Below are 144,179 nucleotides of genomic sequence, written 5' to 3'. Positions count from 1 at the left end.
AGACAAAAGATGTCACTAGATAGGAATGGGTTCTGAGACCAGATATCAGGGTGCTTACCTGGCCTGGGGGTCCGGGGAGTCTTTCCTGGAAAAGTGATGTATTAAGCTGGGATCCCAAAGGTGACCAGGCCTTAACCAGGCAAAGAGACGCTTATGTGTTCATCAGCAAATGGATGTGTCACACGGCCAGGTTTTCACTTTTTGCTACACATAGATAAATCCATAACCAGTATGCTGGATATATGCTTTTGCAACACTCCAACTCCATATCCCTCTTCAGATTTTTGCCCTTCGATACATGGAGCCATTTGCTTTAACTAAGGAGGCCATCATACCATTGACACTGGCCACACACAGTTTATTTACCCAAGCCCTGCGGATGACACTCGAGTGGTTTCCAAAGTTTCACTCCTACAAACAGCCATAACCTTCCCGGTGCATATGCATCTCAAAGTGACGCATGTTCGAGCTCCCCTGAGGTATGCGACCGACCGCATTCTTTCAAGGACATTTCACCATCATTTTGATGGGAGTAAGGAGAGCACACGTTTCTATTAATGAAAAATGTATACAAAAACAAATTCATTTACTACTTCATTTACCCTGGCTGAAGCCAAGTTAAGGTTCTGGAAAACATTGGCCACAATGTTACCAGTGTTTCTGTATATCTTGTTCTTTCTTTCCTTTCCTTCTAGAACTTGTCCAAGACAGACAACTGCTTGGGAGACATACGTAATGGGTTTCAAAGAATTTTTTTTTTTTAGGTCACTTGTTTCGTTAAACAGAATAACCTTTGCAAGCCTGAGTTCAGGATTTCACTGAGTATTCTGGCTTTCAGGTTGTCTGGTCTCAAGGTTGGTGACCGCCCCCACCCCCACCCCCTACACACTCCTCGTGCCCCCACCTCCAACCCTCTGCTGTGGCTATACCACATGACCATGGTCTAGTACCTAGAGATCGGTGGTGCCTGGGGAAGGGGCTTGTGCATTTGCATGTTGGACCAGTTTGCACGGTGCCCAGTCTGTGAGAAGCCGCATAGGATAACCTGAGTTAACCAGCACCATACTTCCTGTCGATCCCTATCATGAGTCACGGCCCCTGTACGTGGCTCCAGGTGTATGTGCACACTCCATATTGGAGGGTTCTAGAGTGCCAGGTCTGAGGGAGATCTTGAAGTCCATGCTGGTCTGTGGGTGGGGTAGGGGATGAGGGGTGACAGCCCCTTTCCAGGAGACCTGGCATCTGATCCAGAAGCAGTTTCAAAACTTGCCACCAGGTGGAAGCACCATTCCTGGCCCAGGTCCCTCACTGGCTGGGGGTCCACTGGGACTCTCACATCGGCACCCAGACCCTGCCTTGTGGTTCCACCGCCTGTCTCAGCTGTGTGATTCATTCTGGCCCCGCTGGCCCCATCGCAAAACCCCTTTAGCTGGATAAGACAGCGCAGTCAGCTGAGGCACAGAGAATCTCCTGCGCCCCTGAGGGTCTGTTGCAAAGGAGCCTGTTCTGTTCCATCATTTTGGATGCCTAGGGCGGGGCTACCAGACAGCCCAGGAAAACCCAGGAGGCCACATGAGGAGGCCCACACGAGCGTGAAACAGAGAGACGACTTCCAGAGCCCAATAACATATCTCTCTCCCTGCCCCAAGTTCTGTCCCTTCACCTGTGGCCATAGGGCCTTGACCCTGGCTTAGCTTCACTCCCACAAACAGGGTAGTCTTGAGCCCAGCCTCACCGAGGGAGATAGATAGATACAAGCCCAGGGGTCAGTGGTCTGTGGCCACGTTCCAAGCCCTGCCTTCTTCTCTACCCACCATTCCAGGCAGCCCTGACCTCACCAGCCTCAGACCCCTACAACTTATGCATTAACACAGGCGGGCCCCACGTGTGGCCCTGGATCTCTGAACCAGCACAGACTCATCCGATGGCCCCTGAGAGGCTGTCCCTGGCCTGGCTTCCAGCCCCTAGCCCCCCACTCTCCAGTCAGGCAGACCAGCCTGGATGGGAAGGTCGAGAAGGACTGGCCACAGCCTGGAGGGCTGGCCCACAGCCCAAGGTCTGAAGCCTGAGATCGGGTAGGTTCCCAGCTCCACACTCACAGCTGCCTGCACAATCCCTTCGTCACGAGCACGGTGATCGTAACTCCATGACACGCGTGCCTGGGTGACCTTTTAATGTCCTGTGCCCTCCTAACCTGTAAGCTCCATAAAAGGAGGGGCCGTGTTCACCCGTATAATCCCTGCACTGAGGACAGGGCCTGGCACATAGTAGGTGCTCAGAAAGTAACTGTGGAATAATAAAAGAATAAATGGATGTCTTCCCAGAAGAAGTACTTCCAACAGTGATTCCACCTCATCCTCCCCGCCAACCTACTGGGTAGCTTCTGTAACCACCCCCACATTACAGCATATTCATTCCCTATTACTGCAGGAACAGCCATAAACTTAGTGGCCAAAACAACACAGCCTTATGGTCTCACAGTTTGGGAGGTCAGAAGTCCAACACAGGTCCCGAGGGCTGAAATCGAGCTGTCGGCAGGGCTGTGTTCCTTCTGGAGGCTCCAGGGGAGAACTCATTTCTGTGCCTCTTCCGGCTTCTAGAGGCTGCCCACATGCCTTGGCTCTTGGCCCCTTTCCTCCATCTCCAAAGCCAGCAATGTCCCATCGCCCTCAATGAAGCCAGGAAAGGTTCTCTGCTTTTCAAGCCTCGTGCAATTAGATTGGGCCCACCTGTATAATGTGGGATCATCTCCCAATCTCAAGATCTGCAACCTTAAGCACAACTGCAAAGTTCTTTTTTCCATGTGAGATAACATTCACAGGTTCCAGGGATTAGGACATGGACATCTGTTTGGGGGGTGTGGGGGCAGAGGTTGTTATCACCCTAGCACACGCAGATTCAAAAACACAGGTGAATTAACTTGCCCCACCCTCCCTGCTTGTGACTGGCGAAGTAGGGGTCAAACCCAAGTCTTTCAGGCTGCAGAATCTGAGCTCCTTCTCCCCTTGTTGCCTTTCTATGTAACCACCTAGGGTCTCTAGACCCCTTTTCAGGAACCAGAAGGGCAAGACATATCAGCCCAGCCCCTTAGAACAAATACATACTTCCATTTATGGGCTTTTTTTTTTTTATTTCATGCTTGTCTAGGCAGTGGGAACACGTGCAAAACTTTCATTTTATTTCCCTTTATTGTCTTTCTGTTGACATAAACATTTCTTTTTCATCTAGGGAAAGAAAGGATTAACCCACCTTATTGGCTAGGGTTGGGGGTTGGGCATGACGCTCCGCCACCGAACTTAATGAGGCTTTTCTCTGCAATTAAACAAATGGCCAGCAGATGGCGGGGCAGGCCCACAGCAGACTTCTCACTCCCTTGTCCCATCCCTCTTACGGGGTGCAAGGATATCAGGTGTAGAGGTCTTTCTCTTCTTTTCTCCAAAACCCACTCTAGGAGGAAATGTCCAGAGGAGTCCCAGCAGGGTAGAGCAAAGGCACAAAGTCCAGAGAGTCACCCAACCTCAGGGAAGCCAGTTTGGGGGCCTGCACTACCTCTTGCCCCATGCCCCGAACCAGGCACAAAGACCAGAGATCAAGTCTCCACAAGTTGAATGGCTTGGTCACAGGGCAGCAGAAGGGAAGCGCAGCTAGTTTACAGGATGCTTCAGATAGCCAGGTATCTTACATACTTATATGCACATTTATTATTTCATTTCATCTTCCCTGTGGTCCCAGCACAGGACCCGGCATTAAAAATCATGAACTGGCTGGGGAGATAGTAGCAATGCCAGCAACTTTTTTGAATCTCTCCAAATTCCCACATAAAAATAAGCAAGGTAGGGGCACCTGGCTGGCTCAGTCAGGGGAGCATGAGACTCTTGGTCCTGGAGCCATGAGTTCAAGTCCCACACTGGGTGTGGATCCTACTTAAAGAAAGAAAAAAGCAGGGCAAATTAGGAAAAGCAAAGCCCACAGATAGCATCTGCTTCAAAATTAGATGGCAAAGGTGTCCCCATGAGCACCAAAAGATGAGTGGGGGAGCACAATTACCGGTAGCCACCTGTATGTTATCAAGATGCCCTGGGGGGTTGGGGGGAGATGGGGTGCCATTCCAGGCTTGGCCTCTGGCCTTTGGCACCCTGTCTGATGGCCAGCACAGGGAAGTAAGAGGGTATCTGATGGAGCTGAGAAGAACAGGGAGGGATGATCTGAGAAAAGCAAATGGGACTAAGAGGGGTCTTGCCCCTTCCCATAGTCGGTGAGATCAAGAGGAAGGACTGATGGGCCAGAGCCCTTCAACCCTTGAAGCTGACCCACTTGGGTTCCCTCCCAGGACAGGCTCCCATACTGAGGGGAAATTGCTTGGAGCGGGATCAGAATGGAGGAGGCTGATCAAAACCATCAAGAGGAAGGAAGGAGAAGATCCAGATAAATTGGCAGAAGGAGATTGAGCCAGAAACTTCAGGACACCAGCCACCAAATGTGCATACACCGTGTAAAAACAAGAGAGGGAGCTCAGGAGGTTAGAAATGCTGACCTGAACATCCTCAGGTTTAGGAAGGCTAATTTCACACAAGTGCGAACAACAGAAAAGTGTTGAGGTCAGATCCCACACAAATTGAGTTTGAGCAAAAGAAGAGTCAGGAGCAAAATGGCATCTCTCTGAAGAGTAAACATATTCCAGAAAGACATTGCTTCAGAACAGATCGAAACCATAACCTTTTATTTCAAAACGACCTAAAAGGCATTTTTTTAATGATCCAACCCTAGATGAAAGAACAACATTAATCAGAATTAAAACAGTTTTATGAAGTGGCAAAAGTCAAGGAAGACTTAGAAATACATGAAAAGAAATATTTCTAGAAAGTCTAAAATGGGAAAAAACACAAGAGCACATTAACTCAACCTTAAGATGATGCTGTTCACAAAGGCAAAAAGGGGGGAAATATTTTGAATCAACAAGAAATGAAGGAAGAGATATTTTAAAATATTTGTGAGGAAGGGACAGATATTGAAGTCAGGCAAAGAAGTTCCAACACACAAATAATGAGCCCCTGAAAAGAAAATCAGAACCAGAGAACAGAACAAATACTAAAAAGTACCATTCAAGAAAACTTACTGACATGTTTAAAAATTGAAATTACATATTGAAAGAACACACTGCAGTACCTGAAAATCTCAACCCAAAATAATCAGACATATTCGAGACATTTTAATAAAATTACGATACTTTGAGGAAAGAGGGGAAAAAAATCCTTCAGTCATCTAGGCAAAAATAACACTACCAATAAATAACTGACTGATAAGGAAAATAAAATAGATTGTTACCAGGTTTTTCAAGAGTCATGCTTTATGCCAAGAGAAAAATGAAGTAACATATTTAAGATATTCAAAACAGGAAAATGTAAGTGGGTCATTTTCTGTCCATCAGAAAATGTCCGTTGTAAGTATAATGGACTCAGACAAATGGTTACTGACTCAGGGAATGTTGCTCTCATGAGCCTTTCTTGAAGAGCCTGCTAGAGAACAAGCTTCAGCCTAAATGACCAGAAAGCCTAAAAGAGAGAGAGAGAGAGAGTCAATGAACATGAAATGTACAGTTACTGGTAAAACCAAAGCTAGCCTGGGATCAAAAGGAGGTAATGGTGAGGGTGGTCTGACATGTAGCTACAAGACCACGATTAAAATACAGAAAGCTCATATGCCAAGAAAAAAGTGTTTTTAAATGTTCTCAGTAATTGTATTGCTGGTGGTATTACTGTTGTAATTTTGAGACTATCATGTGTGTAATGTAGGGTAAAGTAGATAAGTGATTATGAGAGATTCTAATTCTATTATCCCCCGTACCCTTGAGAGCCCAATTCTCAGGGTAGGAGAAAGGAGAGCTGTAATGTAGCCGTAACACACAAGAGAGAAAAGAGAGATGTCATACAAAAGAAATCAAGTAAAAATCTTAAATGCAAATTGAAATTATCAGTATGCATGCAGGGTTTTGTCCTCTTGGTTTCTGGCTGAGGTGATAAAATATATTTCTTCATGGGGCACCTGGGTGGCTCAGTCGGTTGAGCGTTCAACTCTTAGTATCAGCTCAGGTCATGATCTCGTGGTTCGTGGTATCGAACCCTGCATCGGGTTCCATGATGACAGTGCAGAGCCTCCTTGGGATTCTCTCTCTCTCTCTCTCTCTCTCTCTCTTTCTCTCTCCCTCTCTCTGTGCTGCTCATGTGCACATGCCCTCTCTATCTCTCAAAATAAATAAACTTTATATAAAATTTATTTGTATGTATCTATTTCTTCATAACCAAACTGTTAGCAATGTCCATCTCTAGCACCCAGACAGTGGTTTTGAAATATCGTTTTCCATTTTTCAAATAACAATAAAAGACCTTCTTGGAGAAAAGGCTGATTCCAGGTCTGGAGCAGAAAATGTGCAGTATGAGTCTGGTCCTTCCTGTCACACAGAAAGCAAGCCACCTCTCAGAGATGATTAGGGTTATATTGAAAGGACTCAAGAGCCACCTTGACGAGGCTCTCGCTGGCATGGTACAATGGAATGGGATCGTTTGAGCTTCAAGAAGAATAATACTTACAACTGATTATTAGCATCAAGTGTGTTTAAATCCTAGCGTTCAAAATGATATTGAAAAGAAATCAACTGGTCTCCTTCAGAGGATGATAAAAAAACAATTTGTTCTTTTGAAAACTGGTAAATAAAGAGAAAGAATGAAGCATGTGCCCTGCTTCATGTGTTCTATGAGCTGTACCATTGAGTAACAAAGAGTAAATGAGGGCAAGTGTCTCTTTTCCAAAAGTCTCTTTCCCACTGATAAATGGGAAAAATGGATAAGATTGGAATGTTACCACTTGCAACCCTCAGTGAATTAATGGATTCACTGATAATCAGCATCAATACTTGCCAAATAAGAAAGAGGGACCACCCAGCATCACGTGCTGTCAGACGAAAGAACACAAGGACACCGAGAATCTAGCCAAAGGGATTGAATATTACATCTGATCAAGCCTCTGGATCCGTCTGCCAACTTGCAGAATGCACAGAGGATCCAGGAGCACGTTGATCTGCACGATGAGGACAGAGTCAGCAGAATCCTGACTGTGGGAAACTCTACAAGTCAGATAGAAATCCTTCAACAAATAGCTTGTAAGGGTGGGGGTGGGGGGTAGGTAGACGGTGACCTGTGGATTAAAAGAGACTTTAAAGATGTATCATTTTCTTTTCTTAATGGTAAGTCTAAGCAATAGTATCTACAGATAACACTTAGGTGATAAAGTACTGCAAGAAAATCATTACAAACTCAGGCTAGTAGTTAATTTGGTGGTGGGGGGGGTGGGGGTGATGAGACAGCTCAGATGGAGAAGGGGCACCTGGAAGGAGTTGGGGAGGGGAGTGCTTGCAAAGATCTATTTCTCGACTTGGGTTGCGGTTACAAAGGTGTTTGCCATGAGATAGCTCATTAAACCATACATTTGTTTTGCGTGATTTTCTGTATTCATGTTTATTTTACAACAAAGAATTTCAAAAGAACAAAAAAGAAAACAAGACTGAAATGCCTGAATGAAGAGCCCTAGAAGGTCTCACTGTTCTCTTTTGATGGATGACAACAGGAAAAATCAGAGAGGAAAGCAGTTTGCCAAAGGCCCCACAGCTGCTGAGCTTCTCAGCTGGGCTCCAAACCCCAGAGTTTCATCTGTGCATTGACAAACAGTTGCAGACCCCTGCTGAGTTGACTGCAGACAGCTGAGTGACAATAGCCAGACTTGAGGTTCCCCGTGCTGCAAGGGAGTGGTGGGGGGGGGGGGGGTTGTAGGGAACAATGCTGGTCTTGGAGCCTGGCTGGGTGGAGCCGTAGCATGCCCCGGGGCCCCTCTCCTGTGCAGGGCCCACACCCACTCACTCCGGTCTCTGAGCATGGAAATGTATTGGACTTCACCTGACCGTGTATCTGATGAAATTTCACTTCTGTTTCTCAACACCTCTCAGATTGTTCTGTCCCCCGGAGAGAAGGGAGGGTCTGGGAAAGATCCTGGCCTGAAACTAAGAGGTCAGCTTGACCCCTCCTGATACTTCATCTGGCTGGGGAGGGTCCATCAGTGAGTTGGGGCAAGTGGGCAGAAGATGAAACTGTGCCTTCAGCCCTGCAAGCTGGAGCCCCTCCCTTATCTGCCTTGGTTTCTAGTACCCCAGGCATCTAACACTCGGTGTCATAGAGGGCAGGAGCACAGGGGCGCCTGGGTGGCAACCAGCTTTTGATTTCACCTCAGGTCTTGATCTCACGGTTTGTGGGTTTGAGCCCCAAGTCAGGCTCTGCACTGACAGCACAGAACCTGCTCGGGATTCTCCCTCCCTCTCTCTCTACCCCTCCCCCTCCCAAGAGCTCGTGCACGTGCTCCCTCTCTCTCTCTCTCTCAAATAAACTTTTTTTAAAAAAGCAGGAGCACATGTTTGTTGAATGAATGCATGAATTTGACATATCATTTTTTCTTTATTTCACAGAGTCCAAGGTTCAACTAATACTCTAAAAATACATCATCTTGGGGTGCCTGGGTGGCTCAGTCGATCAAGTGTCAGACTTCGTCTCAGGTCACGATCTCGCGGTTCATGAGTTCGAGCCCCACATCGGGCTCTGAGCTTGCTTTGGATTCTGTGTCTCCCCCTCTCTCTGCCCCTCCCCAGCTCACACTGTGTCTGTCTCTCAAAAATAAATAAACACTAAAAAATTTGTCAAAAGATACATCATCTTTCACTTAAAAATTGGAGTTATGCTAATGCCTCCCCCTAGGGTCATCGAGAAGATTGAATCCGTAAATGAACATAAAACCCTTAGACTAGTATCTGGCACATACTGAGTCTTCAATAAGTTACTCCTGTAAAATGAGAGAAGTTTGTTTAAAGTTAGGATACAGTCAGTGTGGGATTAGTGGTCAGTATGGGGCCAGGGTCAGAGGTCAGGAGGCGGAGAGAGCTAGTTTAGGACAAAGTAGTTAGGATTAAAGGACCATGGGGCACCTGGGTGGCTCAGTCGGTTAAGCGGCCGACTTCGGCTCAGGTCATGATCTTACGGTTCGTGAGTTCGAGCCCCGCGTCGGGTTCTGGGCTGACTGCCTGGAGCCTGTTTCAGATTCTGTGTCTCCCTCTCTCTGACCCTCCCCCATTCATGCTCTGTCTCAAAAATAAATAAACGTTAAAAAAAATTTTTTTTTAAAAAAAGGACCAGTTTGTGGCCAGTGAGCACATACTTTTAATGTTTATTTATTTTTGAGAGAGAGCACACACAACTGGGGGAGGGGCAGAGAGAGAGGGATACAAAGAATCCAAAGCAGGCTCCAAGCTGTCAGCCCAGATCCTGACGCTGGGCTTGAACCCACAAACTGTGAGATCATGACCTGAGCCGAAGTCCGATGCTCAAGTGACTGAGCCACCCAGGCACCCCAGCAGATTTTTTAATTAGCCATCTATTTGTTTATTTCTCCCCACATTGTTCCAGAAGGACTTGAGGCAACTTTAAGGAATATGGACTGCAGAAGTCAGGGAAGAGAGATGGTTGTGAATATGATCCTGGGCTGGGGCGTCCATGCTGCCACCGAGGGCCCTTTCAGCAGATAGCCACGACAGCATAACCAAATCCCAGGACCCTCTCTGGCGACTCCGAGGTCTACACTACACTGACAGCCCCAGGTTGGGCAGAGCCTGCCTCTCAGGGTTCTGGTGAGAATCCCCTGAGTTAACCCATGCAACATCCTGGCACAGAGCAAGTTCTCAATAAATGTTCGCTAGTGTGGTCAGAACACAGGGCTGAGGTGGACCCAAGGGCCCGTTTGGAAGGGGCAACGAGCAATGTGGACTGGCATTTTCTCACTGGCCAAACCAGCACATCTTTCCCCCATGAGCAGCCCCCACCCCCAAATCAGAGCCAGAAGATGTTCAATTGCATCAGGCTGGGATGGCCACATCCACTCCATCAAAGCTGCCCTGACCAGCAGCTCCAGGGATCACAGAAGCCCGCTGGCTCCAACCCCCTCTCCTTAGAAGGTGCCCGGACGGACCCTGCCAGACTGACCTCAGCCCTCAGGGTGCCTCTTTTTCTTCATACTGCTGAATGTATTCGGCCAGATGAGGAAAAGTCCACAAGATATGATCCGCAATGACCATGCATGGGTGTGTTTGGGGTTGTATTAGCTTTCTGTGTGTATTGTAACAACCGAATCACTTAAACAACGCATGTTATCTTATAGTTCTGCAAGTCGGACCTGAGCTCAACTCAAGGTGTCAGCAGAACTGTCTGGAGGCTGGAGGGGAGAATCTTTTCCTTGCTTCTAGCAGCTGCCTGCATTCCATGGCTCATGGCCCTCCTGCATCTTTAAGCCTGCAATCACAACACATGATTCTCTCTTTCTTTTTTTAGTTGATTTATTTATTTTGAGAGAGAACGTGCATGTGGGGGGGTGGGGGGGATGGGCAGAGAGAAACAGGAGAGAGAATCCCAAGCAAGCTCCACGCTATCAATGTGAGCTCCATACGGGACTCAACCCCAAGAACAGTGAAATGACGACCTGAGCCAAAAGCAAGAGTCCAACGCTTAACCAGCTGAGCCACCCAGGCGTCCCATAACATGATTCTGTTTCCTGTCTTCACATCTCCTCCTCTGACTCTGACCCTGTCTCCCTCTTATCATAGCCTTGCAATTACATTGGGCCCACCTGGATAATCCAGGATACGCTTTCCATTTCAAAATCCTTAATCACAAAAGTTCCTTTTGCATGAGGTAACATATCCATGGGTTCTGGGGATGAGGACAGGGACATCTTTGGCGGGGACATTATTCTGCCTAGCACAGGAGCCTAGTGTTAAAAGTTCCTAGGATGTTGTAAATCCCCTGCTCTCTGCTCTATCGAGAGGGGAAACTTTGGAACAAAACAAGCCCTGCCTCTCAATTCAAAGAAATTTCGGTAAAATGCCACATGAGAAGATTTTAAAAAAGCGAGAAGGGGGTGAATCACCTATTTGGATCCTTCTAGAGTTTGGACAAAATATTACACCCACTCCCTGTGGTCGCAACATTCACCTGTGACACCAGCCCAGAGGCGAGGGTAAATGACAGCAATCCGGTATCAAGTTTTCACCTGCTGGGGGAAGTCCAGGCGCTGTGAAAGACTTCGCCATACCTCTTTGCTCACTTATGATTAAAAACATCAGTTCTGGGGCGCCTGGGTGGCGCAGTCGGTTAGGCGTCCGACTTCAGCCAGGTCACGATCTCGCGGTCCGTGAGTTCGAGCCCCGCGTCGGGCTCTGGGCTGATGGCTCAGAGCCTGGAGCCTGTTTCCGATTCTGTGTCTCCCTCTCTCTCTGCCCCTCCCCCGTTCATGCTCTGTCTCTCTCTGTCCCCCAAAAAAATAAATAAACGTTGAAAAAATATATATATAAAAACATCAGTTCTTTACCAACCGAGATGGCCCAAAGGAACAATGGCCTGTGAGTCATTCTGAGAGGCTGCTTTCCAGCTCTGCAAAAAGTATAAGCCAGACCCAAACGAAAAGGTGTCGAGTGCCTAGCGTCCCTGATGCATGTCCTGTGTCCCACTTTGTCTGACTTGCTGGCGCTAGGTCTGGACTTCAAGTCACAGTGAAGGACCAGTGAGCCAGAGAGGCTCAGGAGACCCTCCAGCCCCCAGCCTGTGAAAGCCACCACAGCTGGGAACCAATCAAGTATCCCTCTCGTAAAAACGGTTCTTTTAGTTGCAAGTCATAAATCTCCTCTTGTTTAAGTGACAGGTTGATCGTTGCCCTGCTTGCAGGAGACACATCTATAGGAAGATCAAGCTTCATGGTCTGAAGGAGAAAGTTGGTCAAATACCAAGATCAAAACCAAACCTATTAATCACTGGTCAGGAGTGTGGAGAGAAGGCCATGCTGTGGAGTGGAGACCCCTCTAGGGACTCAAACCCAGGTTTGACACCCAGAAACTGTCGTGTCTCCACCCTGCTCCAAACAGACTGGGCTGACCCCTCCATTTAACTCTCAGAGGCAATCTTGTTACTCTCACTTCCATGTTCTTGAGATGCCCACTTCACCGTGTCCCTCAAGAACCAACAATTCAAGAGTAAAAAAGGTAAAAAAAAAAAAAAAATTAGGAAGGTGAAGAAATAGGGACAAACGGGAAATGGGAACAGGAAAAGTAAGAGCAACCAGAGGTGAGGTTAGTACAGACAACACAGCTTAGCATCCTAGGCACTTAGAAAGCATGGGCCACAGGGGCGCCTGGGTGGCGCAGTCGGTTAAGCGTCCGACTTCAGCCAGGTCACGATCTCGCGGTCCGTGAGTTCGAGCCCCGCGTCGGGCTCTGGGCTGATGGCTCAGAGCCTGGAGCCTGTTTCCGATTCTGTGTCTCCCTCTCTCTCTGCCCCTCCCCCGTTCATGCTCTGTCTCTCTCTGTCCCAAAAAATAAATAAATGTTGAAAAAAAAAATTAAAAAAAAAAAAAAGAAAGCATGGGCCACAAATCTGGACTCTGAGCTTCCTAGAAACCATTGTGAAAAGGGAAACACATGATTCATAAGGTCTGTCAGCTAAAAGCGAAATCGTTTCCCCCTGACGAAAATGCCTTTTCCCATCATTAAAATGTGGAAGAAATTTGTTCTGGAGTTCTCATGAAGAGGCCACTGTAGACAAAATGAACACTATCCTCAGCAAGATCTTGACCGTAAATCCAGAAGCCGGTTTCCTAGAGTTGTTATTTATAACTCTACTTCTTTTTTTTTATTTTTATTTTTTGAGAGAGAGTGTGTGTATGCACAAATGGGGGGGGAGGGCAGAGAGTGGAAGACACAGAATCTGAAGCAGGCTCCAGGCTCTGAGCTGTCAGCACAGAGCCCAGCGTGGGGCTCAAACCCACCAACAGTGAGATCATGACCTGAGCCAAAGTCAGATGCTTAACCACTGAGCCACCCAGGCACCTCAGATTTATAACTCCTCCTGATGAAGGTCCACAGTAGAAAGTTGAAGGATCATTTAGTGAAAAACAGTTACTTCCTGGTCCATCCTCCAAGATTGAGTGCTATGAAACACCTGTTCAGATAAGGGTTACTAAGAACAAGCAGTTAAGTGATAGAAATGGTCCTTTATGAGTTTATGAGTTTGGCAGATGCATAAATGTTTGTCTCCATGCTTCCTGCAAGTTGGAAGCTGGTTCCAGATGCTTGATTAGAGTTGGGTTCAATCCTCTTGGCTACATTCTCAGTGGGCTTGTGAAACAGACACGGATGGGTATGAACTATCAACAACCACACAGAAATATGGATGAAGTTCACCCACATAACGTTGATCAAAAGAAACTAGGGGTGCCTGGGTGGCTCAGTCGGTTGAGCGTCTGACTTCGGCTCAGGTCATGATCTCATGGTTCATGGGTTTGAGCCTTGCATCGGGCTCTGTGCTGACACTCGGAGCCTGGAGCCTGCTTCAGATTCTGTGTTTCCCTCTCTCTCTGCCCCTCCCCTGCTCATGCTCTGTCTCTCTCTGTCGCTCAAAAATGAATAAACATTTTTAAAAAAATTTTTTTAAAGAAATAAAGAAACCAGACACCAAAATGTATATACTGTATGATTTCAAGTACTTAGAAGTATAAAAAGCTGAGACAACTAAAATACCCTTTTAGCAGTCAGAATAGTGGATAACCGGGGCGCCTGGGTGGCGCAGTCGGTTAAGCATCCTACTTCAGCCAGGTCACGATCTCGCGATCCATGAGTTCGAGCCCCGCGTCAGGCTCTGGGCTGATGGCTCAGAGCCTGGAGCCTGTTTCCGATTCTGTGTCTCCCTCTCTCTCTGCCCCTCCCCCGTTCATGCTCTGTCTCTCTCTGTCCCAAAAATAAATAAACGTTGAAAAAAAAAAAAAAAGAATAGTGGATAACCTTGGGAAATAGTGACTAGGGGGAGTGTGAAAGCTTCTGGGATGCTGACAGTAGGTGTTTGATACACGGACGTGCTTAGTTTGTGAAAATTCTTGTGATACAGGCACTTCTCTCCATGTATGTTATACCACTTCCATAAAAGGTTTTTTAAAGTGCTCTCAAGTCATTATAGCACAAATTTAACATTAGGGGTGGTGTTTGGGGGGACAAGGCCTCAATCTGTGATCAAGTTTAGAGATCATTCTAGGGATGAAGTCTAGGCTCAGCTGAGATAAGGTTTAGGGTGGACCCAGGGTCAAGACCCACCTGTGGCTGGATCACGGCTCACCCTAGCATGAGGGCTTCTCTCTCCCTGACATCAGCTTGACCGCTGCCATTCCCAGGTCTGACCACTTGATGTCTCCACTCAACAAACTGCTGAAGGAGGAGACCAGCCTGGATAGAGCTGCCTGGACCCATAATGGCCCTGAGCTGGGCGAGGTTGGAGGCCACAGCACAGAGCATGCCTGGGAAACACCAGAGAATTAATCCAACTAGAGCAGAGCTGGCCAGTCTGGGGCTGAGGTCCAGGCCACATGGAACAGTGGGCAGCAGTAGAGGAGAACGCAGAGGCAAGGCCTGCTCACAAGCCCTAGCTTTGTCCCCTACCTCAGTCAACGTTATTTCATTCACTCATTCACTCCTTCATTCATTCATTCATTCAACTATTATTGAGCCCCTGCTCTGGGCCCAGCATTGAGGATTCGAGGAGGGCAAATGGGCCACAGTCCCTGTCATCACAGAGCTCACGTGATACTCACACCTCCTCTCTCCTTTCCTGGTCTCTGAACACATCTCCCTGCCCAGCGTCCACACTGCTCTCCAAGCCCAGAAGAACTCCTAGTATTAGCATCCACCTGCCAACAAGCTTCTCAGTTCAAACCACCTCTCCCATTGGGATATGTGTGTCTTTCCCATTAGGATACATGTCCAAAGGGCAGCGGCCTCATCCGCCTTGTAGACCCTGGTGTTCTCAGGGTCTGGCCTGGAGTAGATGACCAATAAATATTTGTTGGATGGAAATGGTTCAAATGGTTTCCTGTGCAACCAAGCAGAACAGAGCAGGAGGCATCTTGTGGTCTGGGGAACCAGGCTCCCCAAATCTTGTGATTCTGAAGGAAGCCTCTGACAGGACGGTTCACAGGGTGGGTGTGAGTGCCTGAATAAGACTGAGAGCTGGAGGTTTCCAGGCCACAGAAGAACAGTGCTGTCAGCCTGGCTCACAGACCCTAGGGCAGTTCCACTTCCCCTTTTTCAAAAGTAAACATGGTGGGGGAGGGGAGGGGCAGGCTTCCGCACCACCCCCCGATGGGCCAGCGACCAGGCTGCAGGAACAGGAAATATGAGCCAGCAGAGATTAAGTAGGAGCCAGCTGGGGGTGCCCTGCCTTCCTCAGCCTCTCAGCAGCCTACAAGCCACGTCGATCCAAGCTTGGCAGGTGATAAAGGGCAGATGGACCAGCTGGATTGGGGCCTGCTAGGACCTCGGGGGAAAGACCTGGGGAGTGAGGCAGATCATGACTTTGGGGGAAACAGGCCGGAGGGAAGGGGGTGAAGAGCTGGAGCTGTAGGCAGGTGCTACCTAGAAGAGGGAGGAGGGAGTGAGAGCCTGAGACCCAGGCTTGGATGGCCACATGGATGCGGGCAGCTACCCTGGACCTTCAGATGACCAGTTTGGGCCTGTTTCCTTGGGCACCAGGGATGGGGTTTTAGCATGGGGCCTCCAGCATTGGGGTCTTCATTCTGCTGCCCTACGCCTATCCAATCACATCTGCACATGCTGCTCCACGGGGGTTAGAGTGGGCCAGCATGGTCCAGTGGAACTTCCTGCAATGATGGAGATGTTCTCCAGCTAGGCCCTCACATGACAGCCACTAGCCACCCAGACCAGTAGCTACTATACTGGCCAGCATAGCTCTAGACTCAGCGTAGGATGAGCAAAGTCATCTTTTCTCCTTCTCCCTCTTCCCACACTCACGTTCAATTCTTCCTCTTATCCCTCAAGCTCTCAGTCAATAACCATGTTGTAATGGGTTTGAATTTCACAGGCCATGAACAAAAATGAATATACAAAATTCTTTATTTTTCTATAATTGAAGGTAATATCTATCCCAAGTATCCATTCAGGCTAAATGCAGTCAAGTGAGCGTTTCCTCCCTCTTTTCTCTCAGAGTACCTCTCAGGCTCAGGGCAGGACAGAGTGTATAGGTGGGCCCCAAGCCCTAGGAGGGGGGCAACATTTGGAGCCTGTGGGGGCTATTGTCCATGCTGGCATCCAGCTACTATAAGTCCATGTCTCATTCATTCAATCTCTACTTTAATCTCCAAACTTCATCTCTGGGTTCTACCATGCCTACCGTTCCTGCAGGGGCAGGAGGGACAGGCACAGAATCCCTTCTTGAAATGCATCCCAGCATCGAACCCAATTGTTCCCACCTGCCCACACACTCTGCTACTTCCTATCCCTTGTTAAGGGTGATCGAATACCTCCTATGTACCTGGCACATTCTAAGCACTACAAAGCATCTTCCCAGCCACTCTCGAAGGTAATTACTGTTATCATACCCATTTTGCAGGTGAGAAACTGAGGTACAGATAGGAAATGTGAAAAAAAACCCACGCAGAAGGCATTGAAGGCCAGGACTTCAAAATAAATTCCGGATAAACTTACCCAAAAACACTACTTCTGGGAGTTGATCCCAAAAGCTGTGGACAAGATATAGCTTGTTATAGCACTCGTAGTAATAGCAAATGTTTAGGAACTACCCACATGTTCATCAACAGAGGAGTAGGCAAATAAATAGTGGTGCATCTACACAAGAAATACTTCGTGGCTGTTAAAAGGAATGAGAGCTATCTCTATACACTGTCATAGAGCAATCTTCAGAATACATTGTTTTCTTTTATCTTTTTTAATGTTTTATTTATTTTTGAGACAGAGAGAGAGCATGACCAGGGGAGGAGCAGAGAGAGGGAGACACGGAATCCGAAGCAGGCTCCAGGCTCTGAGCTGTCCGCCCAGAGCCCGATGCGGGGCTCAAACTCACAGACTGTGAGATCATGACCCAAGCTGAAGTCGGATACTTAACCAACTGAGCCACCCAGGCGCCTCCAGAATACATTGTTAAATAAAAGTATATATGATATGTTACAATTTATGTAAGAAAGGTGGGATATAAATATACATATATACATAAAAACTTATAGATTGTTTAATTACAGAAAAAAAAAAACACCTTTTTTTTTTTTAAGTAGCCTTCACGCCCACCACAGAGCCCAACCTGAGGCCTGAACTCACAACCCTGAGATCATGACCTGAGCTGAGATCAAGCGTTGGACGCTTAACCAACTGAGCCACCCAGGTGCCCCAACAACAACAACAACAAAAAACTTAAAACAAAATGATTACAAATGGGAGAGGAAGACCTGGAGGGGAGGGAACAGGTATAGAAGCTATACTTACCTGAATATACCTTATTTTGAAGATTTGGCTATGGAATGGTATAAATGTTCTACATAATTATTAAAGCAAAATTGAATTTTAAGTAATCCCTAAAACTTAAAAGCAAAATGAAACAGATGTATCAAACTATGAATTAAATTGGTAGTATAACCACTTAAAAATTTTTTTTACATTTATTTATTTTTGAAACAGAGAGAGAGCATAAGCAGGGGAGGGGCAGAGAGAGAGGGAGACACAGAATCTAAATCAGGCTCCAGGCTCCGAACTGTCAGCACAGAGCCCGACGCGGGGCTCGAACCCACAAACCGCAAGATCATGGCCTGAGCCGAAGTCGGACACTCAAACGACTGAGCCACCCAAGGCGCCCGGTAGTGTAACCACTTAGAAAAGAATTATTTTGAGTAGCTTTAGACACAATAATTTGATTGTCTATTCCTATCGGAATATAGTCAAAGGACATGAAGAAGAGCAAAAAAAGAAAAAGAAAAAGAAAGGTTTTTAATATTAAAATGTTTCCAGATATCATATTGTTAATAAAATTGTTATTTTTATACATCAGAGGCTAAAGCAAATAAATCTAATGTTTATTGACTTTAGAAACCAAAACTCTTGGGGGTCCCTGGGTGGCTCAGTCAGGTAAGCATCTGACTTCAGCTCAGATCATGATCTCACAGTTTGTGGGTTCGAGGCCCACGTTGGGCTCTGTGCTGACAGCTCAGAGCCTGGAGCCTGCTTCAGATTCTGTGTCTCCCTCTCTCTCTGCTCCTCCCCTGCTTATGCTCCGTCTCTCTCTCTCTCCTTCAAAAATAAATAAAAACATTTATAAAAAGAAAGAAAAAAGAAACCAAAACTCTTGGGCTAAGAGAAAAGAAATATAAAACAGAAGAAATTTAGTAAAAACTCTGAAAAGGAACTATCAGTGTGAACTCAAGATCTCTTTTTAAAAAATTCTGGGGGCACCTGGGTGGCTCAGTCTGATGAGCATCCGACTCTTGATTTCAGCTTAGGTCATGATCCTAGGGTAGTGGGATAGAGCCCCATGCTGAGTGTAGAAACTGCCTGAGATTCTCTCTTTCTTTCTTCCTCTGCCCCTCTCCCCTTGCTCCCGCTCTCACACTCTCATGCTCTAAATAAATAAATAAATAAATAAATAAATAAATAAATAAATTCTGTATCCACTGAAAAGGCCTAGAAACAATTACCAATATAGTAGCTATGAGCAACCCTAGGTAAAAAAGTGTGAAAGGTCAAAATACCATTTCCCATAAAAGAACCAGGGCTCCCTGGAGAAATGGCTGCCTTGAGGTCTGGGGCAAAAAAATGTACAAGATATACCTGGAACATCTTGTCATTCCAGAAAGCAAGGAAGCTATACGGTCATGTCAAAAGAGCTCAGAAGCCAATGTGAAGAAGCTCTAGCTGGCCAAAGATGAGACTATTTAAGCAACAATATGGTTTAAAATCAAACCAGTTTAAAATCCATGAATTCATATGAAAGAGGGAAAGAAAGAAAGAAAGAAAGAAAGAAAGAAAGAAAGAAAGAAAGAAAGAGGGGAGGAAAGGAGGAAGGGAAGAAGGAAGGAAAAAGAAAAAGGGAAAGGAAGAGAGAGAGAAAGAAAACCTCATTGGATTTCCCTTGAACATGTTAGGAAACCTACTCATCATTTGAAAATTGGTCAATGAAAAAACCAAGCATTTTCCTACTTTTCCTATATGAACTGAATTTCACTGTAACTGAATCTCATTGTAATCAAATAATTGGTTAGAGAAAAGTTCCCTGATCAAAGTGTTTCTGCTAATAAATGAAAACAAAATTTTAACAATTAGAATTTTGCATTTTGTATTTTGCAAACTTTAACAAAACATTGGATTTGGGCCACGCTTATCAGTCGCTAGGAGTTTCACAGAAAGAAAGATAAATATGTGATGTGTCTCCTGATACAGGTATACAACGTCACCTGTGAGGTATTTTTGCTGAAAAAACACTTAACCTGACCCTAGCAAGAGTCTAGTCACGTGGAATAAAGGGGTTAGGGAGTATATTAAATGATACCACAGGGATACAATTAGCAAAATCCAGAATGTGGGAAACTCCACAGGACAAATACCTCATTCCTTCAAAAAATAAATTGAAGACAAAGAAAGGGAGAATTCCTGTCTATTCCACTCCCACACATTCCACTTTATAAAGAGAGAGCGTTTGGGGCACCTGGGTGGCTCAGTCAGTTAAGTGAAAGGCTCTTGATTTTGGCTCAGGTCATGATCTCACAGTTAGTGAGTTCGAGCCCTGGGCCGAGCTCTGCACTGACAGCTTGGAGCCTGCTTGGGATTCTCTCTCTCTCCCTCTCCCTCCCTCTGTCTTTCTCTCTCTCAAAATAAATAAATAAACGTTAAAAAAAATAAAATAAAATAAAAAGAGAGAAGGGGAGGGAAAACCTATAGGTTGAAAGAGACTTAAGAGACATATCAATGCAATGTATATATTGCAGTGCATCCTATGTTTTAAACTTAGGCAACAACTGCGTATATTTCTACACTGACTGCATGTTTGATAATATTAAGAATTTGTTGTTGATTTTTTAGGTGATAATGATTTTGTGGTTACATGTTTCAAGTTCTTTTATTTATTTTATTTTTAAAAAAAATTTTAACATTTATTATTGAAAGACAGAGAGAGCCAGCATGAGTGGGGGTGGGGGGGCAGAGAGAGAAAGAGACACAGAATCCGAAGCAGGCTCCAGGCTCTGAGCTGCCAGCACAGAGCCTGACGTGGCGCTCGAACTCACAGGCCGTGAGATCATGACCTGAGCCGAAGTTGGACGCTTAACCAACGGAGCCACCCAGGCGCCCCTCAAGTTCTTCTCTTTTAGAGAGACATAAGGAAACGTTTACAGATGAAATTATATGATGTCTGATACCTACATCCAAATAACCCAAGAAAGCAGAGGAACAGATGGGCGTATAATAAGTTCATCCCTGGGTTTATAACTGTTGAAGCTGGGTGATTGGTACATTTCATTATATTATTTTCCCTACTGTTGCATATACTTAAAATTTCCTATAATAAAGTTTTAAGGGAAAAAAAATAACATTAATTTATTTTTGTTCCCTGTGCATTTCTTCTGTCAAAACTACCTCTGAGGCCAAAGGTACTAGTGTAAACCCGAGAAAGGTAAAGGAATAAGAGACTTTGTAGAAAGAAAGAAAGAAAGAAAGAAAGAAAGAAAGACAGACAGACAGACATGGGCTAATACTCCAAACATTTTTTTAAATTGAGATGGAGTTCAACTAACATAAAATGAACCATTTTAAAAATATTCAGCTCAGGGGTGCCTGGCTGGCTCAGTAGGAAGAGGATGCGACTCTTGATGTCGGGGGTCGTGAGTTCGAGCCCAACGTTGGGTGTAGAGATTACTAAAAAAAATAAATAAACTTTAAAAATATACAGTCCAAGGGCTCCTGAGTGGTTCAGTCGGTTGAGCATCAGACTTCGGCTCAGGTCATGATCTTGCACTCGTGGGTTCAAGCCCCGTGTCGGGCTCTGTGCTGACAGCTCAGAGCCTGAAGCCTGCTTCAAATTCTCTGTCTCCCTCTCTCTCTCTCTCTCTACCCCTCCCCTGCTCGTGCTCTGTCCCTCAAGAAATAAAATAAAACATTAAAAATGTTTAATCATATATATATATATATATATATATATAGTCCAGCAGCATTTAGTATATTCACAATATTGTACAACCACCACCTCTGTCAAGTTCCAAAATATTTTTGTCTCCCCCAAAAGGACACCCTATACTCATAGGCAGTCCCTCACTCCCCAGCCACTGTCAACAACCTGTCTGCTTTCTGTCTCCGCGGATTTACCTATTCTAGATATTTCATATAAATGGAATCATATAATATGTGACCTTTTTATGTGAAACTGTGTCCAGCCACACATTTGCCAAGTTCTGTTATGGACCAGGCACTGGCTAAGGACTAGAGATAAGATAGTGAAAGGACAGACGTGATCTCTGCCTTCATGGGGCCTAAGAGACTGCCATTACCCAAATAAATAGTCAACTATCTCATTAAAAATGTGCAGGGGCGCCTGGGTGGCTCAGTCGGTTGGGTGACCGACTTCGTCTCAGGTCATGATCTCGCAGTCGTGAGTTCGAGCCCCACATCGGGCTCTGTGCTGACAGCTCAGAGCCTGAGGCCTGTTTCAGATTCTGTGTCTGCCTCTCTCTCTGACCCTTCCCCGTTCATGCTCTGTCTCTCTCTGTCTCAAAAATAAATAAACGTAAAACAAAAAAAAATTTTTTAAATGTGCAAATGTTACAGGGTTAAGAACGGACTCTAAGAATGGGGCTGGTAAGATGAGGGGGCTGGCTACTTTGGGGGATGAAGGAAAGCTTCTCAAAAGAAGTGGCATTTCAACTGATCCCTAAAGAATGCCGGGGAATACTCCGGGGGAAGCTTGGCAAACCTTCCGGCCCAGATCAAAGGGACAAGCATCGGAAGGTCTAAACAGAGGACTCGTGAAACTCGATGTGTTTGTCTTTGTTTTTGTGGAGGTTTTTATTGACCGAAGTCCACGGTGTACATCCAGTCTCCCTCTTTGTACCGCACAGTTCACGGAGTTTTGGCAAACGCATAACGACATGAGTTCGCCACTACATGTCATACAGAACAGCTTTACTGCCCTAACAATACCTGTGCTTGACCTAGTTATCCTTCCCTTGTCCCTCCCAGCAGGTCTTTCCACTGTCCCCAGAGTTTCTTTCACCTCTTCCAGAATGTCGTAGAGTTGGAATCAGATGGTACATAATCTCTTCAGACTGGTCTCTTTCATTTAGCAACACGCATGCAAGGTTCTTCTGTGGGTTTTTTCCTCACATAAAGTTTATCATTTTAACCATTTCTAGGTGCACAGTCCAGTGGAATTCGGTACATTCACACGTCGTGCAGCCACTACCACTGTCCATCTCCAGAACTTAGCTCACTCCTTTTTATTGATGAATAATATTCCATCGCATGGCTGTGCTATCTGTAGTGCTAGCCACTCGCTTATGGAGAGACTTTTTTTTTTAACGTTTTTTTATTTTATTTTTGAGACAGAGAGAGACAGAGCATGAACGGGGGAGGGTCAGAGAGAGAGGGAGACACAGAATCTGAAACAGGCTCCAGGCTCTGAGCGGTCAGCACAGAGCCCGACGTGGGGCTCGAACTCACGGACCGCGAGATCATGACCTGAGCCGAAGTCGGCTACTTATAGATGGTTTGTTTTTATTTTTTTATTTTTTTTTAATTTTTTTAACATTTTTTTTATTTTATTTTTGAGACAGAGAGAGACAGAGCATGAACAGGGGAGGGGCAGAGAGAGGGAGACACAGAATCTGAAACAGGCTCCAGGCTCTGAGCCATCAGCCCAGAGCCCGACGCGGGGCTCGAACTCACGGACCGCGAGATCGTGACCTGAGCTGAAGTCGGACGCTTAACCGACTGAGCCACCCAGGCGCCCCAAGATGGTTTGTTTTTAAATAAGACCACTGGCTGCCATGTGGAGGACCAGCTGGAGGAGGGCTAAGCAGGGAGGCCGGGAAGCTGGGAAGTGGCTAATGCTGTCGTCTAAGCAGCTTCAACTGGGGTAGTCTCTATGGAAGTGGAGAGCAGTGGACAGATAGGAGAGAACGAGCAGGGTAGAACGGGCAGGATCTGAGGACAGATTAGGTGGGTTAGGGAGAGGGAGGAGTTAGGGATGAGGTCCAGCCTTCCAGCTTGGGTGACTGGCTAGGAAGGTGGTGGTGTCACTGACTGAGATGGGGAAATGAGAAAGGAAGGACAGATTTGGGGGGAAACCGCAAGCTCAGCTCTGGAGGCAATGTTTTGAGTTTGAAGCGTCTGATGGATGTCCGAGTAGAAACGTGAAGTGCCCCATCGAACATACGGGTCTAGGGCTCAGACCTCTGTACTCTCCCTCAGCAGACAATCCAGCCAACTGGCCTTAATTCTATTCCTGAAGAGGCCCAGTTTCCTCCAGCCTCAGGACTATGGTGCTGCTGTTCCCTCTGCCTGGAACACTTCCCCTGAGACGGCTCCACAACTAGCTCCTTCTTAACATTCCCATCTCAGGTCAAGTATCACCAAATCAGAGAATCTTTCCTCAGATCCAAGCTGACATCAGCGTAAGGAGTGAGCTAGGGATCCACACTAGGGATCAGGTTTTGCTGCAACAATGCTCCATAAAAAAACAGCTTCCAGAAACTCCATGCTTTCTGAGAAAACATTCATTTCTCACCCAGGGGTCTGCGGCGTGGCCAGGGCTCCTCGGGGCTCCCCCAGCTGAGCTGGGCTGCCTCACCGGTCTTGTCACTCTGGGTCCGGGCTGAAGGAGCCCCTGCTGCCTGGGACTCATGGTTCTCATGGCTGAGGACGGTTGCTCAAGATGGGTGAATGGAATACTCGGTGTCTTGGGGCTGGCCTCTGTCACTTCCACACACATTCTTTTAGCCAAAATAAGTCACATGGCTAAGTCCAATATCAACAGAGGGCGGAAGTATATTCTTTCCACACTGAGGAGGGCTGGAGGAAGTAAATATTTGCTCAACAATAACACAAATTACACAGGACCCCACTTGTTTTCCCCCTAGATGGCCATGTTTATGAGTAATCCCCCCATACTCCTAGGAAGTAAGAGTGTGTATGAATGAATGAATGAATGAATGAGGAAATGTACCTTTCAAGGCAGGAAGATTGTCCTCACTCAGTGAGGAACCTGAGGCTCAGATGAGGGAAGTGATTTGCCCAAGGTCACAGAAACCGCCTGTGGTAAGCCCAGCCTGCCTGGCTCCTTAGACTCAGTTCCCTACACAAAGGGAGGGAGCTATTCTCTGGAGCGGGCGTCGTATTACCCACTCCGCCCTCTCGCTTGACAGGGGACAAGTACACCAGAGGGTCTTGCTTATTCAATCTCCATTCTTTCTCTGAAGCCAAGTAGGACCTTGATTCGTCATTTCCGGGTCCCAGATCCCTGAATGATAAGTGTGTGGTGAGAGAATGAGTCATCAGTACAATGGTGGCTTTAATTGCTGATGAAGTGTTCTGTGAAATTCTGTGTCCCGCCCCAACTGTGCCTGCCCCTGAGGTACAGACAGTCATCTCTACTCTGCGGGGGCCTCCCCACAATGTCTGACACAGAGTGGGCCACACAACAGAGCTCAAAAACTAGGCGTAGGCATAGGAAAAGTCTGGAAGGACCCACCTCAGATTAACAGTGTGCACCTCTTTCAAAGCAGGATTCCTTAGGACTTTAACTTGCCTGCTTTATATCTTTATGTAACATCTGAACAGGGCACAATGAGGATAAGTTGCTCCTGCAATCAGAGAGAAAAAAAGGAGTCTGGAAATATTTTAAGTTCCTACTAGCGTGCAAAAAGCTGTCACTTGCTGGTTGGTTGGGAAACTCCTGAAAACCGTCTTCCTTCAGAATCCTATTCCCACATATCGTCAGAAGCCTGTTTTCAGAAACACTGAGTCAATTCCCAACCCGTCCTTCTGTCGGCATGCCAGTGAGCGCCTACCATACGGGAAGAGCTGAGTGAGCCCCCAGGGTGACTGGTGACAGGCTGGGGGACAGGTGGCAGCTAGAGTCAGCGAGCTCTGTGTCCGTGCCTATCGTAGCTGCACACTGATGGAGCTGGCCCATGGGCCAGACACTGTGCTAAGTGTTCCACGTGGATTATCACATTTAATCCGCATAACAAGTCAATGTGGTTAGGAGCTATTATTAACCTGTCTTACAGCCGTGGAAACTGAAGTGCAGAGGGGCGAAGAAACTCTCCCAGGGTCACATAACGAGCCGATGGGGGAACCGACATTTGATTCCAGAGCCTGTGCTCTGGAACCACTACCCCACACAGCCTCCCACGAGGAACCTGCCCGAATTTCATAGGCAGGAAGTGGAAGAATCAATCAAGGCTCGGTCAGCTTCCAAAAGATATGCTCTCTGTTTTGTTTTTTTAAGTGTATTTATTTATTAACGTAATCTCTACCCCCAGCATGGGACTCGAACCCATGACCCCGAGATCAAGAGTGGCTCGCTCCTCGAACTGAGCCAGCCAGGCGCCCAGAAAGATATGCTCTTAATTGCTAAGAGGTCCTTCTCCCTTCTACTTTTCCCTATTTCTGGGTCCAACACAAACATGTTGGGTGACATGGGTCACCTCCCTGAGACTCAGTTTCCACAGCTGGAAATGTAGGAACATTGCTTATCCTGGGGAGCTGAGAGGACAGTTCCTCCCGTGGAACATGGTAGGTATCCAGTTAGGATGTATCTATGTTCTTCCTGCTTTCCAGGAGTTCGGTGCAGTTGGCCAAGGGGACACAGGAGCAAGCCTGTCCCGTGAACTCCATGTCCAACGGGTGCATTAAGTGCTGTGGGGCCAGAGGCTGGGCATGGGATGAAAATGTCAGGGGTTACTGTGTATCCAGAAAACTCAGCTGAGGAGAAGCTGAAGTAAACAAGCCCCAGAAGAAGGGGGGGTTACTTCGTCATCCTTCCTGTTTTCCCAGCCTGGCACAGTCCCAAAGCCTCTTAATCTTGTCAGGATTTTGGCCCTTTGCCCCAGGAAGGAGCCGCCAGGAGGCCCGCAGTGAGCCAAGTCTTCAAGGAAGTGATGTCTTCTGTGGGTCAAGAGAAGGAAAGAGGCTTTCTGGGAGCAAGAAGAAGGCAGGGACAGGACCAGGGAGGGTCCAGCTGACAGGCCTCTCCTTGAGCCCGTGAAGAAACTGAGGCTTAGAGTAGGGCAAGGTTTATTGCTTTGCTAGGCAGGGTGGGAGCCAGCAGCCAGTGCAGTCTTCGTTTTGTAGTACCGACTGCTCACTCCCTTCTAACTCTAGGGCCACCCAGGAAGGGGGAGCTGCCTTCACTCCCCTTTCCCCCAACTTTTTCTGGCAACATCTCTCCATCGCTGCATTGGAAACTTCAAAAACACAGTTGTGGGCCCATGGGTAGTGAAGGACAAAATGGCAGCTGCAAAGATCATGGTGGGTTTGACCCTGTAGGAAACAGGGATGATAGACCCTCTGGAACAAAGAACCACACTATTCCCCTAGCACCTTCTGTGTGCCTGTGCAATGCCAGGCACATTCAACATGTTACATCATCTGATCATCACACTGATTCTGGGAAGTAGATCATGTCCCCACCTTGCAATGAGGAACCTCAGACTCATAGGGTAGCTGTTTCGTGTCAACTCTCCTTCACCATGGAACTCCCTTCTGAGCTCAGACCTCGATATCCACTTCGCCTCGGGCATCCCCATCTGTACACCCCCACACTACCCCAACTCAACTGGAACGATCCTAAACTCACCATCTTCCCTTCCCACAGCCTCCTGTGGTCCCATCACCACCTCACGACTCAGAAACTAGGATATCAACCTGGACTCCACCCCTCCCCTGGTCTCATCTCCAAGTAGCAGCCTGGACCAGTGGTCCTAGCTCTGACCCTATTTCCCACACACTGGGTTTCCTTAATTCCATGGTTTGTGGTATAGTCCAGACCTTCATCACCTCCCTCCTAGATGACTCCAACAGCTTCAGAATCAGCCATTCTGCCTTCAGTCTGTCCTTACCCCCATCTATGTCTCATCCAAATATCAGGGAGATCTTTCTAAAATGCAAATCTGCCTAGTCTCACCCAACTGAAAAGCCTTCAGTGCCTTCCCAATGTCCTCAAGACAGACCCCTTACTACAGCTTCCCAGGCCCCCCAAATCTTGGCCCATGCTGCCCTCTCTGTTCTCCACTCCCATGCCTCAGCCCTCCTGGAATACCCACAGTTCCTCTTTCACTTCAAGGACTAGGCACATGCTATTTTCACTGCCTTCCTCAGGCTAACTCCTTCTCATCTTTCAGGTCTCAGCTTTGTCACCACTTCCTGACCACCCCCCACCCCCCCCCCCCCCGCCCCGTAAGCTTTGTGAGCTGTCCCTTCAATGAATTCCCGCAGTTCCCCTGAACTTCCTCCATGACGCTACCAACCCCTCCCCCCCTCCATGTGCCAACTAAGCTTTCATGACCGGCAGGGAAGGCTAGGGCAGCACTTTCCAGCGGAAATATAACGCACGCTGCATGGATAACCATACACTTCCCAGCAGTCACATTTTCGAGAGTAAAAAGAAATTCTTTTTTTTTTTTTTTAATTTTTTTTTTCAACGTTTATTTATTTTTGGGACAGAGAGAGACAGAGCATGAACGGGGGAGGGGCAGAGAGAGAGGGAGACACAGAATCGGAAACAGGCTCCAGGCTCTGAGCCATCAGCCCAGAGCCTGACGCGGGGCTCGAACTCACGGACCGCGAGATCGTGACCTGGCTGAAGTCGGACGCTTAACCGACTGCGCCACCCAGGCGCCCCAAAAGAAATTCATTTTAATAATATATTTCAACCTGATTTTTCAAAAACAGCATTTTATTCCCACACAGAGTCAACACAAAATTATTGACATTTTGTGTTCCTTTTGTACTAAGACTTCAAAACCTGGTGTATATTTTACACTCACGGCGCATCTCAGTTTGAAGTCACATTTCAAGTGTTCGATATCCCCATGTGCCAGAGGCTACCAGATTGGACAGTGCAGTTCTGGAGAAGGCTTAAGGCTAGCTGGCCTAGGTCCTGTTCTGAGGGACACTCATTCTGAGAAATATGCATAGGCACTCTATAGAAAAGGATTCTAAGTCAAGTAAGTCTTGAAAACACTGACAAAGTGAGACAGTGTTTCTATGCTTCAAGACCTCCCAGAGTCTTATCTGAGCTCATGTAGGATGTGACACTAGAAACAGACCAGAGAGTGTGGAGCTCTTACCCAACTCACTTGAGCTCAGAGCTCTATTTTCATAAAGTATTTCTGGGGATTAGCATCCACTAGAATGTTCTTTGGTAAATGCTAGTTTAGCCACATCCCTGACTCAGTAAATCCCAGGATCTCCACAGAAAGGGTTTGGGGTTCAGGGAGCCTCACATGCCTCTGAGCCTGGCACAGAGAAAGCACCCAAATCTGATTACTGAATTGACTAGTTCTGGGGCGCTGCAGAAGGCAAGACTAGAATCCACGAGCAAAAATTGCAGTATATTTGAGCTCAAACAAGAAAGTTTTCCAGAGGCGTGTGTGTGTTTAAACAGTTTAAAACTTACTTGTCAGATCTGCCTGGAATAGGTAAGCTCATGAGATCATGATTTCTCCATCACTAGGAATGATCAGGCCAGAGTTCTGGAGGACAGTGCTTTCTAGAGTCTCTAATATCCTTATTTCAGAACTAAGAAGAAAAAGGAAAAAGAAAACCAGCAGCAGTGAGCATGAGAACTTGAACTGCAGAGGAAGTGATCAGGTGTGCATGCAGACAGGTGCTGGGCCCTTTGTTGAGAACATACTTTGAGATTCTGGAGCCCCAGCAGAGGGTCAGTTTATAGTTAAAGTCCCTTGGAGGCTACAGTCCCTTGGTTCAATTCAAAAGATTCTTGTTTTTGTTTGTTTGTTTGTTTGTTTTACTTTTTTTCAATGTGTATTTTTGAGAGAGAAAAACAGAGCATGAGTGGGGGGAGGGGCAGAGAGTGAGGGAGACAAAGAATCCGAAGCAGGCTCCAGGCTCCAAGCTGTCAGCACAGAGCCCGACACGGGGATCGAACTCACGAACCACGAGATCATGACCTGAGCCAAAGCTGGATGCTTAATAGACCGAGCCACCCAGGCACCCCTCAATTCAGAAGATTCTTGGTCCGTTTTGCATACAGTCAATTTCTGGTCAATCACTAATTGAATCCATGAATCCTCAGTCAATCAAAATGTGTGCCTGGAGGGTGGACAAGACGATGGTCTGTTTCTTTTAACATTGCTTTTGTCCACAAAAAAGGCAAGACCAACGTGTGCTGTTGGAAGTCATCAGGATAGTGGTTACCCTGGGGTAATGGCAGGAAGGAAGCACTAGGGCGGTTTGGGGGTGCTGACAAATTCTGTTTCTTGACTAGGTGCAGGTTACACAAATGTGAAAATTCCTCAAGCCGCACAGTTTCGATATGTGCACCTTTCTGTACGTATATTGCCCTTCAAGTCACAGTTTTAGAAATTGCTTTTGTGATGGGATACTCCTTTATCATGCTAAGAACAAAAGTATGACTATGATTAATACAACTAAAATTATCAGGCTGCTCTGAGATTTGAACTGAGGAGAAAGATGCAGCAGCCAGATGTTTCTCGGGAGGGTCTGAGCAGTGTTTTTGCTGGCTCAGCTGGCAGCTGGATCCTGGTCATGCTGCAGAGGGACCCCTGACCATCCAGAGACAGGCAGTAGATGGATTGAGGCCAATCATCGTAGAGCCTCCAAGTGTCCATCAATAGGACGCCTGGAAACACCCAGAAGCTAGGGCCTTTATAGCTCGGGTTCTGTGTCCCCGTGCCAAGCACAGGCCTGGTACAGGTGAGTTATCAACTAGATGTCCTCTCCCTTCCTCTTACCTGGATATCAGTTTTGCCAGTCCCAGAAGTGACAAGGCCTTCTGTCAGAAGCGGCTGTAAGTGCTCCATTTAGGGCCGGCAAGGGTCACAGAGGCTGTCACAGCTGGGCTGAGAGTGGGAAGGGAAACGAAACCTTTTTCATGGCTCACATGTGCTCAAGCAACTGCAAAGAAGCCACCTGTGGTCACTTGAAGTGGTGGATGGGGGAGAAAGAGGGAGCTTCCGAGGAGTGGGGGAGTGATGAAAAAGGTGCATTTCAGGTGGTAAAGACGGGAGGTTTAAAAAAAACCCAGTAGTTAAGAATAACAGGCAACACACCATGGGGTGGGGCGGTGGAGGCCAGCTTCACGTGGTAGAAGGGGGAAGGTCAAAGCAAACAGCAGTTTATAACAAAGAGGCAACACACCGTGGGGCAGAGGAAAGACACCGTGGACTGAGAGCTCTGTGGGATTGGCAAACGACGTGACCAAGAGTTCTGTCATCTGTAAAAATGGGACAATAATAGTTGCTTCCTCTTGGGGTTGTCGAGAGGATGAAATCAGATGACGCGTGACAAATGTTCAAACCTTGTAGTTGCTGTTAATAACAATAACACCATTGGTAATAATATGGTAAGGAGAAGATTCTGCTGCTGAAAGGAGACTGGGGAGATTGATGTGGAAGCCAATGACAACCAGAAATCTAGAGGGGAGGGGAGAAGGAGAAGAGAGACCATCTACAGGAGGAGTTCTTAACCGGGCTGCACTTGAACATCTATGCAAAATGCTGCATTTAAGAGTTCATGGGTTTTGGGGGCACCTGGGTGGCTCAGTCCGTTAAACGTCCAACTTCGACTCAGGTCATGATCTCATGGTTCGTGGGTTTGAGTCCCGCGTCGGGCTCTGTGCTGACAGCTCAGAGCCTGGAGCCTGTTTTGGATTCTGTGTCTCCCTCTCTCTCTGCTCCTCCCCTGCTCATGCTCTGTCTCTGTCTCTCAAAAAATAAATAAATGTAAAAAAAAAAATGTACATGGGTTTTTGGAGGAAGAAGGTCCATAGCCCACACCAGTTTCTCAAAAGGGTCTATGACCCCTCCCCCACAGTTGTTTAAGAATTACTGATCTAGATGGAACACCTGGGTGGCTCAGTCAGTTAACCATCTGGCTCTTGACTTCAGCTTAGGTCATGATCTCATGGTTCATGAGTTTGATTCCCACATGGGGCTGGGTGCAGACAGTGCAGAGCCTGCTTGGGATTTTCTCTCTCCCTCTTTCTGCCCCTCCCTTGGTCATGTGCTCTGTTTCTCTCCCTCTCTCAAAATAAATAAACTTTAAAAAAAAATTTAAAAAAAAGAATTACTGATCTAGAGAAGGGGAAACAGATGGGAAAAGAGGCCCACAATCATCCATGGGATGGAGCAAGCCATCACCATGAAGCCAAGACGTGGGTTTGGGGGTTGGAGGAGAATCTAGAAAGAAGAGGCAAAGGAGAGACTTGGAGAACCTACTGAACACACAGTGGGGGGCGGGGAGGAGTGAGGTAAGGGCAGGTAGGGGGTTGGCTTAGATCCGCCCCCCCCACCCCCCCACCGTAGCCTGGAGAAGGTTTGCGGAGGCTGTTGGCTGAAGGCTGGATGAGTGGATGGATGGGCAGGCAGCCCAACCCAGCAGCTGAAGTTGGGGAAAATAGTAGGGCAGACTGCAGATGTGGGGGGTGGGGAGTGGAACAAAGAGACCTTGCCTGTGTGTCTGGGGAACTGCATAGGGATTGAGTGGAGAAATTCTTTCCATTTGCCTAGTGTGATGGGAAAAAACTGTCAGCCAGTATACAGTGTTCTCCATCTGAAATACTTCTGTCTCTGTGGGTGAGGATGTGTAAGACAGGCACTCTGCCAGGGGAAGGGAACTTAGCTGTTCTGTAGCTGTCTTAGGGACACCCCAGGGCAGAGTGGGTGAGCAGAGACCTGTATACCTGACAGTTATGGGTTTCTGTCCCGATTTCATTCATGCATGCATGCAACAAACATTTCTTAAGCATCTACTATGTGCCCAGTGCTCTACCAGGTACTGGAGATGCAACAATGATTAAGAGATGGTCCTTGACTTCAAAAATCTTACAGCTGTCTGGGCAAATGGACCATGACAGTGCAGAACGATAGGTACTGGGGACATGCGCAGGTTGCTATGGGAACAGAGAGGCAGGGCACTCATACCCTCCATGCTTCTGTCTCCTTATCTGCTAAATGAGAACTGTGTTGCTCACTATAAGGGGTTTTCTGGCACATTCCAGGCCCCTGTTTGACACTTGTCAGGAGCTCATTGCAACCTGGGATTAATTAATTTATTCCACAAATATTAACTGAGTACCCTATGTGTGCCAGGCACTGCTGTAGATGCTAGAAACTCAGCATTAAATGAAGCAAACAAAAATCCCTACCTTCGTCAAGATTATATTCTAGGAGAAGGAAAATCAACAATAAGCAAATAAGTAAAATATTTAGTAGGTTCGATGGTGACAAGTGACTTGGTGACAAATAAAGCCTAGATTAAAGGTGGGGAAGTGATGAGGGGAGGGGGTTGTGACTTTAAACAGAGTAGTCAGAAAAGTCTCACTGGAAAGGAGATATTTTAGCAAGGATCTGAGAGAGGTGGGAAGTAGGCCGTGGAGATGTCTGGGGGAAGGATGTTCCAGGCAGAAAAGCTCTCAGATGCAAAGGTGCTGAGGTGGGAGGGTGAGTGGTGTTGACAAGCAATGTCAGAAGGCCAGTGTGGCTGGAGAGGGGTGGTCAAGGTGAAGGGCACTAGCAGAGGAGAGGGGCCTCAAGGGCCATTGTAAGTTTTTTGAATTCTACCTTGAATGAGATGGGAGCCATTGGGAATGTTTGAGCTATGGGGTGATGAGATCTGACATTTTCGAAGAGTCAGTTGTTCTGAGGATGTTCCATGGAAAGACAATATGGGGGCAAGGATACCAGTTAGGAGGCCCCTGCGCTAAAGCCGGTGGAGATGATGAAGGCTCCGGCTAAGGGGAAGCAGAGGGAAAAGGGAGAGATATTTAGCATCTGGATATTTGAAGGGGGTGTCCCCTAGATTTGATGACAGATTGGAGATGGGGGACCATTAACTGTGATGGGGGCAAACCAGGGAGGGGCAGGTTTGGGAAGAAAGAAGTGTGGTTGGAGGTGTGTGTTTAAGAAGCCCACTGGGGGAAAAAAGCCCACTGGAAACCCAAATAGTGATGTTGGGTATGCTGCTGGGTATACAAGTACAAGGCAGGAGGCAAGGTCTTGATTACAGATGTGAACTTAGGGCTTCTCCATATGTAATTGCTGCTTAAAGCCACCAGGAGAGGGTGAGATAGTGAATGAGGGAATGAAGAGAAGTGTGAGGATTGAGCTCAGGGGCTTTCCAATATCCAGCAATGGTAGCCTCACCTGCTTTGAATTTGGAGGTTCCAAGGCTAGACTTGGACATTCTATAAGGTTTTGTGCAAATGTTTTCCCAATGTTCTGTCTCCCAGTCCTGAATACACATGCTCACCAGAAAGGAAAAGTCTGCAGAGGAAAAAAAAAAAAATCAATTTGAAATAGATTGTGTCGCCATCTCCCCCCCCCCCCCCGCCCCTCACAAATAATAGGACAGCCAGGCTCTGGGTTGGTAGAGGCATTTAGAGTTTTCTACTTTCTGCCATCAAACTTTTGAGCCTGGGCTCCTGTAGAAGAGTCTGCCTGGCTTCCCAGCCCCAAGGACTGTCTCATGAAGCTCTAAGAACACTGTCTTGTAATTGATGCTTTACTTATATATCTCCTCTTCTGGACTGTGGTTCCTCTAGTCCATCACAGCACTACCAGGGGCTGGCACCAAACAGGCATCTGGAAATGTTAGTGGACTTAACAACATCATTGCAAAACCTGAGGAGGAACATCTATCCTCCAAATTGTGGGTATCTTTCTCTAGCTCCATCACCAGAGCTGGTATTTGTTCTGGCGAACCCTTTCCTTAGCACCTGCTAAGTCCTGAAAAGGTAGAGACAGATTACGCACCGCTGGACTCTGCCCTTTGGGAGGAGAATATCCCCAGACGCCTGGATGAGCCATCCTGAAAAACGAGTTCTCTGAGTCAACCCTTGAGTGAGTTCTGGTGGGAAAGGGCCCAGAATATTTGAAGCAGCCTGTGGCTTCTGAGAGGCAAAAAGAAGTGTCTCCTCCAAAGGGACCTGCCTCCTTATCTCACGCAGAAAGATAAGGAAGCATATAGGCTCAATTGTGCTGGCATTTTGTCAAAAGGATTGGGACGGTTCAAAAGACCCTGAACTAGAAATAATTTTTTTCTCGTTCTTATTAGATATGAGTATGTTTTGCCCATCATAAAACAAAAAGCCTCTTAACCCTAGATTATTCTAATTACTGTATGTTCCCCCTCCTGTTTATAGCTAAACCTCTTGAACAACTTGTCTAAACTTGCTATCCTCAACTTCCTCACTTTTTATTCACTTCCTAACTCAGACTCATCCCTAAAGTAAGGCTTTCCTTCCAGGTCCAGCCAGATGATCTCATCTAGTCCAATCACTTCAGCTATTGCCATTATGCTGACACTCTCCTGAACTCCAAACCCACATATCCAACCACATAGTAGACATCTTGACTTGGCTAACCTCAGAATTAATGTACAGAGCTGAACTCATTATTTTTCCCCCAAACCAGGTCACCCCTAAGTGTTCCTTGCCTTTGTGAATGACATCTCCATCCATATCCTTGATCTGCCCCTCTCCCTTTGTCTGACATATATAGTCAATTGTTCATACATCACTGCTATGTCATGAATGTCCCTCAGATGTGTGCGCTTCTCTTTGTCCTCATCGCTTTTTGGATCAGAACTGTCATCACCATCATTTTTGCCTACATGACAACATCAACCTTATCTGTGGTTTAACAAGCATCCAATCTCGACTACTTCAATCCATTGACTACCTCAAATCTATATCGTAGTAGTATTTCCTAAAATGCATATTAATTACATTCTTCCATTGCTTAAAACTCATCAGTGGTTCCCCATTGCTCTCAGGATAAATTCCAAATTCCTTCACCAACACAAAAGACCCTGCATGAGTTGGGCCTTGCCTAGCCCTCCAGCCTCATCTCTCAACACCCTGCTATACTCTACCCCTCAGCCATCCTGAATCATCCAAAGCTCCCCCAGTGAACCATTCTCTGCCCAGTTTCCAAGTCTTTGCCCATCTGTTCCTTCACCTCCAGTGCTCATCTCCAGTTGCCTTCTTTATCCTCCCTAACCTTAACCTAGCCAACTTCTGTTTCCACCTTTAGGCCTCATTTTAAATGTTTCCACGGAGAAGCCTTGTCTCCTCAATTCTAGCCTGGAAGATCCTTTAAAGGGCTCCTACAGCAAACATACTGTACTTTATCCCCAAAGCATTTATCATAGTAGATGGCAATTACTTGTCCTCTTGTCTGTCCCACTTACAAGGCCCCTGAGGGTAGGAACCATATCTGTCTAGTTCACAGCTGAATCCCTAGCACTAGGCATGGTACCTGGCTCATGGTGTGTGTGTGTGTGTGTGTGTGTGTGTGTGTGTGTGTGTGTGTGAGAGAGAGAGAGAAAGAGAGAGAGAGAGAGAGAGAGAGAGAGAGAGAGAAAGATGCAGTGAAGGGGCAGATGCCATAAGAACCCTGGAGAATGAGGGACAAATTATTATAGGGCTTGGCTGACTCTCAGAGATTATAGCCATTAATGGGATGTGGAGGACAGGATCAACTCAAGAGGCTCCCATGGTTTGAGCCTGAACAACTGGGAGCATATGGAGCTATTCACCAAGCAGTGACCATAGAAGGGAAAGGTAGGCTCAGGGAAAAGTTGAATTCAGGAGCAGGGGACTGTGGGGGCTATGAAACACACATACCAATAGACAGATGGGTAGATATTTTTGTAGCTCCAAAAAGAAGTCAAGACAAGAGACACCCATCTGAGAGGCTCTCTACAGAAGTCAATATAGAATCCATAAAGCTTCCAGGAGGAGGGTGTAGAGAGAGAAGAGAGGTTGATGGCAGAGCCTTGGGGATGCTTACAATGTGCTGGGAGATGAGGAGGAGGCAGGAAAATGGCATTTGCAGAGGTAGGAGGGAAATCAAGAGAATTCACGGTCATTGGAGCCAAATGGAATGGGCCCAGAGAATGTGCCCATCCACATCACTGAGTGCTACAAGAAGGTAGAGAATGTGGCTAAATTATTTGGAAACTAGGAAGTCTCTGATTAAAATGGAAGCCAGATCAGCAGTGTTTGAAGGATGGGAAATAAGACGGACAAGGCAGCAAATGTGGACTAGCCTTTCCAAACATGTCAACCCAGGCGAGGGGAACAGCGACCTAAGAACTGAGATAATGTAAGTGAAGCACTTAGCAGAGCAAGTAACTTGCCAATTGATGTAACACGTTGTCTTTAACAAGGTGGTAGTTGGGGTGGGGGGGAATGGGAGAGGAGAAGAAGTAGAAAAGTTGCTGTGTGAGGGGGAGAGAAAATGATGGAGTGAGCCAGACTCTGGTGGCGGGGGCGGGGGGGGTGGCAGTGTTGGCATTGGGACTGAGTATTTGGAGGACTTGCTAGGGAGCACAGGGAGGTAGATCTTGTCAAAACCTGATTTGGGTTAAGCTGTCACCTGCTGGTTGTTAAGGGAGGCTGCTGCTTTTGTTCCATTTTCTTAGAGAGTCATGCTGAGTCAGCCTAGGGTGTCTCTCGCTCCCAGAATTTTCCAGAATGTCCTGGAGCCCCGGGTTTCTGCCTCTTTGCCTCCCCCTACCTGCTGTTCTTGAGTTGGAGGCAGCTGGACCTGAGCAGCCCCAGGATGTCCCCAGCAGGCATACACTGTGAGAGGGAGTGTCAGAGAGAGAGAGCACTTTCACAACTTCCCCGTGGGTTGCCCTCTTTTAACAGTCTGCACCTTCACCCTGATTCCATGTGACCTGCCATGGTTAATGACACTTCGGAAGCACTTGCAAGGGTTTCCACAGGCCCACTGATGAATTTGCCTATCTCCCGGGTCAGCTCTGCCACACTGTCCCCACTCTGCTGCGCATGGTTGTTCTCACCCCTGCTCCAAACCCTGTCATTTTTCTCACCCTGAAGTAGTGCCACGGTCATGGGAGAGGCCTCCCCACCCTCCCAGCCTCCTTCTCTGGTGTATTCCACATGTACCCTTTGCTTCATTCTGACCAAACCTACTCTCATGCCTGTGACTCTCCACCTCTTCATAAAGTGCTCTTCTTGCTGCAATGCCCTCCCTTTTTTCCACAGGCCAGCCCCTCCTCATCTTTCAAGAATGGCATTCATCTGGAAGCCTTTCCCAACATTGCCCCTACTACAACCACTGGTGAGTTGGATGTGCTTCCCCTACCCCCAGCATTCCCATAGCAACTGGTGGCTGGCCCCCTCTTCTCTGTCATTCCTTGTACCTAATGGTAACAGTTGGGGAATGTCTGTCTCGTTGTCAGATTAGGAATTCCTCCAAAATGAGGATTAGGTCTTATTAATGTCTATATTCCCAAGGAATAACTAGTTCCTATCTACCACATAGCCCTCCTTCATTCCTCGGTGACCATTGGTTGAATGCATAAATGTCCTCATTACAGAATGGATGCCTTCTGGCAGTAAGATAAAGGAGGCATGTGAAAGTGAACTCTCCTCCTTGCCCTGAGACACATAGCCAGGCTCCTCCATCCTTGTCGCTATCCTACCCTTCCATGACTCAAGAGTTGCCAGTTTTCCTGTTAGTTCTTTTCTTTTTATTCCACAACTTTCAACCTTTGCTGAGATGTTTGTTACCAGTAGGCAAAAGGGTGTTTCTGGTTGTTACTGGGGTTGCTAGTCTGAGTCTCCTTCCTGTGTGTCAAGTAGACTCTTTTCTGAGGGTGTCCAAATCTCAACAGGGCAGCGAGTCCTTAGACAAGGTGCCACAGACAGGGGGGACTTCCAGAATATACCGCTGCCCAAGAATTGGCAGAGTCGAGACTGTGTCAGCATCCATGGTCAAAATGTTGGCAGGTGTATCCAGGTGCCATAACACGAGGGGTCCAGAGCCAGGTCCAAAGGGTGACAGAGGGTTTGAGAGTGCCCAGGAGTCAAACGTAGATTAGGACTGAGGACTATTCAGAACTCTTGGTCTTAAGTGACCCATTGGAGCTCAATTGAACAAAAGGGGGGAATTTATTCAAAGGTACAGGAACAGGAGTGAAATAAGGGCTGATGGAATTCAGGGCCTTCTCTTCCCCTCCTCCTTCTCTCCCCCTTTCCCAGCTTTTTTGGGCCCTCTTGACAGAAAGTACCACCAGGGCAACTCCCCAGTGTACATCCTATAGATCCATCCACAAGAAGAGAGACCACTCTCTCCTGCCCAGTTCCAAAGTCTCAAGGAAGTCGATCTGACTCATCTTGAGTCAGCCTGGGTCAAACAACTGCAGCCAGAAGGACAGCAGCATATTTGTTGTATACATGTGTATATTGTGCAGAAGAACAGGTCCCTGAAAAGTAGAGGTTGTTCAAGACAACCTCATAGGTGTTCAGTTCTGGAAGCCAAGAGTTGGGCCAAGGTGATAAGAAGAATCCCAAGAGACTGAGAAGCAAATAAGTACAGGCTGGATCTTGGGTGACAACCTAGATCAGGTGGCCTAAGTTCTGATCATTCCAAAGAGCCCAGTCTAAAAGGCAGTGTGGAAAAAAAGGTTTCTGGGCTTACATACATTTTGGAGATACTGCATTTCATTTCCCTCTATTTAAGATTTGCGTATGTATTAGAATATTGATAAATCTGAGAAGTCCTGTGAGAAAAGACCTGTTTCACTTTAAATCATAACAACGTGTATGCAGCCCTTCTTTTACTGGGATATCTATAAATCGTCCATCTTTCACAGTGCATACTTTGGAAACAGGCCCATAACATCAGCTGTCATCTGCTAGTTATTTTTATAGGGATTGGGATGGTCCATGGGCCTTGATTTAAAGCAGTGTTTCCCAAGCCACATTTATTTGCCTATGACCTCACTGGAGTTTGTCTTATATGTTCCCTCTTGTTATTATTTGATATATGTATTTTTAAAGTTTATTTATTTTTGAGAAACAGAGAGAGAGAGAGAGAGCGCAAACACATGTGAGTGGGGGAGGGTCAAAGACAGAGGGAAAGAGAATCCCAAGGAGGCTCTGTGTTGTCAATGCAGAGACCGTTGCGGGGCTTGATCACATGATCCATGAGATCATGACCTGAGCCAAAATCAAGAGTCAGACACTTAACCAACTGAGCCACCGAGGTGCCCCTTATTTGATATTTTTATCTAAATCAACTGACCAACTTTTTAGAGGTACAATTTTTTTTTGCATGTTTATTTATTTTTGAGAGAGAGAGCATGAGTCAGGGAGGGCAGAAAGGGAGACACAGAAACTGGAACAGGCTCCAGGCCCTAACCTGTCAGCACAGAGCCCAACGCGGGGTTCAAACTCCTGAACTGCAAGATCATGACCTGAGCCAAGGTCAGATGCCCAACTGACTGAGCCACCCAGGCTCCCCAATCAACCAACTTTTTAAAAGCCTGATCCAAAACAGTTATATCCTTAAAATCATGGATTTGATGTGGTGGTTAAATATTTTCCCCCCATACACATGGAAATACATCCTTAACAATTACAGTAAAAGTGTTTGTCCATGCATTATCTATAATCTTCTCAAGTACTAGGGGTGGATGGACCACATTGCAGAGACACTGATTTAAGGTGTCAAGAGTCAGGGTGGCTATGTGACAAAATGCCTGCACACCTGCAGGTTTGTGCATGGGACCATGCTTACTGTGCAGTTTTGGAGTCTATGATCTGTTTTTATGCCTACCCAGATCTTCTTTGGAGGGACCTGGAAATCAAATGCAGATTCTCCTTTGGCTTTGGGGGTTGGCAGTAAAGTAGTAGTAAGAGACTCTGTTATTCCTTAAGGCGGTCTTTGAATTATCTTGGCCTACCTGCAGCAAACAGATAGTATTGAAATGTCTCACTTGGTAGTCTAGGATTGATTCTGAGATGGGAAGTCTATTGAAAGACACCATTAGCAAGGCGAAACTCGTTCTGGCAGTTTGCCTGAGAGAAAGAGCATAGCTTTGGAGTCAGGCCTATCGGAGTTTAAATCCAAAATTCAGTACTTACTAGCTGTCTGTTCTCAAGGAACTTTTTTTTTTTTATAGTCTAATAAAATTCTACCATTATCGTCATTGTCCAGATGAGGAAACTAGGGCTCAGAGAACTTAAGCAACTTGTCTGAGGTTACACAGCTAATTAACAGCAGAGCAGAACTCACACCTAGATTGGTTTGACTTCCATGTGTGCACTCCTAACCACTGTATTACCCTGCTTTCATTCATTTATTGTATGCCTCTTTGGTAGGATCTGTTGCTAGGTGCTGGGGATCAAGTTTCAACAAAGACAGACCTTGGGTTCAATAGGGGAGACAGACATAAAATCACTTATTGCCCTCCTTAGCAACTTAATAACAATTGTGATAAGTGTTACAAAGGAAAAGACACTCTATGAAGGGCACTTGATCCCAGAGAGGAAAGAGGGAGTGAGAGAATGTGGGGGAAGGGGATCACTTTGAAAAAGTGATATTAATGTTGAGCTTTGGAGCATTCACAAGAATTAATCCCAAAGTGTTTACCACTAGATGTGATAGAGATATTTCAGTGGTCCATGGATGGACACTTTTTGTATTTATTTGTAAATGACTTCATAGACATTATTATTTCATAGATATTATTATTTAGGAGGAAGCTAAGTAAAGAAGGGGATCGATTAAAATAGTAAGTAAAATAGTGGAAGTGGTAAGTAGATATGGCAAAATTCACAGAGGTCACACTTGAATTAAGCAGGCTATGTGGCACCCTGGGAGCTACTTTAGGAAATTTGAGCTTTATGCCAAGAGTGATGGGAAGTATTGTGGGAAAGGGGTAAGGTAGACCCGCGTGTTGAAAAGTTCACTTTGGCTCCTGTTGGCTATCAGCTTGTGAGAGGGCCAGAATGGAGGCTGAGACCCTTGTTAGGAGTGTATTGTGATAATGCAAGCAAGAGATAGTGCAGACTTCGACAGATGTGTGGGCAGAAGAGGTAGATGGGTTGAAGAGAAGCAACCGGTTGGACTAATGAGAAAGGAAGGAGGAAGTTATCCAGGACGGAGCTTTTCTGGCTGGGTGGAGGAAGATGTTGAGTTCGGCCCTGGAGAAGCTTGTGAGGTTATCCAAATGTAGATGTCAGGTAGAAGGTTGTAGGTCACTTATCTCTGACACAGTTTGATAAAATAGCCCCACAGAGCTGTCGTGTTGGATTCAGAGCAGAGAACATAGTAGGTGGTCCCTAAATGGCAGTTCTTTATCCTGTGCATCTCACTTCTGCCCTATAGTGTGCTAGGGATGCAACGATGGACAGAGCCAGGTCGGGTTTACCCTGAGGTCCCATTCCCTTTGGCCCCCTGCACCACCACCCCTTTTCAGCACAATTCCTGACTCACAGTAGACGCTCAATAAATGTCTGTTGAATTAACGAAATAAATTAGGGCCCTTGTGACCCAGGACTACATGCACTCGTTTGGAAACTGGAGCTGCACCAGACCTTTGGTTTGTTAAAAAATTAAAATTAATAATAGTGTAAAATAATTCAGAAGGTTGAAAGGCATGGACAAAGGCTAGGGCGGGAGCTCCTGTCTCCTGGCGGCCTCGGCGCCCGGCTAGCGAGCAAAGAAGAGTTGGTGGAAGGGCCAGAGCCCAGGCCACCAAGATATTCGCTGCTACGAAAAGGAGCACGAGGACAGCAGCTCGGCCGGGGACTGGCGCGGTCCCGCCGCGGCCTTTAAAGGCCCACCACGTGGCCGCGCTGCCGGCCACGGTCCGGGGGCGGCGTCTGGGATGCGCCTGCGCACTGCCTCGCAGAGGAGTACGGCGTTCCGAGAAAAGGCGCGGGGAAACGAAAGGAAGGTTGCTTAGGGTGGGCGGCCCTGGGAGGAGTCGACTCCTTATGCAAATCACAGCGGAGCGCAAGGGCCAGGAGGCGGGGCTTGCGATGCAAAGCCTGGTCCGCCTTTGGAAGCGCGAGGGGGCGGGCCCGCAACCCTCGGCCTCCTTCCGCGAGTCTCTGACGTCGCGACGTCTCGTTTAAAAGCGGCCGCGCAGGCGCAGTGAGCCGAAATGCGAACTTAGGCTGTTACACAACTGCTAGGGTCCGCTCTCGCCGCCCGCCCGGCAGTCAGTCAGCGTCGCCGCCGCTGTCGCCGCCTTAGCGGTTCCGGGAGTCTCAGGCCCGCAGCCGCCGCCGCTTACCCGCGCCTTCGGGAGCCTCCGGGAGCTCCCGTCCGCCCGCATAGGCCGGTCTCGACCGTCTGCGTCTCCTCGGCGCCACTCGCCGCCCGCCGCTCTCACCGCTCCGGCCGACATGAGCGGGGACCATCTCCACAACGATTCCCAGGTACAGTTCGGCACGGTCCTCTCGGCGCCCCGGCCCCACCCCGGCTCTCCGCGACCCCCAGCGCAGGCCCCGGCCCGGCCGCTTTGACAGGCCGGAGCCCCAGGCCAGGGGCGGCCGGCCGGCGGAGGTGGGCTCGCTAGGCCTAGGACGAAAGCCGCCAAGTTACATATTGGGGTGGCGGGGGTGGGAATGGCTGCCCCTTAAAGGCCGTTCCCGGGGGTCCCTTCCTCCCTGGGGCGCAGGGTGGGCTAGGCCCCCGGCTCCGCGCGCTCGCCGCTCGCGGGGTTAAATGTGCCTGTTTTGTTCATCTTCCCCCCTTTTCTTTCTCCAGATTGAAGCGGATTTCCGATTGAATGGTGAGTGTGCCCCCCGCCCCGACCCCAGGTCCTCCCGCCGCCGGCCGCCTACCCCGCGCCCCGCTGGAGCCGGGCAGAGGACAGACATGGCGTCCCAGAGACTAAGTCCCGGCTCCTCGCTCACCGGCCCCATTGTTCCCATCGGGCCGCCTCTGGACCCGCTTTCCGGGGACCCCAGCACCCCCAGATCACGGCCCCCCCAAGAGGGGGCAACGGAGACCCGGCGTCGCCCGCCGCCGGGCTTCGGGCAGCCTTTCCCGGCCCGGATTCCTCCCGGGAAAGTCGCCTTGTCGACAGTCGGGACTTAGTCTCTGCGCCATTTTCTTTTTCTCTCTCCTCTCCTTTCTGTGCCTGTGTCTCTTTCTCTCCCTCCCTCGGCTCTTTCCTTGAGCTGCCCAGAAAGAGCTTTCTGCAGAGCAAAGCCGTATAAATCATAGACTTCACCAGAGAGGGAAGGGTGGGAGACTGAATTGTTACAATTTTTTCCAAAGAGAACTTTATTTTGGGGGTTATTCCCTTTCTGCTGCTTGTTTGTTTCCTTTTCTGTTTCCAGAATGAAAGATATCCTCCGGCAACTGTTGAATTTGGTGGTGGTTGGGGGTGGTGATGGTGTAAGTTGTTTGTGATGGGAATTACGGTTCTAAAACTAAAGCTGCCCTTTGTGGAGTTCTTCATATTTTGAGATTGTTTTTTCCAAGTTGTGTTCTTTGCGAAGGTAGTAGTCCCTCCCTTCAGAAAGTTTGCAAGTGTGTGGGCCGTCCAATGTAAATGTTGGACCCAGGGAGATAGATTTTTTTTTTTTAATTAAAGTATTACTAGAACTTTTCATTGTGGCTGAGGTTCCTAAGGCAGCACTTTTCCCCCCTTTTTTCTTTCTTCCTTTTTTTTTATTTTTTAAAGAACCTCAGTTTAGTGTACTTGTCAGGAGGAAAGATTGTTGAGCATCTCATCTGGACTTGGTGTATTGGCCTTTTCTTTTGGGCTGTAGGGAAGAAAAAGAGATTTTATTTATTGAAACAAAGAGTGACCAGCACCCACCCCTGCTTCCTGTTCTTTTTTGGAGGTCTCTGTTTTTCAGGAATCAAGAGCTAGCTTGCTTTTCCCAGAACTTTATGATTTTGACCCCTTTTCAGCCAAATCGAGGCATTTATTTATCTTTGAGTATTTCCACTTCACTTAATGAAGAGTTCCCCCAATAAAAAGCTCACCCTGAGGGCTTTTCAACAATCTTATTGAAGGAGAAAAGTACCCTCTGTAGTGTGCTGGGAATTCCCACTGATTCTGATGGTACATAATCCTGCTCAATTGAGTTTGGGTTCCGGGAACCTCTCCAATGGGAGAAGCTGATGAGTATGTTTTCTGATGTTGTAATCAGCAGTCCATCGTGTTAGCCTGGTATACTGAGAGCAGCTTTATGTTCAGGTTTTGTAATGGGGCATCTAGCAAGAGATGGGACTCTGAAAGGAAAGATTCTGGTTAAATTCACATGTTGCATTTCTTGAGCACCTGATATGTGCCAAACACTGCGCATAGTGCTAGAGCTGAACCTTTGGCCACAATGCTTCTCTTGCCCTCAATTCAGTCTATCGAGAGAGACATAATTAGTTAATTATAAGGTGGGTGCTAAGGCATATGTATACCCAAAATGCTTTGAGAAACTAGGGGACTTAATTTTGTCTGGGGGTGGGGAAATTTCTCAGAGGAGGTGACTTCTGAGTGTTGCGCAAGACTAGGTGCTGAGTGTCAGGGGTTGAAGTATTTCTTAACTATGTTGAGCTAACCTATCAGGGTTTTAAAAGGGAGATGAGGCCCCTGCAGCTCAGAAAACCGAAAAGAGTGTAGATGTTTTTTAGGGATGTGGGAGCAAAGAAAGGACGTGGCAGGTGAGAATTTGTAAAGAGTCCTTTTGACCTCTTCGGGGAAGGTAGGAGCAAAACACAGAAAAAGTGTTCTTTTGACTTTAAGACCAGGCTGAGTAGGTCATGTATTTAGTAGTGAAAGAAAGTTTAGTCCTTTCTCATCAATGTTATTCTCCATGTTGCTCACTTAAATTATACAAAGGAACTATTGAGTATGTGAATGATTGTGGGCTGGGTGGGTTGTTGATCTTTAATGCTGTTTTTATAGAGATTGAAACCGACTATATTGACTTCTAGAATGTGATCACTTGTAATTGCAGTAATTGTTAATATTTGTTGAAAACTTACTGTCTGCCTGGCACGAATCTCAGCTCTTTGCATGGATTATCTAATTCAATTTAGTCCTTGGAAGGACCTTATGAGTTAAATACTATTATCTCTGTTTTATGGATGGGGAAACTGAGGCTTAGTATGTTTACTAGCTTTCCCAAGGGCAGGGAGTGGGGCACTCCAAAGCTCCTAGGTGTAGCCAGTATGCTATATATGTGATTGTAGTATGACAAAATTAAAAGCTGAACATCTCTATTTTCTTACAGAGCTGAAAAATGTGGGAGGGAAGGATTTGCTAGTTTGTCATTTGCTTACTTTTTAACTAACCTAATCCTTCAAGAGAAAAAGCATTTTAACTGCCTCCCTACCACCGTAAGTGTCTGACACTGGACTAATTATCTTTGTAAATATTGTTCAGAAGAAAGGTGTAGTGTTAGTAACTGTGTGCTTGCTCTATTAAGTAATAGCCTGGTAACAAGTGATTGATTTATGTAACCGTGAAAGACTGTTTTTAAAAAATAAAAATCAGTGTTTAATTGTACACAGACATGTCATTATTGATCTTTGTATTAAGAGTGTGCTGTAGCATGATTGTAAGTGGACTTAGCTGAACTTACAGATAACTGTGGAAGTTCATATATACTAACATCCCTCATTCTGCCTGCCCTCGTCCCTTAAGATCTGAAAGGTTTTATGCCCTTTGGAGTTCATTCTTTACAATAGTTAAAACTGTTGCTGTTCATTTGAAATTCACAACATTCTGGCCCATGCTTAACTGCTGGGAAAATCTGTTATTTGTGAAATGCTTTTATATTTAAAATATTGATGGTGAGCTTGGAGTTTCAGTAGTAGAAACCATAATCTTTTGACTACCTTTTTCCTAGGTGTTGGTAGCACTAACTGTGGTGGGTCTGAGTCATTATTACAGTAACTGCCAGGTTATCTGCAGAGTTGAAAATGGTAACATCATGTTGGGGGTTAGTGATCCTTCTGCTGTTTCAAGCTTTTGCCCATCCACTTTGCATTTGTGGGGTTCTTCCCTCCTTGGGATGAGCAAAGTATAATGCTTGATTCCATCAGTGACTGACTATTCTAAGCAATGTTATATGGGATCATAATTTGACATCATCTTGTGTTGATTCTGGTTTAGCTTAATAGATTCGGATTGTATAGAAGAATTAAATAGAAATTGTTTCTGATGCAGATAGATGTATTTCTATGCTGTTAGTTGCAGGTTGAGGTGGGGGGTGGGAAGACTGATGATGTGGCTATCTGAAAGTTACCATCACATTTTTAAAACTGCAAACTGATGGCGCCTTCAAATGACATCTGGCACATCATCTTGCTCAATCCAGAAGCACTTAAGTATCAGGCTCCAGTGTTTTTCTTTCTACAGCTAGACTCCTTGGGGCATCTTTTCAGAATTAGTGACTACTGTAGCATCTTAATACTATTTAGACTTGAAACAAAGTTGCTTGTCAACATGTGTTTTTTAGATTACTAGCATATCAGAACTTCCAAACAAATTTCAGATTCCGATGTTGCTGGTAAAACAAGAAAATCCAGGAGTTACTAAAGGAATCAGAAACACCTCATAGTTTGAAAGGTGAAACTAGGTAACATTGATGACACCAGCTCCAAAGTAGGTAAAATGGAAAATACAAACCCAGAGTTAGTCCCCAAATCTCACTTACCAATTGTAGTAAAAAAAGAATTATCTGACTTTTTTTAACATCAGCATGAAAATGAGGAATTGTGAGAGTTTGAAGGAGTGATTCATTAATTTGTTCTGGGTCCTAGTGAATTGGTATCCATTTATACCATGTACAAGAAAGAGCCAGGGATTCTTCACATGTTTTAACTCTTTTATTCCAAAATTAGGCCATTGGGGGTTTTTTGTTTGTTTTCAGCATATGTGTGTGGGGGGGGTGCAAAAATATCTATGTTTTAGAAAGCTTGGTGTCGTATATCAGTTATAACAGTTATCCTCTGCTAAGCGTATGCGAAATGATTCTATTGTACTTCATGGATATATTTCATTTTAGGAGGCTTCAGATTATACTGAATTTGCGCGTGTTGTATTAATTGGGTATTAATGCATATGTATGTTATGGATCTTTAACAACTTTAACCACATTTTTAGTACAAAATAAAACCTGATTTTTATCAGATGCAGAGTTCTTTCCCCAGAAGCATGTTTTTGTGAGGGATTTCATCCTTCCCATATGAAACTATGTTGAACTCCAATAAAGTTCTAGCTATATTTGGAAAAAAGGATTCAAGTGTAATTGTTTAGTTTTGAATGAGGCTATGGAAATGCTTGAATATTTGATATGGGACCCTGAGGTTAAAAAAAAAAAAAAAAACCCTTTTGAAAGAAGGTAAAAGGTAGTCAATTCATCGCTTTTGTATATGGGAGAGTCAGTTGAGTGACTTTTCCGTGTCCTGTGGTTTAGATAATTTGCCTCTTAAATATTTAGAGCCATTAACTTTGCATAACAAGGGCATTTGGGCTATTGAGAATTGAGAATTGGCTTCTTAAGGTAAAAAGGTTGGGATGGGAGAAGTTCCTAACTGGATTTTAAGAAGTGAATGAAGTATTGTGTTTAAAGGAAGCTTTCAGATTGTGATTAAACTTTGAGTAGTAATAGTTGGCACAAGTCTTTTCTCTATTTCCTTGTCTTGTAAATCCAAGTTTGAGATACAGCTTTCTATCCCTATGGCACCAGACCAGTCATCGAAGTGGGAAATCTAAAGAGAGGCAAGGAATAATTAGCGTTTTGCCAGCCTCTGCCCTTCCCCCACAACCTGCCTATCTAGGTGTGCGTTGTATGTATGCTCTGTGTTGATAGCACCAGTGCTTGGGTACTGTGGAGGGGGTTAAAGATTGCCGGGTGGAGGGAGGGAGGACGGGTAGCATGGAGGCCTGGGCTTTATTATTAGGTGGAAAAAAGCTCGTAGAATATGTTAGATATTAATGGTTATTTTTGGTAGGGTTATAGGAAATGACAGTATGCTTAGTAGCAGGTATTATTTAACATGATTTTTATTCTGTATGTTGAAGAAAGATGCTAAGTATTTTTCAAACTGTGAAGTGATTTTGCTGATTATGTCAAGTATATCTTCAGGTATATAGATTGTAGTATCAAGCTATTAAATGTCTTTGTCATTTATGTCTCTAAAATTTTAATCAAGAAATTCAGAGGGACATAAGCAACTTAGGTATTAAATTTCTTTTTGGATGGTATTCTTTTTAATTTGTTGGCTTAAGTTTTTATATCTAAGTTATCTCACTGCCACCTTTACCTTTGTATACTGTTCTTGGTAATTTTTCTGAAATTTATAGTAGATATTTTTATTTACATCTCCTTCCATGCCCTCTTAGGGCTTAGGGTAGATTTAGGGTAGAGGTGCATTAGATTTAGGGTAGAGGTGCAACTCTACCAGGCTGTTCATTCCTCTCTGAGCCTTTGAAGTTAACTTTGTTTCTGTGGATTGGAGGAACCAAAGAACTAGTTCATTAACATTCCTGAGATATACCTAGAGAAGCTCCAACAAAAGGTGTTAAAGCAGTCAGCATTACTGGGGACTTTAATTCTCTTGTCTTTGTTGATATTGTTGAGAACAGGTTTAATAGATCCCTGGGTATCTGACATTTTCCTATTTTTTAAGAACAAAAACAAATCAGCCAACTCTTGGTCTCAGTATTTGCATTTTTCTTAGCACAGCCTAGCAAAGATAGATGCTGGGATCTTTCTTGGAGAAGATATCTTTGGCTGTTTGGAATTCACCTTCCTCCATCCCCCTGAAAAGTTTTAAGGTGTAGGTTAATCCGCACTAGAGTACACTAGAAATGCACCCTTTGGGGGTGCCTGGGTGGCTTAGTTAGTTGAGTATCTGACGTTTGGTTTTGGCTCAGGTCATGATCTCACAGTTCGTGAGTTGGAGCCCCGCATTGGACTCTGTGCTGACAGCACAAAGCCTGCTTGGGATTCTCTTTCCCCCTCTCTCTGCCCCATCCCTGCTTGCACTCTCTCTGTCTAAATAAATAAATAAACTTAAAAAAAAGAAAAAAGAAATGTACCCTTTTGCTATTTTGTAAAAAGTACAGATTTTAATCTTATTACCATACGAATGCCTAGATTTAGAAAGGTTTGTAAGCAGAATACTGGCTGGGCAGAACTTAAACGTCGCAGGTTTCAAGATCAGTGGATTAGGGGATCTCATTGGTTAAGACCCTTTACTTTACCCAACTCCTATAAGATAGCCTCTTCATTTGTAGTGCATTATCTGAGCTCTTGCTAGGCAGTAGAAGGAGAAGTGGAAGGAAAGAAACACATTTTGAGAGCTTAGTAGACATCACATTTTTGTATTCATTAAATGGGAATTTAATGGGAATAGTACAGATTGTATAGGTTTATGGGAGAAGCTGAGACCAAGAAGGGAAAATTTTGCTTTTTACACCTTCTCAACTCCTCTTTTTGGTAGCATATTACCTGGTCTAGATTATGGAAATCACATACTGCAATTGGTAAGCTTTGGTATAGATGTCACAGCCTTCCCTTAATTATGTGCTGGTAGAGAAAGTTTAGACCCCTTGCACCTGGAGGGCTAAGTCTTCAAGAGATGATTTGGTGTAAAGGCTGGAACCAGAGTGCGACTGAAGGGTATAAGTGATGAAGAGGGAGGCTGTGGGGAGTACTTTCTTGAGCACCTGTGGTAAAATAGAAAATTGGAGTAGAAAAATCTAAGTAAGTCCCTATTCTTAGTATGAAACTTAACTCGGGCTGCCAAATTTTGTTTTGTTATCTGTAGATAAGGATGGTATTTCTATGCTTCACAAGCTATTGAGAATTTATAAGTATATAATGTGCCTCTTTGTCCATATTTTACAATTTAAGCTTTGGTCAGACAGCTTCTATTATGAAATAGATCTTTATTTTGAATGTTAGGTTTGACATACTGTTGTTGGTGACTCCTTCCTTCCTTCACTGGTATTCCCTGATAACCTTTTAAATCTTCCTGACATTTACACAGTGAACAGTAGCATATACCTAGAGTTGGTTGAGTCTTTATCTAACTGAACTTCACAGCCTACACTGATGTCTTCTGACTGTTAAGCAACCACTATAAAAGGAAAGGTGGTGTATCTATATGTAGGTTTGGGCTAAGTAGGAGCCAAATGTGTATCTGGTTCCTACTTTTCTAAGAATAAGGCAGGGTTGTCATTGCTGAAAGAACTACTTTTTCAGGGGAGATGGGCTTAGACATGAAAAAAACATACTGCTGTAGCTAATTTCTCAACCCTTTAATAGAACTATGGATTTTCTGTTAAAGATACCCAGAGCTTATATGTCAATTATATTTCAATTTTAAAAAAGGTACCCAGAGTTTTATCTTTATTAGATGCATTTAATAAGTGAAATGCCAAGTTCATTGTTGATGATTTTATTTATTTATTTTTTTATTTTAGAGAGGGAATGTGTGAGCAGGGGAGAGGGGCAGAGGGAGAGAGAATCTTAAGCAGGCTCCATGCTCAGCATGGAGCCCAATGAGGGGCTTGGTCCCACGTCCCTGTCGGGATCATGACCTGAGCTGATATCAAGAGTCAGATGCTCAACCGACTGAGCCGTCCAGGTGTTCCTGCGATTTTTTTTTTTTTCTTAACAACAAAACTCAGTATTTCTTGTGTCAACATGTTTTTTTTTCAAATGCTACTATTTTACTTCTTGCCCCAAAACATTTTAAACTCAGAAGACTGAAAGTGTCTAAGAGTTACCTACATTTTTCATTTATTCACATACTGCTTATAGTGACCAACTCAACTTCCTGTGAAATAGTTCATTCTTGGCAACAGAATGCCTTAAATAATAAAACTTAAGGGGCGCCTGGGTGGCTCAGTCGGTTGAGCGTCCGACTTCAGCTCGGGTCACGATCTCACAGTCTGTGAGTTTGAGCCCCGCGTCGGGCTCTGAGCTGTCAGCACAGAGCCTGGGGCCTGTTTCAGATTCTGTGTCTCCCTCTCTCTCTGATCCTCCCCTGTTCATGCTCTGTCTCTCTCTGTCTCAAAAATAAATTAAAAAAACGTTAAAAAAATAATAAAACTTAAGTATGAGAACTTAAATAGTAAACTCCATGTTAAGAGTTACGCAGGAGTATAGGCATTTGGGAGAGTCCATGAAAAAGTTTATTTAGTAAGCAGAAATTTCGATAATGGCTCATAAGTCTAGCTAATGCTGATTATTGAATTGCCTTGAATTTGTTACTTGGAAAGTGCTCCTTAAAGAAAATAAACCAAAGTCAGTTGCAGATATGTTTACAAATGTCCGTTAGATTCAGCCAGATGGATCTTAGTAGATACACCATTGATAAAAAAGGAGTACCACAGGGGCGCCTGGGTGGTTCAGTCGGTTGGGCGTCAGGTCGTGATCTCACAGTCTGTGAGTTCAAGCCCCCCGTTGGGCTCTGTGCTGATAGCTCAGAGCCTGGAGCTTTGGATTCTGTGTGTGTCTCTCTCTCTGCCCCTCCCTGCTCATTCATTCATTCTCTCTCTCTCTCTCTCTCTCTCTCTCTCTCAAAAAACAGAAAAAAACCCAAAAAACATTAAAAAAAAATTAAGAAAAAAAGAGTATCACAGAAGCATCACAACAGGAGCAGACTTCAGACTTAATATTCAGTTAAACGTGGGCCAGAGAAAATAATTTTATAGGAGAGAAATTACAAAATATGGTTTTATTTTATTTTATTTTATTTTATTTTATTTTATTTTATTTTTTTAAATGTGTGTTGATTTAAAGAGTCTTCAAAGATAAAATTTTCAGGATGTCTGGGTGGTTCAGTCAGTTAAGTGTCTGACTCTTAATTTCCGCTCAGGTCATGATCTCATGGTTCGTGAATTTGAGTCCCATGTCAGGCTCTGCTGACAGCATGGAACCTGCTTGGGATTCTCTCTTCTCTATCTGTCCCTCCCCTACTCACTCCCCCCCCCCCCCCAATAAATAAACATTTTAAAAGTTTTCAAAAGATAAACGTGTCCGGAACATGGCTTTTTGTTGTTGTTTTGTTTTGTTTTTTAATGTTTATTTTTGAGAGAGAGAGAGAGTGCATGAACAGGGGAGGGGCAGAGAGAGGAAGACACAGAATCTGAAGCAGGCTCCAGGCTCTGAGCTGTCAGCACAGAGCCCAGTGCAGGGCCTGAACCCACGAACCACAAGATCATGACTTGAGCTGAAGTCGGTCACTGACTGAGTTACCTAGGTGCCCCAGGAAAATATGGTTCCTAAAGTATGTGAAAAAAAATCCTAGAGTAAGTGACTGTTTATTAATACCGCATGGCTCTTTTGCCCTCGGTATGTGAGAATGTCCAAGATTGGATTAAAGTCTTCAAAGCTTGGGCTTCTTTCTCTTACCTTTTTTTTTTTTTTTTTTATTCCTGATTCAGAATGTGAATGGTTGGGGGAGGGGGGTGATTGTGTCTATCTGTGTGATGTGTGTGTGTCCCCATCAAATCATGATAGAGTGTAAAGGACAGAGATTGAGTCAAGGGGGATTTGAATTTAAGTTCTTGTGCTTCAATAGTGAGATCTTTGAACAAGTTAATCTCCAAGCCTTAGTTCCTTACCTGTAAACTAGGTCTAATACTTAACTCAAGATTGAGGATTAAAGAGCATGTGAAGATCACTTTAGAAAAGGTGACACTTAAAACAGAATCTTAGTTCCTTGCCACATCTTAAAAAAGAAAAATCCAAAACCCAGACCTTTTTCAGAGATTATTTTAGTCTTTTGTGCAAAGGGAATATCTTTAATTTTTAAATTGGGGTACCCAAGGGGGAGGGTCGCCAGGGAGCTTTGAATATGATACTGTTGCTGTGAATCCAGATGGGCTCAGGACAGTAAGACTTTGTGTACAAACCACTTTGTTTTTCAGAGTTAAATTGCAGTTTAAGAATCTTTGGCAGCAGTAACTTTTCCCCCTTTGCACTTGGGATGGTGCAGTATTTATAGTTCTACTCAGAAAACTAAAAATTTCATGTTTAATTGCAAATGGAAAATTTAAGCTGCCATATTCATTTGTTCAAACATTCGGAAAGTAAATACCAGTAACGACTAGACACAGATGAACGAGACAAATCCATATGGCTCTCAGAATGAACATTTTGAAGTGAGTACTTGTAGGTCTGTACACTCACTTCCTCTGTTGAGATGCCATCTTTTTCATGGGGCCACAGTATAAAGGCTCCTGACATAGGTTAAATGGGATGGAAGGTACTATCAGTGAATACTTAACTGTCAGTGAAAGAGGGACATCTCTATTTGAAGTTTTTTTTAGGATACCTGTAAACTCATTAAATCCTTTCACCTGGAATAGAAGAAGTTAAAAGTTCTGTTTATGGATTTCTCATTATTAGACAACAGTATTGCATGAGTTGTAGAGAAGTAATTTTCAGGTTTCCCTAAACTGGTAGATTTATCAGTGACTAGCAGTGTTCACATTGTGTGCAAGAGATCCGTGTGACAATAGCCAATCCAAGTATTTGCTTGAAATGGTTAAAATTCTTGAACTCAGTTGCCTGAAATAGAGTAAAATCACCATCTTCAGAAACTTGAAGAGCTAAGATCTTTGAGATTAGACTTAGTACTTAAAGTCCTGGGAAACTAATTTTGTGAAGCAGTTTAAATATATTACTATTTTTACTGCTTCCTAATCCATGAAGTGTCTTGGTATGAAAGCCATTAAACTCCTCAGAAGAAGGTTGAGAGTACATAATGGTATTACTTCCAGTGATCTGAATACTGGAAAAGTGATTGAGACTAAATGTTAGACTGACCATGCTTATTCTTACAGTGAGTTTTCACAAGAATGAATGCAATGTCACTAGTGCTTGCTACTTAACAACAGAAATGAAGAAACAAGAGTCTCTCAGAGAATTGAGACTATTTGTTAATTTTTCATGGTTCCAGTTAACCAGAAAAGAAAACAAAAGCAGGGAGGAGGAACAGAAGTTGTCTAGGCTTTGTAACTGCTGGCTTGTTACACTTGACTTCCAAGCAGAAAGCAATCCAAGGCCAGACCCCCAGCTCTGAGAGGTCTCCAGTTAGCTTCCTCAATGCAAGTTAAGCTGGTGGTGGTTTGACCATAATTATTACCTTTTCCCCTTAAAAATCAAATCACCTCCTTTCTCCCTTGAATGCAGTGTGATATAAAAATAGACACTTAAGCAGAACTTTATAGTCCTTTATAAATGTTAGCATCTTCCTAATCTCAGAATGTCAGGAGAGTTGTATATTAGCAGAGAATGCTTGTTTGCTAGCAAACTGTAGAAAAACAGATTCTAGTTGGGCAAACAAGCTGAAATTTTTCCTCCTATAGTCCTGAAAACACTATAGCACTTCTTTAGGACTGGAGCTAATCTGTAGAATTTAGATGTCAGATAGTGTTTGTGCTAGGCTCCAGTTTTTAGGGGAATAGTTTAAAGTACAGTACAGTGTGATTCAATTGGGTCCATAAGAGACTGAAAACAGTAAAAGTGTTTGCATCAGTAAGACTACCAGTATATTAAGCAGAATCCATACTCACTGCACATATGTAAATATGCATGCTAGTCAGTGCTATTGTACAAAGGTGAAGATAATTTTGTTAAGCAATTTTGTTATTGAAAACTTGATTTGGGGTGCCTGGGTGGTTCAGTTAGTTGAGTGTCCGACTCTTGATTTCAGCTTTGGTCATGGCTTTCAGCTTTGGTCATGGCTCTCATGGTTCATGGGATTGAGCACTGCATAAAGTGTGGAGTCTGCTTGGTATTCTCTCTCTGTCCCCCAGCCCCCTCGCTCCCCCTTAAAAAAAAAAAAAAGTCATTCCACAACAACTCTATTTCCCAAAAATTACGTTCAGTGTGTATTCTTCTCCCACAAGTCTATAGTCCTGTTTTGTTAAAGTATTTCTTTTTTTACCCTGGAATACCTTAGTCTTTAGGATTTGGTACAGTTGGATAAGTATCCCCAGTATGTATCCATTTTACTACCTATTTGGGAAGGCACTAAGTATTAAAAACTCCTTGAAGGTTAGCAACATCTCCGCCTATTTTAGTACTGAAGGCATAGTTTTGGATACTCCTTTTCCTTTCTAAGTGCAGTCTGTCTGCAAACACCACTTAATCCCAAGCCATAAGTAATCACTTTTCTCTGGCTTTGAGCCTTTCTTTTCCTCTTTTTCCAATTTTTTTTTTTTCTAGACTGGAGAAATTTACATGTTTTGCTTATTTACTAGGAAGTGTGTAAGAGCACGATCTCATCCTGTGTGGACAGTACAGATGCTTTCAACAAATGTTTAAATTGTGAAGTGGGAACCCCTCTCTCTCCTAGCTTGTTTGCTGGTTGAAAATCCAGTGAGAAAAATTGAGAGTTTTACACTAAGTTTTCTTTCTTTCTTTTGTAAAGATTTTATTTTTTTAATTTTTAAAAATATTTATTCATTTTTGAGAGAGAAAGTGAGAGCGAGCACGGGGGAGGGGCAGAGAGAGAGGGAGACACAGAACTCGAAGCAGGCTCCAGACTCCAGGCTGTCAGCCCAGAGCCCAACGCGGGGCTTGAACACAATGGTGAGATCATGACCTGAGCCAAAGTCGGACACTTAACTGACTGAGCCACCCAGCCACCCCTAAAGATTTTATTTTTAAGTAATCTCCACACCCAACATGGGGCTGGAGCTCACAGCCCCAAGATCGAGTCACCTGCTCCACCAACTGAACCAGCCAAGCGCGCCTGCACTAACTTTTCATTGCTGCCGAGCTAAAATGCTTAAGAATCACCTGGGAGTACTTGGTAAAAATACATATTTCTAGGCCTAAACCTCTTAAGTTGATTCTGTAGTGGCACAGACTGAGAAATCTGCATTTTTAATACATATCTAACAATCCTGGATGATTCTGATTAATACATGAGACCACAGATCATCTTTGGAGAAACTGATCTATCTGGACTTTACTATCTTACTTGCGTTAAGATGTATGTTTTTGCTTCATTTGTTCAGGGTACTCCATTGGTTAAGCTATTCAGTTTATGGGATTTTTAAAGGACCAGAACAGTGTTTTTCAGTATATGTTTATAAAAGGATTATATTTATCCTACTCTAAATACCTTCTTTCAATGAGTAATTCACCTAAATAGTAGAGATAGTTAACTGACTTTGCAGCTGTTTTCCTATTTATCTCATCAGAATCCTAATTCTTTCTCCTCCTTCCATGTTTAACAAGCCGTTTGATCCTGATGTCATCTTTTAGGATTGGGTGACTAAGCAAAGCACAAAGAGCAAGAGGTTGTTTTCATACTAATATCCCCAAAATGGTTAAGACAGGGACTTTTAGAAGGTAAGTGGAGGTATGGGTACAATTTAGTGGTCTTTAGCTACTGATGGCACTGATTGACATGGGAGGATGTGAATAGAGCAGTGGTTCTTCTAGCATGGTTTCCTGATCAGCATCAGCATTGTTTGAGAACTTGTGGGAAATGTAAATTATTGGGCTCATCCAGACCTACTGGCCTAAATTCTTGAGAGTGGGGGCTTAGCCATCTAGGTTTTAACAAGCCAATCAGGTGATATGATATACACTAAAGTTACAAAACCAGTGGAATAAAGTAAGACTTAAAATTCACCCTTCTGTTGAGCCTCACATTTTTATTTTATTTTTTAACTAAAAAAAATTTTTTTTAGCCTCACATTTTTAGGAGGAATGAAAGTTGACAAAGTCCACATGCTTACATGCTTGAAATCTAGACTTTGGAGTTAGATAAACCTGTTTAGCTGGGTGGCCTTAAGCAAGTCACAACTCTGATCTTAGTTTCTCATCTGTAACAGTAGGGATAATAGCTATCTCAGTCATATGAGAGGACATTTAATAGTATCTGGTACTATTATATCCCCAAGGTCAAATAATTGACAAGAATAAGATAAGTTGATCAAAATAAGCTTTTAGTCTTGACATTCATATGAAGCTTAGAACTAGTTTTGTGTAGTAATTCATCCTCTTAAGCAGTATTCCTTTTTTTTTTTTTTTTTACAAAGCCCATGGCTAGGCCTCCGTACTTATCCATGTGCTTCCTTACAGTTTTGAAGTTGGAGTAATTCATAACTGAAGCGTAAAAAGGAGCCTGTTAAATGATTAGCACTAGAAAGTGTTTTTCAGAAGAAGAAATACATGTATTCAGGCTTAGTCTTTCTCCAGCTAGTTGCCCAGAGAATGGCCTGTGCATTTCAAGCATGGTCAATACTCTAGACAAAGAGGGCCCCTTAGTTGAATTGGTAATAGGATGCATGAAACCACTGCATCAACACCCTTGACTCCTTTATGGGTAGACAAGGTGTGGACTTGTGCTTCTTGGTTGAATTAGTAATAGGATGCATGAAGCGGTGCATCAGCACACTCAAGGTGTGGACTTGGGTGCATTTTTAAAAAATTTTTTATTTATTTTTTTAATTTATATCCAAGTTAGCATATAGTGCAACAGTGATTTCAGGAGTAGATTCTTAATGCCTCTTACCCATTTATCCCTTCTCCCCTCCCACAACCCCTCCAGTAGTCCTTTGTTTGTTCTCCATATTTAAGAATCTCTTACGTGTTTGTCCCCCTCCCTGTTTTTATATTATTTTTGCTTTCCATCCCTATGTTCATCTGTTCTGTGTCTTAAAGTCCTTATATGAGTGAAGTCATGATATTTGTCTTTCTCTGACTAATTTCACTTAGTGTAATCCACGTAGTTGCAAATGGCAAGATTTCATTCTTTTTGATTGGGACTTGGGGGCATTTTGAGGCCCATGCCTGTTGTAAACAAAGGCAACTTAGGCTGAGCTGTGGATTCCTATGTAGCATAGACAGGAGGTTTATAGTCACTTTTACTATTTCCCAAGCATTAAGAGCTCACTTAATAGAAGCAAAGGAGGACAAGCCTGCAGGAATGGGCCTGTCCTAATTGAGTTGCCTGAGAAGGTACATTTTCAGGTTAGACAAGTCCTTTTTCCCTTTTAAGTTCTGCCTCTTGGGAAAGAAGCATTTTCAGTGCAGGGATGTCCTTGTGAAAACATGACTCACTGCAGAAGAGTATATGAAATATAAATGCCAATTTTAAGGGTCTTGTAACTGGTTAATTACTTTCAGAGGCAGGAGTAAAGCTTTCTAACTTTGTCTTGTATTTAGACAACACAGGTGAGTTAGTAAAATGGGATTTGTTTGTCATACTCCTTATGCTTAAAATAATAGCTCTATCTAGCTTTGACTTACACCTCAGTGGACTGATCGCTTAGTTGAAATCTTCTCTAGGCAGCACTCATTGAGGCCCTGATTCTCCAGGGACTCTGCAGAAGTGTCCTGCTTTTGAGATGGCCAGTTTAGCCAGGAAAACTTTTGGCTGGCCTTAAGAAAACTACACAGTATAGTACCTTGCCATGTAGGGAAAAGGCCCTTGATTGGCCTCCAGCAGAGGACTTGGTGGTGGGGTAGTGTTGGGACAAGGAAGTCTTAATCCTGGCCTCGTCAGGTGTGACCAGAGCAAATCACACAACATGGTGCCTTATGTTCTTCCTACCAGTAAAAGGAAGAAGCTGTTGACTTGGATTCAAGCTTTTCAGTCAACACTGTCCGATAGAACTTGCTATCATGATGGAAATGTTCTGCATCTGTGCTGTCCCATATAGTAGCTGCCAGCCAGATGAGACTATTGAGTCCTTGAAATGTGGCTAGTGTGACCAAAGAACTTAAAAATTTTTTATTTTATTTAAATTTAAAATAGCTACATGTGGCTAGTGGCTGCCATAATTGGACGACACAGCTTAATTTTTTTTAAGTTTATTTATTTTGAGAGAGTGCTAGGGGGGAGGGGCAGACAGAGGGGAAGAGAGAAAATCCCAAACAGACTCCGTACTGTCAGCCTGGAGCCTGACTCAGGGTTCAAACCCACAAACTGAGACCATGGACCTGAGCTGAAATCAAGAGTCAGACGCTTAAAACTGACTGAGCCACCCAGGTGTCCTTGACAGCGCAGCTTCAGATAAAATTTAGATAAGAGCAAAGAGATTCAGGTTTTCCTTGGAATATAGGTGATTGGGGCACTTGGAACTTGGAAAAATCCGAAAGTGGTGTGAATTTGATGAGCGTGAGTAACAAGTCTTCCTTCTGGATATCTACATTGCCTTATCCTGGGTGACCTAAGAGGACTTAATGACTGGTGCATACAGTTGTGTTTACAAGAACAGCTGGGAGTTTAGGCAGCTTTCCATTTTACTTGACCCCTTTAGTGCTACACAAAGATGAACATTTAAGGTCCTTTGGATTGAATAAATTCTCATTTTATCTCAGCAGCCTTATGAGATAAGTCGTGTCTATTTTTGTAGTTAACAAAACAGATTAACTTACATTTTATATACACCTTCATGGATCATTATTCTTTAAAATGGTTGGTATTCAACTTAATTTGAAATTGCAAGCTTTTAGCATGTTGTTATAACAAGAAGTTAATTTGTTAAATTGTAGTCAGTTAAATAAGCGAATGACTATAAGTGGTGGAAAATCTAAAATTGTACAGATAGGAGTGCCTGGCTGGCTCAGTTAGTAGAACATTCAACTATTGATCTCAGGGTCGTGAGTTCTAGCCTCATGCTGGGGGTAGAGTTTACTTTAAAAAAAAAAAAAAAAAGTACAAGCAAACAAATAGCACCAAGAGGTTAACTCACTCGAGGTGTTGGCTATAGTAAAAACAGATCAAAACTCAGTTTCTACAACTTATCTGGGAGTCTTCCTCTCATTTTCATGCTCATAGTGAATGTAGACTGCATCTCACTTAATACGTACTCTGGCCCGCAGTCAGCTAGACAATATTAGTCCAAGGGCTCAGAGTGGGGTTGTAGCCTTGGCCACTGTGAGGACCACTGACAATAGTGGACGTGTGAAGTCTCAGAGAACAACTTGGGTAAAATGCTTAAAAAGCAGGGACAGATCCATTTTCCTTCAGCTTTAGCTTCAAATTATGGTCATTTATTTTTGAAGTGGGAAGAGGAAATGGACTAGGGATGAAATAAATAACAGATATTTGAACATTTACTGTCTCCACTTTACTTTTGAAGAAACTGAGACTCAAGGCTGTGTAGTTTGTATGAAAGCCACAGAGCTGGGAGGCTAATTTAGGCTTACCTGATGCCACAACCTGAGTTCTTAAATGTGACAAAAAAAGTAAAGGGGAACCTGGGTGGGTGACTCCATTGCCTGCTGGGAATTCTGGGCTGTAGTGGAGCTACCCATATAGTATCAGACTGTGGGCTCTCAAAGACTCCCCTTAATTTACAGTGGATTTTTACCAGACTAATATCATTGACTAGTAGGCTTTGCTGAACTTCCCTATTAAGGAAAGTCTGCCTGCCTGTGCAGCAAAGACCCCACGGTAATTTCTTTTTTAGCAGATTGGCTTGTACTTGGATCCAGTTATTCCAGAAATCAGTAAAACTTCTTTTTATCTGAGTACTAAAGAAAAAGGTTCTTTTTGTTAGCCAAGGATTAACTAGATCCCTCACTTCCACCCGCCCCCCCTTTTTTTTTGAAGGATCCTGAAGTCTGCTTATTTACAAAGGAATTTCATCAGAGTTGGTTAGCAATATGTGAACAAGTTAAGATGTTCCCACTTCAAGGGGGATAAATAAATCAAACTAACTTGCTGTTTAAGAAGCAGGATTAGCAGTGGGCTCGGCATTGGCCTCCCCTTCAGTGTTCTCATTCATACAACTCACTTCATCTAGTTATGCAGAGCGGGAGTAGATTTTAACCGCTTTTAAATCATATTGCTAATGACTCTTAGCCCATTCATGGGCTGTTTGAAGGAAGGAGAGAGGTGGGAGTGGGGTTTAGTGTGGATATCCTTTAGGAGAAAGCTTAGGAATTAGAGAGAGGTTGCAAGTAAAGGTAAGGAGGATATTCTTCACTTACACACTGACCTTGAGAAAGGCACCTCTCTTCACAGGGTACGTTGGAGCTAGTTTCAAAAAGAATTAAATACACCTGAAACTAATTTTATTTATTATATTTATTTCTTCTGAGAGAGAGTGTGAGTGGGAGGAGGGGCAAAGAGAGAGAGGGAGAGAATCTGACAGCACAAAGCCTGACGTGGGAGTTGAACTCATGAACCGTGATCATGACCTGAGCTAAAATTGAGTCGGACGCTTAACTGGCTGAGCCACCCAGGCGCCGCCCCCCCCCCACACTTTTAAATTTATTTTCAATTTATTTTATTGAAACTAATCGTATATGTCAGTTATACCTCACTTTTAAAAAGAGGTTATTTCATGACACAGGAAAATTCTATGAAATTCATATTTCGGTGTCTATAGCTAAAATTTTATTGCAGTCTGTGTTCATCCATTTACATATAATCTGTGGCTGCTTTTGTGCTACAGTGGCATAGTTGAGTACCTGTTGCAGGAATCGAACGGGGTGCAAAGCCTAAACCACTTTACCACCCATCCCTCTAAAGAAAAACTTTGCTGATTGTTGGATTGGTGAGTAGTCTCAGATGCTTACCTGACTGAATGTATGTATCACAGGAAGCTCACAAGACTCTTTCCATATTACTTGGTAGCCTCTAGCCCCCAAAGAAATCTGTATAAGCCAAGTGTCAGAAGTTTACTGTGAACTTGAAGCTTCTTTAGGTCTTAATCCATTTTTTTCTTACTCATTTTCCCAACAGAGTCCTACTGGCCAGACTCAGGTTACCTGTTTCTCTAAGCATGGCTCTGCCCAGTGATGTCTAAACAACAAAGAAAATTTCTGTTCTAAAGAACTTGACTGTCTTACTCCTTATGTAAGCTGTGTCACCCTTTATGTAGCTCTTCTTCCTCTCAAATAGGGGCTGGGAGAGTAGCAGGTGAAAACAGCCTCTTTACTTCCTCAGTTGTAGAGACTCTGTATTCTTAGCTGCGGATGAATGAATGAATGAATGAATGAATGAATCAAGTCCCCAGGGACTGACTCAGCACCTTGTGCCTGCCTTTTAAAGGCACTGAAACCCAATTGAAACAGAAACTGGAAATAAAATCAGTAGCATGTCTATTATTGCAGGTGGCTGGTGTTTGGTATTAATTATTGCTCAAAGGACCAAGAAACAACAAGGCAGAATTTTTCAAAATAGGATTCTGGACAATGTAGATGATAGTCACCTGGAGAGTTTGTGTTAAACTCTACATAATCTGGGGATGATATAAGTCCCAGGTGTTAGGAAAGTTTGAGAACCACTGGTCTCAAGCATTCAATTTTTTTCTTTTTACCTTAATCTGTTTAAACTAAAACAATTTTTAAAGGTCATAGAATTCTTTGGACTGCAAGTGTAGGCGTCAGTAGAGGTCATTTTACAGATTGGGAAACAGACCAGAGCAGAGAAATAAATTAAGGACCCCATTAGGACATTGCATAAGGGACACTCAGAGTTGCTCTAAGAATTGACTTTTTAAATATGTGATTTAGTTCTCGGCATAATAATAATGTGAGCAGCCTGTTCTGGACCCTGATTGTGTCTAGAAACCACAGCTCAGAAGACCTTATAGTTAATTAGGTAACATACTTTTTTTGAAGACAATTTGGTGGTCCTATCGCTGAAATCTGAGTTCTTTTAAAAAATTTTTTTAGGGGCGCCTGGGTGGCGCAGTCGGTTGGGCGTCCGACTTCAGCCAGGTCACGATCTCGCGGTCCGTGAGTTCGAGCCCCGCGTCAGGCTCTGGGCTGATGGCTCAGAGCCTGGAGCCTGTTTCCGATTCTGTGTCTCCCTCTCTCTCTGCCCCTCCCCCGTTCATGCTCTGTCTCTCTCTGTCCCAAAAATAAATAAACGTTGAAAAAAAAAATTAAAAAAAAAATTTTTTTTTAATGTAATTAATTGGGAATGAGAACCAGAGGAAGAGAGGAAGATGAACTTGAATTTAAGGAGCATAATGGAAGGAAGGAGTAGGATGGGAGAGAAGGTTGTAAAATAAGTTAAAATAGGGTGCATAGACAGGAAGAGCCTGAAAAGACAGATTAAGGTAATTGTAGTGTTGTAAAAGCATAAAAGGAGTCCAAGAAATTTAAATGCGGAAGTAGACTGATTGGAAGAAAAACATCCTCTGACCATTTAACCCCTTTTTTGTGTGGGATTGAGGCCTAAAGCAAACCAGTTGGATGCTTCATTTGTGTCTTTTTCTTGACAAGCTCCTTAAAGGCAACATCTGGCCACTAACAGAGTTGCTGGTGTTTAAGAACCACAGCAGGTTCTCTTAAGGGTTTTTAAGTCAATGTGTAGCATTTCTTCTGAATATGTAGATACTTTGGGAAATGTGAAAGGTTTTAGAAATTTGAAGTTGTGTTGCTGATAAAAGAAGTTGAAAATACGAGATGTCTATCTTTGAGCATCTCTGAGTTATTTGTTTATTTTTTATTAAAAAATTTTTTTTTCCTAATGTTTATTTTTGAGAGAGAGACACAGAGCTAGAGCAGGGGAGGAGCAGAGAGAGAGGGAGACATAGATAGAATCTGAAGCAGGGTCCAGGCTCTGAGCTGTCAGCATAGAGCATGACGCGGGGCTTAAACTCACAAACTGTGAGATTGTGACCTGAGCCGATGTTGGACGCTTAAACAGACTGAGCCACCCAGGCGCTCCAACTCTGAGTTTTTTAATGCAGTGTACTTCTGAATTTCTGATGATGAAGTATTACCAAGTATTGAATATTGAGGAGAAAGACACAAGCAATTTGCAAAATAATCGGTAAGATTTATTTAAGTTTGACCCAAGTCTGTGACAAAAGGTCTTGTATATATACAGTACACATTTGGGGAAAACAAATACAAATGATAATTTGACTTTAAAAATTGGAAATGTTACTAGTCCCTTCCCTCATTCTTGATTTGCTTTAGAGCTGAATTCTCCCAACATTTTTCTTTTAAATTCCAGAGTTCTTTGAGCTTTTAGCCAGAACACCATCTGTCCTCCTTACTTTGAAAGGCTGTTAACTATGCCCTGGAATTTTGGAAATGTTCTCATTGAGAATTGCTGTAAAATAGTGATAAGGACTCTTCTGTGGGCTACAGATTTAAATCGGCCACTATTAGGATGGATCACAGAGCAGGTTTCCCAGGTTGAAACCAGATTACCATTGGTAAAGTCTGAATTTAGAGAGCTGGGGGGGAGGGAAGGGTAGAGTTCTTGCACCCCTCAGTTATTTTTCCTTCCTGCTTTTAGTTTGGCATTAAGTTCCTGGGGAGATTCACACACCCTTGATACTGACCACACTCCCGGATACCAGTCTTTTATCACCAAAACCAGCTTGTTATCTGTCCTAGACAAACTTTTAAAGTGCTGGCACATACTGGGTATAGAGTATTAAGTAGAAGTGTTGATTTTATTTAAACTCCAGCTTCTGGAGATGTGGTATCCATAGGTTTGAAAGTGAGGGAGCAAGGAGAAGATGCAAGGATTTATCCCAGTAAACGTGATTTAATAAATGAGCAGCAAGTGATGAATATCTTCTTTAGAAAATTAATTTCTTTGGGGCGTCCGGGTGGCTCAGTCAGTTAAGCATCCAACTCTTGATTTTGGCTCAGGTCATAATATACTGGTTCTGTGAGTTCACGCCCCAAATTGGGCTCTGCACTGAGGTTCAGTGCTGAGCCTCCTTGGGATATTCTTTCTCTCTCTCTCTCTCTCTCTCTCTCTCTCTCTTTCTCTCTCTTTCTCTCTCTTTCTCTCTCTCTCTGTCTCTCTCTCTGCCACTCCTTCATGCTCACTTGCATGTGCGTGCGCACTCTCTCAAAATAAATAAACTTAAAAAAAAATTAATTTCTTCACCCCGTGCTTTCACCCAAATGATTCCAGTGCCCACCTTCCTAACGCAGTGGTTGTATATTTATGTATCATCTCTGATGAGGTTATCTTTGGCAAAGTTGTATTGTGACTGCCTCCTTGGGGAGGGCAGCTTTTGGTTGAATAGCTATTCCTCATCCCCATCCTTCATACACTTGATGACTGTCTTTGGAGGAGGAGCCCATCATATTCTACAGCTGCATTAAGTCTCAAAACTTGTCATTAAAGGTCATCGAAAATGAGGTCTGGCTCAAAACATGGCAAAGAGCTCTTTATACCAGAAAAGTCTCTGCCTTTGTTTACAAGGAAGCAGAGGACTCTTCTCTCCTGCCCTGATCTGATTACCCTAATAGTTTAGGAGAATGGTGGAGTGGTAAATGCTTTTTTAAGGTCATGGAATAGTTGACAAAATGATCAGTAACATTTGCCAATTCCTTAGCCTTTTCTCATAGTGTAAATGTTTATGCTTGAGTTGAATAGTGATTGCATTAGAGACCCTGAGCAGAATAAGCTTGGCAAATACTGTTAGCCACCTACTGATTGCAGCTAAACTAATGCAAATGTTTCCATGCAGGTGGTGTTAACTGGTGTTAACATCCCTTAAAACTTGTAGGTTTTTTAGACTTCTGGGTACAGGACTGTTAGAGCAAGTCGGTTTGTTATTTCTTCATAAGTGCTTTTCTTACCTGGATCTGTAGACAGGTAAGAAAATCAGATACGCTTTTATTTGTCATTGGCTTGTTGTGCAAGATGAATGGGCATGATTGCTGCCTTAAATGCATGTGTAGAACCTGAACTCTGAGTTATTTGGAATGATTGAGTAGGCTTGATTTAGTTCTATGTAAATTAATCATGAAGAGGGGTCAGTAATAGTTGTACGTAATTGACAGTTTGTAATTTTGTGGCGCTTAGCCAGGAATTCCATTACAACCATACACAAGGAATTTGACTGACTTTTGAGATAAAATAAGGTCACTTAAATATTCTGAACCTCAGTTTCTTCATCTGTAAGAGAGGTGAGTTTATTTACTAAGGCTACAGTATCTGAGTTGATGATCAACAGAGATTTGAAGCTCTTAATCACTGACCTGTGCTGCCTTCTTATAGACCCAATAGTCAAGTGATGTAAAAAAAAATATATATATATTCATTTTGAGAGAGAGAATGAGCAGTGAGCAGGGGAGGGCCATAGAGAAAGGGAGAGAGAGAGAGAGAGAGAGAGAGAGAGAGAGAGAGAGAGAGAATCCCGAACAGGCTCTGGGCTGTCAGCACAGGAGCCTTCAAACTCCTGAAGCGTGAAATTATGAACTGAGCCAAACTCAAGAGTTGGACGCTTAACCTGACTGAGCCACCCAGGCGCCCCTAGTTAGGTGACTTACCCCAGGTCATACAGTAAGTGGACAAGAATTTGAATCAGCTATTTTTCATTCTGTTAAACTGGTCGGCTTCCTCCAGCTTCCTTCAGAAGTTGTCTTCCAGCATTCTGTGCTACTCTGTAACGTCCGTAATCAGCATTAGGGTTTAGCCATGATTTTTTGTGCTTACTGCGTCATTCTTGAACATATTTAACCAAAGTCTTTTGGTTTTGTTTTTCATATAATTGTGTGTGTGTGTGTGTATCTGGTTTTCTTAATGGGGAATGAACTCTTTCCTTATGCCTGGTTTGACACTGATTTGACAACATGGAGCTGACTCTCTACCTGGTTTCCAAACCTGCAGCTTCATTGTGAGCCTGGGATTAGACCAGCTTTCAGGGACTTGATAAGAGTTGGATTGAATTTTGCTGGACTTACTTGATACTGAAGTTTCTTATTCTTAGGAATTTGGTTTCCTTTCTATCTAAGCAGAAGATTAGGACTCTAAAGCTACAAGAAGTAGGAGTGCATCTATATCTTTTTTTAAGACACTGCTTTTGGAACACATGGCTTTCGAGAGGCAAATTAAATATAACTCTGGAATTTTATTTTTTTAATATGCCCCTTGCAAGAATCAATTCTGTCATTTCCTAGCTGGCAGAAAGTAGATCGCACTTAATTTTTGCTCAGTCATGAAGAAGATGAATTTTTCAGCAAAATCAAACAGTAATAATTGACAGTTGACTTCAATTGTTCATCTGGCAAGAATGCCCTCTCTCCTTCTACTTTCCTAACCCTTTTGCCTTTAGTAAGACTTAGGTCACACACTGCCTCCTCCAGGGAGCCTAAGTTTACTCCTCACTGCCCTCTTGGACCCTGGCTCTTTATTTCTTCTTGTTCTCTGGTTGTTTCCCCTCATCATTCTACTTTTCACTTGGAAACAAAGGAGTCATTAAGCCTTGTTTCAGTTATTTTTACTCTTTTTTTTTTTTTTTGAAGTAGAGAAATAGCACATGTGTTCAAGCTGGGGGGGAGGGGCAGAAGGGGGGAGAGAGAGAGAGAGAGAGAGAGACACACACACACGGAGGGAGGGAGATTCTCAAGCAGGCTCCATGCTCATCATGAAGCCTGACCCGGGGCTCCATCTCATGACCCCAGGATCATGACTGGAACTGAAACCAAGAGCTGGATACTCAACCAACTGAGCCACCCAGGCACCCCCAATTATCTTTACCCTTAAGATTCTTTTCAAAATGTCCATAAATTAAGTAATTCTGCTTTACTACCCTTAATGAAAGATAGCAGGAGGGCAGTAAAGTAGAAAATTCTGCCATCAATTAAGAGATGGGGAGGTCATGACATCCATATGTTTCATGTGTAGACTGGGGAAAATGTCTATTACCTTTATAAAAAGTTTGCATAGTTTCTGAATATGAGCATCATGATGCAATAAAAACACTGTTGCTTTAATGTTAATCATTTGACATTTGAGATTTTTGGGGTTAAGAAACGAAATTTAATCTATTTTAGCAAGTCTCAAATTTAAAAAGGTTTTCTCTGCCTTCACATATGCATGGAGCAGCATAAATTTTCTTTCTCGGGAGTGTGTCTTCAGGCTGAATTCCTAGATACGGGTTGCTGGGTTAAAAGAAGTTGTGTATAAGTTAGTTTTGTTAGACATTGCCAAATTCCCCCTCCACAGAGGTTAATGAACTATGTGCACTTTTAAGATGTTAAAAGAGGCAAAAATGTGTCTCAGATTTGAGGAAATTGGCACCACCCAGAGTTGTAAAAACCAGAGATGACATGTGAAGCCTACTAACTTGCATGGAGAACTCACCTAATAGGAGATAGCTATTAATATTATCTTCTATGAAACGGCGAGAATATTTTCTTAGAAGAGTCATAAGAAAATTGAATAAAACTGTGTTTCTGAGTGCTCTAGCATGGTTCTGGCACATATATTAGTGCCCCTTTTTTCTTGCTTGCTTTGGGCCGTGGTTGTTTGGCTCCGTGTCTTAAATATCTTACTAGATTGTAAACTCCTTGAGGGTTGAGCTCATGTCTGATGAATCTTCAGCAGGACGCTTTGGATTTAATAATATATTAAAAATGGTTGTACCTGAATTAACCCTAAGAATATAATTCTGAATCTAGTAGTAAAAGATTTCCTTTTCTTTTGCACACGAACCATCAAATCCTTATGTTATGCTAGCCAGCAACTTATCCTGAGAATTATGTCCTGAGGACACACAGGTATTTTCCTCTTTTGTCATTTGGAAGTGTCTTTACTTAAAATCTTTATTAACTTTAAGGAACACCTTAGATAATATTGGCAAGAGATGTTGATTGCTATTCTGTTTGTTCATTTACTTATCTGTCTTTATAACTCCAGTGAAGTCAGTGAAAGGAATTAGCAGTTAGCCTGTTTCCTCAAGGCTGCCTTCTTTCAGGGGTCATCCCCCCATGTCTTCTCAAAATTTTTAATGCTAGCCTTTGGAACAGTTTTGTCAAGTTATTAGGTGACCTGACTTTACAACCAATGAGGTTTTCTAGGGATTTTATATGTAGTGGTTTACATCTTACATTTCTAATCTATCAGTCAAGTTCAACACCATTCTTTTTGCATTAACAGATGCTTAAAGTGGCAAGATCCTTTCTCTAAAACATTTTTTTTCAACGTTTATTTATTTTTTGGGGGGACAGAGAGAGACAGAGCATGAACGGGGGAGGGTCAGAGAGAGAGGGAGACACAGAATCGGAAACAGGCTCCAGGCTCTGAGCCATCAGCCCAGAGCCCGACGCGGGGCTCGAACTCACGGACCGCGAGATCGTGACCTGGCTGAAGTCGGACGCTTAACCGACTGCGCCACCCAGGCGCCCCTCTCTAAAACATTTTAACAGTATCTATTCTTAGATGAGTTCCAGTTAAGGGGAAGGGGTACATACTTATTGAAGTGATCTTTAAGGCCTTTAGTCTGCTTTCTATAAATATTTTCACCATGAGGGACATAGATCAGTTTGCCCTTATTGGCTTCACTTTCTCACTTACTGGCTTCTCTTCTGACCAACATCTGTAGTTGGATGGTCTACTGTTACCCTAAGTATAATATGACTTGAGTTAGTTTTATCATTTCTCCATTCTTCCCCCTGACCCCCATCTTCGTTCTGCACAGCTTTCCTGTGTCTGTGAAAGCACCTTGTTCCCCTAATCACCTACACCCAGTCTTTGAGTTCTCTTTGACTCTTCCTCTGAATGTATTTACACAATCTATGGAGCTACTGGGACTGGGTTCTATTTCCATTTTCTTCAGCATGCTTTTACATTTTCCCTTTCTTTCTCCACTCCTTGCTATCACTTTTTCCTAGACTGCTTAAAAAACCATTAGCTAGTTATTTTGATTTTACCTTTCCATTCATGTTGCCCTTCAACTAATCTTTAAGTATGGCTTTTATTTTGTTCCTTTTCTGCTTGAAGTGGCTCCCTGTCACCCTTAGAGTAGGACACCCTGGCTCATGGGTTAATGTTATCTATCAAACTTTTCTCTCTCTGCTCCTTAACACAAATCCTTTCTTGGGCTAAGCTAGTCTTCTCCTTGTATCCTTATGTCATAAAAAAGTAAAGGATTGGAAGGGAAGAAGCTTAAAGATAGTGTTCAGCTTTTTATTATTAAAACTTTCAAACATGAACAGCAGTAGAGAGTAGTATAATGAACTCCATGTATCTTACACCCCCACTTCAGTAACTCAACTTTTTGCCAATCTTGTTTCATCTTTCCCCGTATCCCCCTGATTTTTTTTCTTGCCTTGAGCATATTTTAAAGCAAATTCCAGATAGCATTTACCTGGAAGTACTTCTGTATGCATCTGTAGAGGTTATTTATCAATTTACCTGGTGTAGATCATCTCTATAGTTTCTCTGTCAGTTGGTAATTGTGTTTGTTTATACACTGTTGATGTTCTGCAGGTGTCTCATTTTACCTCTCTGTCAGTTCTCCTTGGAGGACCCAGCCTGCCATGTGGAGCTATACTATAGCCATTCACATATTTGAAGTAGTCATATATTAGAGTTTCTGGTACCTGTCATGTCACACATAGCACAGTTTGAGCATATGATCGATACGATAGATATGTAATAACGTCTTTTGAAATTAAGGCACTTGGTTTTATATCTTTGACCTGAGTCTTATTTATATCATTGGATTATTAGCTACAGCCTTAAGTTTCTTACCAGACATTTTAGTTACGAGTTTTTAGATTAGCAATTGCTTTAAAAGACCTGACCTGGCTTTAAAATCAGTTTTGAAGTTTTGTGCCCTTAAAAAGATAATGTTATTGGCAGAATAGTTCCCTGAAACCTACCTGGAATTACTTTCAGTTCATCTTTTACTTAGTTTCCTTTTTTTTAAGTTTAGTGCTTTTTAATGAATTAAACTACTTTTTCCTTGTGTATATGAGTATTTGGCAAATCTTGGTGGTTTTTAAAAATAGCTTTTATTATATAAGTGATTCATCATGGGCAAAAATTGGAAAACAAGGCAAAGAAAGTAACAAACAATCTCAGTTTTCTCATAAATTTACCAACCACAGAGAGATACTTTTAACATTTGGGTGTCTGTCTTCTAGTCTTTTTAATATTGTTTGTTTATGTATGTGTTAACTTATACAGAGAGCAATTAAAAAAAAATATTGTGTCCTTGCCATTACTCTGGCCATAATAGCAGATCCTAATGTTCTGTTTCTTATTTGTTAAATCTGACCTGTAAACAAAATCAAAACACACAGACTTCATTCCAGGTTGTAGTGCTGGTGGCATGTTTTGTTATTCTTGTGGTTTTAACCGTAAGTTGTTAGTTTGGGGCGGACATAATATGGGTATTTATTACTGTCGTAAACAGGGGTCACCACCTTTGTGTATTGGATTGACTCAGCATTTTATAATTCTAGACTTGAGACTTCGAGAAGTTAGAGGGTTCTGTGTGCTAAGTGGAAGATTGGGTTTAAGTTCTTTTTTTTTTTTTTTTTTTTTTGACACCGTATGATTTTATTTTTCCCATCTCTTTGGGATGAGAATTCTTATAGCTAGGGATATGGTCATCAAATTTTTGTTTCTCTAGGGCCTGGCACAGGATAGATGCTTAGTGGATTATGCCAAATGTGGCTTTTTTTGCTGTGAGCCAGGAATGGGATGAGCATGCACATTGCCTGCACATTATTGTTAGTTATCTATTGTTACACAGAACATGTGTTACACAAAACATGTTACCTCAAAGTTTATAGCTTAAAACAACAAACACTTGTTTTCTCATGTAGTTTCTGTGAGCCTGGAATCCGGGAGCAGCTTAGCTGGGTGGTTTTGGCTCAGGGTCTGTCATGAAATTGGAGTTGTCTGGAGACATAACTGAAACTGGAGGACCTACTTCTGAGATTGTTTTCTCCGATGGCTGTTCTTAGAATTTCACTTTCTCACTGCATGGGCCTCTCCACTAGTGTTGCTTGAGTGTCCTAACAGTATGGCACCTGGCTCCCCCCAGAGCAAGAAGAAAGATCCAGCACCATTCATGACCTGGTGGCAAAAGTCTCATACTGACATTTCCATTTTATCCTGGTTTTTAGGAACGAGTTACCAGATCTAGCCTATACTCAAGGAGAAGAAAATTAGGCTACACTTCTTGAACAGAGAAGTGTCAGAGAATCTGTTGGACAGATTTTAAAAAACTACCACACATGTTTTGGGTACATAAACTTCCAATTGATTCATATTCAGCATTGGTGTGACCTGACCCCAGTGAGCCACATTTTTAATAGGCCCTTGGAATAATTCTCATATGCAATAAAATTTAAGAGTCACTAACATAAATATGCAGAGAGATACCATGTTCACAGATCAAAAGACCTAATGATTTTTTTATGTCACTTCTCCACATTGTCCTGTGAAAACAAACTTCTCAGCTGTTTTTTTTCTTTTTGGAATTTGGCAAACTGAATATAAAACTTTCATGGAAATGCAGAAGACGCAGAGTAGCCAAAACAGTTTTGAAAAAGAACAAAACTACTTTTATAACCCGATATTAGAACATACTGTGAAAAGAAAATTACTGTGAAACTATAGTAGTCAAAATAGTGTGTGTTTGTGTCATACAGTCCAGAAATAAGACTTAAGATTATGTGGTCACTTCATTTTCAACATATAGGCCAAGGCAGTTCAATGAGGAAAGGGCTATCTCTTTAAGAAACGGCGCTACAGCAACTGGATATCTTTATAATTTTAAAAATGTGCCCTATCCTTTACCTCTGTAAAATTCCTAGGAAAAATTCACAATACATATATCCAGCCAAAAAATTGTAATCTAAAGTGTATAAAGAGCTCTTATAAAACTCAATAAGAGGACATACATATATATATACACATACATATATGTGTGTGTGTATGTATACATATACGTACATACAGATATGTATATATGTACGTATGTATGTGTGTGTATATATATTTTTTTAAGTTTATTTTGAAAGAGAGAGCACACGTGCACATGGGGAAAGGAGAGACAGAGAGACAGAGAGAGAGAGAGAATCCCAAGCAAACTCTGCACTGTCAGTGTGGAGCCCAGTGCAGAGCTTGAACCCACAAACCGTGAGATCATGACTTGAGCTGAAGTCAGACACTTAACTGACTGAGCCACCCAGATGCCCAAGAAGACAAATGTTTTTAAAATGAGGGAAGGATTCGAAGAGATACTTCACCAAAGAAGATACATGAGTGGCCAGTAAGCATGTGAAAAGATGCCCATTATTTAATTAGGAAGCTGGATTAAAACAACAGTGAGATACCACTACATACCTGCTAGAATGGCTAAAATTAAAGACAGTACTGAGTGTTAGAGAATTTATAGCAGTTGGAGCTCTTAACGCATATTGGTGGGAATATATAATAGTACAACCACTTTGGAAAACAATTTGGCAGTTTTGTATAAAGTTAAACATATACTGGGGTGCCTGGGTGGCTCAGCTGGTTAAGTGTCTGACTTCAGCTCAAGTCATGATCTCACGGTTCGTGGGTTCGAGCCCCACTTTGGGCTGTGTGCTGACAGCTTAGAGGCTAAAGCCTGCTTCAGATTCTGTGTCTCCCCCTCTCCGTGCCTCTCCCCCGCTCATGCTCTGTCTCTTTCTCAAGAATGAATAAATGTTAAAAAAAATTTTTTTTAAGTTAAACATATACTTACATAACCCTGTGATTTCACTACTAAGTATGTACCCAAAAGAAGTGCAAACATGTCTACAAAAAGACTTATATATGAATGTTCATAGCAGATTCATTCATGATAACCTAGAAACGACTCAGATGTACATCAACAAGTGAATAAGTAAATTGCAGTATATCCATAACAGTGGGATTCCAGTCAGTAGTAAAATCTTAACCAGCTGCTGATAGATCCAGCAACATGGATGAATGTCAAAAGTATCATGCTAAGAAGTCAGACACAACAGTAAATCCTGTATGATTTCATTTATATAAAACTTTAGACATATCCATAGTGCTAGCAAATTAGTGGTTGCTTTCAGCAGGAGGGGGCTGGGGGGGGGAAGATGGGGATTGACAGGGAATGGATGCAAGGGAAACGTTCTGGGGTGATGGGATTGTTCTCAATCTTGATTGTGATGGGGATTACACCTGTGCATATGTTTGTTAGACTTACCACACTGTATCTTTAAAAATGTGTATGTTTTCTGCATAGAAATTATACTTTATTAAAGTTGATTTAAAAGCATATCTCCTAAGGTTTGTATTTTCCAGAACTTATGTAGATAACCATCTCGAGAGTCAGTGTTCAAGATTTATCCTTTTGTATCATTTATGACTTAGTCTCAATACTACCAGATACAGGGAGAAGAATGCCAAACTGTTACTTCCTTTTATAGTAGAATTCATTCCCATTTCCCCTTCATGTTTGTAACACATGTCTTGGTTTTAGAGGCAGGGTAATGGGATGCCTTGTCTGGGCGGCTTTGTGAAATCTTTCCTTCCAGTGGAGTGTGCTATTATGGCTACCTTCCATTTGAGTCGTGTCATTGTGCTTCTTGACCAACTTGTCAAGATAGGTGGGCAGGAGATAGCTTATGACTCTTCTTAACTGACTCATCTCTTACGGTTGCAGATTCTCATAAACACAAAGATAAACATAAAGATCGAGAACACCGGCACAAAGAACACAAGAAAGACAAGGAGAAGGACCGAGAAAAGTCCAAGCATAGCAACAGGTAAGGGTTAAACCAGCAAGTCCTTAATCATTTGGCAGTGGGTTGACTGTGGCTTGGCTCACCTGGAATAGGCCTTAACTTGAGCCATGGGTAAATAGCATGGATAGCAAAGTAAGCAGAGACTGCATTTGATTCCAGAGTTGCTAAGAGTATAGCCTTGATAATTCGGCCTTACTGGGAAGGCTATTGTTCACATCAAGGTTTACAAAGCAAGTATGGTGAATCCTCTTTCAATATATATTTCATTAGAAATATAATTTTTAACTAAGTCCGCTATGGATTCATTGTAACACATGAGGTCCAGAGAACTTTGCTTGATAAAAAGGTGTGACTGGATTGGAGACTCTCTATATATTCTTTCTGTACTTTAAGCAGGCATAAATTAAAATTTCTTACCTTGAGCATCCATGGTCTATGAGCCCCTGAAATCATTTGCAAAGGTTGGATATATGAGATTTTCCTGGAGAGAGCATTTTTTAGTTTCATGAGATTATCAGAAGGGTTCAACTCTTACAGAAGCCAGTGACCACCAATATAAATGAAACTCAGTAGTGCTACCTCAGGGATTCAAGCCTCAGAAAGATGTTTTCATTTTTGCTTTGCTCCCATTTTTTGATGTAGGAAGCAAGTGGTTAAGCCCAAAGACTCTGCGTATCTTTGGATATGGGACCCCTTGTTGAGGACTTATGCTTCCATTTTAAGTTAAAGGCAGTTGTTGGGGAACAGTGCTATATGATATCCTCAGAGTGGCCTAAGTTTTGTTAAAAGGAACGTAAAGATCAATTGTGTGTTGGAATAAGTACCTCTAGCCTAGAGTTTCTTAGAAGTGCATCATTCTTGGCATATTGTCTACAGAAAAGTCAAAAGTGAGAATTGTTTTTCCAAGTCTCTTCTTTATGAGCCACTAAAAAATGTTAAGATATTTCTAATGAATTCCTTTTATGAATAAGTCTATGAATCATTAAAAGTACCAGATTAAGGGCGCTGCCTGAGTGGCTCAGTCGATTTAGTGTCCAACTTCAGCTCAGATTGTGATCTCGCAGTTCACGAGTTCGAGTCCTGCATTGGGCTCTGTGCTGACAGCTCCAACCCTGGAGCCTGCTTTGGATTCTGTGTCTCCCTCTTCTCTCTGCCCCTCCCCTGCTCGTTCATTCTCTCTCTCTTTGTCTCATAAAAATAAATAAAAACATGTAAAAACTTTTTTTTTAAATAACCAGATAAATTTTCTCTAGTGGGGACATTGCTTTTATGTATCATCTACCACTCCTGTGGTCTTTTTTTCCCCCCACCACTCACTAATTTCTTACCATTCGATCATCTAGTTTCCATTTTCATTACTCTGGTGAATTTAATATCAGTAGTTGAATCCAGTCTCCATTCACGTGTATCTTTTCTTCTCCAGTTTATAGTTGTTCAGCCCGTATTAACATCTACCAAAGTAGATTTGAGAGCAGAGAGTATTGCCAAGAATAAGGAAGTTCATTTCATAAAGATAAAAAGGGACCAATTAGGAGGGCATAACAGTTATAAATGTTTATGTATGAATATCAGAGCCTTAAAATACGCAAAATAAAAACTGATGGAACTACAGAGAGAAATGGACAATTTATAGTCAGATTTTGCTAAGTCTTTCTCAATTGATAGTGTAAGCGGAGAGAAAAATCATTATGTAGAATACTTGAACACCACAAACTAACTTGATTTGATTGGAATTTATAGAATATTCCACTCAACAACAGCAGAATACAGATTCTTGACACCTAAAGCATTTTCTGAGATACACTATATTCTGGGCCCAGCCCTCCTCCTTAAAACCAGCTTCCTTGCTTTTCATGCATCTGTCCTTTTCCACCTTTCTGGCCACCTTTCTCCTCTCCTTCCAGTGCACGTAGCAATTCTCTGGCTCTCCATCTGCTACTTCTCTTGCCATTTACCCTTCTCTCATACTCCATATCCAGTCTTGGGAAACTTTTTTTTTTTTAATGTTTATTTTTGAGAGAGAATGGGCACGTGCAAGTGGGGGAAGGGCAGAGAGAGAGGGAGACAGAGGATCTGAGGCAGGCTCCATGCTGTCAGCGCAGAGCCTGGTAGGGGGCTCAAACTTACGAACCGTAAATCATGACCTGAGCTGAAGTTGGATGTTTAACCAACTGAGCCACCTAGGTGCCCCTAATCTCATTTGAATTTAACATGCTATTAAAATATGCCTTAAAATATGTGATTACTGTTTCTGGAGTACTCTGTTGCCCTCTTAATATCATTCTTTTAGTTACAACTTAGACTTCTTTCAGGTATCCTTTCTGCCCATCCCCTCATATTGAGTGTGACTTCAGTGTGCTCTCTGACACCTTGAATACATTCCTATCACAGCAATTGCCAAGTTGTGTTGGTGTTATAATTGTCTCTTTACTTCTTTGTATTCCCCATTAGACTCTTAAAGTCTCTCAGAAGAGAGCTCAAGTCTGTTTTGTTCTGCATTCTCAAGGCTTTGTATAGTCTCTGGTGGATAGCTGGCACTTACCTAGCATGTATTGGATCAGTGCATGGATGACCTGTGGGTACACTAGTTGCCATCTTCTCTCTTCTTTTCACATACTCTTAATCTTCGACGAGATAGTTCCCTCTGGCGCTTCCATTTTTCAAGCAGGTTTTTTCTGTGTTTTTAGTAAAATATACATAATGTGTTTTGCGCTTTCAAATGGCATTAAGTATATTTACAGTATTGTACGACCATCACCAGTGTTCATCTCTAGAACTTTTTCATTATCCCAAACCCACTAAACCATTCCTTCCCATTCTCCTCCAACCCCCATCCCTTGGCAACTTCTTTTCTACTTTCTGTCTCTGAATTTGCCTATTCTAGTACTAATGTAAGTGGAATCACAAAATATTTATCCTTTTTGTGTCTGGCTTATTTCCTTTAATCTGATATTTTCAAGGTTCATCCATATTGTTGCATATCAGGATTCCATACCCTTTTTTATTTTTATTTTTTTTAATTTTTTTAGAGAGAGAATGTGAGAGGGAGAAAGAGAATCCCAGGCAGGCTCCATGCTCAGCTCAGAGTCCAACACACGGCCTGATCTCATGACCCTGGGATCATGACCTGAGCCAAAATCAAGAGTCGTACGCCCAACTGACCGAGACACCCAGGCGCCCCTCCATTCCTTTTTATAGCTGAATAATACTCCCACTGTGTGTCTGTACCACATTTAAAAAAAGTCTCTTCCTATGTTGGTGGATACTTGGGTTGTTAGTACCTTTTGGCAGTTGTGAAGAACACTGCTGTGAACATGGGTGTACAAGTCTCTATTTGAGTCCCTGCTTTCAATTCTTAGGGTAAATACTTAGGAGTAGGATTGCTGGCTCATGTGAAACAAGTATTTTTATCCTGCCTGCTGTGCTTCTCTTCTGCTGGTTGATATGAAATACCAAAAAAAAAAAAAAAAAAAAGAAAAGAAAAATCCTTGACCACGAAGAACTTCATCCTGAGGAAAATGCTGTTAAAGAATGCTAATTTCTATGTTAGCATGAATCTGTCCCCCCCTCTCCCCCCCCACCAACAGATCTTAAGAGAAAACGGAGGTTAATGTTTAAAACAAGCTTTTTAAGATGAATCCCTTTTTCTCTGGTACATCTGATTTCACCAACCAAAATTTATCCTTGTGTGAGAAAAGATTAGGTAGAAGTGGCAGAAAAAGCTTTGGGACATCCGTTTCGCCCTGCTCCGTTTTACCAAAACTTCCTTTCTAAAAATAAAAGATATTATTTTGGTGTCCTTTTTCTTGGAAAGCCCAATGTAGCTTAATTGCCTCTGTCTAGAAGAAGGCCTCATCCTGGTCCCTCTGCTTAGGTCTCCCATGACCTTGCTCATTAGGTCACCTAACCTTTCTTAACTCCTCTTCAGTTCCTGTGCATCAATACACATTTCAGAGGGGACTCAGAGGAGTCAGGAGGAGTCTTTAATTGTGAGAGCTCTTTAACTGTGAACAGTTTCACAAATAGGAGGAGGTGGTATTTTGTACATCTATCAAGCATACTTTCCCAAGATTATAGCATAGGCAAATTCATTGAATATTTCATTTAATTCATTTAATATTTTCTTCATTTTTATCAAAATACTTAAGAAATAATAGCCTGTGTTTGCCAAGAGGCATTGAAAAACCTGGCCCAAGTTTTTGTTTACTAAATCTAGTAAATGACTAAATCTAGCCCTGGATCTCTAATTCACATGTAAGTTTAAGACAGTTTAACCAGATGACATGTTGTAAGCAGACTTCTAAATACTTCCTGTTTTGACCTCTACTGACATACTACCTCTTTGCAACAAAGCAAGTGAATTGGTTATATATTTATATTTCATTAAAATTCTGTACACTGTGTTCCCTTTTTTTTTTTTTCTTAAAGTTTATTTGTTTTGAGGAGAGCATGCACGCAGGGGAGGGGCAGAGAGAGAGAATCCCAAGCAGGCTCTGTGCTGTCAGTGGGGAGCCTGACTCAGGGCTTGAACTCGTGAACCATGAGATCATGACCTGAGCCAAAATCAAGAGTCGGACCCTTAACCTGATGAGCCATCTGTGTGCCCCTGTTTCAGTTTTGTGTTCCTTTTTTTTAAGTGACTTCTGATCTTTCTAGTAGTTTTGGGTTTCTTCATTTTCCTTCTGTAGCAAAAGCCCAGAATAATTAAGATTTATTAACATGTTTTCTTAAAACTTCATTTGATTCCAATATTCGCTAATCAGTTTGGCATGATTTTGTTGGTGTTATAAGGAAACAAGTTTTACACTAATGTGTTTCTGTGTCTTTTCTTTTCTGTTAGATATTAGCATCAGTTATTTCTCAGAGTACACTTAGGACCCAAAGGAGGTCCAGGAGACCTCTTTCTCCCACACAGTAACATGTGCTGCATACTTGGAATGCCAGAGAAAGGGAAACCAGCCTTTCTGCTGAGACAGGACGGGATGTGGACCCATCCCATCCCTCGGGAGATCCCATCTTATTCATATACATTCTCCTGTATTGTTCTTACTTAAGGTACAAAATAAGGGAGAGGGTATGAAAGATCATTCCATCTTATCTCTTTGTGTGGTCAAGAGTCTGAGGTGACATGCCCGAAGTCACATGGTGGTGTGGTAGCAGAGCAAGGATGAGAGACCAGGGCTTCTGAGTTGTGTTTTTTCCCCACTACATTATTCCTTCTAGTAAAAAGAAAAAAATCTCCCTGAGAAAGGTTAGTTGTATAGCTGAACTGCGTTAACACAAGCACTTCTTTCTTATATGCAGTGGTTGGCAGCTCAGGTTTTAAAATGCCAGACCTTTCAGGCACTGCCTCTTCTCTTTGGGCCCCAAATCCCTGAAAGTTTTGGTAATAGAAGTATTAATCTCATTAAGTTCCGACCCTATGAAGACCCCATCTCTGACTACTGCCTTTTTGGCCCGTAATAACACAGAGTTTATATCAAAGTCAAATAAAAATAATTTATTCTATTATTTATCTCTGGCACTGCTTCTTTCTTTTAGCATTAATATTGAGCCCGTCAGGTCCTTTTAAAAAATATATATATATAAATCTTGTCAAAAGAAACAAAAGGAATATTCTTTCTAGATGCTGAGGAATCACTGGGCTTGTGGAATCTCACTGGATACTTTCTTGAAAAGTTACAATCTTAGCCATAAATTATCTTTAATACTGGACCTGTTATGTAAACAACATTATTAAAAGCAATTGTGTGTGTTGAGGGGGGGTTGGTTTTTAGAAATAAAGGACTATCATACATTAAAAACAAGATTCCTCCTGCTAGAGTCCCTCCCCCCACCCCAGTCCCTGCTGGTTTTTGACTGTGCGTCTCTGGCCAATTTTAAGCCTGGCACTCAGGCTGGAGTGACAAATTTGTGGAAAGCCAGGGAAGATAGAAAAGCTTTGCTGTGAAATAGTAAGGGAAGTGCTTTTCCAGCCATGTTGGCAGTGCTAATCTGTACAGTGTGAGAAACATGTGAGGATAAGGATGCTTTTGGTTTCTGTTTTCCTCAGTTTCAAACTCTACCTGAATTAGAATTGAGAGAATGTATGATCTTAGGAAAATACACTGGGATTAAGTATCCATTTCTCAGGGGACCTTTTCTTAAAGGAATCAAATTTAAACGACGTTTTGCTTTCGTTTTTGTGAGCTATTTGCCAACGCCCTGCCACTTATCTGCAGATCCCTATATCAGCATGTGGGGGGGGGGGCACAGTTAACCTAAGTAGGTAGGTAAAGTTGAGTAGTTGAGAAACAAAACTGAAGTACCACCACTATTCACGTGGGAGTCAATGTTATATAGTAGAAGCACACAAAAAATAGAAGTTGAGAGTCCAGGTTCTATCATTTACTGTGTGTCCTACATTTACTAGTTGTGTGTCCTGATTCAAACCATTTTATTTCTTTCTGGATCTTGTTTTCCATTTTGGTCAATTGTTGATAGCAGTATTGGTCTGGTAAGCCTTTCAGGTTTGTTGGGGGGAGAAGTCAGTGAAATTAGGTAGATAAAAAGTCTTTGGAAAGTTTAACATACTAAATAATTGAGGTGGTGGTGACGGTGACCTTAAATCCTAGTAGAGTGTCATTCAGATAAAGTAGAGCTGTCAGTTTTCGTAATCTTAGAATCTAGTTTAGTAGTTGCTAATTGATAACATCCAATTTGGAGCCCTAGTTTTCAGTTCTGTCTAGCCCTATTATAATGAACTGTAATAATTTATTTTTAAAGATCTCATGGTAGGAAGAGGATTTGAGCTAGCCACTAAAAAAGACTGTTAAGGTCTTGACAAGGGAAGATGATGGCTAGAAAGATGACATGAGACAGCGAGAAGAGTTTTTTTGTTTTGTTTTGTTTTTTAAATTTTTTTTTTTAACGTTTTATTTATTTTTGAGACAGAGAGAGACAGAGCATGAACGGGGGAGGGGCAGAGAGAGAGGGAGACACAGAATCGGAAACAGGCTCCAGGCTCTGAGCCATCAGCCCAGAGCCCGACGCGGGGCTCAAACTCACGGACCGCGAGATCGTGACCTGGCTGAAGTCGGACGCTTAACCAACTGTGCCACCCAGGCGCCCCGCGAGAAGAGTTTTATACAAACATGGACAGGCTGTAATGTGCTTTGCTCTGGAAGGAATCCATTTAGGTAGGCCTTGGGTTAATAGAAGGTGGGATAGAAAATGGGACTCAAAAAAACAGCTTGAAGCAAAACTATTAAATGTTATTTTGCAAAGTTGGGACTTAATTCTGAAGGGAGCTAGAAGCCATTTGAAAACACTTGAGAAAGGAAGATACAGGACTTAGCCACAAATGGTATGAGGGGTCTATAAATACTTTCTAAAATTCCATTCAATACAAAGTTTTGATAATTCTCATGATTTGTTTAGTAACTTGTAATAGTGAGGAAATCTTCGTTTCTTAGAAGCTTTCAGAAACTGCTGGGTTCTTGATCCAGAGACAACTTTTGAATTTACCTGGAATTTTTTATTTAGCAAACGCTACTTAAGCCATAATTGCCTGCTTTCCTTGAAGGAGCCATGAATGTCCTCCTTCCATAGCTTTGAAGCTCTCTAGGCTCTCCCATAGGAATTCCCCATTGGCTGTGCTCTGCTTCCTTGAGAAATGGCCCAGTAGCAGGGATGAGTTTGTTCTCTTAGCCATTAGTGGCTAAGTCCTATTCTCAGAAGATAGAAAGCCTCCTTCTGTCCCTAGCAGTCTTTCTTTTTTGTTTTGAGAGGTGACATAACAGTGATTGAGTGCTTGACTCAAGCTAGACTGCCTGAGTTTAAATCTTTATGACTCTCATTAGAGGTATTCGTTGATGAGTTACTTTTCTGTGTCTCAGTTTCCACATCTGTAAAATGGAGATACTAATACTTATCTCAAGAGTTTTGTTATGAGGATTTAAACTGCTTGGAAGGGGGGATGGCACTAGTGCTGTTAAATTTTTTTTTTAATATTTTTTATTGTGTGTTTATTTTTGAGAGAGAGACAGCGCGAGATGGGGAGGGGCAGAGAGATACAGAATCTGAAGCAGGCGCCAGGCTCTGAGCTGTCAGCACAGAGCTCGACGTGGGGCTCGAACTCACGGACCATGAGATCATGACCTGAGCCAAAGTCAGACGCTTAACCGACTGAGCCACCCAGATGTCCCATCTGTTAAATATTTTTATTGGTGATAGAGGACAGTTTCTGTTTTCTTTAACAGATTTAAATGGTTTCCCATTGCCAACGTCCTAGCTTCCCAGAATATCGGACACAAGTTTGTTGTTGTTTTTTTCCCCTAAAGAGGTACCAAGTGCCTTCCCGGGACAAAAGGAAAATACTTTTTCCTCCTGGCTTCTTGCTGCCATCTCCCTACTTCCACACTTCTGCCTCAGTGCCTTAGAACCCTGGTCAACCTTCTCTGTTGTCTACTCAGCTCCAGCAGGAGGTACAGACCAAAGGTTTCACTGTCACTTTAAAAATAGTGTAGCATGGGTTACTTTTTTTGGTAGAATCTGGAGATGTGGCTTTGAATCTTTCCATTTGTTCTCTTTGGCATTGCCTTTTGCTTGTCCAGGCTCTGCTAGTGTGGTGGATCTAAACCCCAGACAGACAGGAGCCCTAAGCCAAGGAGCCAGCTTCTGTACCTAGCCAATAATTGGTACTTTCTCTCCCAGGATTCTAATGGTGAAATTAATATTCATCCAAAAATGTGACCATTACAGAAGTTCTAGGAATGTTAGCTACTGTCTGTATTTTGGCCTTCAGTATATCCCAGACTAAACTCATTCTTAAATTTTTTCCTTTTTTTTTTTTTAAATATTTATTTATTTTTGAGAGAGAGAGACACACACAGTGTGAGCTGGGAGGAGCAGAGAGAGAGGGAGACACAGAATCCGAAGCAGGCTCCAGGCTCTGAGCTATCAGTGCAGACCCTGACGTGGGGCTCAAACCCATGAACCGCCAGATCATGACCCGAGCTGAAGTCGGACGCTTAACCGACTGAGCCACCCGGGCTCCTCCAGACTAAACTCATTCTTAAAATGCATTTTTTTCTTATATTTGGGTTTCTTACTATGATCAGTAGTAAGCCTTTCTCCTAGTTGATGTCTCTTATGTCACCCCACTGAAATTTCTTCAGTGTTTCAGTCATCTGTTCACTGCCTCTGAATTGGCCAGTATATTAAAGTCTATTTTGTGACTTTGACATATTGTGTCTATTTTTTTAAAGTTTATTTATTTTGAGAGAGACAGAGACCATGCTAGTGGGGGAGGGGCAGAGAGGAAGAGAGAGAATCCCAAGCAGGCTCCGTGCTGCCAGCGCAGACCCCGATGCAGGGTTTGAATTCACAAAACAGCGAGATCATGACCTGAGCTGAAACCGAGAGGCAGATGCTTATGACTGATTGAGCCACCCAGGTGCCCCTGACATTGTGTCTATTATGTGTGGAAAAGTTGGAAGGATCAGAATAAAGATGAAGGTAATTTCTCTCAAGACAAGCCGTCAACATATGAACTCTTCTACACTGGTCAGAATTTGTATCAACTCACTATCAGTGGAAAAGATGCTGCTCATTAAGCCACCATGAAAATCAAACTAGTTTTAAGCCTTCTGGAAAAAGAGGTACATGTTAGGAAATCCTCAGTGATGATGAGTCAGTCTAACTGATCCCAGATTGGCTCCATTTATCTACCACTGACCTAATCCTGCTTCTAACCTTCCATGGTGCAGCCTTAGACATGCTTCTGTATCACAGGTCTTTGTACCCCACATGCATTTGCCACTTCAGGTAGATTCCCAGGAAAGACTGACACTGGGTCTTGCTCCTTGCCAGCACTCCTGCCAGCATGGGAGTTATGGATGAGGGGGTAGGACTCCAGTACTCTGTTCTCTGTTTTTGGACACAGGGACAGGAACAGCACCTGACAAGTAGACTTGTTAGCCTTGTGTTCAGGGATTCATAAACTCTAATTTTTAACAGTCCTAAATTGTCATCTGAGCTCACTTAGTATAAAAATCCTTACTGGCTCTCTTGCATCTAAACGATTGGGAATGGAAGAAAGTGAGTTTCTTTTGGTAAGTCACATCAGTAGTTCCCATCTCATTCTGGTCTTTGGTTTAATTATGACTTATAAAAGGGGTATTACCTAGCCGGTACTTTGAATTTCCTGAGTAGATTTCCCTCTCGTTATGTAGGCAGAGGAAGTATCATTGACTTTTTTCACTTTCCTGGGGGTGGCCTGGGTACTGTCACATTGCTTTGTTGTTTGCTGACTTCTTTTCCTTGATCTCTGTTTGGTATGATAATGAACAGCAAAGCTGAAAACTGGAGGGCTGTGTGTACACTTACAGGTAGGTTCCCATGCTGTGATGGCCAAAAGGCCAGAAAGCCAGTTTCCTAGCGAAACAGACTGATGTTCTTTCTAGGAATTGCTTTCATTGAGAAAGAAAGGAAAGTGGAAAGGAAGATGGAGCGTTCCTAAACTTAGATTCCTAAATTAACTGTTTATAGTTTCATGGGAAGAAAAAATAAGGAACAACTATCCCAAAGGTCTTATCATTTCAGATATCCAAGATGTCTATTCTAGAAAGTTTCTCCTTGATGGTACAATAAAGTTTTGACTTGTGTTTCAAATCTCAGACTGGCCATGCATCTTTCTCTAATACCGGTCTACTTTAAGTAGTAGGTATCAATTTCATGGACATGTAATGGTACTGATTTAGTGGAAAGTACTTTGAACTGGAGGTGGAAATACTGAATTAAATCCCAACTTCCCTTCTTTCTAACATTGTACCTTTGAATTAGACTTTGAAACACTGACTCTTCTGTTTCTTCATCAGTCTAAGAGGATAATAAAATCCACCTCACAGGTGAGGATTGCATGAAATGTATGTGAAAATACCAAGCACAATGCTTCTTTGGAAAGTGGGAGTTTTTCTTACTGTGTGTGGGGGGGGGAGGGGAGGTATTTATCCATAGGTATTATGGATGTAATTGTTCCAAATTTTTTGCTCTTAGGCAAAAACTTGTGTAGATGGCCATTAATTCCTCTTATAATTAATGTTTAAAAAGCACTAAAACTACAGTGCTCATCTAATGGAATAGTAAGCTCACACGGTTTGCTGTAATGGGATTTTGTACGTGTAAGCTTCTGAAGAATTCATGGCAATCTTGGCATCTTTGCTCTTTGGTTAGTCAGTCTAAAGTGGGAGAGAACTGGAAGTAAGAGTGTTAAGGGAGTCGGGAGCCGTTTTTGTACAAAGTAAAGAATAAATATTTTGGTAAAACATTGCATCTTGGTAAAAACCAGTTAGGAGAACACACTAAATGGAGGTGACATCGTTATCATGCTGAGCACAAGAAGCATGGTGGGACACTGTCACCATATGCCTCCAAGTACACTGAACTGGGCTCAGCCTTCATGAGTTAACAGAAAGTTTGCCTATGGAGAAACTTGTTACTTCATTTTGTGGCACATCTAAGTAACAACCTGATGAGAGCAACAGAGGGAGGAGTATATAAACAAGTGGAAGTTGACATCATTTTCTTTTATCTGACCGTTCCTGGATCTTCCTAACCCTGTAGTCCTGTTCCTACTAGTTCCTCTGTCCTCCTGGCTAGATTTCATAAAGCTTTTGCTTATTTATCACCCAAATGCCTACCTCGAGTTGAGGCTCCTTTCAAGCAAAGAGATGTGTGTGACAGAAGATGCCCTTTTGATCCAGTTTCTGTGCCTCTCCCCTAACTGGATGCCATCATCTGTTTCTCCCTTTTGGCCTTTTATGTACCCAGGTGTGCTGGCCAAATCTCTTTAGAACAAACCCCATGGGATGAACATAGCCTAATGAGATCATTGTTGGTAAAATCTCCTTTTTCTGGGCTGAGGCTAAATATGACAGATGGGAAATTCAGTGTGTGGTAGCAGGGTAGGCAGGAGCCGATGCTACCTATAGGCCTGACTGTCCCTGTGAGATGGGGTTGCTGCCAGCTTCCTGTGTCTAAGGTGGGCTCCCCAGTGCATAGCACTTGAGTTCACCCTCCTTTTGTTAACTTGTGGAATATATTGGTTGGTGCAGTAAACAACTTTCATAAACTACCTGCCCAGCGCACTGAAGAAAACACTCATCTAGGTCATGTGATGTTCTGCCACCCTAAATATGTGATTTTGCTTATTGCCTCTTTAGTTTTTATCCACATGCATGCTTTTATATAGTTGCACTCATTTTATATATTCCTTTTTTCCATCTGTGGTCATAGGCATTGTATGTATATATCTGTAGGGCTTACAAATTATAGCACGATAGCTGCATAACATCTTTATGCAATGTTATTTCCCAAAGAGAAACTTCCAGGATCTAGATCCTAGGGTATGAACATTGTTTTAAATGTTTTTATTTTTGAGAGAGTGCAAGTGGGGGAGGGGCAGACAGGGGGAAAGAGGATTCGAAACAGCTTCTGCATTGACAGCAGTGAGTCCCATCAGGCTTGAACTCACGAACCCCAAGAATACAACCTGAACCGAAGTCAGATGCTCAACCAACTGAGCCACTCAGGTGCTCCTAGGGTGTGAACATTCTAATGGCTCTTGCTTTGTAATGTCATATTTAGTTTTCCAGAGGAGCAGTTCCTTTACAGTGGTTACCAGTATGTCCACAAAACCCTTTAATTTTTTAATGAATTAAAAAAAATATTTTATGTATTTTTGAGAGAGTACAAGCAGGAGAGGGGTAGAATGTGGGAGACAGAGGATCTGAAGTGGGCTCTGTACTGACAACAGTGATCCTGATGTGGGGCTCAAACTCACCACTAGATGATGACCTAAGCCGAAGTCGGACGCTTAACCAGCTGAGTCACCAAGGTTCCCCGTCTACAAACCCCTTTAAAAGCAAGGCTTTAAACGTTTAGCACAGGATATGTCTTTGCTTTTAGCTAGGTCTTTTCTTATTGCAGGGTTTATAAGCCACCTCTGGAAGGGACCAGCCTTGGAACACCTGGGTGACTCAGTCGGTTAAGCGCCCAACTTTGATTTCGGCTCAGGTCATAATCTCATGGTACGTGAGCTCGGACCCCACATCAGGCTCTGTGCTGTCAACGCAGAGCCTGCTTCCTATCCTCTGTCCTGTTGGCCCCCTACGCTCTCTGCCCTTCCCCCCCTCTGCACGCGTGTGCTCACGTGCATGGGCTCTGTCTCTCTCCCTCCCCCTCTCCCTCCTTCCTTCCCTCCCTCTCAAAAATAAATACACATTAAAAAATTTTTTTTTAGAAGGGACGAGCCTTTCCTAGTTAAGCTAGCAGGAAACATCTACTGTGTTGGGCTGTCATTGGGTGTACATAGTCACCAAATGCATTTTTGTGTCATTTGTTTCTACCCTCTCACCTCAGATGTGATTGCTCAGTTTGGAGCTTCCATCATAGTTTTTGCTGGTAGAATATTGTAGAAGCCCAGTCTGTGTATTATTAGTCACTTAACAAAAAGTCCTGGTATGTTTAGAATGACTGTTTCTCTCTTTGGTTTCTTTGCTCCTTCGAAAACATAAAAACATCAAACAAGAATAAAGAAAGTACAGTAGCCAAGAGCTTCTACTTGAACCTTCTGTCAGGATTGTTTGTTTAAAGCATTATAAGTTTCCATGGTTTCATGTCATCTTAGGGTATCTTGTGAGTTGATCTTGTGAAATGAACCCTTGTGGTCCCTACTCTGGGCTAACTCTTTCTTTTCTTTTTTTTTCTTTTTACAGTGAACATAAAGATTCTGAAAAGAAACACAAAGAGAAGGAGAAAACCAAACACAAAGATGGAAGTTCAGAAAAGCATAAAGACAAACACAAAGACAGAGACAAGGAAAAACGAAAGGAGGAAAAGGTACAGAGCTTTCTTTCCAATGAGGAAGGAAGAGCTGTGAGATGTACTTTTCATTTTCTTTATCTATAAAAGCAGGTAATGAAAGTACCTTCATTGCATAGTAAAATCCCTTGGCCTTTGAGTGAAAAGGTCTCTATCAGGAGACTTCGGCGTCAGTCACAGTCTTAAGCAATGAAGACCAAAGCCCTTTACCACTGAATTTCACAGAACCAAATCTATCCATATCGTTATCTTACTTTAAATGGCATATGGATAAATGAAGAATGTAGAGTTTCTGGAAATGTCAGCTTTCTTTCGTGGGGAAAATAATTCTGTTTTTGGGAAAAGGCATAATGCCATGTTGGTCTTTTGTTGAATGAAGGTCCTTCCTGAGTGAAAACTTAGTGATGCTGGTGCCCTTTGTGGCTTTTGGTTCCATAACCAGTACAGACCTTCTCAAAATGGCTAGGCTCATCTGGCTGCAAATGAGTGGTAAATCATTAAAAAAAAAATCATTTTTATTTTAGTTTCTGAGAAAATAGTGTTGGTACTTGGTAAATTCAGACAATATGAAAGAGAATGTAATGAAAATTACACCTTCTTTCACCTCTTGCTCATTGTCCTTCATCTTTACCTTTTGTTTTGTTTTTTATTTTCTCTGCACACTGCCAAGGGCAAATCCTTGAGAGGTGGAGTATATTTATTGCGGGAGGGGGACCTGCCATCATTTAATGATAAAAAACTGTCATTTTGAAGGGAAACATTTCTTAGTAAATTGGATAATTCACCCTGAAGAACTGTAAAAAATGAGTCTTAGGAAAATGTCAAGACCTTTAGTTCACCTGTTCAGTTTTGCTAATAATAAGTCCGTCTGTGATCAAGAATTGAGACCACATGTTCTCAAATCAGAGCGAGGCTTCTTCAAATTTAGTCCTGTCAAGGTACTAACCAGTTACTATTATTTTCAGGTTAGAGCCTCTGGGGATGCAAAAATAAAAAAGGAGAAGGAAAATGGCTTCTCTAGGTAAGACTCCTCTGCTACCTTGGCTGTTCTTTCTCTTGGCCAGCTATGCATGTTGTAGTGTTGTATGAACTTAAATAAAATATACTGACTTGACCCACCTCTAGGTTCCCAAGGAGGTCAGTAGTGAGAGGACTTGCTCTAAGCCAATCTAAGCATTTCCAAAGTGTCATTTAGTGAAACTGACCAGCACATTGTCCAGAAGGCTATTTTCAGTGGAGAAAATTGACAGGAAGAAATTTCTAAAAATTCAGATATAATTTACATACCATAAAATTCACCCTTTAAAGGTGTACAGTTTGGGTGCCTGGGTGGCTCAGTTGATTAAGCGTCTGACTTTGGCTCAGGTCATGATCTCACAGTTTGTGGGTTTGTGCCCCGCATTGGGCTCTGTGCTGACCGAGCCTGGAGCCTGCTTCAGATTCTGTGTCTCCCTCTCTCGCTGCCCCTCCCCACCTCTGAAAAATAAACATTAAAAAAATTTCTTAAAAAAAAAGTGTACAGTTTATTGGTTTTTAGTGTATTCACAAGGTTGTACAGCCTCCCCCTACCCCACTTTCTAATTTCAGAGCATTTTCATCACCCCCAAAAAGAAACTTCATATTCAGTCAGTAGTAATTATGGATTTCTTGAAGAAAACTCTACTCTGAATTCCTCCTTAGTAATACAGTAATCCCCCCTTATCCACAGTTTTGCTTTCTGTGGTTTCATTTAGCCACGGTCAGGAAGTAGATGATCCTCCTGATATACCGTCAGAAGGGCGGTAGTAGTCTTAATGCTACGCACAGTGCCGACATCATTCACCTCACTTCATCCTATCACATAGGCATTTATCATCTCACATCAGCACAAGAAGGATGAGTATAGTACAGTAAGATATTTTTAGTGAGGAAGAGACCACATTCACATAAATAATTTTTATTAAAGTGTTTTATAATTGTTCTGTTTCATTATTATTATTAATCTCTAGCTGTGCCTAACTTATAATTTTATTGCAAGTATGTATGTATAGGAGTAAACATTGCATATATAGGGTTCAGTACTCTGCGGTTTGAGGCATCTACTGAGGGTCTTGGAACATATCCCCTGTGGATAAGGGGGCACTACTGTATTCTGAGGCTCATCTGTAGAAGCTTACTTGATATATGTTTTAGGGATTGGTGTAGATTTGAGTGGAGATACACGATTTCTTTTCAAGAAGAAGAGGAAAATGCACTCTCGAGTTTGGTTTTCCTGTACTGTTTTTGCCATTTTGATTCTCTTCATCAACCTTAGCTCCCTAAAAAAAACATGAAAGTCCCCTCTGGTTTCAAAAAATAAAAAGTTGATGGTCATATATTCTCATTTGTTCTATTGAATGACAGAATGGTTTTTCTGAGAATTGGTAGAAGGGTTTGCCTATTAACTAGAGCACAGTGTTGGGGAATTTTGCCTCCTTGGAACTTCGAACTTTCAGTTTCGTTTGAGAACAGTTTTGAAAATTCTGCTGTGTACTCTGAGTCCATTGACTAGGAGAAACAGGTGCCCTCTTCAGGCACATTTTGTAACTGTTCTAGGAATGCAGAATAATACAAGTCAAGAAGCATTAGAGCTGAAAGCTTCCCTAGGTGTTCTGATTTCTCACAGTGAGTACAGGGTAGCTATTTGCTGCCAAGAGACCACCTAGGACTTTCATTAAACTAACACTAAGATACGAATAGACTCTCTGGACTTGGTGTGTAGTCCAGGATTCAGTTTCAGAAATTCCATGTTAGAAGATCAGGAACACAGCCTTCCAGGCAGCCTTCCATTCACTTTGCCAGACTGCTTGCTAGCTTGCAGGTTTTTTTTGTGGACCAATCCAGATACTTTACTGGGTGGAACACAGTTTTACAGTAAATTGTTTTACAAGTTCTTCCTTCAGGCCTAGTAACCCTTCCCACATGTTGTTAACTTCACCCGTGATAGTACTAGGATCTAGCATTTACTTAACTAGTTGGGTGAATGACAGTGTTTCTTTCCTTCTGGTGCAAAGTGTTTGGAGATACTGGACTCTTGACACTATGTTAGTAATTTCCGTGGTGAGGAGAAGCAGCTATAGAGATTGGCATTTGAGGAGTGTGCAGGTGTAAGGAAGAAAAACTGATCTCTTTAAACATTCAGATTCTGTTACAAGCAAGTGGATCCAGTATGCTTGGGGAATTGGGGGGGTGGTAGCATTGAAACCCTGTGAATATCTTGAGTGTTCTTGGCAGCTGACTCTAGATGCTTATCTCTTGGACCCCTTAGAAACAGATGGTTTCATGTTGGGAGGCATTCCCTGTACTGAGTTAGCTTTGTTGTTGCTTCTGTCTGTGAACTGTGAGGTTCTGCTGACTTATGCCAGGCCAGGGAACATCCCAAGGTTTGGTGATTGCTGGTCCCATGGTTTTGTGTGTGTGTGTGTGTGTGTGTGTGTGTGTGTGTGTGTGTGTGTGTGTGTGTTTTGTTTTGTTTTTTTTTAACTTGTTCCTTCCTCTTTCTGGTTCAAAATAGTTGTCTAAGAGAATCATCTTTTTGTATTCCGAAGGCAAAAAGTCTTAACAAAAATAGGGCAAGGCACTCTCCTGTGTATAAAGTAAGTAAACTCTGGGAGGAAGTTGAACAATGAATAGATTTGGCTTGGAATAGCTGCAGTTTCTTGTCATTTAGCACATGCACTTCTTTTGTTGTAATGTGAGCTTAATTATTTTTCCATGTAACTAAGGTTATTTTCCATTAGAATCTTAAGATACAAGTTCGAGAAATAAATTTTTATTCCCTTCCTTATAAAAGCTGTATTTAGCTTTTGGTACTAGAATAATCAGTTCGCATCATTGGTGGGTTTAGATACATGTTCATGTTGTGGTTTGGGTCATGCTGGCAAAGACAGCAAAGATGCAGTAGGAAAGAATACTGACTTAGATTAAGGAGTCCTGATCCCAGATTTTGATATTGCCTGTTCACCTGTAAAATGGCGGGCAATACTGCCTACTTCACAGTAGATACTTCTACTGTTCTACTTCTCACAGTAGTGAGAATTAAGTGTAAGGAAGTGAAAACCTTTATAATTTGTACAAGTGCATGTTGTTATCCTTGTATTAACTACTTCTCAGTGAGATGATTTATCCCTACTTTGCAGTACTTAACAAACTATAGACATTCCCAGTCTCATTAACTAGTCTTTTTTCCCTCTTCAGTCCACCACGAATTAAAGATGAACCTGAAGATGATGGCTATTTTGCTCCTCCTAAAGAGGATATAAAGCCATTAAAGAGACCTCGAGAAGAGGATGAGTGAGTATTTCTTATTCCTTGATTTTTGGAAACAAAAAAGGATTTGTTTAAACAGTAAATGCGATGTATGTCTCTCCAGTTTGCAGAAAAATGGCATTGATTGACTAGTCATTTGGAATTTGTGATTAATGGTCTGGGCAGCTTAGTCATCTTTGATTTATAAATGTAGGCTTTGCTAAGCAAATAAGTAGTGTACCTGACTGATGCTTAATGCAGAAATATTTATCTTTTTATTATTTTTTCATATTTAAAAACGTAATGCCTGTTTATTGTACAAATTTCGGATAATATAGAGTTCATCAAGAACATTTAAATTATTCAAGTTACTTTAAATTTATTATCTCCTACCACAGATAAGTTTTCACTGTTAAAGCAATTTTTCCTAGGTTCTGTGCCTGTCCATGCATTCTTTTTTGGGTTTCTTTTTTTGTGTGTGTGTGCCTGTCCATGCATTCTAAGTGAAGTTTCAGTGTATAGAGATAATAAAATTGCTCTTAAAACAATTATTTGAGGCTTGTGTGTACCTCTTTCTCAGATTCAGTGAGGTTAAGTTCTACTCATTATAATTTCAATCTTGTATAGCTTCTTATACTCCAGGAATCTATAAAAGATTTATGATAGAAAGTGGGTGGAAAGGGAGGAGGGAAAATACTTAGTGAACTCATTTGTATTCACTTAGAATGCATATAGTATTTCTTTCCTCCCCTTTCCAGGTAGGTATTACTTTGTGGTAGCTGTTGTTGCGCTGGGCATTTGGTCCCCAGACTTTCATCTTCTAGTGGTGTCTGTTTCTGTAGATAGCCCTCCATCCCCCATCTCTTCCAGGCCTGTATATAATATAAATGTTTTGTTCTATGTAGGACTATAACTGTTAGTCCTTGTTAGGCCTTCTTGACTTTCTCCATTCCTGTTCTGACTGTGGAATCAATCCCCAGCCAAGAATAATAGTCATGCCTGCTTTGGAAGCCTCCAAGAGGAGTTTGGAGGTCCTGATCCTGTTGGTGAGAACTACTGAGTCAAAGTTGTGTTAATTGCATATTCATGTTCCCCTTTGTAGTGCTGATTATAAACCTAAGAAAATTAAAACAGAAGATCTCAAGAAAGAGAAGAAACGAAAACTGGAGGAAGAAGAGGTTAGTAAAGAGACTGTGGCCCTTGGAGGCTTGGGTTTGGAATAGGGAGTTTTCCATAAAACAGCTTTTGAAGGCAGGTGAATTTTAGGAATTTATTGGTCTTTCGTAGGGGAACTGCTAAGAAAGACGTGTAACAGTTGCTGTGGCACTGCAAGTTTTAAGATCTTTCTTAGCCTTCGTGGGTGACTGCCCATAGCTCTGCTGCTAGCTGATGTTCTTGGAGAAAGTACACCATCTTCATACCTGCAGAGGAAGTGTTAACAAGAAATCATACTTTGGCTTACAACCCAGAAGAGTTTTCCCTAAGAATGCTTTTTAGTGCTCTCATATCTAACAAAGCTTGCTCATCACTTACTTAGGGTAACTCTCCGTGTTTAAAGGTCTTTAATGGGTGCCGCTTGGACATATGATGCAATCCAAGCTCTTTACCACAACTCCTCCAGATCTGGCCCCTGCATCTGGTACCTTCCTTCATCTTGTGCCTCTTCTCTAATTTAGCTTGTTCCAGACACACTGAACTCCTTTGTTTCTTTTCCACACTGGATTCTTTTGTGCTTCACAGCTTTGTGTAGCACATGCTGTTCCCTCTGTCTGGAACACACATGCTCTTCCTCCCTTCTTCTCCTGGCTTATCACCTTCCTTAACATCTCAGCTCATCACAAGTACTTTTCTAGGGGTTTGGTTTTATGCTTATAGTAGATTTAAAATAATATGGTCCCTTCTTTTGACACTTCCTATTTCTTACACTAAAGAGTTATTAGCAAGTAATTCAAGTGAAAGATGTTAGAAGATCACAGGAGTCTTACATCTTGCATTCTCAGAAGGGATTGAATGAGTTCTTGGCTCTTATGCTGTGTTTGTGGTTAGCCATGGTCATGGACAAGATGGATTCACAGGTATTAAGTCACTAGCACATCAGAGTATGAGCAGTAAAGATAGTAATAGGAGCAGTGGGTTTTAAGAGTGTAATCTATTATAGTAGTAGTAAAATTTATAATAATGAAAATTAAACATAACAGATGTTTACTGTGTGTCAGACACTATTAGTGCTTTAAATAAATGATTGATTTCATTTCATCCTTACAATCACCTTTAAGAGGTAAATACTGCTACTATCGTCTCTCCATTTTACAGATGCAGAGACTGAGGTATAGAGAAGCTGAATCATTTGCTTGAGTACTATTTACTACTAAGTAGTAAAGCCAGGATTCAGTCCCATGCACTCTGATTCCAGAACCATTACACTAGCTACCATGTTATCTTGTCTCCTGCATGTCTTTGCTGATCTTTTAACTCCACGGGAGGGGAGAAGAGTCTGAAGTGAAATCACATTAAGATTATTAATGAGAAGGAGAGCCATAGAGAGAGATGATCAGGTCCTAAGTTAGGAAACTGGTTTTCCTGACATCTAGCCTGTTCTTAGCAGTGTCAGCTTATGAGCACCCTCTCAAGGAATCGAGAGTGAAATGCTGAGTGGTTGTGGTAGTCACCCCACTTTTGTGTAGATTATCAGTACAGACTAGTGGGTAAAGAAATACACACAACTTTAGCTTTTCGATGCTTTCTGTACTGCCTTTAGGCCTTTGCTGCACTAATGTAAAATAATACCTTTTTCACAGTTTAGAAGGAGGTAGTAATAACTGCTTTAAACCGTTTGGAAAAAGGACGCTTAACTTTATTTTTTTATTGTCCTTTTCAGCAACCCTCTCCCTACAGGGGAGGGAAAAAAACACACAGGCTGAAAGACCTAGAGTTAATACACAGTCTTATTATGGCCAGTACCCTAGATGGCAGGAGCAGTCCTGAAACCTCACTAACTGGCTGTGGTTTTTTTTCATTTCTGGGAATTGTTGGGAAGTCTCTCAGTGACTGATTATCCCATTTTGAGGCTTTGAAAACATACAGTGTAGCCAGTGGTTTCTTGATGGGACCATCTGCTTGCGTGTTTAGAAGCTGTAGGGAGAATGTCTTAACTGAAAAACATTTCCCTTTCCTGTGGTGTGTTTCAGGCTAAATAGTAAACATTATCTGGATTATATGATCCTCTAGTACTTTCTCCTCCCAAACATACATTTATATTCTCCATTCCTATTTTAAAATAGTTTGGTATCATAGTCCTTCCCCTTCCTTCTACCCCAAAAATCATTTGCTTTAAAATCCTGAGTTTGGGGCGCCTGGGTGACTCAGTTAAATGTCCAACTCCAGCTCAGGTCATGATCTCACGGTTCATGGGTCCGAGTCCTGCGTCAGGCTCTGTGCTGACAGCTCAGAGCCTGGAGCTTGCTTCAGATTCTGTGTCTTCCCCTGTCTCTGCCCCTCCCCCGCTCATGCTCTGTCTCTTTGTTTCTCTGTCTCTCCCCCTCTCAAAAATAAATGAACATTAAAAAAAGAGTTTTAAAAAAATCCTGAGTTTATCCTGATAGTTATATCCTGTCATGTAGTCCTAGAATGTTTATATATTCCAGTCATTCCCATGAGTCACACTATTATTTTTCTGGTAATAGCAGCTATATAGGACCTTGAACAAGTGACCAAACCCTGTTTTGAAGTTTTCCTTGATTATAACTGGAAAAGGTCAAACTTTCGATAAAGGTCTTGATTCAAGCCCTGCCATTCTGTAATTGATTTTAAGAGGACTCAAAACCACCTTTCAGAGCTACATAAAACTTGCTGAGTAAGAAGTTATCTTGGATAGTTAGGACAAAGGAAAATATTCTTTAAGAGTTTAGATCCTGTGGAGCAGGACCCCCACCTGTTGAATAACACACTTTTTACTGGATGTGTGTGTTTTGAGATTAATCTCCTGTGTTACTGAGTTGTATTTGTTTATGTTTGTGCCACAATGACAGCTCATCTAGGGTCACAGTTCAAAGAAGAGCCATAGAGAAATACATTACTGTACTAGAAACTGGTGATCATTTTAGGACCTCTCAAATACTTGTTTACTGCTTCGTGACTCTATATGCAAGCAACAGTGATAGTTAATATTCCCCCACTAGACTCCATCAGGAATTTCCTTTCAAATTGTATAGTAAGTGTCTAATACAAGGCCTATACCCATTATTTGATGGTGTTGGGAGAGGTTTAAAAACAAGTGAGTGTAATACATTGGGATTACTCTCTATTAACAGTGCTCTCCCAAACATTCCTCTGGGGCTAAAAAATATACGTATAATTTCCTAGACTCTTCCATGCATGGTGAATGTTTTTAACTACTTTCTTTTAGGTAATCATTTGTCAGGGAGTTTTGGGAAATAACTGCTCAAGAGAAAAGGACCAGTAAATTTTCATTCACTTATTAAATTGAGAGGATTGGATTTAAGAACCTCTCCACTTGTAATATTCTGTGGTTCCAGTTTTTCTTCCTAATGGCCCCTCAGAACTACTTCTTAGAATGTGATTGGTACTTACTTAAGTGCTTTCTCACCATGTTTCTTTGTAGGATGGTAAATTGAAAAAACCCAAGAATAAAGATAAAGATAAAAAAGTTCCTGAGCCAGATAGCAAGAAAAAGAAGCCGAAGAAAGAAGAGGAACAGAAGTGGAAATGGTAACATGGCAGCCCTGGTTATAGTGTCCACTCTTGGGTTCCACGGCCTAACTGAACAAAAGTGTTATTAAAATTTAATAGCCTGATAATTTGGAGGAGGAGGAAAGTACTTAAAATCTTTCCAGAATAACATGCTGAAATAAGTTTTCTAGGTCCTAGCAAACATCCTAGTGAAAGCATTAACTACATTTCAACGTACTGGTTGTCAAAATTTGGTCCCACCCTGGAACAGAATGAACTACAGAAGTAGAGAGAGAGAGAGAGAGAGGGAGAGAGAGAGAGAGAGAGAGAGAGAGTGTGTGTGTGTGTGTGTGTGTGTGTGTGTGTGTGTGTGTTAGAGGAATTGGCATATGAAGAAAGTTGCATTTAAAATGATAGAGAAAAGATGGATTATTCTATAAATCAGGTTCAGGAAACTGCCTATTTATAGGTTTAAAAAATAAACTCCACAAGAAAATCTGGATGAATATTTTATAATTGTAGAATAACGAAGACCTTTTGAAGCAGGATATATAACCAGAGCCATAAGGAAAAGATTTATAAAATTGGTCTATCGAAATGAAAATGTTGCATATGGCCGACAAATTCATGGCATTAAAAACAATCATAAGGGAAAATACTTGCAGAGGACTGAGATTCTTAATATGAAAAAAGGTCTTTTAACGTCAATATGAAAGGAACGGTCTTAGAAAAGTGATCAGTAAAACATCTTAGGATAGGGGAAAAGAAAGATGCCAAGAACAATAATCAATGATACATCTTTTTGTTTAATGTCTTTCAGATTAGGAAACAATGCGTATCAAAATATCTAGGGTTGTAATTAAGAAAACAAGTGTCATCGACAATGGGAGTGAAGATTTAGTCTTTATGGGAGGAGTTTAGTAGTAACAGGGTACTTCTGAAATGTGCTTAGGTTGGGAAATTTTATTTTTTAATAAATTTAGCTATTTAGAATTTTGAAATAAACAAGTATTTTTAATACTGATATGTTTTTTAAGCTATTTATTTGAGAGGGAGAGAGCGCACGAATGGGGGGAAGGGCAGAGAGAGAATCCTAAGCAGACCCCATGCTTGTCAGTGTGGAGCCCGACGTGGTGCTTGATCCCACGAACCATGAGATCATGGCCTGAGCCAAAATGAAGAGTCGGACGCCCAACTGACTGAGCCACCCAAGTGCCCCAATACTGATATTTCTTACAACTTTTTTTTTAAATTTTTTTTTTTAATGTTTATTTTTGAGACAGAGAGAGACACAGCATGAGCAGGGAAGGGGCAGAGAGAGAGGGAGACACAATGTGAATCAGGCTCCAGGCTCTGAGCTGTCAGCACAGAGCCCAACGCGGGGCTCGAACTCACAAACTGTGACATCATGACCTGAGCCGAAGTCGGACGCTTAACCGACTGAGCCACCCAAGAGGCGCCCCTCTTACAACTTTTTAACTACTGTATAATTATATATGATTTGTAGTTGTGTTGAAAAAAATTTGAATGATCCAGAGGTGTACAAGTTAGAAAAAAATGAGTTCTTTTTCCCATTCTCGTTTTTCCTTTCCAACTCTGAAGTAACTACCATTCATAGTTTGGTGTGTAGAGTTTTAGACCCACTAGTATGCATTTCCTCTTTTGTAATTTGGCTTTTGTAATTTGGAACAGTGATCTCCCCAACCCAGCATGTCTGAGGAAAAGGGAAGGATCAGTCACCAGGGAGGTGACTGAGAGGAGCAGAGCTAAAGTGGCAGAAATGCTCAACACAGCTATGTAATTGGCATAGTTGGTTTGAGCATATGTGGGGTTAAAAGGAAAGTCTAGAAACAGAAAGTCACAGAGCAAAGGAATCCTGGGCCAGAGTCAGGAAACAAAAGGATGTGTGTTTTTATTTTCTTCAGAGTTTTTCAGAGATAGACTGTTGACTGTTTTAAGATAAAATGAAATGATTATGTAAATTAGGGGTTGTTATTAGGAGTCATGAGAATGGTGAGGTAGTGATCAGTTAAGTGTTTGCTGAACGAACAAGTTTATTTCCTGGTCATCACTAGCTCCCTGCTGCCTTCCCCCTTCCTGTGGAGCCTTGGCTTTTATTGGGCCCTGAAGCAGACATTCTCTTGTCCTGGTCCAGCCTTGTATGTGTGGAATTAGATAACCCTTGAAGAGTGTAATAGTCTCGTTTTGCTTCTGTGGTTGAAATCCTTATCAGTGTTGCCACACATTAATCCCGAGAGACCATGACCTTTGATTTTTATATTCTTATTTTGGCTTAAGTGGGACTGCTTAGTCTTTCACTGAAGATGGTTGGTTTGGGGGTGAGCTGTCTTTACTACAGCCTCCAATGCATGCTATCCTCATACATTGTTAAATTTTGTGCTTTCTTAAGCACATTGCTTGTTGGCACACTGTAAGTTTTTAGAAGTAGAGAACAAAAATGATTGGCCTCTTAACTGATAGCTTGCCTGTTCTTCCTTTCATGGTAGGTTGTGTACTGTACTCTGAAGTCAGTTTTCTAGTCCTCAGTGTCTGCCTGCCACTGGCAGCATAGTCAGGGACCTTAAGTGGAAGATACTCTCATTTTTATTATTCCTCTTGGCATCCCACTGAAAGTGTTACACACTTCACCAGGCACACATGAAGAACTTTTTTCTCCCCCACCCCTCTTACCCACCCCACAAAGTCTGCAGACTTGTTAATCTTGCCGAAAAGAAACCAGAAAACCTTTGATCTTTATCTTCCTCACTTTGGTAATTGTGGAGAGGGGAAAATGGTTCAGATCCCCTCTGGGTTTTATTTTTTCACATTTCCCCCATACAGACCATGTTACAAGTGCTTGTGGTATGCTCAGGCTTGTCTGTGAAGACCTATTTACCCAAGAGCCCCCCTGTTTTTGAGGGTTACTCTTTGTAGGTGTATGGAGTTTCAGTTCTTGAGTTAAACACACTTTTCTGTCAGGACTGACCTGTCGGAACAGAAGTCCCGTGTTTGTTCTAAACAGATGATTCTTCACAAAAAGTCCTAGAAACTGGGGTGTTCATTTGCTGTATTAGGTATGACTTTAAATGGAGTTTTCAGTCTTTTTCAACAAAGGCAAAATGCTGTAAGGATTTAGGATTGTAATGTAAGGAATTAGTGTTGAAAGACCAGGACTCAGAAATATGATCCGTAATAGTGATAATGAAATTTATGGAATATGAATTGATACTCTCCTCAAACAGAGAAACTGTCCTTGATTCCAGAGATTAGCTTCAGGAAAGCTGTAGTAACTGAGCTTTATTTCTGAAATTTTAAAAATTACGCATTTACAGTGTACTGTGAGGTGCTTCTTAACTGCGAGGGAGCTTGATTTCACACAGCACATGGATGTTTACCTTCCTGTCTTACATACATTTCTAGCACATTTCCACCTTCCCCTTTTCAAGCGTATTTTACTATCCATTGATACCTACCTTGAATTCATAAGTCAAGTCTGCCATAAAGAAGTCATTTTGGTGTCTAGGTACATGTTTTTCTTAACTTTATTGGTGAGCCATTGATGTAGGCCTAAAAGGGCAATACTACTGTTTTCATATTTACAGTAATAGTTGTTGATCCGATGATATCAGCCTGTTGAAGGATATGGTCTCTTTCTGTTTAAATTGAGGTTTAGTGTTGAGTGATTCACTGAATCTCTTATTTTACTTAAATGGTAGAGAAGTTACTGTGAGTCCTCAGGATGAACATGCTGGAATAGGAAGAATTATAAAAACAGTTTGGAGTCTTAATTTAAAAACCACTGGAGGGCGCGTGGGTGGCTCAATTGGTTAAGCGTCTGACTCTGGGTTCTTGGTTTCATCTCAGGTCATGATCTCACAGATTATGGGATCAAGGCTAAGGTCAGGCTCCACAGCTGGCAGTGTGGAGCCTGCTTGGGATTCTCTCTCTCTCTCCCTCACTCTCTGCCTACCCCTCCCCTGCTCATGCTGTCTCTGTCTTTCTCAAAATAAATAAATGAACTTAAAAAAAAAAAAAACAACAAAAAACACCGGAGTTGGGGTACCTGGGTGGCTCAGTTAAGTGTCTCACTCTTGGTTTTGGCTCAGGTCTTGATCTCACGGTTCGTGGGATCCAGCTCCCCTGTCAGCCCAGAGCCTGCTTGGGATTCTTTCCCTCCCTCTCTTCTCCAACCCTTCCCCCCCAAACAACAACAACCACCACCACTGGAGTTGATGAGAAGAATGGAACCGAGTCCCAGTATAAGGGAAAACGTGGTGTTCTCAGTCTCCTCACTGTCACTCTGGCAGTGCTGCACATAGGTGTCTTGCAGTTGCTTTCATATACATGCCTACACACATAATACATATATACGTACATGTGGATTTTTTTATGATTTGGAGAGTAACAGACTCTGGGATTTGGATGGGTTCCTGCATCTAAGCCTTTCTGTGCCAGTGTCTAGTTGGGAGATTCTGCCAGTTTCATATGTGGAAGTGGTAGGTTGGTTATTGAGGATCTTTGATGCAGTGCTCCTTCTAGATTTAAGATTCTGTTAAATCCTTGAGGTTTTTTTTTTTTTTAATTTTTAGTTATAAAATACAAAAACCTAGAATTTGCCATATTAACCATTTAAGTGTGCGGTTAAGTGGTACTAAGTACATTCACGTTGTTGTGTAACCCTTAGCACCATCCCATCTATCTCCAGGACTGTTTTCATCTTACAAAACTGAAACTGTCCCTCGTTCCCCTTTCTCCTGGCTCCTGGTAACTACCTTTCTGCTTTCTGTTCTTTGAATTTGATTACATAACCTCATGTAAGTGGAAATATACAATGTATGGCCTTTTGTGACTGGCTTATTTCACTTAAGAAAATGTCTTCAAGGTTCATCTGTGTTGTGGCATGTGTCAGATTTTCCGTCTTTCCCAAGGCTGAATAATGTTTCATTGTATGTATAGACCACATTTCGATTATCCATTCATCTATTGATGGATCCTTAGATTGTTTCCACCTTTTGGCAGTTGTGCATAGTGGTGCTACGAATGTTGGAATGGAATGTTGCTGTGAATTTGTTTAAATATCTGCTTTGAATTGTTTTGGGTATATTCCTAGGAGTGGAATTGCTAGACCATGTGGTAGTTCTGTGTTCTAACTTTCAAGCACTCATTCACTATACTGCTTTCCACAGTGGCTGCACAGTTTACATTCTCACCAGCGGTGCACAGGATTCTAATTTCTCCATATCCTCATCATCACTTGTTATTTTCTGGTTTGTTTTTGTTTTGATAATAGTCATCCTAATAGGTGTGAGCGAAATCTCATAGTTTTCTTTTATATTTCCTAATGACTGGTGATGTGGAACATTTTTTTTCAGATGCTCACCGGCCATTTGTATATCTTTGGAGAAGTGTGTATTCAGGTCCTTTGCCTATTTAAAAAAAAATTTTTTTTAGCTTTTTTTTTTTTTTTTTTTTTAATTTTTGAGACAGAGACAGAGCATGAGCAGGGGAGGGGCAGAGAGAGAGGGAGACACAGAATAGAAGCAGGCTCTACTCTCTGAGCTGTCAGCACAGAGCCCGACGTGGGGCTCGAACTCACGGAGTGTGAGATCATCACCTGGGCTGAAGTCGGATGCCTAACCGACTGAGCCACCCAGGCGCCCCTCCTTTGCCTATTTTCTAATTGGATTGTTTGTTGTTTTTATTGTTGTAGTTCTTTATTTTGGATATTAATCCTTTATCAGATAATAATGCTTTGCAAATTATTTTCTCTCATTTGTGGGTTGTCTTGTCACTCTGTTGATTGTGTCCTTTGATGTGCAGTTTTTAACTTTGTAGTCCAGTTGGTCTTTTTCTTTTGTGGCCTGTACTTTTGTTGTCTTAGCTAAGAAATCATGGCTTAATGCAGAGTCATGAAGCTTTTGCCCTTCTGTTTTCTTCTACGAGTTTTATAATTTTAGCCTGTATGTTTGTGTCTCTGATCCATTTTGAGCTTATTTTTGCATATAGTGTAAGGTAAGGACCCAATTTCATTCTTTTGCATGTGAATGTCTAGTTTTCCCAGCGCCATTTGTTGAAAAACCTACTTACTCCGTTGAATGGTCTTGGTACCCTTGTCAAAAATCATTTGATCATCTCCGTTGACTTTGGTTTTATAGTGATGCTCTTTTTACAGTAATTTGGTATGTGTAATTTTTATTTGATGTTTCTGAACTTCGTTTAAAATATTGGAGTTAGGGGCACCTGGGTGGCTCAGTCAGTTGAGCATCTGACTCTCAATTTCAGCTCAGGATGGTCTCACAGTTGTGAGATCGAGCACCAGAGCAGGCTCCGTGCTGGGCACGGAGCCTGCTTGGGATTCCCACACCCTGCCCTTCACTGGCTTGTGGGTGCGCTTGCTATCTCAAGATAAACAAATACTTAAAAAAAAAATAAGGGGCGCCTGGGTGGCTCAGTTGGTTAAGTGTTCAATTTTGGCTCAGGTCATGATCTTGGCAGTTGCGCGTTCAAGCAGAGCCTGGAGCCTGCTTCGGAATCTGTGTCTCCCTGACTCTGCTCCTACCCCTCTTGTGCTCTCTCACTCTCTCAAAAATATATAAACATTTTTTTAAAATTATAAAAAATAAAATATTGGAGTTGGAAAAAATATTGTAGTTAGAAGATGATAAATAATATGCATAGTTAGCCTTTAGGAGTATTCTGTAGAACTTTGGAGCTTTTTAATTTTAAAGTAGAAATAGTGAAGATTAAAATTTGTGAAGTTTTAAAATATCCTATTCTGAGGCATCTGACCCTCTCGATTTCGGCTTAAGTAATTATCCTAGGGTCATGGGATTGATTCTTGTGTTGGGCTCTGTGCTTGGCCTGGAACTTGCTTAAGGTTCTCTCCCTCTCTCCCTGCCTCCCCCCCTCTTTCCCTCTCTCTCTCTTCCTCCCCCCACCCCCCGCACTGTCCCACTCCCTCCCTCCCTCCCTCTCCCCCATTGGCGCTCTTTCTCTCTCTCTAAAATAAAACAAAAAGTAATAAAATATTCTATCTGTAAGACAACTGACTCTTAAAAAAACAAAATGGTGATGATGGTGAGAGGGTCTAATTCAGAAAAAGAAAGACTTTGAGACCTATCAGCCAATTTCAATGCATGATCCTTAATTGGATCCTGGCCTATAAAATACATTTTGAGTATAATTGGGAAGTTTTTAGTATGGTCTAGGTATTAGAATGAAGCTAATTTTATTAGATGTGATAGTATCATAGTTATGTGAGAGAATATCTTTATTTTTACAGGTGAACTATTTAGAGGTGAGGTATCATATCTGCAGTTTACATTGCTGAAATGGTTCAGCAAAAAATAGGAAACTTAGCATAATATTAGCAGTTGTTGAACGCAAGTGATGGGGATATGGTGTTCCTTGTATTTGTCTTTTTCTGTATGTCTGATCATTTTTAAGGTTTTTAAAAAACTCTTTGCACTAAACTTTACATTCAGTTAGTTACCAGTGTCTGCTAGATAGCTCTAGGTAACCTATGAGTACCTTAAACTCAGTACCCCAACTGAACTGTTATTTCCCAGTCTTCTGTTCCATCTTGCACTTTCTTATAGGGTTGTTTTTCCCTACATCTTCACCTGGCATCTACCTCTGTCATGTATACCATGGTGGTAAAACAACTCTTCCATTTCCATATCTCCCAATTATTGCCAAGGTCCTTGAGTTGGGATCCCTTGTATCCACTCGTAGAACTGAACTGTTGAACTGTATTTTCCTGTGTTCACTTGAGTATTCCATTTTATTTATACTGTTGGCTTTTTGAAGGTGAAGAATACTGGTTCTTTTGATCCAGGTCTTGAATGTGGCGCCCAGAGTTATTTTAGAGCATCAACCAATTGAACGATAAATTCTTTGGGCATTTAAAAATGACGCTTTGTATACTAGGTGATCACTGAACGGTGTTATACTTTATCTTTTAAAGGTGGGAAGAGGAACGCTACCCTGAAGGCATCAAGTGGAAATTCCTAGAACATAAAGGCCCTGTTTTTGCTCCACCATATGAGCCTCTTCCAGAGAATGTCAAGTTTTACTATGATGGTGAGTTATTCCAAGGTTGTCTAATTGTTGGCCAAGAAAAGAGCCTGCTTCTACTTAGGAATAGAAAACGTGGAGGGATCTTGTGCCATATAATCCTTTTTGTTTATTTCATTTTGTTTTATTGTCATTGTGTGGTTTGGGGGAATGGTCATCAGGTGTTTACTTACCTCTTAAAGGCTCATTTGGTGATGAAGGAACTGCCTTGAGAAAAAGGGACTGTTAATGTTTTAATTACATGGTCCCCAAAAGTTCCTCCACATAGCTTACAGCACTTGGTCCCCCAGTTAAATGTTTTTATCTGAACTTCATTTCTGAGAAGCCACTCTTTGCAAGATTTATTAGAAAAGCCTTACTTGAATGGTAGTATTTTACCTTAGCAATGTAATTCAAGCTGATAAGCTGCTCATCACGAGAAATAGTACTAGTATTCAGTTGAAGATTAGTCAGCCATCAGCCTCTAGGTAGGGCTGGTCGGTGTCAATCACTCTGTACATAGCACAACAATATGCCTTTACTATATGTGCAGTCAGATTTCATAGGCTGCTGTAAAGAACTGCCCTGCCTACGCGCTTCTCTCAGAACACTCAGAGTTGTCCATTAACTACCATTGGTGTTTCTGTCCTTGGGCTGAAGAATTGAAGAGTACCTTTGACGTTCTTCCTGTTTGCAGTGTAGCACTGTGCAGATGGGAATGTTCAACTGATCTCCCTCATTCCAAGAGTTCTATCCATTAATGGCTAGAGCATTTTCCCCCAGACCCTTACATGCTTAAGATTTGCTAGGTGGATCTGGACTCATTTAATAGATGTGGAATAGTATTGGGTGGTTCTGAACCAAGGGGTCTGCTGACCAAACTTTGAGAAATACTGGGCAGGAAAACTGCCTAAGGGCATTTGTGGTGAACACACTCAGGAAAATTCTCGTACATCTCTTTGTCCGCCAGTAATGGCCTTAGGGCTACAGATATTTATAGATAAAGGTAGTAGTTTATACTGGGTCTTGCAAGTGGGGGACGTGTCAAGCTTGGCAAGCTGGAATTCACTTTTTATTCAGTGTGCCTGTGTTAGACACCAAGACCCAGCAATGGACAATATTGACCACGCTCTGATTGCACAATATTTGCAGTCTACCAGGACCCTATAGCCTGAATGACAATTACTTGCATCATATAAACATTCTGACTTGTGTCGACCAGAGCACACAGGACACAGTTCTATTAGCCCTCATAGTTGGTTACTTAAATATAACTCCAAAGCCAAACTCCAATGAGGAAAAAGAGCCTAGAACCTTGGAAGAAGACAATCCTAAAAGGCCATGTATTTTGTAGCTCATGTCTGGACTTCAGAGCTTTAGAAAGCTCAACTAGTAAAGCCCTATTTTGAGGTTCAAAATGATTTGAAGGAAAGCTAGATTCTCTAGTCTCTGGGTTTCTCTTTTTCAAGATGGGAAGCCAAGGCCTGAACCAGTCATCACTGGTCACTGTGGTCCTTTCCTTCTTTCTTGGCCAGTGCTCCATTATAGGAGCTCCAGCTGTATCATTTTCTTAGTTGGGTTTCTCACCGGTATTTCTTCCCTTTGATTACGTAAACTCGCATTGTGCAGTAAATTAGGATGTTGTATTTGAATTATTGGTCCAAATTGATACTGTAAGTCCTGCCTGCTCTCTAGGGAAAAGAGTTCTCAGACTCCTTTGGAACTGCCAGGGAGGCAGGGCACCCGCTTGCTGAAGCAGTGATTTGTCTCTCTTGAGAACCTCCAGTTTTCAGCTCTGACTCAGCAGTTTCTTCTTCCTGGAGCTCAGGCTTTTCCACAAAGTGCTCCCATTGCCAGGAATCTTCTAGTCCTCTTCGCACCACTCTGCTGCTGGGGAGCTGTCATTTCCTCTTTTGACAGCTCATCTAAAACAGGAGGCATCAAAATTCCTTCCTCTGTTGGTACAGAATTCAGTAAAATTGCCCAAAAAGTCTCCATTTTTTTGTTTTTCAAATATTTATTGATACTGGTTTATGTCAAACAGACCTAAGAACAGTTTACATTCTTTTCTTGCCATTTATTTTATTTCATTTATTTTATTTTTAGTGACTTGAATATAGTGACTTAAATTTATAGTGACTTAAATTTAGTGACTTAAATTTTTCTTTATATCAGAAACATTACAGGGCGCCTGGGTGGCTCAGTCGGTTAAGTATCTGACTTCAGCTCAGGGCGTGATCTTGTGGTTTGTGGGTTCGAGCCCCGCATCGGGCTCTGTGTTGACAGCTTGGAGCCTGGAGCCTGCTTTGGATTCTGTGTCTCCCTCCCTCTGTCTCTCTCTGCTCCTCCCCTGCTCATGCTCTGTCTCTCTCTCAAAAATAAATAAACATTAAAAAAGAAAAAGAAACACGTTACAGCTTTACTGGCAACTCTAGTTCAGACCTGAGTTGGGGAGAGCTGAAGAAGTGCCGGAAAGCCTTGAAAGCTAATAACCCTGTCGTCCCGAAAATGACTTCTTTCAAAGGCAGGAGGTTGGGGGGAGGGGGAGGAGGTTTGAATGGGGAATGTGGTGCCACCTGTTGGCCTTTCGAGTTGCGGATTCCACACAAGTTCTGTCTACCCTGACGATTTCAGTTTTGTGCCATGATTCCCTATATCCCGCAATTAGGGATGATGATTTCCCAGCCATCATGAAATGAGTTATCTTCTGAGTTTTGAAATGAATGGATTTCTGGTTAAGATTTAGTTTTCTATAATGAAAGTGAAAATCCTTGGTGAATTTTAGTAGCTATGTAATAGCAAGACAGTGGGATGATATTTAACCGCATTTTAGGTATAGTCAAATTATTATGCCGTGGATTAGTTCCAGATGGTGTTGTAAAGTTGGATGTTCAAGAAAAAATGGAAATTGTCCCTAAGAGTACGGTTAAAGATACGTAGATTAAACTCCCAAGTACTTCCCCTTATTGCTTTATTATCTAATTAAGGTACACAAAGCCCGTAGGCCTCATTCAGATTTATGTTACAGTTAGCATTTTTCATTGTATAACATCAGGATTCCTTTAGAACAGCTTTTGCTCACGTGCACACTACCAAGAATCCCAGTCATCCCTTGTGCTCTGGATGAGTCTGTTTCCCTGAAAGAGGCAATTTCATAATGCCTGTGTTCCAGAGCAATCATCTCAAACTCTCGTATGCACACGAGTCACCTGAGGGTCTTTTAAAAATGCACTTGCTGAATCTATAGATCTGGGTTGGGGCTTGATTCTACGTTTCTAACAGAACTCCCACGTGATGCTAATGCTGCTGATCTGTGAGCCACACTTTGAGTATCAGAGTTCTAGAGGAAGGTCTTACTTAGATTTTTCGTGTGGGATATCTGGGCTTGCCTGCTGTGGATATATATTATTTTATTCATATTCCACCCACCTAACTTTAAAGAAGAAAGATGCCTATTTCTTTTCCCCACAATTCCTTTCTTCCACTCCCTGCCCTATCCCTTCCTCCCCTTCTTGAACAGAGGCTGCTTAGCTTAGCAGTGGCAGGAGTCCCTCTGAGGATTTGATTTTTAAAAACCATTGAAGAGGTGTAAAGGACCCTGCTTGCTGAAAGGAAAAGGAAGAGTGGCTGGGCCTCCCCCAGCTCATCCCTGTCCTGAGCAGGCACCTGGGAACAGTTTACTGGCATAGTCTCCAGAGAATGACCCAGGTAAATATCTGCTAAAGAGAAGGAGAACTTCTACAACTAGATATAAATCAGTGTATTGTCTTTGTTGTTGTTGTTACCATGTGTCACCAGACCTTGTATACCTTGGGAAGGTAAACCATTAGTTAGAAGATTTCTCCAGAGCTCAGTATTTATACTCAAAACATGAATTATACACCTCAATTTTTGGAACCACTTTTTCCTCTAGGTAAAGTCATGAAGCTGAGCCCCAAAGCAGAAGAAGTAGCTACGTTCTTTGCAAAAATGCTCGACCATGAATATACTACTAAAGAAATATTTAGGAAAAATTTCTTTAAAGACTGGAGAAAGGTATTGTAGCTCATGTATTAATATCCTAGCACCTCGCAAAGATATTAATCAAATACTAAATAGTAAACTGTAACTTCACAAAAAATTCTGATGTAAAATTTGAGCTTTATGAATTTTATTGTATTTAAAGTTTTTCCTTTTTCCCTATTTGTTAATTATGTTACATAGATTTTTCTATCCAACAAGAATATGTATATTTCTTTCCTCTCACTTTCATATGGCTGCAGGAGGGACTTTATCAGACCAAACAAAAAAACCTCAATTCTGGTTGAGCAAAGGAAACTTTGTCTCTGCAAGACTGCCTGCCCCTCTGTCTCCTATTGCAAAGAGAGATGTTAATGTGATGTCCCATTCCGTTTTTATTCTTACTTCCTTGCTTTTGGTACTTTTTGCTCTTGAAATCACATGTCCTACATCTGTTTAGGTGATTTTAAACAATCTACTTATTCTCAATTTGAATAATGTGGACAGAGGCTGAGGTGAAGTTTACCTTCTGAATAGCCCTGAAAATAACATTTTAAGTGAGTAGAGTAGGGATGTTTCTAAGAGAGAGTAAGTATGGAAATGTTTCTCTTATTGCTAAAGGAAATGATACGTATTCATGTTTCTCAACTATGAAATACACAGGCCTGTGGATATGGCAGGGTGTAAAGAGCTCAAATTACATAAGAGTTCCATGAGCTTTTTCAATGATAAATCATGTAAAGTTTTTTTCTATTAAATATTTTATAATAGCACAAAGTAATAAAATTATGTTTTCTTTTTTTTCGAAACTCACAAATTTAGATTGGCTACCTCTCCAAACACCTTTGGCTGAAAAAAATGGTGCTTTGCTGTAATCACAAAGAAACCTAGGGTATTAAATAGTGTATTTACCTTCTTCTTCTGTCTCCCCCCCCCCCCTTTTTTGACTAGGAAATGACTAATGAAGAGAAGAATATTATCACCAACTTAAGCAAATGTGATTTTACCCAGATGAGCCAGTATTTCAAAGCCCAGTCAGAAGCTCGCAAACAGATGAGCAAGGAAGAGAAACTGGTACTATAGAATTTCTTTTTTTTTCTTTTTTTTTTTTTTTTTAATGTTTATTTATTTTTGAGAGAGGCAGAGACAGAGTGCAAGCAGGGGAGGGACAGGGAGAGAGAGAGGGAGACACAGAATCCGAAGCAGGCTCCAGGTTCTGAGCTGTCAGCCCAGAGCCCGATGCAGGGCTTGAACTCACAAACCACGAGATCATGACCTGAGCTGAAGTTGGATGCTTAACATACTGAGCCACCCAGGCACCCCGGTACTATAGAATGTCTTAAACCTCTGGAGAATTTTGGAATAGTGATTAGTTCATCTAATTTTCTTCTTGGTTCCTACACAACTTTGACTTCAGTAATTTTACATGGCTCTGTACTGAAGATTTAGGATTCCTGGCCGAGTAAAGTTTAAATTTTCTTAAGGGCTTTACATACTGAATGTTGTGAATAATAGGCACTTTATTGAATGACTTAGTGTAAGAACCTGGTGCTCTTTTGATCCAAAACCAGTCAGTAATTCCAATAATACAGTATTTAAGGACGGGCAGACCTGCACAGTGACTTCTGGATATTAGGGTTTTAAACAGATAATATTGTTCCCATACCTCCCTGTTCTTGATCTCCCTGGGATCTAGGCATGCTCATCCATCTCCATCTTCATTCCAGAATGATCTTTCTAGTATCCAGTGAGATGTCATTTTCTTCTAGGGTACCAGTAGGCAAACTATAGGCTGTCTGTTTTAATTAAAAAGTTTTATTGGAACACAGCCACAGCTAGCTGTTTAGATATCCTCTGTGGCTGCCTCTATGAGGCAGTAAGAGAGTTGAGTAGGTCCAGCAGAGACCGTGTAGCTCTCAAGACCAAAATATTTTCGGTCCAGAGAAAGTTTGCCAAACCCTGATCTACAGAAATTCAGGCCAAAGTTTCTTTTTCTTTTATTCTCTTTCCTTTTCCTTTTCCTTTTCCTTTTCCTTTTCCTTTTCCTTTTCCTTTTCCTTTTCCTTTTCCTTTTCCTTTTCCTTTTCCTTTTCCTTTTCCTTTTCCTTCCCTTCCCTCCCCTCCCCTCCCCTCCCCTCCCCTCCCCTCCCCTCCCCTCCCTTTCTTTCTTTCTTTCTTTCTTTCTTTCTTTCTTTCTTTCTTTCTTTCTTTCTTTCTTTCGAGGTCCAGATGTTAAGGACTGTAAGGAATTTTAAAGCCCTTTAATTTCTATATTTTAAAGTACGTGCATGCTTATACAGCTTAGACAACTGTATTTATATAACTCATTGCTTGATGGTACCTATTTGACCTTTAGTTTAAAATTCGAGTTACTGTAAGAATGATAAATGCACCAGACTTTTCAGTCCCATTTTAGTCTTCTCAGTATTCCCAGTTAGTGAAACTTGGTTTATTATTTACTTCAGGGGTGTTTTAAAACTTAAACCACTTTGGAGCTTTGTTTTTGCAAATAGTGATCCAAAGATAGGACAGTTTCAGAAGTATCACCTTGTCAGAGCCCTGGCCAAGGACACCTGCCAGCAAGTTCTGAATCTGTTTCTACCTACAAGGCAACAGGACTTAGTTAAGTTGAATTTCTAAGTATAATACGAAAGAGTCAGCAGAGGGTAAGGAGGCTCCAAATTCCATACCCACACTCCTTTTTTGGAGCAAGGATCACAAAGTAGACAATGTATGTACCCATATACCTAAGAAAGAATCTGTAACAGGTATGCTTGAGTTGAAAACCCATCTGAAGTACTGTACAACTAAAATGTGTCTGGAACCTATGAGAAAACATGGAGATGTTTTTTATGAGGCCTGTCAGAGAGTCATACCCCTCTGCCATTTTGACACTACTCAACAAAATGACGTTAGTTTTAAAGTTCTATTTAGAAATACCTATGTAACATGTTCACACATAAATCCTTTAGGAGAATAGAATCAGTTTTGAATCTGTAATTAGAAGTCAAGCATAGATATTTTGGGGAATTTTTATTGTGTTTATGTTTGGAAACTGTTAGAGGTTATCCTTATTTGCATTTCTTTCCTTTTTTTTTTTTAATTTTTAAAAACGTTTTATTTATTCTCTACACTTATGGTGGGGCTCAAACTCATAACCAAGTTCAGGAGTCACATGCTATTCTGACTGAGCCAGCCAGGCACCCCTATTTGCATATTTCTTAGTGATTTTTAGACTTTCCTCTACCTTGACCTGTCCTCAAGAGATAAAATAGTAGGAATAGGGAACAGCAATTTGAATCCCTTTTGAATACTTCTTTGCTCTGTTCCAGAAAATCAAAGAGGAGAATGAAAAATTACTGAAAGAATATGGCTTCTGTATTATGGATAACCACAGAGAGAGGATTGCCAACTTCAAGATAGAACCTCCTGGGCTTTTCCGTGGCCGTGGCAACCACCCCAAGATGGGCATGCTGAAGAGACGGATCATGCCTGAGGATATAATCATCAACTGTAGCAAGTGAGCACAGCTCATTGTTTGGGCCAGAAATAGAGTCGGGGGCTTCATTTGTTCTTGGGAATATTGTTGCTGGGAGTATTTCCTAGGTTGCATAAGTCTGTTTGGGAACAGCACAGTATTTCCATATATATAGATCTCCTAGTATTTTTCAGTTACTGACTGGTGATGAGGAAATTTGCAAATACATGCTCAGCAGATTTACCCACTTTAGGTCACAAAAAGTGAAACTGTCCCTCACTTCTCCTCAATTCACTACCCTCCTACTTTGTTATTTCCACAGAGATGCCAAGGTTCCTTCTCCTCCTACAGGACATAAATGGAAAGAGGTCCGACATGATAACAAGGTTACTTGGCTGGTCTCCTGGACAGAGAACATCCAAGGTTCCATTAAATATATCATGTTGAACCCCAGTTCACGAATCAAGGTAAGAGGTAGCTAAGAGCTGCCCCAGTTAGTGGGGCTGATAATCCCTTGTTGAAATGTAGTGTTACTGGTCTCTAGAATCACTGTGACAAATTAAAAACTCTCCACAAAATCAAGTATTTTCATGCCTTCCTTAGGTGTATCTGTCTTCTGCGTCACATTATAATCTGATTCATTTATTCACAAATATTTACTGAAATCCCAGTATGTGCCTGGCATACCATATGTACGCATGGTGTTAGGAACTGTGTTGGTAAACAAAACAGATGCAGTCCCTACCTTCGTGTTGCTTACTATCCAGTGGTGGGGTTGTGATGAAAAATGCAGTAAATGTAAATTGGCTTCTGCTGCTTTCTTCCCCCCCTTTCTTGGCTCTGAAGAAGGGAGCAGAATTGCTCTGAATCCAGAAGTTGTAAAATCTAGAGTCTTACATACTTCAGCTTCCTAAGGTTACACCTGGATAGGTTCCACCAGGACCAGGTGAGATTATGTATGTGAAAGCACATCATAAACCATTGTATACCCCTGTGTTGTTATTTGTTAATACTATTATTGAAAGGGGAAAACTGTCTTGGAAGGACAGTCCGTTCTTGTTAGCCTGCTAGGCATACCCTGCTTGGGAGAACTTCCTCCCTCAGATGTACTGTGGAACTTTGCATAACAACCTAAAAGAGAGATGAGCTCTAAAAAGGCAGCCAAGAAATGAGTTCTTTGTAGACTATGACTGTTAACTTACAGAGGACTGGCACTACAGACACTCTTAATTTTGGTTTATAGGTTATTGAACATGGTGTAAGACATGAAAGCCACACCTAAAAAGGCTATGTGTTTTGCCAGCGCTATAAACTGCACACTCTCTAGCTTATAGTTCTTTGTTCTAATATGAAAAATCTCTGATATTTCCTGCCATTCAGTTGGAAAATGTCACTTTTCCTAGTTTAGAGTAAGTATAGAATCAGAAAGAAAACCCTCACGAGCAGAAGTCAGGTCTTCTAAAGGGGCATGTTATTTTCTTCCGAAATAAAGGTGGATAAATGGTGGTTTTAGCTCTCAACTCGTAGGCTAGTGGGCAAATTGGGTAAGTATTCAACTGTACTAGAAGAAAGGTAAGCATTACGTGCTTTAGAGAAATGCAGCAGTTATTTCCCAGCACTTACGGATGAGGAACAACTTTATGAAGGAAATTAGGTTACTATTGGTGTTAAAAGAGAGATATTCCAAACAGAATTATGTCATTATAGATGAAGAGTGAGAAGTGTTAAAAAGAAGTAACAAAAAGAATTAGCAAGTGGTGATTCTTGCACAACATTGTGAATGTGCTAAATTTTATGTGTATTTTACACATGGAAAAAAAAATAAAAATTTGGGACACCTGGGTGGGGTCAGCTGGTTAAGCATCCAACTCTTGGTCTTAGCTCAGGTCTTGATCTCGGGTGGTTCGTGAGTTCAAGCCCCGTGTTGGGCTCTGCACTAGGCATGAAGCCTACTTTAAAAAAAAAAAAAAAGGCAAAATAATGATACCAGGTTACTGATAAGTATTTTCACATAAGTTGATATTTGATTATCTTAACAACCATACCACATGTACTAATGCCACTGTCTTATAGAGAAATAAATTTAGTCTCTTGGAGGCCGAAAAACTTGCTCATGATCCAGTAGTTAGTTACTCACTCTGACTTAAATCCTTAGCCTCCTGATTGCCTGCGTGTGATAACCCTACTGCCAAATTGTGGCCAGCCTTAAGTGCCATGCTAAAGAGACTGGTCTGTGCTCTGCATCTGGTGAGGACCCATTGAAGGACTTTGAACAGAGGTGTGTCTGGAACATAGACCCGCTTCAGCAAGATTCCGAGGCTTTACACACAGTCACACCAGTAAACACGAGCTCTTGTAAATGATGCAAAGGGAAAGTACAGGGTACCATATAAGAATGTATCAGGGCATTCGATTTGACCGGGGTGGAGGGAAGGCCTTTCTGAGGAAGTGACATTTAAGATAAGACTTACAAGATGAATAGGATTTATCCATGGAAAGGATAAGGGAATGGATGTTCCAGATAAGGAAAATTGCCTTTTGAAATCCCTGAGGTGTGAAAGAGTTTGGTGGTCTTGAGGACTGAGAGAAGGTCATTGTAGTTGAAGTACAGTGAGCAGGAAGGGGACAGGAAGAGGAGGCTACAGGGGGATGCAGGCCAGATTTTCAGGCTGTTTCTTAAAATTGTTTATATTCTCCTAAATCCAGTAGGAAGCTATTGGGTTTTAACAAGAGGAACAATACCAGATTCGCATTTTAGAAACTTGTGACGTAACTGATCATTCTGAGCACTAACCTCTGTGAAGATTGGATTATATGCATACCAGAAGTACGAATATTGATCGGATGCTGTTGTATTCTAGGCAATGGATAGTGGTGGCCTGGACAAAATGATGCCAGTGTGGGTGGAGAGAGGTGAACAGATTCCAGATAAATGTATACTGCGTTCTCTTAATATCCAGGATTCAAGTTTATTATAGGAGAGCCTTCACCGGTTGAGATCTCCATTGTTGATAGGCCAGGTGGAGACCCTCCAGAGCTGAGAGCCACCAATTTATTCCTGACAATATCCAGATAACCCCCATGTACTGTAGGGATTTGTGCAAGTTTCTGAATGATGGTTATGGTAATGAACCTAGAAGTCACCCACAGGTAGGCCTGTCTAGAATCTTATACCCCTCACAGAGTGGCTGACTCTCCTCAGCTGGGTTGGGATCCTAAGAGTCATGAAGATGGTTAAAGGCTTGGGAAGTTGGAAGGGAAAAAGAAATGTGATTTCTCCAGCTTTTTGCCAATCCTTGTTGGCTGTTTCCCACTCACCAAAACAGTGAGAACATCAGAGGTTGGGGTTTGACAGTGTTTTGAATAGTCTTTAAATGCAGTGCCAGTAGGAGAAGCATTCTCTAGATAAAAATAGACAACTTCAGGGCGCCTGGGTGGCTCAGTCAAACGTCTGACTTCAGCTCAGGTCATGATATCATGGTTGGTGAGTTCGAGCCTTGAGTCAGGCACTGTGCCGACAGCTCGGGAGTCTGGAGTCGGCTTTGGGTTCTGTGTCTCCCTCTCTCTGCTCCTCCCCTGCTCGTATGCATGCGCGCGCTCTCTCTCTCTCTCTCTCTCTCTCTCTCTCTCTCTCTCAGAAACAAACATTAAAAAGAAATTTAAAAGAGACATTTGCAACTATGTGGATGGAACTAGAGGGTATTATGCTAAGCAAAATCAGTCCGAGAAAGACAAATATATGACTTCACTCATGAGGACTTTAAGATACAAAACAGATGAACATAAGGGAAGGGAAGCAAAAATAATATAAAAACAGGGAGGGGGACAAAACATAAGAGACTTAAATATGGAGAACAAATAGAGGGTTACTGGAGGGGGACTGGGCTAAATGGGTAAGGGGCATTAAGGAATCTACTGAAATCATTGTTGCACTATATGCTAACTAACTTGGATGTAAATTTAAAATAATAAAATTAAAATTAAAAAAATAGATACAAGCATTAGGGGTCTTATTTTTTATGAACTAGTTCAAATATACAAGAATAGATAATGTATTGAATACTATGTCCACCATCTGGCTGTGTCAAACCTTAACATTGTATGTATCCTGTTTGTTCAGTTACTTCATTTCCTAAAAAGTATTCTGATGAACACAATTGAACCCCACCCCCCATTCTCCTTCTTCCTTGGAGGTTACTATTACTGAACTTAATGTTTTCATTCTTGTGTATATTTTTGTTTTTCATAATTTATTTCTGTGTGCATAAACAATATGTAGTATTGTTTTACAAGGCACACTTTTAAACTAGGTAAGTTGAGATCATTCTGCAACTTCTCTCACTCAGCTTTTGTATTGAGATTTTCTTTTGACATATACTTCTAACTTATTTGTTTTATTTGCTACACGGTATTCTATTTTATAAAAAAAATTATTCTTGGGGTGCCTGGGTGGCTCAGTCCGTTAAGCGTCCAACTTCGGCTCAGGTCATGATCTCATGGTTCATGAGTTCAGGCCCCACATCGGGCTCTGTGCTGACGGCTCAGAGCCTGGAGCCTGTTTCAGATTCTGTGTCTCCCTCGCTCTCTGCCCTTACCCTGCTCCTGCTCTGTCTCTCTCCATCTCTCAAAAATAAATAAATGTTAAAAAAAAAAAAAATTCCCTTGTCAAGAAACATTTAGAGTTATTTATGATACTTTGCTATTATAAATAGTTCTGGAATAAACACATTTTCCTTGTATAGATGAAAATTTTCCTTAAAGATTCTTTATTAGATACTTTTAAGTTCTCTAAAGTGCCTGAACCAGTTTACATCACCATCATTCCCCCAACAGCATGTACACATTTCTGTCTCATGTATCCTTGTCAACATTTCTCAAGTTTTGCTTTTTGCATTTGGATCTTTGATCTATTCAGATGTATTTTTGTGTATGGTATGAAGTTGAGATCTAATACATTTTTTCAAATGAATAACCAGTTGTTCCAGAACTATTTAGTTGTATTACCCTGTTTATATATCAAATTTCTACATGTGTGTCAATCTGTTTCTGGGCTCTCTGTCCTGTTTGTTTGTTTCTTCATCAGTAGCTTACTGTGTTAACTACTGTAGCTTGGTAAGCTTTTACTGCATAGGACAAGTTTCCTTCATCTCGTTCTTCAAAATTGTCTTGACTGTTCTTTCCTCTCCGATGTTTTGCATTCATTTTGAGATAAATCTGTCATGTTCTAATGGATACTGTTGAGATTTTTTTTTAATTTTTTTAATGTTTATTATTCATTTTTTTTTTTTTAATTTTTTTTTTTCAACGTTTATTTATTTTTGGGACAGAGAGAGACAGAGCATGAACGGGGGAGACGCAGAGAGAGAAGGAGACACAGAATCGGAAACAGGCTCCAGGCTCTGAGCCATCAGCCCAGAGCCTGACGCGGGGCTCGAACTCACAGACCGCGAGATCGTGACCTGGCTGAAGTCGGACGCTTAACCGACTGCGCCACCCAGGCGCCCCATGTTTATTATTCATTTTGAGAGAGAGAAAGTGCATGCGCATGAGCCAGGGGAGAGGCAGAGAGAGGGGGAGAGAATCCCAAACAGGCAACTTAGGGCTCAGTCTCACGACTGGTGAGATCATAACCTAAGCTGAAATCAAGAGTTGGATACTTAACCGACTGAGCCATCAAGGTGTCCCGAGATTTGTATTGTATTGAATGTGTAGATTAATGGGGGGGGCGGGGGTGGGAATGTGTAGATTAATGGGGGGGATTGCTTTGTAATCTTCTCCACAGAAATTTTTCCTATGTTTAAAGCCTTTTTTTCTTAGAGAACTTACAGTTTTTAGTGCTACTGAATATGATTTTTTTCTACTACATTTCTGTTCTTCCTAGAGTGGTAATATATGACAACGTTGCTGAGCTCTTATTCTAAAAGCATCTGTCCTTTGTATTTTCTACATAGACAATTAAATTACCTGTAAATAAGGGCATTTTAAACTAATCATTTCCAGTTCTTACACCGCATACTTCCTCTGCTTAAGTTTTACTTCTTTTTTTACAAGAACCCACAATCATACATAAAATCCTAACTCTCTCTCCATTCAGCAGTTATCACAGTGAGATATATTTGATTAGTTTCTACACTCCATACCTTTCTCTAGGTATTTATTTATCTGAAAATTTCTTTATTTTCATTCTTACAATCTATCTTTTCTCCAGTAAAGAGTATCTTTATTACTGTATATCTAAATACGGATATACAGTAAAACTTTGGATTGTTCTGAGTGTTCCTCAAGACATACAAACTTTAATAAATTTTAACTTGATTAGTAAGCGATGTCTTGCAATAGAAGTAGTAGTATGTGGCACCAAATGTCACATGATCACGACTGAGCCAGTGGTTCTTGAAATTCGTTTTGATATACAAGTGCTTGATTACAAGCATATTTCCAGAATGAATTATGCCCACAAACCAAGGTTTTGCTGTTTTTGTATAGATGCTCAGACTAGACTTTGAATCAGATGACTAATGTATTTTTATTCTAGAAAACTCTCAGCCATTTTTCCACAGCTTCTAGATCATTCCTTCCATTTGCTTCTTTTGGAATTCTCTTAGATGAACATTGGAGCTTCTCCATCTACACTTTTTTTAAAGCTCTATTTTCCATATTCTTTTTTTTTTTTTTTTTACTGTTTATTTACTTTTTGAGAGAAAAAGAGACAGAGCGGGAGTGGGAGAGGGGCAGAGAGAGGGAGACAAAGAACCTGAAGCAGGCTTCAGGCTCTGAGCTGTCAGCACAGAGCCCCATGTGGGGCTCGGACTCACAAACAGTGAGATCATGACCTAAGCTGAAGTTGGACGTTTAACTGACTGCGCCACCCAGGCGCCCCTCTATTTTCATATTCTTTACCTCTAGTTCTGGTCTTTATTTGGGGAAGTTCTTTAGGACTCCCTTCCAATTTGCTAATTCTCCTTTTGATTATATGCATCCTGAAGTTTGTATCTCCCCTATAATTCATTTTAAGTATTAATTTTTGCTTTCAGAATTTCTAATTATTATTTCATGTGTACTGAATTTTATTTCACTTCATTTCTGTTGTTTTGTTTTATAATTTCTTGTCCTTTTTTGTGGCTGTTACATCTGTTTTCTCTTTATTCATAATTGATATATATGAGGAAACCTTTGTTAGATTGTTTTTTAAAATGTTGCCTGAACTGAATTTGTGTACTAATTATTGTTGGCAGTTTTTCTAAGTCATTTTTCTTTTGTCTTCTGGAATTTCTGTCTGTAAACTTTGGGAGGTGGTTTTTGTCCATGTTATCATTCTCATTTGTTCTTTGCTCTCCACTTCTCTGCTCCCTCCTCATAGCAGTCTTCGAGCCCAGCTCAGCCTAAACTAACACAGGCCCTGGCTTTAGGTCTCCCCATCTTGCTTGGAGCACTTTCATTGCTGTTTGAAGCAACCTGAGGATTAAAGTATGATTTCACTTAACCCCATCTAACCCAAAAGTCTATAAATAAGTTTTTGTAGTAGTGTGTTGAGTGGTAATTGATGGTTGTACTTCATCAGGGACTTTAGATCCAAAACATGGGAGGCTACCATGATGGGGCTTTGTTCTATACCTTTCTGCTCAGCCTCCAGAGACTTTTCTATTCTGAGATTCTTTTGCTTGTCTTTATTTTACTTATTCACTTCCCCTGTGTTATGTTATTGTTCTGTTCTACCCCATCTCTGTTCCATTAAGAAATTTAGCTCAAGCATGACGTGACTTAGAGATTTTTGACAATTTTATTTTTATTTCTTAATATTTATTTACTTTGAGAGAGAGAAAGAACACAAGCAGGGGAGGGACAGAGAGAGAAGGCGAGAGAGAGTCCCATGCAGGCTCTGCACTTGTCAGCCCAGAGCCCAGCACAGATCTCACAAACTGTGAGATCATGACCTGAGCCTGATGCTTTAACCAGCTGAGCCACCCAGACACCCTAAGAGACTTTTGGCAATTTTTTAAAGTTGGGCAGTCAAGGGTAAAAAAAAAAAAAAAAAAGCACAGCTGAAGTGTATCTTTTTAATGTCTCCCTTTCCGGAAACTTTGGCCTACTTGCAGTCAGAGTCAGGTTTATACTACAAACAGCCTCACAAGCCGTCGAAACAATAGGGACTTTTGAGAGCCGCAGGAATGTGTGTTTCAGGTAAAGACTGTCCTGAGCTCATTCGCATCTTTCTATGCTCATCTTGGTTAGTTCTGCTTTACCTTCCAGGATTTTCATTATATAGACATCTTGTTGCAAGTGTTTCCATTCCCTTCCTCTTCCACTCTGTACTTTGGTGCCCATGGAATCTGAAATAGCAGGAAAATGACAGTCAGCCTTCTGGAACCAGTGGTTTCTACAAAGCTCTCTGATCCTGGATAAACCATAGATCCAGAGGTTAAAAGGACTGCTTATTAAGGTACTCACTGCTAAGTCCAGCCCACTGCCAAGGTTGGAAACATGATCTAGTCTCATTACCTGTAAAGTAGCCCTTAGTAAAAATGAGGTTCTTCAACCGGTCTTAACTTTATGAACAAAATTTGTCATTTTTTCTTTAAATTAAGTACACCAAACTTTAGAATCCGTGTTGACATTACATTGCATTCAATCCTAATAAAATATTCTTAGGGAGAAATACACTTTTCTGTTTTTAGAGCTTATAATTTTGGGGGGTTTCAAAGATGTATATACCTACAAACTTTTGAATGTAACCATCTGGGGATTAAAGAGCTGGATTGAAGGAAAATGTCCTTATAAAACTTTATAGTCTTGGGAAGCTCTGATTTTGGTGAGTTTTATTAGAAAAGGAAAATAAGACATAACGCTTATTTTTTAAAAAGTTATATTCTGAATCTTTAAAATTCTGAATTCTAAAGTAGAAGGAATAAAACACTAGAACTTGTAGATGGTATCGTGATAGAACATCTACATGACCTTGTTGTAGATTTCCTAGGACACAATAAGCACTAATGATAAAAGAAACAATTGATAAAGTTGACTTCATTAAAACTGAAAACTTGTAGGGGCGCCTGGGTAGCTCAGTTGGTTGGGCATCCGACTTCGGCTTAGGTCATGATCTCACAGCTCGTGAGTTCGAGCCCCATATTGGGCTCTGTGCTGACAGCTCAGAGCCTAGATCCTGTTTCAGATTCTGTGTCTCCCTCTCTCTCTGCGTCTCCCCTGCTCGCTCGCTCTCTCTCTCTCTCTCTCTCTCTCTCTCAAAAATTGACATTAAAAAAATTAAAATTGGGGCACCTGGGTGGCTCAGTCAGTTAAGCATCCGACTTCGGTTCAGGTTCTGATCTCACGGTTTGTGAGTTCGAGCCCTGTGTTGGGCTCTGTGCGGACAGCTCAGAGCCTGGAGCCTGCTTCGGATTCTGTGTCTCCTTCTCTCTCTGCCCCTACCCCACTTGTACTCTGTCTCTCTCTGTCTCTCAAAAATAAGTGAATGTAAAAAAAATAATTACAATTAAAAACTTATGTTCAACAAAGGACAAGGTTAATTAAATATATGTTACAGGCTGGGAGAAGATATTGGCAGCATGTATATCTGACAAAAAACTTGTATCGAGAATATACAAAGAATTCCTATAACTCAATAAAAAAGACAAACATTCCCATAAAAAGCGAAAGATTTGAACAGATGCTTAACAAGATAGAGGTATGGCCAATAAATAAACACACAAAAGAGTTCTCAACATCACTAATTACTAGGAGATTTAAACCACAATGAGATCTCAGTTTCAGTTCTAGGTATTTTTGCCCTAAATGAAATTGAAAACCTATGTCCACAAAAAGAGTTGTACAAGAATGTTTATAGCAGCTCTGTATTCGTGCAAGTCTCAGAATGGAAACATCCTAGGGGGGTCCATCAACAGAATAAACACATGGTCTCATCAAACACATTAGGGATAGTCCTGGATTGTATCTATATACCAGCAATTAAAAGGAGCAAGCTACTGATAAATGCAACGACATGGATGAATCTTAAAAACGTATTGGGAAGCCCAGACACAAGAACCTATACTGTATTATTCCATTTTTTTTTTTAAGTTTATTTTATTCATTTTGAGAGCGCATGCATGAGCATGAGTTAGGAGCAGAAAGGGGGAGAGAGAGAGAGAGAGAGAGAGAATGAATGAATGAATGAATGAATGAATATATCCCAAGCAGGTTCCACGCTGTCAGCATAGAGCCCTACATGGGGCTCGAACCCACAAACTGTGAGACCATGACCTGAGCCCAAATCAAGAGTTAGACGCTTAACCGACTGAGCCACCCAGGCACCCCTGTAGGATTCCATTCTTACAATATTCTAACTTAGGCAAAACCAAGCTATGATGATACAAGTCAGATTAAAGGAATAGTGCTTGCTTAGTTGGTGATTAACTGGGAAGGGGCACGAGGAAACTTTCTCAAATGATAGAGAATATTCTCTGTCTTGATATGTATGTTACAGGGGTTATGAATTGTTAAAACGGATTAAACAGTACACTTAAAATTGTATAACATAAAATCTCTTTTAGATTTATTCAGAATGAAAGATGAATAGGAAATAGTGGACTAAAATGCACTACTTGTATGTGGAAAAGAATTTGAATATATATAACAACCTCTACATGTCAGTAATAAGGCAAACATCTAAAAATGAGCATATATGAAAAGTTGGTTGGATTTTATCTTTAAACATGGTATTAAATGTATGAGGCCAGTTTGTTGTATCTTTTGTTTAAATGTTAGATGTTTGGAATTCAGAATGCTAGTCATTCCTCTTTTGGTGCATCACCAGCTAAGTGAGAAGAGCCACTTATGGGCCTCCTGACTGGCTCAGTCGGTGGAGTGTGTGACTCTTGATCTCAGGGGTGTAAGTTCCAGCCCAAAGTTGGGTGTAGAGATTCCTTAAAAAATTAAAAAATCTTCCAACAAATAAAGAAGAGCCACTTAAGAATATTGGCAAATGTCATCGCTCCCCAATACAAATCTCTGAGAGAGGATTGGAGAACAGGAACAGCTCATTTCCCACTTTGTATCCTGAATTCAGATCCTGACCCCATTTACCTAGTATATATATATATATATTTTTTTTTTTTTAGACTTTTTTTTTTAAGTTTATTTATTTTTGAGAGAGAAAGCAAGTGTGCCAGTGGGGAAAGGGCAGAGAGAGAGGGGGAGAGAGAATCCCAAGCAGGCTCACACGGTCAGCACAGAACCCGATGTGGGGCTCAATTCCATGAGCGTGAGATCATGACCTGAGCCGAGATCAAGAGACACTTAAACCAACTGAGCCATCCAGGTGCCCCTATCCAGTATGCTTAATGAGTAAGCAGTTATATTAGAACCAGAAAATATGGTGAGCCCACTAGTTAAAAACAATCTCTCAAAGAATGTCACTTATAAGTAATCAAATTAGATTCTCATCCATAGAGAGGGTTGACTGGGTAGGGAAAGATGGGAGGGGGTTAAAGGCAGTTCCCCTGTGGTGGATACCTTGTTTCACTGCGATGGTTTTGAGGAGGACCCTGTCTGGAAGACCTAAATGGATATTTTTTTTTTTCTGGGAGTAGTCTGAGAAAGCTTGTTCGAGTGCATTTTACTGTCTGGATTCCGTTCAAGGAAACTGACGGCAGGGGTAAGCATACTTCCTGGAGGCTAGCTTTCCTTCCCCCAGACCTAGACAAGGTGGCTTCTGCCCCTCCGCCCCGCCTCTTATGTCCTTACTTGAGAGAATCCTGGATCCTTGGGTCAGGAGCCGAGCCAACCTGTGAGGAAAAGTTGGTCTTGTGGTACCCTCTGTGAATGGCTTATTTGTTGGGTTTTTCTAAACCTTGTTTCAGTGGCATAACTAAGGAATTGCACAAATGTGACCCTACAGGACTTGAAGACTTGGAGTTAGGCTTTAGTAGGCCTGCATGCATTAGAGTGATGGCCAAGAGCCCACTCCTGAGCGGGAGGCTGTGCTGTTGAAGATTGTGCGTGTGTGTCTCTCTCACACGATTGTCATGGAAATGGATTACTTGTATATGAGGACAGCTGTATCACACCTTTTCTTCACCCTGTTAAATTTTAGTACATACTTGGAAAAACCAGTGAGAAATTTTCAGCTTGCCATTGTCAGGAAATAGAACTTTGATATTTCTTCTGTATTGTATCAACAACTACTAAATCACCCACCCACAACAAGTAGTTCACTTACAAACAACTTGGCCACATACATTTGTGGCAGAGTGATGAACCCTTAGTGCAGCTGGGTGAGCTTGCAGTTCGGGGCGCTGGTGGAGCTAGAAGTAGATCTTTCTTGCTTTCACTTAGCCAACTTTCCTGCATGCTCAGAAGGCTAGTTACTTTGACCACAGTTCTGAACACTTCAAGGACCATGTGTCCCATGGCATAGGCGGGAACTAGGCTTATGTGGGTAAAAATCACGATGTCCCTCTCTCTCATAGGTGGGGGAATTAATTGCAGAGATTCTTGGGTTCTTGAATTCCATCCCTGTATTCATGTCATATAATCTGTTTTAGACCTTAGAATACTCCCTGACTCTCTTGGGAGTCCTTGGATTTTTTTTTTCCCCCTTTCTTACCTTTCTCACTTGACATTAGTATCAGCCCTTGCTTGTGAATTTCCTTTCAGCGTGGCAGCAGGACTAATCTCCTGTCACTGTTGGGTAGAGACCATCTTTTCACTCTCTTTCAAAAACATTTCATTGGTTTTAAAATCCATCTTAAAATTTTATATCAAAAGCTCTAATGTTTAAAAAAAAAAGTCTTCCTAGTAACATTGCTTTCCTCAATCTAATCAAGAATACTTTAAAAAAAAATTTTTTTTTTCAACGTTTATTCATTTTTGGGACAGAGAGAGACAGAGCATGAACGGGGGAGGGGCAGAGAGAGAGGGAGACACAGAATCGGAAACAGGCTCCAGGCTCCGAGCCATCAGCCCAGAGCCTGACGCGGGGCTCGAACTCCCGGACCGTGAGATCATGACCTGGCTGAAGTCGGACGCTTAACCGACTGCGCCACCCAGGCGCCCCTCAAGAATACTTTTAAAAGCAGAAGTTAGGGTTGATGGGTGGGAGGAAGGGGAGGGTGGGTGATGGGTATTGAGGAGGGCACCTTTTGGGATGAGCACTGGGTGTTGTATGGAAACCAATTTGACAAATTTCATATATTGGAAAAAAAAAAGAAGCAGAAGTTAGAAAATGGTGAATGATTACAGCTGTTCCTGGAAGTCATTGTGTTCCTTAGTAATTACAAGTTGTAATCTTTGGCTCTATTTCCTTGACACTTCCATCAAATTGTGCATGGTTGTCTTGAATGTAATGAAATTCGGTCTTAGCAGAAAACTGCTATTGGCTCACAGATTCAGGAGCAGAGAGAGCCATGATGCTGATGTGGGAATGGGGATGTTTATACCCTTTGTGTTGACAGAAGTCCGTTTTGGGGATGTGCCATGTGGGCTTTTCCCAAGAACATAAACAATTTAGCAATTAGGAGTCGTATGTGTGCTTGACAGTGAAACAGGACAGCATGAGTTCTCATCAGGTTAAATGCTTTATAGTTTCTCTTCAGTACTCTTTTTCTACCTTGCTTAAGCTCAGGCTTCTTTTCTTTGGTTCACAGCTCTGAACTTGGGTGTTCAAAGTCTGTTTTTACTCCACCATTCCTAAGCAATCCACCTTTGGGGTTGGGTCTCTGCAGGGTGAGAAAGATTGGCAGAAATATGAGACCGCTCGGCGGCTTAAGAAGTGTGTGGACAAGATCCGGAACCAGTATCGAGAAGACTGGAAGTCCAAAGAGATGAAAGTTCGGCAGAGAGCTGTAGCCCTGTACTTCATCGACAAGGTGAGCATCGTCCTGTCACATTGCTTAACATGTTCAGCTTATCAAAGATGTGGAGCTTGTTTACTCCTCCAGGCCCTGTGCTAAGTACTGGAGAAGCACCAACCTCTGGTTGAGTAAGGAAGGTAGAAGTGGAGAGAGAGGCGTTTAGAGTCTACTGCTATCTGAATCTGCCAGAAATACTGTGACATTTTCAAATTCTTTTTGACTATAAGCTACCAAAAAATTTTATTTTATATCACAGACCCAACACACAGATATATATATATATATATATATATATGTATACGTATATATATATGTATATGTGTATATATATATATATGTATACGTATATATATATATGTATATATGTATACATATATATATAGGTGTTTGTGTATAACTGAAACAAAAGTTGCACAAAACAATGTTTAGCTTTCTACAAGGAGTGAATTCTGACATTTTAAATTCTGTTTCTTGTTTTTAAAAAGGGTGGTTAGGGGCGCCTGGGTGGCGCAGTCGGTTAAGTGTCCGACTTCAGCCAGGTCACGGTCTCGCGGTCCGTGGGTTCGAGCCCCGCGTCGGGCTCTGGGCTGACGGCTCAGAGCCTGGAGCCTGCTTCCGATTCTGTGTCTCCCTCTCTCTCTGCCCCTCCCCCGTTCATGCTCTGTCTCTCTCTGTCCCAAAAAAATAAATAAATGTTGAAAAAAAATTTAAAAAAAAAAAGGGTGGTTATAATCCTTAAAACTGGTTAAACCACTAATGTATCACAACTACAGTTTGAAAGACTGTGTTTTAAAAATTTTTTTTTTTTATTAAGTTTGTTTATTTTGAGAGAGAGAGAGAATCCCAAATAGGTTCTGCACTGTCAATGCAGAGCCCGACATGGGGCTTGAACTCATGAACCATGAGATCATGACCTGATCTGAAACCCAAGAGTCTGACGCTTTAACCATCTGAGCCACCCAGGCACCCCTGAAAGACCGTGAGGGAGGTCAGTTTGTCAGTATCTTTTAGAAGATTTTAGTGCTGATTAGCTCAAATTCTGAGTTATCTAAAAAATAAGCAAAATTAAGAGACTCGCATGTTGAGTCTGATTGCCCAGAATAGGAATGCTGCTTTGTTTTATTATTATTACTTTTTTATAAACTGAAATATATCTCTTTAAGTAAAAAATGCTGAGAGAGCCACTCTTTTTCTTTTCTTTTCTTTTTTTTAAAAATATTTGTTTATTTTTGAGAGAGAACTCAAGCAGGGGAGGAACAGAGAGGGAGACATGGAATCTGAAGCAGGCTCCAGGCTCTGAGCTGTTAGCACAGAGCCTGACTCGGCTTGAACCCACGAACTATGAGATTATAACTTGAGCCGAAGTTGGATACTTAACAGACTGAGCCACCCAGGTGCCCCTGCTTTGTTTAAAAAAAAAAAAGAAAGAAAGAAAGGAACAGGAAGGGAGGGAGGGAGGGAGGAAGGAAGGAAGGAAAGAGAGAGAGAGAGAGAGAGAGAAAGAAAGAAAGAAAGAAAGAAAGAAAGAAAGAAAGAAAGAAAGAAAGAAAAGGAAAGAAAGAGGTTCTTTCCTCCATCCCCATTTGAGAGAACAGAATAAAGAGAAGCTTGGTTTTCTGAGAAAGGATAATACTATTTTGATTCTCTGTACTTCATTTTATTTGAAAAAGAAGCACTAGTGTAGAATCCAGAATTCCCAGGCCTTGCAGACTGATGCTCTGTCCCAAAGAGAATTGGGAGACTTATTTGGGTTTCTTGTAGATCCTGTGAGATTGAAGTATTTTCATTTGTTCTCATTTTTCCCTCCTCCCTGGACAGCTTGCTCTGAGAGCAGGCAATGAGAAGGAAGAAGGAGAAACAGCAGACACTGTGGGTTGCTGTTCACTTCGTGTGGAGCATATCAATCTGCACCCAGAGTTGGATGGTCAGGAATACGTGGTAGAGTTTGACTTCCTTGGGAAAGATTCAATCAGATATTATAACAAAGTACCTGTTGAGAAACGAGTAAGTTCCTGTGGCCTGTGCTCCCTTGCCTGTTTTTTCTTTCTTCCATTCAGTCATTCAGCAGTTACTGAGTGCTTTTTGTATGCTCTGCATTTTGCTCAGCACTAGAAGAAAATGATTTGAAAGGGAGGGGAGAGGTGTTGTTGGTTGTCCTGTGTACCTCCTTTTAGTCCCTGTCCCTCACCTCCTCTGCTCCATGCTACCTTTCTGGGATTAGGGGGCCACATCCTGTAGTAGTATTCAACAGAGCATGCTGTAGAGAGTGGGCCCTTATGACAAATTTCAGCATAAGATTTAACTCACCATGTTGTAATGATTCAACCATGTTTTAGTATCCCCTGGTCATGTTGCACATTTGTCACTTTTGTAGCTTTGCTCAGCCTCTCCCCAACTCCTGACTGAGCAAAGCAGTAGCCTGTTATCCTCAAACCTCTGAGCCCACAGCTGAAGACGGTGCTGCAGGGCCCCCATAATCCAGTCCTTTAACAGCCTGATGTCTAATCAGGTAATTGGGCTTTGCTGGCTGTGGCAGTGGTCCGTATTAAATGAGGCTAAAGAGACATGACAAATATAATACCTTACCTTAGATTGGGTTCCATACTGGGGAGGTAGAGGACATCACTAGGTCAGCTGACCAAACTGGACCACTAAAGTATGTCCTCATGCAGATTTATAAAGTTGATGAGTAGTGTGCATATGTAAGGCAGTATCTCTATCCTTAGAAAATTCTTGGAAATACCTTGAGGTATTTAAGGGTAAAGGATTATAATACAAGTACCCATAAATGGTTCAGAACAAACAATGAACATGTATATATACACACACATAGAAATGGGGCAGACATGTGTACTATGTGAGTGGCAAATGATGTGTAAAATGGTAATAATGGGTGAATCTGGTAAAGGATGTCAGTGTTCCTTGTGCTTTTTTGTTTTCCAAGTTTTTGTACGTTTGCAATTATTTCCAAAGTAAAGGCTTTTCAAATAATAGGTTCTTCTATTTCTTTTAGGTTTTTAAGAACTTACAGCTATTTATGGAGAACAAACAGCCTGAGGATGATCTTTTTGATAGACTCAATGTGAGTGGACAGAGTGCAGTGGGTTGGAGGAGGGGCCCAGCCAGAGCCACTCGAGCTCCTAAAGGAGAGGTTTGCCCAGGGGTGGCTTGGACTCTCCCTTTAGTCTGTCCTGTGCCATCCTATCCTAGACACACTTCCTCCCTCAGGCACATAGTGAATTCACGACCAAAGTCCTGAGACAGGTAGACAAACCCTGCCTTTTATCCTCTTCTGGCTCTTAACAGAGTCTTCTCTTGCTGGATGCCCAGCCACCTCTGCTGGAGACCAAAGCCCTCTCCCTGATAGCTTATCATGGAAGGTCTTAATAGGGAAGGACACATTTGTTTTATTGGCCTGCTTAAGATTAAAGTACTTCATAGGGAGGTATCATGCAAGCCTGTAATTTGGAATTCTTTTGTCCTTTTTTTTTCTAACTTCTCACTGGCAAGGCAGTAAACTTGGCAGAGTTGAGATTGCACTGGCATAAATGTCCTAGGGCTTGCTTGCCAGAAGGGGCAGAGTGGTAGGGCTTTTACCTAAATCCCAATATACTCTGTGCCTTGTCTCCTCCAGACTGGTATCCTGAATAAGCATCTTCAGGATCTCATGGAGGGCTTGACAGCCAAGGTGTTCCGTACATATAATGCCTCCATCACGCTACAGCAACAGTTGAAAGAACTCACAGCCCGTAAGTATTGTTTGGCCAAACAGGCCTGTACCCTTATTTGTACGTCCATTGCCCTTGCTCAGCTAGCTTAAGTCCTGGATCGGTTTTGCTTTTTCTCCCTAACTTTGTGACTGGAAACTTTTCCTTCCGTATCTCTAATAGAGAGCTGAGGCTTAGTTGTATAAACAGAAGGTCAGTGCTATTTCACCTTTCCTACCCCAACGTCAAGATTTATTTTCATGGAATGCTGACAGGAGCTTTTATTTGTTCTGAAAATGCCTGCATTTTATATTTTATATGTATGTTAATAAAGGTAATAGGATGAAAGTGCTATAATGTTTGGTTAAATTGGAGAGAACAAAGGTGTCATGTTATTTTGTAAAAGGAAAGCACATCCTTCCCCTGAAGTTTCTGGCATTTTTACCCCCTTAAGAGTTGATAGTAGGGGCGCCTGGGTGGCACAGTCGGTTGAGCGTCCGACTTCAGCCAGGTCACGATCTCGCGGTCCGTGAGTTCGAGCCCCGCGTCGGGCTCCGGGCTGATGGCTCAGAGCCTGGAGCCTGTTTCCGATTCTGTGTCTCCCTCTCTCTCTGCCCCTCCCCCGTTCATGCTCTGTCTCTCTCTGTCCCAAAAATAAAATAAAACGTTGAAAAAAAAAAATTTAAAAATAAAAAAAAAAAAAGAGTTGATAGTATTCTCCTAAAAACTAGGTGCAGGAGGTATGACCAACATCCACAAACTTCTTTTTCTAGAGCCCAGCCACTGCTAAATTTCCTCTGTCCTCTATGTCAAATGGCTTTAGAATATAAAAGCCAGAAAATCCAAAGAGGGTATTTTGAGGGTCAGTATTTTGGAGTGGGACAAAGGATGCCATGTGACATAAGTAAAATATTCCTCCAATGACGCTTTGAATTTTTCTTTGTAAAACAGATACCGACTTATGATTTTAAAACATAAAGCTTGTGATCCTTTTGTCTTGTCCTCCTCTACAGACCTTTTCTGTTCAATTCTACATTTTCTTCAGACTACATTGGGGGACAGGGGGTGGCCTTTCAGAGAAGCTGATGACTTGACTCTCAGTTTTGACCTTGTGTCTCAGGAGAACTTGATCATCTTAAGTGAGATGAGGGCTGGCAGAATCATGAGGAAGTGCTGGGGAAGCCATATGGTGTATTCTCCTCAGATATACAAATTAACTCTTTTATTGTCATGTTTCTTTCTTCACAGCTGATGAGAACATCCCAGCAAAGATCTTGTCTTACAACCGTGCCAACCGAGCTGTTGCAATTCTTTGTAACCATCAGAGGGCACCACCCAAAACTTTTGAGAAGTCCATGATGAACTTGCAGTCTAAGGTAATGTGGATCTGGATGGTGTGGTCGCAAAATGAAGGGAGCCACATCTGCTGTGGATAGATGATCTGCAAATAAGAGGCCTTCTGGGCTGGGATATGAGAAGGCCAGTTCTAGGTCTGTTCTGGAAGATACATCCATGCTAAAGATAAACAAATGGAAATAGGATAGGAGTTATCCCTGATGAAGATAACTGAGTATCAGGTAGTCATTGTTCAGAAAGTCTATTTCCAACTTCAGCTCAGGTCATGATCTTGCGGTTCGTGGGTTTGAGTCCTGTGTCGGGCTCTGTGCTGACAGCTCAGAGCTTGTAGCCTGCTTCAGATTCTGTGTCTCCCCCCTCTCTGCCCTTCCCCTGCTAGGCTCACGTGCGCGTGTGCACTCACCTGCTCGCTTTCAAAAATAAACATTAAATTTTTTTTTTTTTTTTTTTTTTTTTTTATATAAAGTTTGTATTCTGTGGACAGAACTCCTGCACTGGCCACTCTTCCTATTTTGAAAAGCTGAGTTTGATGTGTGCCCTCTTTTGAAATATTATTGTCCTTATTATACATGAGAATAATGGATATAAAGATGGTCTTCACCATTCCTTGCCACAGTCCAGAAATACAACTGTTTCTAAATTAGATTGCTTCAAATTAAAAAGATGATGAACAATGATATTTTATTTCCCCCTAATCCTAGCACAACTATTTTTATTTTTACACATTCCACATGACTCATATTTTTATGTAGTTCATCATCAAACATCTGTTGAATTCTGGCTGTGTGCCAGAGTTGCTGCCCTAGAGGGAGAGAGACATGCAAACAAGTAGATGCTATTCCTCTTCCATGTGCTTTTCTTCCTTCTGACTCTGTCTGGTACTGCACTTTCAAGCCACAAGGCACTAAACACTTCGGTGGTGAGCGTTTCTGTGTTAGCGATGGCTACGTAACTAATCCATTCCAACGTACTAACTCTCAGTGAGAACTGGCAGGTATTTCACTCTAGAACAGACACATAGGGTTGTCACAAAGGACCAATTATCCTGAAATACACTTACCAAGTATATTTTAAAGTCTGTGATGTGCTTCCTTATTAACTTATTAAGTAAGATCTGAAGGTGGGTCTAATAATCACTAAATTTCAAGGATAGTAAAGAATACATAAACAATACTTAAGATTTCTGCAACAATTTTAATGATCCGGAAATATCTGTATTATATTGGTGGCGAATGTATCATAGGTACTACTGATACTACTATGGTTTGTTGCCCACATTCATAATTGAAGACGAAATGATGAATTTCAAACAGAGGTTAGTGAAATTACAGATGTAATTCTTTTCCATCCACATTTACAGAATTCTGTACTAGGACAGGTGGAGTTTAAACATGACTTGTTATAGGGGTGCCTGGGTGGCTCAGTTGACTAAGTGTCCAACTTTGGCTCAGGTTATGATCTCATGGTTCGTGAGCTTGAGCCCCACACTGGGCTCTCTGATGTCGGCACAGAGCCCACTTTGGATCCTCTGTCTCTCTCTTATCTCTGCTCCTCCCCTGCTTGTTGTCTTTCCCTCTCTCTCTCTCTCTCTCTCTCTCAAATAAATAAATAAGTTTAAAATAAAAACTAAAAATGACTGCTATAAAGTGAGGCTCCATACACATTTTCAGGTCCATATATTTTCCTCCTGTTGAAATTTCTTCAAGATAAATACCCGGTAGTAGTATGTCTGGGTCAAAAGATACCCACAACCTACAGTTCATGCTACAGGTGCCATCTGGTTTTGCTAGAGGGATGCACATATGCACAGTAAATGAATATATACCCCTAGACCTCTCAAATCCTTAGAATATATGGTTGGCAGGCAAAGAACCCTATAGGCCACCCATCCTAGCAGCTCCTGTTCGCTGCCACTCTGTTAAATGGTGGTCATGTGGAATCATCTACTCTCCCCATGTTGTTGTTCCAAGCCAGAAATAAAAGCATGAATATTCAGGTGCTGTTTACCCAATTCAAGCTACCCATCCCCCTGGAGCATGAGGAGGTATTTTGTTGATCTTACTCTGGAACCACTGTTTGGGCAGCCCAGGGCCGCCTGCCAGACGAGCCCTCCAAGCCCAGGAACCCTCTCCTGTGTGCCCACAAAGCAAACACACGCCCCTGTTTGCCAAGTGAATCAATGGAGTCTTTGATGCTTTGAGAGAATTTGAAACAGCCTGCCAATTTAGCATCCACGGAAATGGTTAAAAGATTGTGGTCTGTTAAATTTCTAGCCCAAAAAGAATCTAGCTAGTGGTGTCTGATGCTTTTGTGTATAGAATCAGTTCCTTCAGCTTGACTTTGGACAACATGGATGTTGGAAGTAAGCCATTCATAGTAAAATACATTTAATGATTCTCTCACAATGGTGGCCTCTGTTTCCAAACTTGGGCTATATGTGTATATTTAACAGACAATTCTAGGCTGAGAGCAACAGCCCAGACTGTGTTGAATCAGGCAAGTATTTATTTACTCTGCAGAGGTTCCCTTGACCTTGTAGGTTAGGAAAGGTAAGAGCACATCTGAGGTTCTGCCCCCAGCAGCATGAGCTCCCTGGTTTGGGCTCTAGTTTCCTGGTGTTGCCTGCTGCTGTCCTTAAGCAAGAACTAAGAACTTAGGTTTTCCAGAGGCCCTCCAAGGGTTCTATAAGCAAGAAAGGCTGGAATTGCTTGTTTCATCCTTTATAAACTGGGATTCCATGAGATTTTATTTGGAAAAAAGAGCTCCATAGCTAAAAATGTTTTCAGACCTCTGTTTTTGAGTGATAACTGCTTTAATTTCCTTCCAGTCTCAGCTCCCTTTCATTTAAAATACAGAAGGCCAAAGCCAGGCTGTGCCATATATAGGTTTCAGCCGACTGGCTGAGCTGTTTAGCTTCCTGGGTTCCCTTGGGTATTCTCTCCAGTGCATCCTTTTTTCCTGAGAAGCTGGCAGCTCCTTCCCAGAGTGCTGGCAGAATCTGAGGAATGAGCTGGGTTCAGTAGATGCAAGGATCCTGTCTCAGCTTCATAAAGAGTTATCTCCTGCAGTATTTGTAGAAGGAAGGCTATATAACCTGACACAGGATCCATTTAGTAAACAGTTTTCATCTGTAGCCCTCCTCCCAGGTGTCTAAAACTAAAGCGTTATGTGATCAAAAGATTGGCACTCACATTCCCAGTCCTGGCAGGTTCTGTAACCTGAGCTTTTGCATTAAGGGGACAGGCCCTGGGTCACTGCCTATAGAAGGATCACTGATTTCTTGAAGGGTCACTGAAGAACATAAATGATGAAATAGCATTTGCATTCAGCAGTCACTGTGCATCTAATCTGTGCCTTCATGAAGCCACCCTGGGAGAGGGGGGAGGTTTATGTGGCATGCCACTGACATAGGCAGCCTGCCTGGTGGAGACAGCTTCTAGGTTTCATGTCTGATGGAGCTCTTTTCTCTCCGGGCTGATTTTATTTTTAAACCTTACTGTTCTTCCCCACCTAGATTGATGCCAAGAAGGAACAACTAGCAGATGCCCGGAGAGACTTGAAAAGTGCTAAGGCTGATGCCAAGGTCCTAAAGGATGCAAAGACCAAGAAGTATGTACCTGGTTGTTATGCAGAGCTGGGGACTGGTTGAGAGAAAAGCAGGGGTAATATCAGAGGCCCAGGGGCCCCAGCTTTTCTAGAGTTTCTGAGTGGTATCTTTTGGAAATCTCTGTATGTATTTAGGGTTTTCCTGCTTTTGCTGCCCCTGCATGGCCGGGTGGGGTTGCAGTGTTTTTGTCCGGAAGCTAGGCCTGGTTCTTGATGACTTCCATTCTTCCAGGGTGGTAGAGTCAAAGAAGAAGGCTGTGCAAAGACTGGAGGAGCAGTTAATGAAGCTCGAAGTTCAGGCCACAGACCGAGAAGAAAATAAACAAATTGCTTTGGGAACCTCCAAACTCAATTATCTGGACCCAAGGATTACAGTGGCTTGGTAAGTAATCTTTGGGCCCTTCTTGGGGTCCTGCTGCTGGCTTGAGAATGTAGTGGAGGGTTCAAGAGCACTGTTGGCCTTCCCATGCCATCCCTTCACCTCATACTTGGAAGTCCTTTGGGAAATCCTTGCTTTTCTACTATGCACACTGCAACTGCACTAGAACATCTTCAGTGACCCTAAATGGTCAGTAATGTTGTTATACTGCCTTGGAGCGTGTTTTTGTCTGTTTTTAAAAGGCCGTTGCAGCCTCTACCCCTATGGAACTTTAGGACAAGAATAGGAACTCTTGGCCCTTATTAAAGGAAAAATCTAAAAGGAGCCCATCTATCTACACTTGAACAAAACTTTTCGATAAATTTTTTTTACAAGTGAAGAAAGGAACAAGCAGAAAAAAAAAGACTGCAGATCTGAGCAACGTACAGAAAGAGTTAGAGGGAGCTTATAATAAAGATAAATTCTCTATTGCTTGTGTCCCCTTTTAACCCCACACAGTCATAAAATGACATCCAAAATAAGTGAGTTTTATTTATTTATTTTTTGGAAGATGCTTATTAATTAATGTGCATTTTTCTGAGCCTGACCTGCTCCTATGTGTCAGGGGTTCCACCCGGCTCTTGTACCCTTTTTGCTCTTTGGCCCTGTTGGGTGCTAGAGGTTGAGTTATATTGAGGGGCAGTATGCATTGTGGTTGAGAGCATGGACACCAGAGCCAGACAGCTTGGGTTCACTTTTTAGCTCCATCTCACTAGCTGCATGACAGGGTAAGCAAATTACTCAACTCCCTGCATTAGGTTTTTTTCATTAGTACATCTGTAGTAGCATCTACTTTAGAGGTCACGAGCACATGATACTGTTAGAATATGTTTGGCATGTTCTTAAAATTCATTCTCAGCAGATGGACACGAAGCAAGCATATTCAGGTCCCTGCCCTGGGTCTGGGCTGTTGCTCCCTGAGACACTAATCCCCCTTTTTCTCCTTTGTGTACAGGTGCAAGAAGTGGGGGGTCCCAATTGAGAAAATTTACAACAAAACCCAGCGGGAGAAGTTTGCGTGGGCCATCGACATGGCTGATGAGGACTACGAGTTCTAGCCAGTCTCGAGGGGCGGGCAGGGTTCTGTGAAAAGGAACAGTGTGGTTTGGGGAAGGTGGATAAACTGTGAGCCTTGCTTACCCTCACAGCTGAGGGAGAGAGGCGGCGAGTCTTAACAAACGAACATCTTTGCGAAAAGATAAACCTGGAGATATTATAAGGGAGAGCTGAGCCAGTTGTCCTATGGACAACTTATTTAAAAATATTTCAGATATCAAAATTCTAGCTGTATGATTTGTTTTGAATTTTGTTTTTATTTTCAAGAGAGCAAGTGGATGGGAATTTGTCAGAGTTCTGCCAGGCAAATTCACTGTTTCACTGAAGCATTTGGATTCTCTTAGCTACTGTATACGAAGTCCGATTATATTGGTGCGTTTTTACAGTTAGGGTTTTGCAATAACTTCTATATTTTAATAGAAATGAATTCCTAAACGCCCTTCCCCCTCCCCCATTTCAGGAATTTAAAATTAAGTAGAACAAAAACCCAGCGCACCTGTTAGTGAGAATTGTCACTATCTATTGTCATGGGAATCAATTTTCATTAAACTTGAAGCAGTCGTGACATCGGCAGTGTTTTGGTTCAGACACCTGTTCACAGAAAAGCATGATGGGAAAATATTTCCTGACTTGAGTGTTCCTTTTTAAATGTGAATTTTTATTTCTTTTTAATTATTTTAAAATATTTAAACCTTTTTCTTGATCTTAAAGATCGTGTAGATTGGGGTTGGGGAGGGATGAGGGGGTGAGTGAGTCTAAGGATAATGAAATAATCAGTGACTGAAACCATTTTCCCATCATTCTTTGTTCTGAGCATTCTCTGTACCCTTCAGATACCCATCTTTTTCATTTTAAACCCAATCTTTCACTTGAAAGATTTTATTGTGTAAAAAGTTCCACAAGTCAATAATTTAGAGGAAAATGAGTATTTGGTCCAAAAAAAGGAAAAATAATCAAGAATTTAGGGCTTTTATTTTTTCTTTTGTAATTGTGTAAAAAATGGAAAAAAAACCCATAAAAAGCAGAATTTTAATGTGAAGACATTTTTTGCTATAATCATTAGTTTTAGAAGCATTGTTAGTTTAGCGTGTGTGCAGAGTCCATTTCCCACATCTTTCCTCAAGTATCTTCTATTTTTATCATGAATTCCCTTTTAATCAACTGTAGGTTATTTAAAATAAATTCCTACAACTTAACGGAAACCTAGTGTCTGCCTCTTTGTTACACAAGGTCCCCGACCTGACTGGAGCAAAGTTGGGGTGGGGGGCGTTGGTGGGAGAGGGCAGGGCTCAGCTCTGTGTGGGATGTGCTCTCATTGCTCAGCTCGGCACTGGCGGCTCCCTCCCCAGGGGTTGGGTGGGGCCTGGAAGGGGCTGCACCTGTCTTGCTGCCTTGGGTGTGGGTCAGAGGGGAGCCAAAGTCCATATCCTAAGATAAAAGCGGGCCCAGGAAGTAAGGGAGGGTGCAAGAACTGAATTTGGAGCCCAGGGTAGGTATTGTTTATTGAGCAAGATAAAGTGAATGTATTTGGGAGACAGGCTTTCTGAGCATATTGGCCAGAAGCAGTAGGGAGCTTGTCTGGGTTTGCTTGTCTGGGTAAGCTTACAGTCAGGATGGCAGGAATTAAGGGTACTAAGCCAGTTAGGACACTGGATCCCAGAGGCCCAGCTGTAGGCTTCTCCTCGTGTTGATTGGTTAATTGAAAAAGCGTGGTCTGTGGCCACTCCCCAGGGCTCCTGTACCCACATTTGTAGGGTCCCTAAAAAATTGTTCCTTTCTTTATACTAGGTTACTGTTAAGTCTGGAATTTAGGGTGAAGAGAGAGCTTTCCTGGCCAAATGGAGCAGGAAGAAGGTCAGTGGTCAGAATTGGCCACTTAGCCCTGGGCCCTCTAGCTTGCTAGCATGCATGCACAGGTATATTCTGGGAGGAGAGCCATGTCCTGGATGGTCTCTCAGCTCCCTGGGGCTGGCGGCTGGGCTGGTGTTGGCCCACTGCAGAGAACCCTGGAGGTCCTCCTTGGCAGCCCGCATTTCATCGGTCAGTGAGGGAGGTAGCATTCACCCCAAGAATAAAGGAGGTTATATACCACCAGTGCTTTGGAGCAGATTACAACCACGTATTTTTTTAATCGTGTGGTGTAGAGGTAGCTAAAGCATTGAACATAAGAAATGGCAACAGAGGCTCTTGCAACACCTGATCAGTACACTGTACTTTATGGCTTGGGGGTGAGTGATGAGAACATGGGCCCGAGGTTTGGGACTGGAGCAGGACCTGCCACAACCAGGGGACAAATCTTAGTCCATAACTAGGAATTAGGGACAGGAGGCCTCACAGGCATAAGATTTTATTCATGGGCAGCAGCAACTCGTGCCTACCTTTCCCAGCAGGCATCTTCCTACAGGTCTTCTGAGGGCAGGTGCATGGCAACTAAATCCTGGTCAAGAATGATTGTGAAGGGCTCCCTCAGTGGTGGCAGGCCTGGGAGAGCAAACCAGAGGATGGGAAACTGACCTGTCCAGTGGGGATGAGGGAAGAGGCTGGACAGGTACGTGAGGGCCAGCTGTGAAAGGCCCTGAGAAATACTTGAGCCTGGAGTCAGGAGAGAACTCGCCTCACTTACTCCTCCAGTAGATTTGGTTCCCTCCTCACACTTCTGGCTTTGTCCAGGAGCAGAGGCCCGATGTGTAAGGTCCGAAAAAGCCCCTCCTGTCAGGGTCTTCTGGAATGCTCAAGTCCAGCTGTAGGCAAAGTGGAACGCAAGCCAGGTATCTGGGTGCTTGCTTGCTGCTCAGCAGCTCCTCCATCCATCAAATCCACCCTGGACTTACGTCACGTTTGAAAGAAAAAAGGAAGCTCCCAGCTCCCAGCCATCTCCCTCTCCCTCACCATCTCTCTCTCCATTTCACATATGAGTGCCTGGAGCCAGTCATCCGCACCACCAGATCACTCCCCACCCACTGCAACCAGCTTCTGTCCCACCTTGCCCCCAATTCCTCCCTCCATTCCGACCACAACCGCCAACAAGTGAGTGACCGATAGATGGGCTTGTACCGTGTATCTTCAGCTTTTTGTGGCATTTAGTAGCCCTACTGAAATATATTTTACATACCATAAATATCCACCTGTTTCAAGTGTAACATTTGTACCTACTGAAGGTTATGGCTGTCACCATAAGTCAGTTTTAGCATATTCTCCTCAACAGTAAGATCCCTCGTGCCCATTTAAGAGTTAATCTTAATCCCCACTCCCACCTCCAGCCTCCACTAAATCTACTTGCGCTATACCTTTGTCTTTTTCTGGACATCACACACACAAATGGAATTGTACAATACGTGCCCACTCCCCTCTCCAAGCACTTCTCTTTGGCTTCCACAATGGCACCCTCTCCTGGTTTTACTCCAGTCTCCGCCAGTCTGCTGCATCTTGGTTACCGCACCCCCACCCCACCCCCCCAGGCCTGGCTGCTGTGACTGTCTCCTTGGCCTGGCCAATTTCATTTGCATGTGAGGGTGATGACTCCCAGACCTCTGTCTCCAGCCTAGACCCCTTTCCTGAGCTCCAGACCCATGGTGGAGCTGCGGGCCAGGTCCCCAGGCTATTAGATCTACCAATTTCTGGAACTCGGCTCAGTACCAACTACACGGCCACTGGGCTGTTTCACATCCTACTGAAAGGCACCTCCATCCACTCTGCCCCCTCAACCAGAGTCTAGTGGAGCCACCATCCTTCACTCCTTTCTCTCACTTCCACACCTGGTAAATTACCAACTGAAATCCTCTCCTAAATACACCGAACATAGGTAGTTCCCCCTCAGAAAACTTAAAAAAACAAAACAAAACAAAACAAAACGTGTATTCTGAGAAAAGAGTTTACTTATTACATTTTGGTCTTTACAGAATCCCTCATATAATGGGATGCTCTCTCAACTTGTTTTGAACCAAAAAGCACTTTTTGGAGAAAACACATTACCCTGAAATGACCTCAGTCAAGCTAGTTTTGGACGATTACAAGTAGTCCCCTGACAAAATCAGTAAACAAAGAGGCAAAGAAATTTACCACAGACTTAGTAATTATTTCTCACAATCCCAAGTATTATGTATAAACAAGCCTCTCAAAGGTCACTTTAATAGCAATACGGTATTGATTTTTTTTTAGGTTTGGTAGAGATCATATATATATTTTTTTAAAACAGTTTCAGAAAACTACTGAAATACATATAACAGAATTAAGATTTGTGTCAGTATGGAAGGGGTTGGTTAGTAGGTGGAGTTTGACATGAAACAAGAGTGGCCATCAGTTCATAATTGAAGGTGGCCAATAGGCACAAGGAAGCTCACTATACTGTCCTGTCTACACTTAGATCCATTTGAAATTTTCCATAAAAGTTAAGTAGTTATGCAGTAATATATACCCCTGGGAGAAATGAAACCTGTTTTAATGTTATATATGAAAGATAATGATGCTTAGATTAAAATTTCTAGTAATAGCATAACATACTGACCCGAAAAGTACTCTCTCTGCAACAACATGAATGAGTCTCGAAAACATGCTGAACAGAGACCAAGGGTACATACTCCTTGATTCCAAGTATGTGAAATTCCAGAATGGGCACCACTACTCTAGTGATGGAAAGTAGGTTAGTGACTGCCAGATGGGGGCAGCGGAGATGGACTACAAAGAAGCACCAAGAAACTTCAGGGTGATGGAAATGTTCCATATCTTGATTAGGTGGAGGTTACAGGAGGGCATCCATTCGTCAAATCTCACCCAACTTTACACTTAAAAAAATGGATGTGTTTTTTAGTATGTAAGTTATTCCTCAATAAAACTGATTTTTCAAAAATGCTCTCAACTGAGAAGGCAGTGAAGGTGATATGCTTTCAGAAATTATATTAGATGAGTCAAAGTGGCCCTAATGGTGAACCTTACATAGAAATCACGGACTCATAAAGAGTTTGAACATAAATTTATTACTGGACAGGCAAGAGTGGGAAAAATCAATATTCATACATCAATATACTATTTTAAATAATACATGATTTAAAATACTATATGTGTGTGTGTATATACACACACACACATATATATACATACATATATGTATACATACATACATATATATGTATGTATACATACACACACACACACACACACACACACACACACACACAGGGGCACCTGGGTGGCTCAGTAGGTTAATTGTCCAACTTGATTTCAACTGAGGTCATGATCTCGCAGTATATGAGTTCAAACCCCATGTCAAGCTCCACACTGATAGTGCAGAGCCTGCTTAGGACTCTCTCCCTTCCTGCTCCTCCCCCTCCTCTTTCTTAAACTGTTATATTGGGCATTTGAATCACGCAGCTCTAAGAAGGTTTATATTTTAGCTGCAAAAAACCACAAAATATCTGGAGTGCCCTTATTGCATAAACAAGTTGATCGCCTTATATTTGGAGCTGCCATATCTTCAGGCATATATGTTATCTCTCACTTTGCTCTACCCCCACACCCACCAACAAGTGTCCCTTCTCAGTGCTCCAAGGGCCCTTACCACACTGAATTGTCATCTATTGACAAATGTCTGTTGGCATTTCTTTACCCACAACTAGAGTAAGAACTTGGTCTGATTCATCTCTGCTGTCTTACTGCTATAGAGGAGCATCAGGAGTGTCTGTTAAAGAAAGGAAGAGAAAGCGGAAAAACAGAGGTCAGCCTGGGCCATGGCTGGCAAGGGCTCTCCCCTTCTCTTCAGAGAAGCAATTATGGTTTCCCTGCCACCTCTCTGAAAAATCCTTATCTGGAGCCCGGCTCTCCTGCCTCAACATCTGGGACCTACTTCAGGAGCCCTTCAGCGAAGGGGAAGCAGAATCTGCAGTGAAAGCCAAGTCTTGGGTAGGCCTGGTTTTACCTGGAGTGATAGAAAACAGGAGGCTCTTGGGGCTGGGAGTCCATCCCAGGTACGGAGGGAAGCAGAAGAACGTGACCTAAGAAGTGTGAGATCCAACGACTAAGTTGGAGCCACAGATGGATATTGGGGCCAGAGGTCAAGAGTCTGAAAAGCAGTTGTGGGGTGGAGCTCAGGGTGCATTGAGGTGAGTATGGAGTACCAGCTATATACTGAGGTACAGGTTACAGAGTCAGAGATGGGCTGATCAGACACCTAACATGAGAAACTACCAAGCAAAAATTTTAAAGAAAAAGGATAAAGTTTTATTTGAGGAAACAAGATTGCAAGTCTATAACTCTGCCTACTCTCAATTGTGGAAGGGCTTCACTGAGCTATAGAAGGTATATTATATCTTCTATATTCATGCAAAGTCATTACAAGGAACAAATGAAAACTGCATCAGCATTTGCTATTGATCTGCTGGGAACATTCTACACTATATCAGTCAAGTAAGTGTCCAATTGAGAAACTTCTTTCATAAATTTTTTTTTAATGTTTATTTTAGAGAGAGAGAGAGAGAGAGAGAGAGAGAGCAGGCGAGGGGCAGAGAGAGGGACACACAGAATCTGAAGCAGGCTCCAGGCTCTGAGCTGTCAGCACAGAGACCAATGTGGGGCTGGAACCCATGAATCATGAGATCATGACCTGAGCCGAAATTGGACTTCACCAACTGAGCCACCCAGGCACCCCAAGAAACTTCTTTTAGAATTTAACCCCAAGAAAATTTTTCTCCGTCAGGGAATGTTACCAGAATAAAAAGTTTTTGCTTTGCCTACCAGGAAGCTCAGCCACATTCAATTCTCAGTAACAGTAGTCACGTTAACCCATACTAACCATATTATATTCCTCCTAATGGCACATTCCATTTCTACAGTGCAATATTTTTGTCCTTTGTTTTAAATACTCTAAACTTTTTTTTTTCAACTTTTTTTTATTTATTTTTGGGACAGAGAGAGACAGAGCATGAACGGGGGAGGGGCAGAGAGAGGGGGAGACACAGAATCAGAAACAGGCTCCAGGCTCCGAGCCATCAGCCCAGAGCCTGACGCGGGGCTCGAACTCACGGACCGCGAGATCATGACCTGGCTGAAGTCGGACGCTTAACCGACCGCGCCACCCAGGCGCCCCAACTCTAAACTTTTTTAAAGGACTGGAAAGGAATACATTTGAGGTAGGTATACCGATGTGCCACTCAGATTCTCCTTCAAGGAAGCACTTGTTGCCCCAACTGCTGGAGGATCTCTCAGCTCTCAAAGATCACCTCAGCTGCAGACAGCCATGTGACTGAGGCTGTGCTCTTCCCAGGGCTGACTGAAGTGGGGCTATGAAGGCCCAGCCATTTTCAAGCCAGCACCAGACAAAACAGCTCCCTGGAGGTTGGCTGCGGCTGTCATCAGGCCTGCATCACAGCTGAACTTCTCCCTGTGCCCTGTCCTGTTTCCTTCTCTCCTTTCCACAGTGTTGGTCCCAAGAGCACTCCCTAACAAACATTCTGCACACTAATCTCTGCC

The 144,179-nt window shown here is 42.3% G+C and overlaps 1 protein-coding gene and 1 long non-coding RNA gene across 2 annotated transcripts; both read left to right on the top strand.

Annotated features, from left to right (window-relative positions):
- Nucleotides 1-42,117: 42,117 nt before the first annotated feature.
- On the top strand, nucleotides 42,118-137,920 carry TOP1 (DNA topoisomerase I). The gene is made up of 21 exons (XM_047069562.1): nucleotides 42,118-42,380; nucleotides 42,712-42,736; nucleotides 74,297-74,399; nucleotides 88,136-88,259; nucleotides 89,207-89,262; nucleotides 92,457-92,552; nucleotides 93,610-93,685; nucleotides 97,129-97,235; nucleotides 105,163-105,278; nucleotides 109,165-109,286; nucleotides 110,202-110,324; nucleotides 112,583-112,770; nucleotides 113,051-113,195; nucleotides 126,447-126,590; nucleotides 128,394-128,579; nucleotides 129,589-129,657; nucleotides 130,210-130,324; nucleotides 131,531-131,658; nucleotides 135,153-135,247; nucleotides 135,477-135,626; nucleotides 136,618-137,920. The coding sequence occupies exons 1-21, from the start codon at nucleotides 42,348-42,350 to the stop codon at nucleotides 136,718-136,720; spliced, it is 2,304 nt and encodes a 767-aa protein (XP_046925518.1). The 5' UTR covers nucleotides 42,118-42,347; the 3' UTR covers nucleotides 136,721-137,920.
- LOC124504189 (uncharacterized) lies at nucleotides 84,251-87,442 on the top strand. Its single transcript, XR_006960335.1, has 3 exons — nucleotides 84,251-84,748; nucleotides 85,203-85,267; nucleotides 87,348-87,442. It is a non-coding gene; the product is annotated as an uncharacterized LOC124504189 (long non-coding RNA).
- Nucleotides 137,921-144,179: the final 6,259 nt, after the last annotated feature.

Source organism: Lynx rufus, unplaced genomic scaffold, assembly GCF_022079265.1.
Source record: "Lynx rufus isolate CCGP_SWC_20201006 ecotype Redwood Valley unplaced genomic scaffold, mLynRuf1.p SCAF_8, whole genome shotgun sequence".
In the NCBI taxonomy this organism is placed as follows: Eukaryota; Metazoa; Chordata; class Mammalia; order Carnivora; family Felidae; genus Lynx; species Lynx rufus.
Note: the sequence above shows the minus strand (reverse complement) of the source record. Positions and strands in the feature narration are given on the sequence as shown.

Bases quoted from the DNA above. Each gene is read 5' to 3' on its own strand.
- TOP1 (XM_047069562.1), top strand. From the start codon at position 42,348: ATGAGCGGGGACCATCTCCACAACGATTCCCAG. The intron at 42,737-74,296 runs GTGAGTGTGCCC...TTACGGTTGCAG, and splicing joins AGCGGATTTCCGATTGAATG to ATTCTCATAAACACAAAGAT. The intron at 112,771-113,050 runs GTGAGCACAGCT...TTATTTCCACAG, and splicing joins ATAATCATCAACTGTAGCAA to AGATGCCAAGGTTCCTTCTC.